Raw genomic sequence first — 144,179 nt, forward strand, 5'->3', positions numbered from 1 at the left:
GACACCAAATAAGTCACAACACGAGAACTTGCCAGACATTAAAGGAGTCATACAATAAATTACTCAACCGCCAACCCTCTCCTATCCCGTCTCCTCTAGATTACCTAAAAACATAGGCGTTGTATAAAAAAATTAGCATAACAGAAAAGAGTAGCTACTAATACTATAACGGAACTGTAAATTTTTTTTTTTTTTACATACTTAACCCCTTCTGGACATGCGTTGTACTAGCATTGTTACAGCCTATGTTTTTAGGTAATCTAGAAGGGACAGGGGATAGGAGTGGGTTGGTGGTTGAGTAATTTATTGTATGTGCTCTAATGTCTAGCAAGCTCTCTTGTGACTTATTTGGACCACAGTAACATTTTTTTCTTTGTTATTAGGAGAAAATAGTAAAGATGAGTTTTTTTTTCTTGTTATAGTATAAGGCTGTGTTCACACTATCGTTGGTGACCATCAGCAGTGTCTGTAGCTATCGTTTACTACAAGATTTCAGCAACGGACAATAACTGAACTGTCACAAATCCATTAAAATTTCCATCTATTTCGATGGGAATTTAACTTGTGTCCATTTACACCCAATCTGTCAGAAGTAGTTTTTTTTTTCTTTTTTCCTCTGAGCCAACCTCTGAGCCATTGAGCTAACCTCTAATCTACTGAGCCAAACTCTGAGCTATCCTCTGAGCCAAACTTTGAGCTATCCTCCGAGCCACTGAGCTATCCTCCGAGCCAACCTCTTAGCCTCTGAGCCACTAAGCTAACCTATGAGCCTCTGAGCCAACCTCTGATCCACTGAGCCAACTTCTGAGTCACTGAGCTCAGAAGATGAAGGAGGAGAAGAGAAAAGGAGGGAGGAAAAGCAGATAAGATGAGGGGAGGAGAGAAGAAGAGAAGGAAAAGCGAAGAAGAGAAGAATAGATGGAGAATTTCTTTTATATCTCCCCTGCCTTTACTAAACAGAAAACCGCAGCAAATCTGCAATAAAATAAGCAGCTTTTCTGCAACGTGTGACCTCAGCTTAAAGCTGCAGTGGCAGCTTTACGCTGTCGTGTCTCTGTGTACACAGGCCTCTAGCTCAATCCGTTGTCGACAAGAAAATGTGCCCAGCTGCATCTTAAACCTCGTCACTCTCCAATAGTCCATGGCCCCTCCCCCAGCAAACCCCACCCAGTTGTCTAATGTCTGTTGTAAACCAGGGACGCGAGGTGTTTGGAGTAAGAGCTAGGAGTGGCTTTAAAGGGGATGTCCAGACAAAAATTAGCAACCATTTAAAATTTAAATAAGCCGGGGCAGTGAAAAAAAATTCACACTCCCCTGTCCCGGTATCCTCTCCTCTCCTCTCACGTCTGCACAGTAGGTGCGTGTCACACCAGCAATGCCACGTCTGCACAGTAGGTACGTGTCACCAGCAATGCCATGTCTGCACAGTAGGTACGTGTCACCAGCAATGCCACGTCTGCACAGTAGGTACGTGTCACACCAGCACTGCCACGTCTGCTCAGGATGTAGACCCTCAGGTTTGTATCTTTCTCTGAAATGTATTGTTCCTTATTCGATTTAGTCTTATGTACCTTAGGAATGTTGTATTTACATTGATGGTCAGTTCGCTCAGTGAGCCGAATTACAGTTTAGTTTTGGTATTCGTTCTTCTCTTTTATTCCCATATTATTTTCTGTATTGTTTTGTGGTTTTACCTGTATTTGCTTGACGCTCCTCTGATGTGTCCTCTGTGTATGTTATTGGATCGACCCACTCGGGTTAATAAATATAGCAAATTTATAAAGCTCGGTTTATATTACCCTATGAATTCATCTTTTGATCGTCCGCCTCAGACAGTAGGGGGGTTGGGGTGCTAGCGGTAACATTACAATAAATACAATGCAGTAATATTTTGTGCAGTAATACTCACAGGAGACGTCTTCCCACATTTCCTGTTTCTTCCCTTTTGACCGCCATGACCACTTCTTCCAGCTGTGACTTGTCTCTGTAAAGTTTGCAACACAGACATCTCTGAATCCTCACTTCTCCACGCACCCAACCCCTATAGATATATACAGTGTTGGCCAAAAGTATATGCTTCCTCACAATTATGCTTCTCAAGTCCTCAGACAGTTCTTTGGTCTTCTTTCTTTTCTTCATGCTCAATGTGGTTCACACAAGGACACAGGACAGAGGTTGAGTCAACTTTAATCCATTTCAACTGGCTGCAAGTGTGATTTAGTTATTGCCACCACCTGTTAGGTGCCTCAGGTAAGTATCAGGTGCTGTTAATTACACAAATTAGAGAAGCATTACATGATTTTTCAAACAGTGCCAATACTTTTATCCACCCCCTTTTTTATGTTTGGTGTGGAATTATATCCAATTTGGCTTTTTGACAATTCTTTTTGTGGTTTTCCATTGAAAACAAATGAAATGAAGATAATAATACCAAAGAATTTGTGCTTGCAATCATTTTCTGGAAGAACATGAGTATTATCTGACAGAACTGCAGGGGTATCCCACAGCGGCCCCTGCAGCCTATATTATGCCCCACATTGGCACAATAGTATGTGGAGCATAATAGAGGTTACAGGGGCCACAGTGGACCCTTCAAGTTCTATTATACCGCACAGTTGCACACCCATGAACTATTATTATACTCAGGAGTCTTTTCAGACCCCCGAGTATAATAATCGGAGCCCCAGGGGAGGCGAGGGAACATAATAAACACTGTTACTCCCCTCTCCGGTATCTGATATTACTACTAGCACAGGCTTTGGGCCTATATGGTAATATCCCAGACCACGTGACGTCTGACACATTACCGTATAGGCATGAAGCCTCCTAGGAGTAACATTAGATCCTGGAGAGGTAAGTAACATTGTTTATTATGTTCCCTCACCTCCCTCTGGGACTCCAATTATTATACTCAGGGGTCTGAAAAGACGCCCGAGTATAATAATAGCAGTAGTGGCATCTGGGCCTGGACCTATTCACTACCACCCTTCATGGTAGTGAGCAGGTCCAGGGAGGTTGGAAAATAGGCCGCTATAGGCTGGGGATACTCCAGCAGGTACTGGCCTATTATAAAAAAAAAAAAAAGTATTTTACTTATCGACCTCGCCGCTGCTCCCGCCTCCTCTTCACCCAGCAGTAAGACGTCTGCGTCTCAGGTCTGCGCCATCACGCCACCTGCCCTGAGACACAGAGGTCTAAACCAGCGCAAGAGAGCGGCTGCTCGCGTTGTTTTAAGAGCAGCAGCTCTCCTGTTTTAGTTTAGGCAAAAAAAAAGTTTTAAAAAATCGCAATGGCTGCCGCCCCATCCATATCACTGCCTGAGGCTATCGCCTCACCTCATTAGACAGATATGAGCGTCACGGCAACCACTGACTCCACCCTTATAGACCTGAGCACTGCAGACCCAATATAGACATGGGCGCCCCCTTTCCTTATATTTCACTGTTCTATATGTATTGCCAGTTATAGGATTTACATCTGACCAATTGGTGCCAGTCACTGTCTGACACCCTGTGCCACTCAGCTGCCGTTAGACTCCATGTACACTTCAGTCAGAAGAGCAGATCTGGAGGTGACTGTAGCACTGGCTGAGGGTGCAGGTACCTGCAGGAGAAGGGCAGATCTGGAGGTGACTGTAGCACTAGCTGAGGGTGCAGATACCTGCAGGAGGGCAGATCTGGAGGTGACTGTAGCACTAGCTGAGGGTGCAGATACCTGCAGGAGAAGGGCAGATCTGGAGGTGACTGTAGCACTAGCTGAGGGTGCAGATACCTGCAGGAGAAGGGCAGATCTGGAGGTGACTAGCACTATCTGAGGGTGAAGGTACCTGCAGGAGAAGGGCAGATCTGGAGGTGACTGTAGCACTAGCTGAGGGTGCAGATACCTGCAGGAGAAGGGCAGATCTGGAGGTGACTAGCACTATCTGAGAGTGAAGGTACCTGCAGGAGAAGGGCAGATCTGGAGGTGACTGTAGCACTGGCTGAGGGTGCAGGTACCTGCAGGAGAAGGGCAGATCTGGAGGTGACTGTAGCACTAGCTGAGGGTGCAGATACCTGCAGGAGAAGGGCAGATCTGGAGGTGACTAGCACTATCTGAGGGTGAAGGTACCTGCAGGAGAAGGGCAGATCTGGAGGTGACTGTAGCACTGGCTGAGGGTGCAGGTACCTGCAGGAGAAGGGCAGATCTGGAGGTGACTGTAGCACTGGCTGAGGGTGCAGGTACCTGCAGGAGAAGGGCAGATCTGGAGGTGACTAGCACTAGCTGAGGGTGCAGATACCTGCAGGAGAAGGGCAGATCTGGAGGTGACTGTAGCACTAGCTGAGGGTGCAGGTACCTGCAGGAGAAGGGCAGATCTGGAGGTGACTGTAGCACTAGCTGAGGGTGCAGATACCTGCAGGAGAAGGGCAGATCTGGAGATGACTGTAGCACTAGCTGAGGGTGCAGGTACCTGCAGGAGAAGGGCAGATCTGGAGGTGACTGTAGCACTAGCTGAGGGTGCAGATACCTGCAGGAGAAGGGCAGATCTGGAGGTGACTAGCACTATCTGAGGGTGAAGGTACCTGCAGGAGAAGGGCAGATCTGGAGGTGACTGTAGCACTAGCTGAGGGTGCAGATACCTGCAGGAGAAGGGCAGATCTGGAGGTGACTGTAGCACTAGCTGAGGGTGCAGGTACCTGCAGGAGAAGGGCAGATCTGGAAGTGACTAGCACTAGCTGAGGGTGAAGGTACCTGCAGGAGAAGGGCAGATCAGGAGGTGACTGTAGCACTAGCTGAGGGTGCAGATACCTGCAGGAGAAGGGCAGATCTGGAGGTGACTGTAGCACTAGCTGAGGGTGCAGGTACCTGCAGGAGAAGGGCAGATCTGGATGTGACTGTAGCACTAGCTGAGGGTGCAGGTACCTTCTGGAGAGGGGCAGGGCTCTCTGTGGCGGGGCCATTGATATGATCACCAGCTATGGGGAGGGGGGTGTCCTGTCCTTGTGCAAGGTGTCACTTTTTGGCCGCTGCTCCTCCTCTTCCTCCAGATGTTTCACATCGATTTTGGACACATTCTGGGGAAATTCAAGAGCAAGTTTGGCATCAGACGGGAACAAACCCCCTTCATCCTGACTTCGGATTTCCTGCATGTGATACAGCATGGGAGGGCCCACGATGAATCCAAGTTTAGTAGGTGAGTCTGGTGTCTGGTGCGACTCTAGGGTGGTGATATGTCCCCGCACCATCTCTGTGTCTCACCTGCAGGTTTGAGTGCTTGCGTGACCACATGTATAGTGTGCTGAGGACGTACGGGACAACACTCCTCAATGTGGTCAGCCTGATGGAAGAGGCCGCATCGCCTGACCCCCAACTCCGCTCTGTGCACTCAGTACATGAAGGTATGCCTGCCGAAAGGAGGGCTGACACGGCTTGTAGGGCCAGGGAGAGGCATGGTCAGAAGTAATCCGGGGTCATACACAGATAAGCCCACACAATACCATACGCCAGAGGATTAGATACGCACGTCTGCACACAATACCACACGCCTTAGGATTGGATACTCGCCAATGCACACAGTTACACACGCTGCAGGATTAGATATGTGCATCTACACACGGTTTTACATGCCAGAGGATAAGATACGTGCGTCTGCACACCGTTCCACACGCCAGAGGATTAGATATGCGCAGCTGAACAAAGTACCACATCTCTCCACCACACTACACCCCAGATTCCCCCCACATTACACCCCAGATCCCCACACACACCATACCTCCCAACTTTTGAACACACTCCTCGCTTCGCCGCTGCCCGCCTCTCTCCCTGACACAGGCGGCTGAAGCTGCTCGCGTGCTCGCTTCGCCTCTCTCTCGCTGACACATGCGGCTGAAGCGAGGGGCTGACCTGTGTCAGCTCCTCGCTTCGCCGCTGCCGCCGGCTCCTGGCTTGTAGACGCGATGTACAAGCCAGGAGCCGGCGGCAGCGGCGAAGCGAGGAGCTGACACAGGTCAGCCCCTCGCTTCAGCCGCATGTGTCAGCGAGAGAGAGACGCAGCGGCGAAGCGAGCAGCTTCAGCCGCATGTGTCAGGGAGAGAGGCGGGAAGCGGCGAAGCGAGGAGCTGACCTGTGTCAGCTCCTTCCTTCAGCTGCATGTGTCAGCGAGAGAGGCGGGCAGAGAGCGGCGAGGGAGCGGAGGAGAAGGTAAGTTTAATGTGGAGGTGGAACGTGAATCTGGGGGCAGATGAAGGAGAGGACGGCATGACACTGGGGGCAGAGATGGAGAGGACATGAATCTGGGGGCAGAGATGGAGGGACATGAATCTGGGGGCAGAGATGTGGGGACATGAATCTGGGGGCAGAGATGGGGGACATGAATCTGGGGGCAGAGATGGGGGACATGAATCTGGGGCAGAGATGGAGAGGACATGAATCTGGGGCAGAGATGGAGAGGACATGAATCTGGGGGCAGAGATGGAGGGACATGAATCTGGGGGCAGAGATGTGGGGACATGAATCTGGGGGCAGAGATGGGGGACATGAATCTGGGGCAGAGATGGAGAGGACATGAATCTGGGGGCAGAGATGGAGGGACATGAATCTGGGGGCAGAGATGTGGGGACATGAATCTGAGGGCAGAGATGGGGGACATGAATCTGGGGGCAGAGATGGAGAGGACATGAATCTGGGGGCAGAGATGGAGGGACATGAATCTGGGGGAAAAGATGGAGGGACATGAATCTGGGGGCAGACATGGAGGGACATGAATCTGAGGGCAGAGATGTGGGACATGAATCTGGGGGCAGAGATGTGGGGACATGAATCTGGGGGCAGAGATGGAGAGGATATGAATCTGGGGGAAGAGATGGGGGACATGAATCTGGGGGCAGAGATGGAGGGACATGAATCTGAGGGCAGAGATGTGGGACATGAATCTGGGGGCAGAGATGTGGGCACATGAATCTGGGGGCAGAGATGGAGAGGACATGAATCTGGGGGCAGAGATGGAGGGACATGAATCTGGGGGCAGAGATGGAAGGGGGACATGAAACTGGGGGCAGATGAAGGGTGTATCTGAAACTGGGGGATAGAGGGGGGACATATAATTTACGGGTGACTGTAGGAGGATTATACTGTGTGCGGGCACATGAAAAATTAACGAGTGGGCGGAGTCAACACAAAAGTGGGCGGGGCTAAATTTGCCACGGCACACAGTTTGTCCCTCTTTCGGTTCTTCAAAAGTTGGGAGGTATGCTTATGTTTGAGAGTGCTGTGAATGCCGAGAAAATGAACTATAGTATGCAAACTAGAGCACAGGGGGCATCCCTCCAGGTTCCTGAGCACCGATCTAGCCAATGAAACCACACTCTTGTTAATGTTTGTGTCATACTCGTGAAAGGGCGGAGAGGGGAGGCCGGGGTCATGCGTGGAGGGAGAGGGGAGTCCCGTGTCGCGGCAGCCGCGGGGCAATGCTGGGGTTGCACTGCAGGTGTGTCGCGCACAAGGAGAAGGGGGCCGCGGACGAAGTCGTGAGTATTGCTAGTAGTTTATACTTCTCCCTTCAGCAGCAAAAAGTCAGATTTCCCAAAATGAGTGGCCTGAGGCGAAGGGCGCACGTTGTTGGACAGCAGAATTTTTGATTGATTGCAGAAACGCAGCAGAAATACAACACTGTATTTACAGTACCATCAGTGAATGAGAATTTGTGTAATGTCATCCACACAATGCATAAAAATGGTTTTGTTGCTTTTGCTCCCCTATACTTATATGGGGTTGGATAATGAAAAAGGCAGCAGAAAAAGAAAATTTGCTGAATCTTCTTTCCGTTTTGAAATTTGACCACATCTCCCAGTTCTCTTTCGGAGTCATGTGACCACTGGAACCAATTAGCAAGTAGCCTGTGATGTCACTACTGATGACATCACTGGTCCTCTTCCTGAGATTTGCTGTGGCCACTGATTAGCCTCAATGATCACATGACCAAGTGGAACTACAGAAGAGACCTGGGAGAATCCACCAGAGCAGAAGAACAGGGAGGCACGGGAGGACACCGGAGCATCGGGGGACAGGTTTTTTGTTTTGTTTTTTCCCCAGTGCCCCCTAGTTTATTTAAAAGTTAAAACGGTTGTTCTTTTTCGCCTGGACAACCCGTTTAGTCCGGGTTCACACAGGGTATTTCAGACTGAAATTTGACACAGGAATCCGCCTCAGATTCTGGACCAAAAACAGGTAGCCGCAGATGGACACTTATGCAGTGCATTGGCATCCAGTCGCGGCACTCCGCTCTGGATTAGGCGCAGTCAGCTTTGCCCTGGGCCCGAGGCCTAGAAGTTTGAAGCCGGCGCCGGAAGAAGACGCATGAAGAGGGCGTGCCTGTAGAAGGTGGAGGCGGCGCTGGAGATTTCTCTCGCAGCATTGGGGACTCCCCCAGTGCTGCGAGAGAACTGATTTGCATACTGACAAAAACCAGGATTTCTACCGAACGGCGGCACGGAGAAGACATCTAAAGGTAGGAGAAGAATAGCCTTTCTTAAGGCTATTCTTACGTGTTAGACACAAAAAGATTGAGTTTTAATGATAGGATCCATCAAACTTTTGCTTTATACAAAGGGATTATAAAGTTTTAAACATTTGTTTTCACAGAATAGGCGACAAGTGTCAACTATCATGTGACTGTCAGGTGAATGAGCGCCATACTATGTCTCTCTTTGGCCATCTCATAGGGATAAATGGAGCAGCAACATGCATTTGCTACTTACGATTTGGGGCCCTATTACTCAGACCCCATAAATACTTATCACTAGAGATGAGCGAACAGTGAAATATTTGAGATTTGATATTTGTTTCGAGTAGAGCCTCAATATTCGACTACTCGATCGACTATCGAATCTCATTATAGTCTATGGGAAAAAATGCTAGTTTCAGGGGAAACCACTGTTCGACTAAAGGAGAGTCCCCAAGTCTACGAATAGCAGGAGGAGAGTGTTCAGAAGGAACGCTGTGCAGTTAAAGCACGCAGACCCCATTATAGTCTATGGGGTCCGTGCGCTTTAACTGCACAGTGCTTGCAGTTGCACTGATAAAAAGTCAGCTCCCTTGTAACATCAAGCTGCCAGCTCTCCCAACTAGCAAGGATGACCCTGCGGCAAATCAACGCTGGTTCTGCAGCAGGCTCGTCCTTGCTAGTCAGGAGAGCTGGCAGCTTGCTGTTACGAGGGAGCTTACGTTGATTGGCCAGTGTACAGCATTCAGCCAATCAATGCTGGTTCTGCCGGAGGCTCGTCTGTGAGGAGGTGGAGTCTAAAATCGGACCACAATGGAGACTGCTGTGGTCCGATCTTAGACTCTGTCTCCTCACAGACGAGCCTCCGGCAGAACCAGCATTGATTGGCTGAATGCTGTACACTGTATAGCATTCGGCCAATCAACGCTGGTTCTGAATCAAATATTTACTGCGAATAGCTAGTAGTATTCGATCGAGTACGAATATTTCGAATACCGTAGTATTCGATCGAATACCTACTCGATCATCTCTACTTATCACCCTTTCCATGGACAAGTTTTTTCTAACCCTTTAAATGCCTAAACAATGGAATAATGAATAGAAGGCTGCACAATTAAGTGATTTTCCAAGCAATTCAAACTAAAAAAAAAAAAATCTGTATTTTTATTTCTTTACAAATTTAAAGATACAATGGCAAAACAAAGAAGAAAAGAAAGATTTTTTTAATATATAATTTATATTGTTTCCATCTTCAAATCAACACAGCAATTAATACTAAGCACTGGCACGGAGGCGGCTAGGGCCTCGCTTACTTCTGAGTGATCTAGGTGTTTGGTTTTTTAACGCTTTATATAAGAGGGGAAAATACTGACAGTCATCTACCATAAATAAATTTCTGGAGAAATTCATGTAGGAGGAGCTGAGGACTCTTGATCTGAGCAGGACTGTTCTCAGAGACCATTGTCCCTTCTTTTCAACAACGCGACACATGCGGAGATGGAACAGGGCATGGAATGCTGAATTCTTAAGGCTTGCGGACAGCTCAGTGCCTCCCCCTTCAGGACAAATAGGATGGAACAGTGATCGCCAACCTTAAATTAATTCTCAGCAGGTCGCCGCCTCAATGTGTACTGAATCTTTCGTTAAAATGAAAATACAAAACCTACTCAATCTAGATAGAGTCCCTGACTTTAAAGCCTTAATACAGGAGAAACGAAAAGAAACACAGACATATATTCTTGATTTTTTTTTTTCAGTAGCATCACACGCAGGTTCAGGAACATCATCAGTGCTGATATCCATAATATATGGCCATCTTGTCCCGAGAACCTGCACGCTCTATTCAGAAGCTTTGTGTACATAGCAAGTGGTCGTTTTATTTCGCTATATTTTATTATGCTATACTTACTCACTTTAACATTTCATTGCTTTAGTTTTCTACATCTATTTATTCAGACCTTCCCTCCATATACAATAGGATAAACCGAATGGATCATTCATGGAAATACCTGATTTAAAGGGACCGCCGGCTCCGCACAATAACTAACGTAAACTCTATTACGATACAGATCGGCTCATCCTGAAGAACAGAAAGCACAATTTTAAGGGTGCAAGTTATTTTCTGGGGAGGGAGTTTATCTAAAGTTATGGATGTGGCCATGTGCTGCAAATTAAAAAACAAACCCTGGTCTTCATTTCATGGAAAAGAAACGTACAATGGAGAGAGGTTTGTAGCCATCGGTGACCAGGGTTTCTTTATCAGACCCATTCACTCCAGTCTCATGAATCTGATCTACAGTATTAAACAATGTCGCGCTCTACGGCCACAGGTATACATTCCTTCCTAGATTAGATTTAGGGGTCGCGATGGACGTTCCCGTAACGACCTCATAGAAATGGTTTTATAGACAGGATTCTTATCATGGTTTATTATGTTGGAAAATATTTCTGGGTTTTCTCTTTTTCTATAGTAAACAATTTCTATTTAAGGTTTTCATTAAAGTGAGGGAAAGACGGGGAAGGAAGTTAAAATAAAAAGAAGGGAGGAGGAATCAGGAGGACAGAACGTCTTATCTGGTGTCTTGTTTTGTAGTAGCATAGTAAAAAGACCAAGGTGGTTAGCATAATATCTCCAATGTCACTGCCGGTGGGAACCCACCATGTCACTCGGCTCTAACTTAGAAGCTGTCGGATCTCCTTGTGCATGTGACACAGGAAATCTACATAAGAGGCTCCGCCATTTAGGTTCTTGTCTTCTACCAGCAGGTGTTTGAAAAACATCTCAAGCTTGTCATCTTGCTTGACGATCAGCAGCTACAAGAAAGGGGGGAGAAAACAGAGGTTAGTAAAGTTACCCTAAGGGTAAGTTCACACTGGGTTTTTTGGTCTGTAACCTGAGGCAGAGGCATACAGTGCATCGGCATCCGGTCACGCACTCCGCTCCGGATTAGGCCCAATGAATGGGCCTAGTCGGGAGGGAGTGTCTTCAGGTGACGTCTGGCCGCGGCATCCACCTGAAGAATGAGCTTGTCGCTTCTTTTTTTCAAGGGAGCTGGAACAAACTGCTCCGGATTAGGCCTAATGAAAGGACCTAGTCGGGAGTGTCTTCAGGCATGAGCATGTCCATTCTTTTTTCCTTGACCTGGAACAAACGGCTCCCAGAAAAAGAGCTATCTGGTGCTTTTCCCAGTAAGAATGAAACTATCTTAACAACAGTTATGCTTGTGATGAGTCTTGGATTTTAATCAGTGCAAATAAACACTAAGTTTTAAGGAGCTATTGGAGTGGAGCTGGATTTTTCCTTGTTGCATCTTGTGAATACGTCCCAGGCCGATGGGCATGATTTCCGAGCATCCTCCATCCTAAGGATTTATTTTCACACCATCATTCTGGATGTCGCAAATAGAAGGTCAAGTAAGTGGGCTGTGATCCCTTTACCTAACCCGTTGCTGTATTTTGAATCAGTGGGAATCACCTACCAAAAGAGGGGAAGGAGTTCCCCTGAGAAATTCCAGGGGAGGAGGTACGTCTAAGAATCTCTCGGCAAAACCGAAGAGGAAAGAGAATCAGGCAGTTGTGGCTGGCTGGAGATTTGTCCCAGCAGGTCAGAATCGCCAAGTGGAGAGGATGAGAGAGAAACTGAAAGGGTTGGCCAAGAAGGTTGAGCTCATCGTGCCCAAGACCCACATGTCGAGACGAAGAGCGCAAGGAGAGTACTTCCAAAGGTGGGACACATCAGACCTCAAGATTTTGGCCTCTAGGAGGAGAATCAGAGAGAGCTCGAGACAAGACCTTTTCTCATTGATGAGCCAGACGAACTGGCGAGGAAGGACCAAGTTGATCCAAAAGCTGGTCAGATTGTTTAATCTGGAGGGGCTTCACCAGGAGGTCATCCAAGTAAGGAATACGGCAACACCTCTGGAGCAGAGGATGGCCATGACAGACGCCATCACCTAGGTAAATACCCAGAGGGCAGAGGCTAGCCCGAAGGGGAAAGGGACAACTGGAAAGGTCGAGGGTCCACCACAAAACGAAGAAAATGTTGAAGGCACAGTGCGATGATGTAGATGGACCAATTATTTGCCCATCTCCAAGGATACTACCACAGACTGCAGACACAGACTAACCTGCTGAGCCACTTCAGGTCCATGATGGGACGAAGGGGGTAGTCTTTTTTGGGTATGTAGGACAATTAGGAGTAGTAGGAGATTGGAGACAACCTGGATTGGCAAAGAGACTCCGGCAAAAGTTGGAGTAGCTGGATGACACCACCTCTCCGGCCCAGGACCCAGACAACCCGCCTCCTGAGAGGCCCAGAGTGGGAGAAAACCTTCATGCCAAGGAGGTCTAGAAGAGGAAGGACAGAATGACTTGGTGCAGGACCGCCAGGGAGGTCTGGACTTGAAGGAAGGCTTCTTGGAACAGGAGAATGGCTGGCGCTTAGGATGCCTCTGGGGCAGGAATGACCTATTCCCCTCTGTGGCCTCAGGGATAAGCTTCTCAAAGCCTATAACAAAAATTTGGCACTGTTCAACCTGGAAAGGTTCCAAAAACAAATTCAAACTGTATGGCAAATAGCCACTGTGTTAGCGGCTGCCTTAGCAGATCTGGAGGCATTGCCAGGTACGTGGAAGCATTCAGGAATTCAGAGATGAGCAGCTGGTTGTCCTGGAGGGAAGCTGCATCAGGGTGGTTTGACCAAAGCTGTTTAGCACAGGAAATGCAGGCCTTGCTAACCCAAGATGCAGTGAAGTAAGGCCGCAGGGAGAAGCCAGCTACTACACTGACGAGGGAAGATACCTTCTTGCAGCAATTTGATAGCCAGCATTTAGGACAATGCAATACATCAGTTCTGCATTGCAAACAACAACAGAAGCAGTCCGTTCTCAGTCCGAGAGATCACTGAAGAAGGTGTAGTCCACTGAAGGCAGAATAGAAGTGTTGGAGAGCCTAGCCATCACGGGATCCACCGCAGGGGGCTCTAAATGATAGGAAGAGATACATGGGGCAGCTAGCTGACAATATCTCAGGATAGGCTGGCTAGCGCTCACTAGATACTGATATATAAAAGTACAATGCAGTAAATGATTGTGCCACTGGAGCAACTTGCTTCCTTTACCTTGAATGTTCCTCATTGCCAGCCAGGGGGAGCTAGAGACAGGTCACAGAATAACCTGGCAGAACTGCCCCAGAGATTACCTTCCACTTGGAGGTACACAGGTCAGGGGTGGGAAGGGACGTCCAGCTTCCAGTAGAAGACATAGGATGGTCCAGGGAGAAGCCACTGTGTCTTCAAGATGCATTCACACACACTCAACAGAGGAAGGAAATGTCCACTTGAAAGGATGGTTTCGGGTCCTCAGAGATCTGTAGGGTATTTCTACCGCATGGATGAGTTTCCGCATAGCAGCAGATATAGAAGAGTCTAGCTGATGCTCCAGGTCAGAGTCAGAGTGGTCCCCTAGAGAAGCAGACCGGGCAGGGGGAAGCAGAAATCCGCCTGTTCGAGTGGAGCTGTGAGTTGAGGCCTTATCTGGGTGTGCCCAGAGGAAGGGATGGAGGACCATGAAATGTAGGAAGACTTCCTTGTCCTCTTGCGGGGATGGCTCCTGTAACAGGAACTGTTATGGCACCCAGAAGGTGTCCTAGAGGCCACCGACTGAGCGGCGATTTGGGAAGGCAGCCGTTCGAAGGTCTCCACTACCGACTGGTTAAGTCTGTAAGTTAGCAATGGGTAAGGGAAACCTTCCCAGACCGGGGAAGGTGGAACCGGAGAAGAGCCAGGAGACTCCTGGGCTGGCTAAGAACCACTGTAGAGTGAGCAGACAGGCTGAGGCTGACCGCATGGTAACATCCTCTAACAGCGGGTGCATGCATAAAATGTGGCAACACCGAAGGGGGCCGAGGGGCAGCATGTCACTTCACAGGAGGGCATAGCAGGGAGGGCTCAAGGAATAAAAAGAAAAGGTAGCCTACCAGACCACAGAAGGAAGACCGGTCTCCAACTGCTGCAGACAGGCTGCACAGAGAGGAATCCCAGGAGAAGCGCATCCAGCAGAAGAGAAGAGTAGTCCAGCAGAAGGAACACCAGTAGCAGGAAGTGAACGAGAAAACTGTTCCTGAAGAGAAGGCCGTCCCTCTGGGATTCCCGTGCTGAAACAACTAGATGGGACAGCCCCCTGGCCAATGGGAGGGCTAGGAGGGGCCAGAAAGACCAAGGGAGCCTGGGGAAGGGGCAGGCCTAGTTGAGGCTTAGACGCCGGCGAAGCCCAGCAATGCCCAATAACCACCATAAGAGGAGGGAGCAGGCATACTCGCCTATGTTCTAAAACTTCTCATCCTTACCCCAGGCGCTGTAGGATTACCCCCTCGCACATGGTAGTGGGGTCACTGAAATATCTGGCTGCCGATGCAGCAAGCAGTGAGTGGGGACTTAGTGACCGGCGAGGTGCTCTATTACAGAGCGCTTACACCCGCAGGGGGTGCGACTAGTGTGACATACACGATGAAGACCCCCTAGTAGACAGGGCCGACAGCTTTTATTATCCTAGTGTCCGCCTCCTAGTGGCCGGGTCTATACCCAAGGTGCTGTGTCCCCCAGTGAAATATCCGAGATATTAAAAATTCATCTTGCAAAAACACAAGCCCTAAGAATAAGTTAATAAAAAAGAAACACACTGGTCCTTTAAGGCCCAAAATAGAGCAGTACTTAGAGGACCTGTCAGCTATCCGGACCTTATTCTAGCAATATTCTTCATAACTATATTATCATTCTTTATAAACCAGTTGTGAAACATCTTATAACAATGTATCGTCTGTTCCTGTGTTACTTAGGAATACATTTACAGCTGGGTGATAACACTTATTGATGTCTTCCTGTAAGGTCTCACACCAATCGATGACTACAGTATCAGACTGTCTAGGGACACCCCATTGCCAAGATAAACGGCAACACACAATTATCAATTTATTCATTAATTCATTGTTCTATCATGGGGAAATAACGTCTCACATCAGGAGAGGTGACAAGTAAAACTAAAGCACCATTTCCTTACCTTCATGTATCGCGGTCTCTGTGCTCTGAACATGGTGATAATGGCATGCATTTTACTTGAGACAGGGTTATCCAGAACGGGTAAAGAGCTCTAAAGACAGAATAATCACATTTATTACACACCAGATACACAAAATGACATCAAACTATGACGTTAACAAAACAACATGAAAGTTATTTTCCGTTTGAAATTACTTGACTGTCCATTAGACTGGGGAAGCACAGACAATTTTGCCCTCATGACATTGTGTCTATGGCAATGGTGATACAAAAAAACTAAAGAAAGGGGGGAAGAAGGTACATGCCATTATGAGAAGGGAGGTTTGGCGGGCAATGCTGCTACCAGAAATGACGTGCTGCAGCATATGGAACTTCAACTTAAATATCTTGTGCTGCCCTGTAGCATTTATTTAGTAATACTCCAAGAAGTGTCTGTCTGCAGCTCCCCATGACATATGTATATGTATTATATATAATGGATCTTCTTCAGCTTACCATGTTGCAGTCTATCTGGCTAAAGGAAGAAACGCCAAAAAGGTTCTGGAGAAGGGCCTGCTGTACGTTTGCACCAACCCAGATAAATAAATTCAAGCCATTCTCAAGCAAATAAATGTCGCCCTTGGAGAGTCGTTCTTCTGAGGTTCGAATAGCCACGGGCAGAGAATCGCTGGCAGGATCGACTTTGGACTGCAAGAAGAAAACATCCACACAAAGACATCAGATTCACTTTCCCAAGGGTTAAGGCTTGATTCTTACAGGGTGAAGACACTTCAAGGAAATTCAGCAGCAGGTTTTTTTGGGATTGGTTTGTGACAGCATACATGCTGGAAATGCAGCGCTAGGAAGGTTTAAAGTAGCTAGAAAAACGATATGAGCAAGGTGAAAACCCGAAGGGGACAGTACTTTTTGCTATGAGTTTTTTTTGCATGTGGATGAAATTTGGTGAAATCTCATCATTTTATTCTGGTACTGTTAGGGTTGAGCGATCGGGATCAGATCTTGATCGGCAATCGAATAAATTTCACGATCGTGTTCCGATCCTGCCTAAAAAAGAATCAGGAACGGAATTCCGATCCCTCAACCCTAGTTACCTGCACAGAACCGCTGCCTCTCCTCGGAGCTCCATGCAGTTGTTCTCTGTCCTCTCTCATTGACACGCCGGCAGAGCGCCCCCACCTCCCTAGGGTAGTGCTACTGATGCTGGGAGTAGGCGGGGCTTGTTGTGACTTAGGAGAGTGTGGGTGGGTAAGGGCAGGGAGACGTGAGTGATTCACTAGGAAGGCGGGGGCACGTACGGTGCTCTGCCTGCGTCAGAATGAGAGAGGGAAGAAACGAACATAGAACAACAGGGAAGTGGCGTACACACCGGGAGGGGAGGTGGCAGTGGTTCTGTGCAGGTAAGCAGACACCTAGGGGACTAAGTAGCCAGTGGATTTTTTTTAATCACTACACAGCGTGGAGTCCAAAAATTGAAGCCTTCAATTTTTGGACTCCACGCTGTGTAGTGAATAGGATAGTTTTTAAAATCCAATTTTCGATCATTAAAAAATCCCATTGACTTGCATTAGGATCGGAATTGGGATCAGATGGAAAATGATCAGAAATCGGATTTTAAAAACGATCTCGAAATCTCAAGATCGGCTCAACCCTAGGCAGTGTACATTGTAGCTGGTTTGTTTTTGAGTCCCCTTTTACTCTTCAAAGCAGCAAAACCGTAGTGAGGATAAGTGTGAGGTGACAGTCAATGAAGTGGCACGCCCGACATCTTCTCCTTTCAAACTCCTCCTCACTGGGTCTCCGCTTTCAGGTTTCCGTCTTCTGCCCGAGAAACTGGACAGGAGACGGAATCCGGCAATCACTTTTCAAACCTATTCATTTGAATGGGTTTGCAAAGTGTCGCCCGTGAGCGTCTTCTGTCTCTCTGCGGCAAAACAGGTTTTTTTTAACCGGACACAAAGTTGGAGATGCAGGAGTTTGTGTCCGGTTAAAAATAAAAGTTTCACTGCCGAGACCAGAAGACGCTCACGGGAGGACAATGACTGCCGGGTTTCCGTCTCCAGATGACGCAAACCCACAAAGCAGAGACTGGGCGCAGATGTGACCCCACCCTAAACCGTTAGGGACAAGGCCTCAGTGATCAGTGCCCTAAAATGCTCTTTTCCACAAGTGCTTTACAACAACAGGCTATGTTTCAGGAGATGGACCATAAGTTTGCAGATTCATTAAATCATACCAAAGTCAATTTTTAGCAAAGAAATCAATCAGATGGGTTAAATGGTAAGAATCAGCACAATGCCTCTTTCACATGGTCAGTATTTGGCTTCAGTATTTGTAAATCATAGCAAAGTATGAAACCCATAGTGATAAACTACAATGGAAAAAATTTGCACCTCTTCCATGTTCTGGAACAACTTTGAGTTTTGAGATACAAACACTGGTGAAAAATAATGACCAAATACTGACCGTGTGAAAGCACGCCTGCTCCACGGTGGTAGGGTACATCTGCACAAGGCCAATCGTTAAGGGGGTAAAGCATGAGCGGCCATCACAGCTAGAACATTGGACTCCACATGAAAAGAACTTACAAAAGGCAAAAGTCTTGGGTAGAAAAAGACATTGGTATCTGAAACATCCATGGAAGAAATAAGCTGCCGGATATAAGCCCGGTCATCAATGGTCACCTCCGGACCAGGCTGCAGCACATCGCTCTTCAGTATACAGTTCAGGTATACAGGAAGGAGCTTCATGCATTCTGGGAGGATCAGCTAGAACAAAAGAAAACATTTTTGAGTGTCATTTCCATAGACTGTAAAAAGTGAGGAACAATGAAAAAAAAAAATAAAGTAAGCCTTTTGCCTTTTTAAGAAGCTGGTTACCTGTCCGGCAGACGAAGGACTAGCACAATTCTTGCGATAACAGGCCAGGATCTGTGCACATTGACTGATCAGGGTATCTCGGACAGACTTTGTTGGGTTACTTAGAACTCCCCTGAAAGCTGTGAAAATACAGAGATAGATGTATGGTAGTACAAGGATGTGTATGGAGGAGTCTGGGAAAAACCACTGCCTGCTAAAGAAGGGGCTCGTGCCCAATAGTTTCTGAAGATCTATGGTAGGAGTCAGCAATTAGATTAAGAATATCTGAATGACTCACACTGCCAGTGGTTAAAGGACATGTCACTAACTTTACACTATATTATCAGGACACTTTGGTACGTCAAGAACCGAACCACAATTCAGTAGCGTGTAAAAAGGGGAGTGCCCTAAAATAATTGTTCATTAATGGAAGCAAAACATTCAATTAACCGTGATTTTGATCATAAACAAATAGTCCTAATGTATGGGTATGTTTATTTCAGTTTCCTGACTCTAAGTTCACATGTGAACATGAGATTTTGTCCTTCGGGTACACCTGGGGAACCAAAAAACAGAACCAAATCTGCTTAAAGGGATCCTATCATTAAAATCACATCAAATCACTCAATCACGCATAGGAATAGCCTTAAGAAAGGCTATTCTTTTCCTACCTTTAGAGGTCTTCTCCACACCGGCGTTCCATAGAAATCCCGTTTTCTTCAGTATGCAAATGAGTTCTCTCACATAACAGGGGGCGGGCCCCAATACTGTGAGAGAAATCTTCAGCGCTGCCTCCATCTTCTTCATGAATGCCCTCTCTGCGCGCCTTCTTCTAGAGCTGGGTTCAAACTTCTACACATGCGTAGTTGGCTCTGCTGTTGGGCCTCGGGCAGAGCAGACTGCGCATGCCCGTCTGGTGTAAGCGGCCATTTTCTTGTGGCTGCTTACACAGTAAGCTGGGGTAAGCGGCCACAAAAAAATGGCCGCGTACATGTGCAGTCGGCTCTGTCAGAGTCCCAATGGCAGAGCCAACTGCGCATGCATAGAAGTTTGAACCCAGCTCTGCAAGAAGATGTGCAGAGAGACCGTTCCTGAAGAAGATGGAGGCATCGCTGTAGAGCTCTCTTGCAGCATTGGGGATGCCCCCAGTGCTGTTTGAGCACTGGGGCCCACCCCCAGTGCTGTTTGAGCGCTGGGGCCCGCCCCCAGTGCTGCGAGAGAACTCATTTGCATACAGACGAAAACCGAGATTTCTACCGAACGGCGTCGCGGAGAAGACATCTAAAGATAGAAGAATAGCCTCTCTATGTGTTAGTCAGAAAAAAAATGGTATCCAATGGTATCCTTCTGTACTACATTACCATAAATGCATGTGCCAAAACAAGTCTCAAAAATGAATAATGTGACAATAAGTTGTAATATTAGCTTATGTTACAGACTGCGAATGTAGTAAGAGACTTACCAAACTTGGCAAAGTAGTTGATAAGCGAGTCCGTCTCGCAGTTTCGATATAAATCTGCCAACTGTGTGCAGCAATTCAAAGCCATGTTGTGTATACGAAGTCTACGCTGCCCTCCACAACTGGTGTACAGTATAGCACACTAAAAGCAACAAAACCAAGAGAATGTTACATGCCCAACGTTTTGTAAGCCGAGGAAGAGAATATAATTAAACCGTAATAATCTTTGAAGGGGACCAGACAGATTGTCTTTAGCAAATACTTGTACTCACCATGAAAAACTAATTTTGGAGAATGTTTTCTTATAACTATGTTGTAGATGGGGGTTGGCAACCTTCAGCACTCCAGATGTTGTAAAACTACAACTCCCAGCATGCATACCTGCTCTGCTGTTCTTGGAACACCCAAGGAAGGGAATGGAGCATGTTGGGAGTTGTAGTTTCACAGCATCTTGAGATCTGAAGGTTGCAGGCCCCTGTTGTAGATCATAGGATAACCCACGTGCCCATATCTTACCTGAAGGAGTGCACCGATATCTTCATTCAGTTTATCATCATGCTTGAACTCGACAGTTACGGTTTTATCACAATCCAGCCCTGCCAGTTCAACATCTGTGGTGTTGCTCATGTAAAATGCCCCAAAGAAGTCAGTCGCCCGGATGCCTGGAACAGAAGTGGTGTGATAATTTAGCGTATGTATATATGCCCCTCAAAGGGTCTGCCTGGTTGGGAAAGCCCACGGATATCCACGGAAACTAGAATTCTTAATTTCCGTTGTGTGGGCGCTACACAGATTACTAACATTTATTGCCCGGCTTACAGTAGTAGGGCGCACTAATCCGCTTGCACAATAAAATAGCCGGCCAAAGAAAACATTTCCTTTAAAGGGATCCTATCATTAAAACTCAATTTTTTGTCCCTAACACGTAGGAATAGCATTAAGAAAGGCTATTCTTCTCCCACCTTTAGATGTCTTCTCTGCACCGTCGTTCGGTAGAAATCCCGGTTTTCGTTGGTATGCAAATGAGTTTTCTCGCAGAACTGGGGGCGGTCCCAATGTTGCAAGACAACTCTCCAGCGCCGCCTCTATCTTCTTCAGGAACGTCCTCTTCATGTGTCTTTTCCGGCGCAGGCTTCAAGCTTCTAGGCCTCGGGCAAAGTCGACTGCGCATGCCCATAGGCCACAGGAAAATGGCCGCTTACACAGTATTGTAAGTGATAATTTTCTTGTGACCTGTGGGCATGTGCAGTCGGATGCCCAAGGCCTTGTAGTTTGAAGCCACCGCCGGAAGAAGACGCGAAGCGAGCCCGTTCCTGAAGAAGATGGAGGCGGTGTTGGAGAGTTCTCTCCTAGCATTGGGGACGCCCCCAGTGCTGTTTGAGCACTGGGGCCCACCCCCAGTACTGCGAGAGAACTCATTTGCATACCGACGAAAACCGGGATTTCTACGGAACGGCAGCGCGGAGCAGACATCTAAAGGTAGGAGAAGAATAGCCTTTCTTAAGTCTATTCCTACATGTTAGAGACAAAAAAATTTAGTTTTATTGATAGGATCCCTTTAAGCAACATCCTTACATACTCACCCGTGCTAGTTCGGACTCGCATAACTGCATCAAAACCAATATCTTTCTGGACATCTCTGCGCAGATCATTCACAAACCTCTCCCTATCAGTTTCCATCTATTATAGGAAAAAAAAAAAAAAAAGACATTGCATTTTGCCCAATTGTTTCGCAACACAAGTACATACTTAAAGGGGTCATACGGTTTCTAAAATTGAAGGCCTACCCTCCGGGGGTCCGAAGATACTTACATACTAAGAGCCGCTCTGCTCACTCGCCATACAAATTGTAGCGGCGAGTGTCAGGACTGCAGCGTTGCAGTACCAGTTTGTACGGCGAGTATGTAAACAATACCGCGAACAGCGCAGTCTCAGTATCGGTGACCTGCGTGGGAGCCGGGTGTCTGACTCCTGCAGATCTAATATTGATGACCTGTGCTAAAGATAGGCCATCAATTTTAGAAACTGCATAACCCTTTTAAAGGGATCCTATCATTAAAACACAATTTTTTCTGCCTACCACGTAGGAAAAGCCTTAAGAAAGCCTATTCGTTTCCTACCTTTAGATGTCTTCTCCGCGCCGCCATTCGGTATAAATCTTGGTTTTTGTCAGTATGCAAATGAGTTCTATTGCAGCACTGGGGGCGTCCCCAATGCTGCGAGAGAACTCTCCAGCGCCACCTCCATCTTCAGGATCGTCCTCTTCACATCTTCTTCCGGCACAGGCGGTCAAACTTGTAGGCCTCGGGCAGAACCGACTGCGCATACCCACGTCCACAAGAAAAATGGCACTTACATAGTAAGTAAGCGGCCATTTTCTAGTGGTCTGTGGGCATGTGCAGTCGGGCTTTGCCCTAAGGCTGAGGCCTAGAAGTTTGAAACTAGCTCTGTTAGAAGACGCAGAGAGGCCGTTCCAGTAGAAGATGGCGGCATCGCTGGAGATTTCCCTCGCAGCATTGGGCACGCCCCCAGTGCTGCGAGAGAACTCATTTGCATACCAACGAAAACCGGGATTTCTAGCAAACAGCGGAGTGGAGAAGACATCTAAAGGTAAGAGAAGAATAGCCTTTCTTAAGGCTATTCCTACGTGGTAGGCAGAAAAAAAATTGTGTTTTAATGATAGAATCCCTTTAAGTAATAGGAACATCCACACAGTACACCAAGGATGGAAGAGATGTGTATGAACTTGCATTTCATAGAAAAAGCTTACCTGAAAGAAAGTGTACTTGTAAACGGAGCCCCCAGTCTGGTAGGGAACCACACCAAGTGTGGCGACATCAATATACTGGTTTGGAAAGAGGAAAAGGTCCACACAGCAGCCCTGCGCTACACAGTCCTTGGCCAGGTTATTATAGAACGTTGTCTGAGGTTGGAATAGGGTCTGCGTGAGTAAAAACAAGTAATGAGACAGACTTATTCATTTCTGAATCTCCCCACTTAATTCATACGTCTATAAAAGAGCTAATGTATTAAAAGCAGATTAACGACTATTAACTTGTTCACTTTCTGTTCAAAGGGTTAATAATAATAATAATACTAAAACACTTTCAATTTTTTTTTTCATTTTGGATGCAACGGTTGGAAGAGACCATTACACGGCTTGACGGGTTATTCCATCCTTAAAGGGGTTGTCACAAGGATCCTATCTATAATGCTTGTAAATGTGAATGTAAGACTTTTCCTAAATACACTGCTTCAGCAAAACTGCTTTGTTTGGCCACTATCTCACTTTATTCATTTTTTTGTGGCCACAGCCCTGACCTGAGTCAAGTGATGTGTCTGCCTGCTCTCAGGGGGGAGGGAGGAGGGGCTAAGTACACGGGAGCGAGCCTGGAGGGAAGTTTACCCTTTGGGGGACAGGTGAAGCCAGCAACATCGCTATGTGCCTGCCCTGCATGAAGACAGCAGCGGCAGAAGCGATGCTGCTATTCCGGGGAGGGGGGGGGGGGCGGGGACGGAGGAGCGGAATAACAGCATCGCTTCTGCCGCTGCTGTCTTCATGCAGGGCAGGCACATAGCGATGTTGCTGGCTTCACCTGTGCCGGTATCTAACTCCCCGGCATCCGCTGTAATAGGCGGATGCTGGGGACTGTTAGACGCCGGCACAGGCACATCGCTATGCTTCTGCCCTGCATGAAGCCAGCAGCGGCAGAAGCGATGCTGTTATTCCGCTCCTCCGTCCCCGCCCCCCCCCCCCCCCTCCCCGGAATAGCAGCATCGCTTCTGCCGCTGCTGTCTTCATGCAGGGCAGGCACATAGCGATGTTGCTGGCTTCACCTGTGCCGGTATCTAACTCCCCGGCATCCGCTGTAATAGGCGGATGCTGGGGACTGTTAGACGCCGGCACAGGCACATCGCTATGCTTCTGCCCTGCATGAAGCCAGCAGCGGCAGAAGCGATGCTGTTCCGCTCCGGGGTCACATATGCAAAGCCAAGTGGCAAGATGCCGCCGGCCCTGCGTGCAAGCTCATACACCAGTCTAGCCTTCACAATGCTAATACAGACCCGCAGGGTGTCGGGTCTGTATTCGCATTGTGAAGGGTAGACTGGTGTATGAGCGCACACGCAGGGCCGGCGGCATCTCGCCGCTTGGCTTTGCATATGTGACCTCGCCCACCAATGACGAGACAAAGCCGGAAGACAGAAGATTTTAGAGGAACGAAGACGGGTAAGTATGCGACGTGGGAATACCCCTTTAAACCTGGACCATAAGAAAACCCAGTATTAGTCTCATCTATTGATGGTTGGCAAGGATTTCGGTATACATTAGGCAGCGTTAAGTACAGATTTTATAGACACCTTTTCTTTGTCTGTATTGAGAAGCTTTTTATCATCTCTGTTCTTCATCTTCCCTGGGGCTTCAGCAATAGGAAGAGTTGTGTGAAACACAAAAAGCTTTCCTGCACATTCTGCTGCCTGAAAAAAAATAAAAAATAAAAAAAAATACAAGAATGTCAGCTGATCTGTAAGACATGATGACAGCTTCACAGAATAGCTTGAGTTTACAAGTTGCTTACCTTCAGGGCTTCCAAACCAGCCTGAATAACAGGCGCAAAGACAGTCTCGGTTTCTCTTGTGTCTGCAAACAGCTCTGGAATCTGGTCTAGCAAACTGTAAGACAAAGGGGAGGAGCATTTACTGGCTGTTACTTTTGCTAGAAGCACTTGCGAGGGTTCTCCAGCTCTACGTAAGTGATGGCCTATCCTCAATATCAAATTAATGGGGTCCAATTCTCAGGAATCCCATCGATGAGCAGAGCAACACAGTCGCATTCAAGGTAACAGGATTAAGCTGCAGTACCAGCCTCTACCACAAATACATGTGAGCTGCTGTGCCTAGGAAAATAAAATGAAGCAGGCACAGCGCTCTTTATTCAGATGGGGGCATATCCAGGTGCAACAGAACAATGGGATTTTTTTGTACCGACCATAAAATCCTTCTCTCTTTGTATTCACAGGGGAACACAGAACCATGGGTAAAGACCTGGCCACTACAAGGCTGACACTAGGAGAATGAAAAGCTGTCGGCTCCGCCTCTGGGCTATACCATCTCAGATAGTGTGCTAAGCCAAAATGTACCGCAGCAGTAAGAGAGAGACCCAAAAAACAGGAACCAACAATCACCAACAAGTCCTGTACCTGAAAAGAACCAAAACACCTCGGACCGAAACAACAATATACAGGTAGTCCTCGGGTTACGAGTAGAGATGAACTAAAAAGTAAAGCTCCCTCGTAACAGAACGCTGCCAGCACTCCCGACTAGCAAAGGACAAGCCTGCGGCAAAACAACGCTGGTTCTGCAGCAGGCTCGTCCTTGCTAGTTAGGAGAGCTGACAGCTTGCTGTAAACGAGGGAGCTGACTTTTTCTCATAGGAATGAATTGACCAGCGTTGTTTGGCCAGTGTACAGCATTCGGCCAATCAACGCTGATTCTGCTGGAGGCTCGACTGTGAGGAGGCGGAGTCTAAGATCAGACCACAATGGAGACTGCTGTGGTCCGATCTTAGATTCCACCTCCTGGCCAGCGTTGATTGGCCGAATGCTGTACACTGGCCAAACAACGCTGGCCAATGCATTCCTAAGAGAAAAGGTAAGCTCCAACATAAACGCAAGCTGCCAGCTCTCCTTGTACAGTACGTGATTTAGTGTGCAGCGGCTCGGAACCGAGGAAGACTGTACTTTACTGTATATGGTACAGTCTTCCTCGGTTCCGAGCTGCTGCACACTATATCACGTTGATTCGTTCCTACGCGGCATCTTATGTATGTTTCCGACTTATGTCGAAATTTGGTTTACGACGCCATGTAAGAACGGATCAACATCATAAGTCGAGGACTACCTGTAATAATGGTGGGATCTGTATCCCCTAGTGAATACAACGAGAGAAGGATTTTATGGAGAGTACTAAAAAAAAAAATCCCATTTTCTCACTGATTTCACTGGGGGACACAGATAATTCAACTTAGCTGGCCTTCTGTGAACTGTTCGTTACTCTCACACCAGCAGACTTAGGCCTTCCACGTGTGGTGGTAGATCTTGGCCAACTCGGGTTTCCAGGCCTTGAGCATGGTCTGGATAACGGGCTGCGAAAACACACAACAGCTTAGAACTTCGGCTTCAACAGTCAAACGCAGCTGATAGAAGGTGGGGTGGAACAGGAGACAGGAGGTCAACCTGCAGAGGAAGAGGCCAAGGAGTGTCTACCAACAGGAACAAGAGATCCATGTTACCAGGGCCGGCGGGGCCAATCTGGAGCCACCAAGATGGTGGGATCCCCTCAGTCTTAAGCTACTTGAGAACCCGAAGAAGGAGAGGGTGGAAATTCAACCAGGGAATCACAAGAGTGTCGGCTGCGATGGCTTGAGTGTCCAGGGACCTGGCCACATACAGGGAAATCTAGTGGTTCAGGCGGGAAGCGAAGAGGTTGACGTCGGGCATGCCCCACCGGGAGCACAGCAGAAGGAAATTTCCGGATGAAGAGGCCACTCGCCTGGGTTGAGCTTTTATCAGCTTAGGTAGTCTGCCATCCAACTGTCCACACCCAGGATGTGGACCGCTGAAAGAGTTGGAACGTGACACTCCGCCCACATGAGAGAGAGGGAGGCTTCCTGAAGAGAGGAAGGCCACTAGTTCCCCCTGATGGTTCAAGTAGGAGACTGTGGTAGAATTGTCGGTCTGGATGTCCTTGGAGAAGAGAAGTCCAATGAGACAGGGCTAGGAAGATGGCCATCAGGTCCAGCAGATTGATCTGGAGGGAGGACTCCACTCTGGACCACAGGCCCTCAATGGTTAAAGCACCGCAAAGAGGCAGGAGAATCAGTCGGTCAAGGCTGGACAGAGATCTGTCTCAGAGCGCTAGAATTGTCAGGTGTAGAGGACGCGAGTGAAACTGGACAAAGGGGATGGCCTCGAAGGTCAAGACCGTTGTGTCCAGGACCCACATGCAGATCCAAAGAAACCAAGGAGAGGTCCTTCAAAGGCTTGACTACGGAAAAAGAATCTTGCTCTGTTGTGTGTTGAGGATCATGCTAGGAATTCCATGCACTGAAGGCACGAGACAGTCCTGGAGGGAGCTTAGACCAAGAGTTCGTCCAAGTATAGAATCACAGCAAAACAGAAAGACCCGAGTCAGGTCGAGTCTTCCTCCTACAGATACTAGGTTTATACTGGCTTGGCATACTGTGAGAGGGTATAGCCCAGAGGTGGAGCCAACAGCTTTTCAATCTCCTAGTGCCAGTCTCCTATTGGCCGGGTCTATACCCATGGTGCTGTGTCCCCCAGTGAAATAAGCAAGAAAAGGTGTTACATGTAGATTTTGATAAATATTCACATACAATTTAAGTTAAAAACTGTGAAATTTGAAAAAAATCACAGAAAATGCAAATCTGCAGCAAATTTGCCATGTGTGAATTCAACTTTATTATGGCATGCCATTTAATACACTTAATACCCCAAACACCCCACGGCAATAACTGGTGATTACCTGGTAATGACCGTCCTTGATTCATTCACATTTACAAGAAATCCATCCAGCAGGGGGACAAACATATCAGCCACGTCAGATACCACCATCATCTGCGGCTGTGCCAGGGAGCTTTTCACATTATAGAAGTGAAGAACTTTGTTGTAGGTCACAAACCCAACCCGTATCACTGATTCTTCCATGTTACCTTCCCTAGAAAGGAGAGAGGACCGAATTTATTACTGGGTCACGGCTTATTAGGCGGGTGAGCACCTACTAATTTGCTCATACGAACCTGGGCAAATAGTCAATGAGCTGCTTCAGTTCCTCGCAGATCAGTGAAACCAACCCACTCTTCACCGCATTGTATGAAACGTCAATCATGAAGATAAATGACGGGGGGTTGGGGAATTTATTGTTCTGCTCGCACAAACAAAAACAAAACGTATATAATAGGAAAATATGTAATTTCAGAATGAAAAAAATAAATTTAAAGGGCTCGTTCACACGGGCAGAGAGGGGGCAGATTTTGGCGCGGAATCCACATCATAATCCACCCCCTCACAATGGTGGTCTATGGAGACCGCTAGTGTTCTTTTTTCCGCTAGCGAAAAAAAGAAGTGAGCTGCCCTTTCTTCAGGCAGATTCCGCGTCTGAACCAGCCGCGGCGTCCGCCTCGCGGCAGCACCCTCCGGACCAGGCCCATATATTTGGGCCTAATCCGGAGTGGAAAGCCACAACGCGGCTGCCGCGACGGAATATTCACATGCGGATTTGCGTGAACTAACCCTAACATGCATTGCAACTTACAGTCACAGTTAGCTTAGATAAGGATAAAGAGCTAGGAAGCGATGAGACTAAGGTCCATGCATATATAGTTTAAGTCAAGAAAATATGATTCCAATGACAACCGAACCACAAGACAACTGTGTTTGTTGGGATTCCCATGGTTTGAACCCTTTGTGATTAGAAGCATGGGGTTCCCATGTCCCCTGTTGAATTGAGTGTCCATTGTGTATGCATACTCCTCCATTCAATTTCCATGGAACGGACCAAGACAACCATGCACAACGTTCAGCTAACTCGGTCAGTTCCATGGGCTGTTAACAGACTCACACCTTACATGTGCAACAACCTCTGCGATGAAATGTGGAGCCCCCAATATGATGACAAACATCTTGTGAATAGGTGATAAACTGTGATTACGTGACAATGTCTTTACTTCATAGTCACTGGAAAAGATGTGTAGTTGACCTAAAATCTGTGTAAATGGCCCTTGGTCTCATTGCTCCCCAACAATTCATCAATTAAAGGGATTCTACAATTAAAATAAAAAATTTTCTCGTTGACACATTTGAATAGCCTTAAGAAAGGCTACTCCTCTCCTACCTTTAGATGTCTTCTCCACGCCGCTGTTTGGTATAAATCCCAGTTTTCTCTTGCAGCACTGGGGGTGGGCCCCAGCGCTCAAACAGCACTGGGGGCGTCTCCAATGCTGCGAGAGAACTCTCCAGTACCGCCTCCATCTTCTTCAGGAACGGCCTCTTAATGCGTCTTCTTCCAGTCCAGGCTGTCCAACTTCTAGGCTTTGGGCCTAGGGCAGAGTTGACTGCGCATGCCCACAGGCCACAAGAAAATAGCCTCTTACTTACTGTGTAAGCGGCCATTTTTCTTGTGGCTGGGGGCATGCGCAGTCGGCTCTGCTCTAGGCCTAGAAAAGTTTGACCGCCCGCGCCGGAAGAAGACGCATGAAGAAGCCGTTCCTGAAGAAGATGGAGGTGGCACTGGAGAGTTCTCTCGCAGCATTGGGGATGCCCCAGTGTTGCGAGACAACTCATTTGCATACCGACCAGGTTTTATACTGAATGGCGGCACAGAGAAGACATCTAAAGGTAGGAGAAGAATAGCCTTTCTTAAGGCTATTCCGATGTGTGAACGGAAAAAAATTCAATTTTAATGGTAGAACCCCTTTAACTGCAGAATATTTAATGGAACAAGTAGAAATTAAAATATCAATGCTGAACTAAAGGATCCTCTTAGGCACAGAGTTTATGGACTTACCTTGCAGTAGTCAACCGTTGCTGTGAATTCATAGGATCCCATTGAGAGTTCCGGTCTGTCGTAACAATCTACCCTCTTTCCTGTGTGATCCAAGTGCTGAAAGTAGTGGGGTGGCACTGTAAAATAGGGTAAAGGGTTAAGAATAAAAACAAAGATCCAGACCCGAATCTCAAATAATAAATATCAAAGTAATTACACGTAGCTCGGCAGTCACTAACACAAACCTATAAGTTACGAGAGATGTTGATTTATTTCATATTCCTGACGGTTCTAGTCATGCAGCATAGCTAGAAAGATCTGCCATTGAGAAGTCTGGGGAATCTGGGTGACTAACCAGTAGGTGTAAGTAACTCACCTTCAGTGACACAGCTGCAATAGCAACACTGGAATCTTCTTCCACCTTCAATGAACTGCATATAAGGGCACATATAGGCTTTACATCTGTTGCATCGAATGGGCCCAGCCTCACCATGATCAACCAAACAAGGAGGAGCCTGTGGGGTGAGGGAAAATATAAAAAGACAGAAATAATTTATAAAAAACAAAAAAAACTTTGCAAGTCTTCAGTAGGTGATACCTTTTTTAATGGCTAACTCATAATGATGACAGAATATGATGTTTCGAAGCTTCCTCTGAGCTTCTTCTTCAGATATAACTTAAAAACACTCTGTAGAGGCTGCATATTTATGTACAACAGGACACATAGGGATAGGATTACAGGAGGGAGGGGGGAAGAGGCTTATTACTATATACTTATAACAACAAACAATCAATTGCCAGATCCCTGGTTCTTATCTTAATGGCTGTCTTAATGATTTGTATAAAAAGACATAAACCCAAGTGAGATGTTCATCCCATTGTCCAATGTCTGGAATAGGGTTATGGCCTTGTACTCATAAATCAGTCGCTGTTTCCTTGATTTAAAGTTCCCTTTTAAGATCAAGATTTTCATGTCATTGATGATGTTGTGATCTTCCTGGCAGAAGTGTTTTGGCACGGGAAGATCAGTTCTCTGTTGTTTGATTGTATGGCGATGTGAATTAATTCTCATTCTGAGTTTCTGTCCGGTCTCTCCAACATACAGATTTTCAGTGGAACATTTGGTGCAAATGATCAAATACACTACATTAGGTGTGTTACAGGTGAACGTACCTGGGATTTTATATTCCCTGTTAGAGTTTGGTATCTCTATCCTGTCAGTGGTCAGTATGTGCGGGCAGGTCTTGCACCTCTTCTGTCCACATGGGAATGTTCCTTTGTTATTTGGAGGTGACAGTGAGCTGCTAATAATCATATTCCTGAGGTTTGGTGGTTGTCTGTAGCACAGGAGAGGGGGGTCATAAAATATGGATTTTAGACGGTTGACCCCCCTCTCCTGTGCTACAGACAACGTATTTTTCGGACTATAAGACGCACTGGACTATAAGACGCAGGTTTTAGAGGAGGAAAATAGGGAAAAAAAATTTTGAAGCAAAAACTGGTAAAATATTTAATATATGGGAGTTGTAGTTTTGCAACAGCTGCAAGGCCACATTGACAGGTGACCCTGCAGCTGTACGGGGATGCATAGAGTGTTTTTTTTTGCGGGTCCAGAAGTACTTTTTAGTTATACCATTTTGGGGAATATCTATTGCTTAGATCACCTTTTATTGAAAAAAAAACCCGGTGGTTTATTATATATGATTTTCTACTTTTATATATATATTCTAGGGACAGGAGGTGATTTATAACTTTTATTTATTTTATATTTTTAAAGCTTTTTTTTTTTTTTTTTTTAAACTATTTTATCCCCCCCCCCCCCCCCGGGGCTTGAACCTGCGGTCACTTGATTGCAAGTCCCATAGACGGCAATACAACTGTATTGCCGTCTATGGGACATTCTGTGTATTAGTATTACGGCTGGTCATAGACCCAGCCGCAATACTAATATATAGCAGTGACAGGCCTGGGAGCCTCATTAGGCTCCCGGCTGTCACCCGAACAGGTCGGCTCCTGCGATACCGCCGCGCAGGAGCCGGCCTGCAACTTTACAGGTACGGGGCCGGTGGGGACCGGCCCCGGGGGAGAAGAGGCCGCCGATACTGACCCGGCATCCGCTGTACTAGAGAGGCGGATGCCGGGGAGGGATAGACGCCGGGGCCTGAGACATCGCTGCCCTGCCCTGCATGAAGCCAGCGGTGGGGGGACGGAGGAGCTGCTGCTGGCTTCATGCAGGGCAGAGGAGCGCAGCGATGTCGCAGGCCCCGGCACCTGTAATGGCGTCTATCACTTGCCGGCTTCCGCCTCTCTATTACAGCGGATGCCAGGCGCCACATTCGGCCTATAAGACGCACCCTTCTTTTCCCCCCAAATTTGGGGGGAAAAAAGTGCGTCTTATAGTCCGAAAAATACGGTATATAGTAATAAGCCTCTTCCCCCCTCCCTCCTGTAATCCTATCCCTATGTGTCCTGTTGTACATAAATATGCAGCCTCTACAGAGTGTTTTTAAGTTATATCTGAAGAAGAAGCTCAGAGGAAGCTTCGAAACGTCATATTCTGTCATCATTATGAGTTAGCCATTAAAAAAGGTATCACCTACTGAAGACTTGCAAAGTTTTTTTTGTTTTTTATATTTTATAACCACTGGCTAACACGGTACCAAAACAAACATTTTCCTTTTAGAAATAATTTAGAAAGTTAAAAATCTGTGATCGTTACTAAACATAAATATATGTTTATACATATCCCTGGATCAACATCCTATCCCAAAAATATATCCCAATTGCCCATGGCCCCGACAGCTTAAGGAGCCCTCTGGCTTCAGCACGTCATCCCCATTAGCTAAGCCAGGCATTGAACAATGGACCGGACTGTCAGATTGACAATCAGAACGGACGAATTTCTGATGGATCTGTGTCAGAGGGATACCCAGCACAGATGTGAACGTAGCCCAAGCTAATTGATTGGGATCGAGACGAAGTCCTACTATTACCATGCAAAATTCTGTGGCCTTAGTCTAAAATAAAGTACATTCTTACTTCATCGGATGGTAAGGTTGCCAGGGGTTTAATAACAGCAGCAAGTGGAACCTGGGACTGCTTGGCCATATCTGAAGTAGCCGGAAAATTGTACGAAGAACATCTTATATATCGTGGACTTGCATTGCCTACATTGTGAAAAGAGAAGGGCAGTGTATACAATTTGGTTTTTCAGTGGATGTTTAAAAAAAAAAAAAAAAAAAAATACGCGGCAAGCACACGGATCTCATTATAGTCTATGGGGTTTGTGTGCTTGCAATTGTATTCCATCCAGCGAGTCCCCATGTGGACTCTCCCGGGACGGAATACAAAAGCAAATGTGAACCAAAAGCAACTCAGTCAAACCAACCTTATTCATTAGCATTAGTGCAGGAGTTACAAAGCGACATGGCAGTCTTTGGTCACGTGACAGGTAGGGGTTAATGGAATGGACAACTAAATTACTAGCAAGGTGTACCTTGATCTTTGACCAAGAAGTTGGTAGTAACTAGCGGTGGAACTTGTCCCCTCAGGCCAGTGATAAAAGGCTCCGAACTCCTATTTGCTCTGTCATCTTCTATTACCTGGATCTAGACAGGGACAAAGCAGATCAAGAAATGACTGACTGTATAAGAGAAGGCGTGACGTGAGGTATAATACAGACATACATGAAGTGTTCTTACTATGCGACATACACTGGTGACGCTAAAGAGATCTCAACTACATGCACATATGTATGAATATAAAGGGGGAGAATAAAACACTTTTCATAATGAGAAGGTGTAGAACAAGGAAACCTCTGCTAACCTACCATAGTGGCTGGAATACCCACAGGCCCCGTATCACCATTTATGTTTTATTTCATTTCATTAAATTTACATAGAATAAAAGTGTAAAAGCATTTCACGTGACCACATTTCACATCGCTATTCCGCCAAACAACTCATGTGAAGTAATGGCAATATGACAGCAAAACACAGCAAAGGAAATTCAATATGTCCAATACTGCAGCAGTGTCAGGATACCCCAATACACACTACTGGATTGTCTGGTCCTACTAAAAGCAGCAGGTTCAGCCAACATTACTGAACCTGCTGATGTTGTAGTGCTGCCTTAAAGGGATCCTATCATTAAAATGCAATTTTGTGTGACTAACACGTAGGAATACCCTTAAGAAAGGCTATTCTTCTCCTACCTTTAGAAGTCTTCTCCGGACTGCCATTCAGTCGAAATCCCGGTTTTCGTCTGTATGCAAATGAGTTCTCTCGCAGCACTGGGGGCATCCCCAATTCTGCAAGAGAAATCTCCAGTGCCACCTCTATCTTCTTCTGGAACGGCCTCTTCACGACTGCGCATTCCCGCCTTTTGTAAGATGACGCGTGAAGAGAAGATGATGAAGGCGGCGCTGAAGAGTTCTCTCGCATCATTGCGGATGCCCCCAGTGCTGTTTGAGCACTGAGGACCGCCCCCAGTGCTGCGAGAGAACTCAGTTGCATACCGAAGAAAACCGAGATTTCTACCAAACGGCGGCGCGGAGAAGACATCTAAAGGTAGAAGAATAGCCTTTCTTAAGGCTATTCCTACGTGTTAGTCACAAAAAATTGCATTTTAATTATAGGAACCAATTTAAAGGGTTACCTGTTTAAAAAAAAAAGAAATTGTAAGAGTTCCTATAGGTAGAAGTATTTTGCCCATCGGAGTCTATTTCGAAATTTGGTTCTGAAATCTGCTTTGTCCCCATCACAAGACTGGAACTCAGCAGGATCCTCTGCGACGTCCCGTTTACTGATTATAGTCAGGGCTCGTTCACATCTGCGCCCAGTCTCCATTCTCTGCACAAAACAGAGGCAGGAGACGGAAACCTGCAGGACTCTTTCATACCCATTCATTTGAATGAGTTTGAAAGCTGTCCGACCGTGAGTGGCGGTGAGCGTTTTATGCTCTCCGCCGCAAAACAGTTTTTTTTAAACCAGATACAGAGTCGGACATGCAGTACTCTGTGTCCAATTTAAAAAAAACGGTTTCGCGGCGGAGAGCATAAAACGCTCACCGCCGCTCACAGCCGGACCCGGTCTGACAGGTTTCTGTCTTCTGCAGGCAGAAGACGGAAACCACAGAACAGAGATCAAACGCTAGTGTGAACCCAGCGTCATCTGAAAACTCTGTGGCCATAGACATCCTGCTATGATGCAGGGGATAACTACCTGAGGGAGCACGGTTAGAAGACGACTAACTGGAAGCACAGAATTGTTGCACAGGTTTTGTGGCCATGACCCCTCAGGCCCTCATCCAAGCCAATTGGCATATGAGACATTGCTCTGTCACAGGAGGCGATGCCTTGTTTCTGTCACATGACAAAGGGACAAAGCTGAACGGGGAGCCAGAATATAAAGCACGCTACCTCCTATGAACAGATCTCTGACATACCCACAGCCTTTTTGGGGGACTGCACAATCTCATCTAGAAAAAAAAGAACCTCTTGTTCTTGAGATCAGGGGTTTTACCTGCCTCCAGCCTTTCCAATTTTATGTCCTTGCGTTTATGAAGTAAAGCCAACAATGAACCGGCTGTTTATTAAGGTCTGTATTTAACATACAGTATATACTCGAGTATAAGCCGACCCGAATATAAGCTGAGACCCCTGGGAAAAGTTATTGACTCGAGTATAAACCTGGGCGGGAATCCACCATTGCAGATAAAAAGTCTGGTCGTGTGCATTACATCTTAGTAACGCCATATGCCTCATAGTAATAGCAGTTAACCCCATCATGTCACTCACATTAACCCCGTGTGCCTCACATAAGAGTTACTGATATGTGGGACATATGGAGGTAGTAATTAGGTATCTTCATAATTAAGGACCTTTATTAGTACCCTCATGTGTCTCACATATTTGTAACCCTTATATGGGGCACACAGGGGTTAATATGAGGGACATGATGCTATTAATGTGAGGCACATGGAGTTACTGAAACTAAATTAATAACCCCAAATGCCTGACATTACGTGGGATAGTAACCCCAGCAGGTACCTGTGTGCTACTTTCTCTTTACTGTAGCTTCCTCTCCTCCATACGACATCTTCTATAAGACACAATGAATCCTGCACATAATGGCCACTGACTTATCTGCAAATGTTACATTGTAGTGGCTACAGGACCTTTGATGACATCACAGTCACGTGACCTACATGACAAGCCAATCACAGTCCAGTAGCACTAAAGGACCTCCCCCTTCGTTTAATTTATGCAACTCACTGCAAGTCTCTGTGCTCCGTGGACACTGACTCGAGTATAAGCCAAGGGGGGCTTTTTCAGCATAAAAACTTTGCAAAAAGGTCGGTTTATACTCGAGTATATACGGTAGGTAAGAAAGTAGTAAAAAACTAGAATGATTTTCACCTATAGTGATATTATTAAATCATCAGATATAACAAAATGTACAAGCACAACAGCAGGCCACCCTTTACAATACCACGATGACAGTACGCTTCTTAGCTCTACGTCTATTTAAGACCAACCTATAAATTATCCATTTCAGCGCTGTGACTATACCAATAGTCTCAAGAGACCAAGGGAACTGAGCTCAGGTATCACTGATAAGGAGAACAAACAGGCTTCTTGCTTTTGCCCTGGGTAACTAGGTCAACAATGTAATATGGCAGCAGTGTCTTTGGAAACCAAAGGAAGTAGGTTACCACCAGAAGTGTGCGGCAGCAGCGGCCCACATCCCTCTCCAAGGGTTCATGTGAATTTAGTCGGAATAGAATTCATTATTAAAAATGTACAGCACGCTTTAATATCCTTCCAACACATCCAAAGTCAAACAGAATTACAAACCGCAGGCAGGCCTGTCTCCCCATTAAAATAGACGTCGGAACAGTTCCACATAGTCGTCTCCACAATAGACCTTCTGGCTGATTATATCGCTGTCTCATCATTAATAACCAGAATATAGAGCCAGTCACATAACTGTGTTTATAGTATCGAGGAATAAAAAAAATTAAAACCTCACTTTAATATCCTCCTTTAGTGATCCCATATTGTCAGACAAAGGATTTCTCAATCACTGGGGCAAGGGGAGAGGAGGGGGTGTTATAACCTGATTTTTAGTGCATTTTGCACAATCACAGCAAAGGCCAATATGTATGCTAGGAGAGAATAGGAATACTCTGCCCATCTGTAAGGCAACTGAATGCAGGAGCCTTCCCTAATATTCTGCCTGCCAGTGGAGACCACTGATTCTATTACAGAGAACTAAATGATCCTGAAGTCTTCCTTCTTTCTTCTTCTGTTTCTTAGCTGCTACGGACTCCTAGTATATCTTCTCAGCTTATGTGCGTCTACTTCTGTAATATATTACTGTATTCTCCTGTATCTGTATTACTATGCTGCTGTAACATACTGAAATTTCCCCACTGTGGGACTATTAAAAGGATTATCTATTATAGGATTCAAAAATAAATAAATAAAAATGGGTTGATCATTGCCCATGCTTCCAAACTTTGCACCACAGAGGTCTAAAGTGAAATCTCACAAACTGCCTGTCTATAGAGTAACACATGTATTAGCATCAACCCCATCCACTTTGCTGCTACTGGGCATCACAAGTCATTTGTTGGCATGTCTTCAATGCTAAACAATCATATTGTCTTGGCTACTTCTGACAGCTGTCAATGGTATAAAATACCAAAAGTAGTATCATCTACCTTACCAATTCCTTGTTGCTCCGTGCAGACACTTCCATGATAACCCCAACTTCAATGACTGTCTCGCCAAAACATCTGACAGCGGCAGCCACTGACTGGTTAAAGGGGTGATCATAGTGGCGGCTGCAGCGGTTACAAGTCCACGTCATTGTTAGAATCTGATACACCAGCAGAGGATCAAGGAAACCAACTTTGTTCTTTTACTGGCCACATATTAAAGGGATCCTATCATTAAAACTCATTTTTATCTGCCTAACACATAGGAATAGTCTTAATGGGATCCCATCATTTAAACACATTTTTTTCTGGTTGACACATAGGAATATCCTTAAGAAAGGCTATTCTTCTCCTACCTTTATACATCTTCCCGCGCCGCCGTTCGGTAGAAATCCGGGTTTTCTTCAGTATACAAATGAGTTCTCTTGCAGTACTGGGGCGGTCTCAAGTGCTCAAACAGCAGTGGGGGCGTGCCCAATGCTGCGAGAGAACTCTCCAGTGCCGCCTCCATCTTCTTCAGGAACGGGTCTTGTATCTCCTTCCGGCAGTGGCTTCAAACTTCTAGACCTCGGGCAAAGCCGACTGCGCATGCCTGCCGGCCACAAGAAAATGGCCGCTTACACAGTATTGTAAGCGGCCATTTTCTTGTGGCCGGCGGGCATGTGCAGTTGGCTGCCTGAGACCTAGAAGTTTGAAGCCACCACCGGAAGAAGACCCGTTCCTGAAGAAGATGGAGGCGGCGCTGGAGAGTTCTCTCGCAGTATTGGGGACGCCTCCTGTGCTGCGAGAGAACCCATTGGCATACCTACGAAAACCGGATTATATACCGAATGGCGGCGCGGAGAAGACATCTGAAGGTAGGAAAAGAATAGCCATTCTTAAGGCTATTCAAACGTGGTAGGCAGAAAAATAATGAGTTTTAATGACAGGATCCCTTTAATAGATCTGCGAGATGTAACTACTGTATGAGGACCAGGGGAACATTGACATGTTGGCGACAGGCGATTATGTATTCGAGTCAATGAATCTCCGGTATCTTTCTTTGGATGTACCAAGGGAAATCATATTCCTATTAGACCCTGCTGCTACAGTTGCCACACAGAAAACAAAAGGGTGCCGGCAGAGTTCATACCGTCTCAAGGAAGATGACGTATAAATACGCTATTGATGCATGTTGTACATACAAAGGGGTTAGTAGTAATGGCAGGAGTCATGCGTTAGTGAGGCGAGTGGCATGCACAAGGTGTAGCGAGCCAAGTCACGACCACACAAAAACAAGGGAATGAAGCACACTGGTCACTTACTGGACTGGGGATTGCATCTGGGTCTATCCTGTGCCTTGTTTTCTGCTGAGGTGGCAGCTCATTAAGTTGCTTTATTGTTTAATAGATGAGAGTAAGCGATGCCACAAAATAGCAAAGAGAAAGAGAATTAAAGGATAACGAAACAAAACATCAGAAAAAAAGGGGGGGATGGGAAACATTGTTAGGTTCGCCCACCCTCTACCTATCCAAGGAGGTAGACGGCAGAAGCATTTCATGCGATTAATCGTCTCGGAAAGGGACATTAATTGACTTAGTCAATAACGTTTAATAAAACCCATAGGAAGAGAGACAAGCACACGCTGAAACATTGCCGAGTATCCAGACAAAGGACAAAAAACAGCAGCTTTGGAGCCTTAGGCAGGGTAATACCTAGATCTGTGTGAACAGAGTCGTGTTACCCACATACTGTGAAAAATTACACAGAAATATTTTTTTGGACTCAGTTCAACAGAATACGTAGAGTCACTGCAAGGAGAATCCATGGGTAGTATTGCCACAGCAAAGTAATGCTGAATTTCCATCTTGCCAGTAAATGAAGGTCTGAGATTATCTTAAATGAATAATTATCCATTTCATTTGTTTCTTCAGGACTAGGGACTCTCCATGACTTAGGTAATATGCTGAATGGTGTAACTCAGAGACTCAATGATTAGCAAAGAGTCCCAGGGTCAAATTGGATGAAATAAAACATTTACAAGGAGCCTGTATGTTCTTCCTGGCACTCTGTCACTACATAATATGCACAGTCCAGTAATATTAATGTGACCGCCGCCTTTGACGTCAACGTTAAATAACCAATCGCAGAAGGCACGTGTCATCAGTCATCTGGGTGCACTCATCATTGTGGAAGGCACGATGGAACAACACAAGTATGCATCTATCCTTGCAGACCATGTTCGCCCCTACATACAAATAGTTTTTCCTCAGGATGATGGCATCTACCAGCAGGACAATGTGACGTGTCATAAAGCTCGCTGTGTACATGCGCGGTTCAAGGAGCACTAGGGTGAGATTATCGTACTCCCTGGCTAGCAAATTCCCCCAACTTGAACCCAATCAAGAATCTGTGGGACCACCTTGATCGGGTTGTTCGTGCCATGGATGCTCAACCGCGTAACCTAGTGCAGCTGGACACGGCACTGGAGTCGGCAACCAGTGATCATTATCACAACCTCCCCTCTCTTCCTGCACGTCTCGCAGCGGTCCGCTCTGCCAAAGGGGGTTATTCTGGATTTTGACAGATGGTCACATTAATGTGAATGGACTGTGTATATGCCACAAGTGTCAGATGCAGCTATGTGTAAAGGCCCCTCATCAAGTCAGAGAATAAATGGAGACGTGGCTGCACATGTACACAGCCGCTGCGCCACTTGCAGAATTCCACAGAAGTAAATGGAGAGTCATACACATACGTGGCCATCTCTCCATTTATTCTATGCCTGGGATGTGGTAACTAGTGGCTGCCTCGCAACGCAGGTAAGGAAACCACAGTTCTCCAAATAGCTGCAAATCCCAAAGTTTTGTCTCTCATGTATCAGACATCAAAGGCATATTATGTCCTATGAAAAGGAAATTCTACAGGGAAAATGGGGGGTATTAAAAAAAGAAAATCAAGATTAAAAAAAACATTTGAACAGCACAATATGGGTTAATATGTATGTCTGTAAAACAAATCCACTTACTGGGCTGGGGATAGAGTCTGGATCCAATCTCTTTTGTGCCGGAGGAGGAGGGGCCGGGGGGCCATGTTGACCGGGCTGGCTACTATAATTGGGCGCACGAGGATAGGTTGCTGGAAATCCAGGTTGTGGACCCCTAACTGGCCCGAAGGCACCTAAAAGTCAACAGAGGAGAATTTTTTTCAAAACGTATTAAAAACACAGAATGAAGGTAATAGGTCATTATCAACACACAATGGCTACCATGCAGGCAAAACCTATAAGACAATTGCACAACTGCGGTTTTTTTCACTATTCTATGTCACGCTGAATTTTTTGCAGTTCTTCGAAAAAAAATAAAAAAAACACGAAAAATGGTTGCGGGACGGGAAAAGGTTAAATGCCTTAAGTGTACGGCAAAAACATGGGGTCAACCTAGTCTACTACGTGGATAGAGCGATTTTAAAAGCTATAGGTTGTCCTGGACTACAAATATGAACTAGTTTTATTTCTTGAGAAACAGGCCTGTCTGGTCTATAAGGCAAAGCAAGTGAGATACGGATCATCATCTTTGCTGACTTAAAGAGGACCTTTCATCAGATTGGGCACATGCAGTTCTATATACTGCTGGAAAGCTGACAGTGCGCTGAATTCAGCACACTATCGGCTTTCCCGATTTGTGCCCAGTGTAAAGCGCTATCGGTCCCGGGACCGTAGCGCTTTAGTGTCAGAAGGGCGTTTCTGACACTTAGCCAGGGACGCCCTTCTGCCCAGCAGCGCCTATCACGCTGTACAGTGTGAGCGGGGAGGAACGCCCCCTCCCTCTCCTGATAATACTCGTCTATGGACGAGCTGTGTGAGCAGAGGGAGGGGGCGTTCCTCCCCGCTCCACAGTACAGTGCTATAGGCGCTGCTGGGCAGAAGGGCGTCCCTGGCTAACTGTCAAAAACGCCCTTCTGACACTAAAGCGCTATGGTACCGGGACCGATAGTGCTTTACACCGGGCACAGACCGGGAAAGCCGAAAGTGCGCTGAATTCAGCGCACTGTCAACTTTTCAGCAGTATATAAAACTGCATGTGCCCGATCTGATGAAAGGTCCTCTTTAAGGAAAAAAAAAAAGGGCAAATTCAGATCCAAATCACAAAGTTCTATGAGGTCATACTACACATATTTGCCATCATTTTACACAGAGAAAATCTGTAGTAAAAACAAGGAGGCATAAAGAGAAACATTCCCAAAGGGAAGGACTTGTGATTTTCAGCTGTGAGGCTCCATTTACACGGGGCACCATGGTATGGAGTACTTTGGTCCCGATTTTGACGCAGGAAGCCGTGTCAGAATAGGACCAAAATGCGCCTGCCGCAACTGTCGCGACTTTCCGCTCAGGAGTAGGCCCAAATGAATGGGCTTAGTCCGGAGGGTGCTGCCGCGAGGTGGACGCCGGGGCTGAATCAGCAGCAGAATCCGCCCGAAGAAAGGGCAGCTCACTTCTTTTTTCCGCTAGTGGGAACATACCGCTCGCGGAAAAAAGGACGCTAGCGGTCTACATAGACCTCTACTGTGAGGCAGCGGATTTTGAGGAGGATTCAGGGCCAGAATAAACCTCCTCTTGCCCCGTGTGAATGAGCCCTAAGTGATGGGATCTGCAGTAACTTCTATGTTATTGGAAAGGTTCCTGTTCAGCAACAGAAATATTCACTTTTTGCAACACGCTCACCATTCTGCTGTGGAAATCCTCCCTGTCCAGGTGGTGGCACTGAAGGTGGGGGTCCTAGAGGTCCTGGCATCATACCAGGAACAGCTGGCTGGGCTTGAGTTGGTGATAAATTGTTTGGTGGAGGTAAAGGTGGTCCAGATGGTGGCTGCCCTGGCATCCCTGGACCTTGCAATGAAGTAGGTGGGGGACCTCCGGCTATAGGTGGGGGATAGTGAGAGGTCGGGGCAGCTGGTTGTGAAGGAAAACCTTGTGCAGGAGGAAGGCGTTGTGGAGCAGGGGGTCCAGTAAATTGCTGGGTTGGAGGTGACTGGACTTGCGATAAACTAGTAGGAGGCATTCCTTGGGACAAATTCATAGCAGCTGGACCTTGGTTACTGGAATATGGGTTGTAAGCGCCTGACCCCGAGGCAGGAAAACTTGTAGAGGACGGTGGAAGGGATGTACCTACGGCGAGATAAAACATTACTGGGTGAGAAAATTTACTGCCACAAATACTTAATAAATTATAATCATTCTAGAGATTCTTACCAAAACTAGTTGACGTTGGTGGAGGAGCAGATGTAGAAACTGCACCGAGATGCATACCCATCATTTGGTTAGTTAACTGCTGTGTACTAGTTGAAGATGGAGGGTACGGCTGATAATTAGTTGCTTGTGGAAGATTTCCTGTTTGTACATAGGATTGAGACATGGGTGGTCTAAAGGAAAACATAAAAAAAAAAAAATTCTTTAAAAAATATGAGAATTGGAAAATCTCTTATTTAAATGCATCCGGGCATCAGCTGAGGTCACCAGGCGACGTCTGACTGTCATATGTCATAGACAGATCTTTATTTGTCAAGAGAATAGGAAATGCTAAATTCTGAAAAATAAATACAATGAATAACTATGTGTTCCCAATGTTCTGCATGTATCTGTATCAGGAAGAGAGTCCATGACATACACAGATCAGCACCACGAGCAGCACCTGGGATGACTCAGGCTGGTCTTACACGACCGTATTGGTTTTACGGTCCGCAAGTTGCTGATTAGCAATACAGACATCGCAGACGTCCGTGTCCTTCCGCACCTGCCCATAGAGTTCTATGGGCGAGTCCGTGCAGTGCCGTGAATTCACGGCCTTTGCAGACCCGTGGTATTCAGTTCGGACCTCGGTCACGTCACACCGAGGTATAAAATATCCAGTGGTGTAAGAGGCCGCACTGAATATAATGTGTCCGCAAATGAAAACCTGCAATTGTGGACTTAAATTACAGTCGTGTAAGACCAACGTCAGGGTGTGTTCGCCCCCATATCTGGAGCAGATTCTTCTCGGAATTCGCCTCCCATTGTTTTCCATGGGAGGAAAAAAGAAGCGTCCTGCTTGATCTTGCCGTGGGTCCGCGACCGATTCGCCCGTGGCTTCAGACACCCTCCTGACTAGGCCTAATCAGGAGTGGGATGCCACGACAGAATGTTGATGCAATGAATCAACATCCCGCCACGGCTAGACCACGGTGAAAAATGAGAGAATTTCTCTTCGTTTTCTGCCATGTGAACATTCCCTAACCCGTCAAAGCAATTACTTTGATGCCAAACAGAGGAGCCATTGCTGTCTATAGATACATTGTTGTGACCTCTTTTGTTGCTATTACTGAACAAAAGCAACTCATGCCTTTTGTTTTACGTGGAGTGGTTCCTGCTCATGCTTGAGGTCAAATGCAAGGCCCTGATACAGTTATTGGTTGATTTCAAGCTCGTTCACACGGGGCAAGAGGGGGCGGATTCTGACACTGAATCCACCCCCTCACAATAGAGATCAATGTAGACCGCTAGCTTCCTTTTTTTCGTGAGTGGTATGTTCCAGCTCACGGAAAAAAGAAACGAGCTGTCCTTTCTTCGGTCAGCCCTGGCGTCCGCCTCGTGACAGCACTCTCCGGACTAGGCCCATTCATTTCAGCGTACCCTGGAGGGGGAAGCTGCAACAGTAGCGGAAAGCGCATTTTGGTCCTATTCTAATGCGGCTTCCCGCATCAGAATCAGGACCAAAATACGCGGTCCTGTGCCTCGTGTGAATGAGGCCTTCCACTGCTATGAACAGCAATTCTTCCTCAGCGTAATACACAGTGATAACATACCTCTGCATCTGATTGCTTAATGACGCTGGTCCGTTCTGCACATCACCCTGGCCACCATATTGGTTGTACTGTACTGGCTCAGAAGGCAGAGACATCCCTGCTGCAGTTGGGGCACCTGATGTCGGCGGAGACCTCACGGGACCTGAATAGGGAAAAAAAATAAACAGGCATCCAGTGTAAGATACAATCACACGAAGCAACAGACTTAATAACATCTCCCTCTGGAGCTCAACCATTAACTCTAAGTCAACTACATTATACAATGAAACAGCCGGCATCAACTATTTACAAGAATAAGAAAATTATCGACGTAACTTTAACCTAAAACCATTACATATCACAGTAACTGAGATACAGGGAAATTCGGTGCAGATTGATTCTTAACAGAGGAAATTTACCTATATAGTGAGAGGTTAGAGGAGAGGAAGTGCCAGAGGTGAAAGTATCAGGAGACCCTTTCTGAGGGAATCCCAAACTAGAAGAGAAACCTGAAAACATAAGGAGGAATACAGATGAACAAAGAAATAAAGACTACAAAATATATGGACAACAAATAGCTACGTACTGTACATTAGGCATACATACAAGAAGATACGAGAGTCTAAGTGTATAACCAATAGTCTTAGCTGTGGTTATATTAATACTATACACTAGAGATGAGCGAGTAGTATTCGATCGGATACCTCCCCTGCATAGTTATTGGTGTAATCGGTCGAATACCACAAAGTAAAAATTTGATGCCCCTCCCACCTTCCTTAGCGCTTTTTTACACCAATAACTATGTAGGGGAGGTATTCAATCGAATACTACTCGCTTATTGCTACACACGTTATCAGGGCTGAGGAGTTGGGGCATCAAAGATATTGGCTTTAAAATAAAACAATTATAGCACATAGTATATAGTATTAATATAGTAGAATCGATTGAGTAGGTGCAAAGCTTGTTGTATAATTATATGTAAAGCAATTTAGCAAAGATTCAAAAGTATGATCATAATTAGATGTTATGTTTCATCAATGTAAGGTCCATATTTCTAGCTAGTCATTTGTGAAGGAGTCAGTATATGGAAAACAGAGAAAGTGGAGCCAAAGTCAAAAGTATACAAGAAAAAAAACAAAACAAAACGCTATTATCTGTGTATAAGCCCAAGATCCAGACAAAGCTATCACATTATAAACAAAAACACAGGGAAGCAATCCAGATTAAAGTGAAAAAATTGTGCACTTTATTCCACTGTTTGGCATTCGGATTGGTGAACAGAGTACACAATTTTTTACACTTTAAACTGGAGTGCTGTTCTGTTATATATATATATATATATATATATATATATATATATATATATATATGTGTTAAATGTATTGTTGTTGCAGATTTTGCTGCAGTTTTTTGAGCCAAAGTAGTGGATTGAGAAGTATAAATGCAAACTCCGCTCTAGGCTTTGGCTAAAAATAAATAAATAAATAAAAATGCAGCAAAAGCTGCAAAAAAAAAAAAAAAAAAATCCACCAGACATGCAGGACTTTGTGTCCGGTTAAAAAAAAAAAAAAACGGTTTTGCCGTGGACAGGCACAAAACACTCACTCACTCAAGTGAATGGGTTTGAAAACTGACTGCCGGGTTTCCGTCCCCTCTCCAGTTTCTCGGGGCAGAAGACGGAAACCCAGCAAGATTGCCTAAAGCGGACACAGGCGCAGGTGTGAACCCATCCTTAGGTATTTAACTATAAGTCAACCTTACTAGGAATAAAACCAACAAGCCTTCTAAAATATAGACATACATTAAAGACATAATAATAATTAAGGTCCATAGATTTCTTGCCACAAATTAGAAATGAGCCACTTCTGCTTTCGGCAACAAACGTTCAGAACCAAAGTAGATTGAACACACAACCACGTGTACCCGATCCTCACTTAACTGCTAAAAATTCTTGCCAAAAAAGTAAAAGAATAGCTTTTCTAATCACCAATACCTTGTGTTGGGACATGCTGTGGGTAACCTTGCACAGGTCCATTATATCCAGGATACTGAGGGCCCCCTGGCATTGGTTGCCCGCTGTAGCCTGGCTGTTGGTACCCAGGGGGCAGGGGCTGCATGTAAGGTGTAGCTAAATGAGGCTGCTGGTTTACGTTCATCTTGTGTACATCCCCAGACTGGTCCTCTCTGCGGAGACAAAAGGAGAGAATGCCTTTAAGTGACCTATAGTACATTCACATTTTTCTGACAATAGCTACCCGATTCTTATTGGAAGTGGTCACCAGGCCTCTGGCCAACAACTGACAGCACCCACCCATCAGGGACTTGTCTCTTTGGCTTAATGAGGGGTTCTGAGCAAGGGAACCCACTATTTGAAGTCCATATGCTTAAACAAGGCAAATGGATAAGAAATTTATTCCAGGAGCTTTATAAAGAATTATTATTTTCTGCTCATCCGTGTCCTACACAAGGCAATTGCTTTAAAATGAACCAATGTTTACTATAGCAGCTAAAAGCAGAAGCCATTACTATATGACAGCCCCTTCCAACACAACTGTGGTAGACAATGAAGCTGTGGTCTCTATGTAGAGCAGTGTGTTCCTGGTATGAGAAGATAATAAGTCATTCAGAGCTCCTCTGCCTTATCTCTATACAGTATTGTTCAGGGCAACCATTCCAAGACGTAACACTTAGATATCAAATATATAGTCAGACATGGCCTTCACAGCCAGACCAGATTTGTGTATGAGGGTCTCCTAAGTTTCCACTGTGGGTAGATTTAGGTTGAAAGAGCATGTTATCGATTGATTTGCCCTCAGCAGCGCTCTTTAATTTTCCAAATTTTATCCTTTGTTTTGGTTTATACTGGTATACTAGGCGCCCTCACTGAGCCTTTGTTATTGCCTATGGGCGCCGGGTCCACTTTCTCTTCCTGTTGCTATAGCCTTAGGCCCAGGTCACATCAGCGTTCAGGGAGTCCCATAAGCTATAATGGGGTCCGTGTGGTTTCCACACATAATATGCGGAGAGAAAAATGCTGCTTGCAGAACTTTTCTCTCCGCAAGTTCTGTTCGGAAACCGAGTGGACCCCATTATAGTCTACGGGGTCGGCGGGATTCCTATGGTATCCCCAAGCTGACTCCCAGAAAGCAGATGTGAACCGGGCCTTAGGCTAAGGCCCCACGGGCCGGAACCACCATGCTAAAGCGCTACGGGAAGAACCGCGGCGTGAATGCATGGCGGTTCTTCCCACAGCGCTTTCAACAGAAAGTTCACTGAGTTTTCCTCCGCGGACTTTCTGCTACCATTATATCTATGGGAAAGCCGCTGGCGTTTCCGTAGATATAATTGACATGCTGTGATTTTGAAAAAGTGGGCCTGGGATTCGCATGAATCCCATCACTTTGCAAGTACGGTAAAATGCAGTGATTTTTACCACGGCGTTTCCGCTGCGGCCAAATTGCGGCTTTTCCGGCCTGCGGGGCCCTGGCCTTAAACTGGAAAACCCAGAAAATCTTGTTTTTTAAATAGTTACAAATGTATCCAGTCTAGTCAATAGGGATATAATGTGATCATTACTAATATGAACATTCCCATTCACTGATAACAAGCAATAGAGAGCGGAACACATACTGCACTAAATGGCGGTATCATCACACGGTTACACAGAATATTACGGGCTGTGTGTCAGTGGGGCTGATATTGGGAGACATCACCCCATTGTCCTGTTCTCAGTCACTTCCTAATTAATACTACTTAGGCAGGGACTGATTAGGTTTGGGTGGTTACCTAGTAACCAGCAGCATTGCCTGTACTTGGGCACTGTGCCCTAGTGGGGGGTATTACAGGCCACACTGGTCAGGTCAGTCACCGGCGCCGGGGTAGGAGATATTGTCTGCAATCCCTCTCTATGGTAAGGCCGGGGCTCCCTGCTATCACATCGGCTCCTCTCTATGGTAGCAGGGAGTCCGTCAGTACACAGGTGAGCAGTCCCACCTGTCACTAGGCCCGTAAAGTGCCGGCCTCCGGACTGCAGCACTGACAGGCTCCCTCCACTGACACAACACGCGATGCTGCCGGCCTTGAGGACCCCCGGGCCTGTCAAGGGCCCCGACCTCAATTTTGTAAACCCCCAGAACCTATGCGAAGCGCTCACCTCCTCTCGTTCCGGCTCCTGCACTCACTTCCCGTCTGTTTCCAGAAAGCGTCGTCTCCAGTTCCTTCCGGAAATGAGGTAAAGCTCGGGCTTCTCAGGCTCTGCCACGTCCACACTCCGCCCAGACCGGGAGAGCAGTGCACCGCGCAGAAACAAACCTTGGTCACGGGGCATCCGGCGCGCCTGCGCAAATACTTGCTCCGCCATCTTTAATACTGGCAATGTCAGTATAGTCATGTAAAATGTGGTCTTTGAGCGAGGGTCGGGTTCACACTATGCATCAACTTCAAGTGTCCTGAAAGGGACACATGAAAAAGTAAAAAAAAAAAAGTGAAAAAAAAATAATAAAGTGTATGAAAAAAATTAATAAAAGTTATAAAACCCTAAAAATCTTTTTTTTTCTATAGAAAGTGAATTAAATTAATAAAAACAATGCATATTTGGTATTGCCACGTCCGTAACAACCTGTACAATAAAACTGAAATAATATTTAAAGTACACGGTGAACGTTAGAAAAAAAAATGCTGAAAGTAGTGATTTTTCGCCATCTCACCTTAAAAAATATGCTACAAAAATAATCAAAAACTCATACGTACTCCACAACAGTACCAATAAAAAGTACAGGTTGTCCCACAAAAAATAAGCCCTCAACCAACACCGTCAACCGAAAAATAAAAATGTTACGCCTCTCAGAAGATGGCGATTCGAAAATCACTGATTTATGTCCCCAAATGTGTTTTTGTTCTGTAGAATTAGTATCGCATAAAAAAATGATATAAATGAGGTATCGCCATAATCGTACCGACCCGTAGAGTAAAGGTCACATGTTACTTATACTGTACGCTAGAACAAGTGGGAGGAAAAAACACAGATAACTGCGCTCTCCTTAAGGATCTTCGATACACAATGCAGTAAACCAAACCGAACCTCCAATATGAGCTAGAAAAAACAGACCGCTCCCAAGTTCCTGGGATGAGTTGTAGGATATAGCAACACAATGGTTAGGTGAGGGTCGCAATCACTCTGGCTACCCGACTGGAGTCGTTATTGGAACTGGTACGTATACACTGATGACAGTGAGCAAGAAGTCTGGTGGCGCACACCTCAAGGAACAAACTTGGACATGGAACAGGAAGAAGCTTTATTCAATGTGATAACGCGTTTCGGGGTTTCGCGTGACAGTGCAGCTGATACCAAAAGGAAGCGCACACGGCCATATACTGTACACTGCATTGCGGAAAAATTCAAAAGGTAAAACGCAGTGCCAGAATTGATTTATTTTTTTTTAATCCAGCAAAAAAAGCGTTAATAAAATGTATTCCATAAGTTGTAGGTACCCAAAAATGGTGTCATTGCAAAATGCATCTCATCCCGCATACAACAAGCCTTATATGGCCACGTCACCAGAATAATAATAATAGCTTGTACAATAATATAGCTTGTACAATGTGAAGACAAAACTCCCAAAAATCGCCAAATCATTAGAACACAACTGGCTGCGGCAGGAAGGGAATGTATAAGCTGTGCGAGCGTATATCAGAGGACACCCCATATTTACAGATTATAAGGGAAATAAACTAAAAGTGACCCCAGAGTGACCCTCCCCAATCATACAGCTATTGGGGATACCCTATGTATCCCGCTCAGCTTTGTATTCGCTTTTCACTATCCGCTGTGCAATCCCGGTTGGGATACTAATGCTCATTTACACCCCCTGATAAATTCTGTGAGGGGTATAGTTTCCAAAATGCTGTCACTTTTTGTGGGTTTCCATTGTTTTGGTAGTCCAGAGGCTTTGCAAATGAGACCTGAAAACTATTCCAGCAAATTCTGCTTTTCAAATGCTAAGAGTCACTCCTTCCCTTCCATGCACTGCCGTGTGCCCAAAAATCAGTTTACACCCACATGTGGGGTATTTCTGTGCCAATGTCCCCTGCAGTGAAGAGATGAAGAGATCCGTGTAAGGCACTGAGAAGGGAGGGGGAAGGGGGATGTGAAATGCAAGATGGAGAGAGAGAGAGAGAGTGTGTGTGTGTGTCTGTCTGTCTGTGTGTGTGTCTGTCTGTTTGTGTTTGTCATTATACTGGGGGCAGAGATTCAGGGGGGACATGAAACTGGGGGCAGATGAAAGGGGACATGAAATGGAGCAGATGAAGGGGGCAATTAAACTGCGGACAACTGGAAGGAAGTATTAAACTGTGGGAGTAGCTGGAGGGGGACCTATCTGTCTCTAGTTGCCCCCCGTTTAATGTCCCACTTCATCTGCCATTTATTTATTGCCCTCTCCAACTACCTCCATTGCTAATGTCCCCATCCAGCTGCTCCAGTTTCATGTTTAAACTGAGGCACCAGGAGAGGGACTTAATATTGTGGGGAAGTTGGAAGTGAACATTAGAATATGGGGGCATATAATTTATGAGTGACTGTAGGAGGATTATACTGTGTCGGGGGACATGAAAAATTAATAAGAATGGGCGGAGTCAACATAAAAGTGGGCGGAGCTAAATTTGCCATAGGACGTCTGTGTCTCAGCATCGGATGTGTGATGCTATGACGCCATTGCACCTTCCTGCGCCAAGAAGCAGACGCCAATCTAATTAATGGTAAAGTATATATTATAGGGTTTTCCGGCAAAAAAAGTTTTTTGTTTTCTTTTTAAAAAAATTTCTGATTGTGCTACTAATGGGTTAATAAATGCACCCATATACCTTTTAGCTTGTTTGGAGTGATTTCTGGGGGCTGCTGGTATCTCTGCTTTTGTTTACATGCTCAGCCTGCTATTTAACTTCCTCACTAACCCTCTCACCTTACTCCCTCCTCCTTCCTTTCTCTCCCGTACACCCACTCCCTGTCTCTCTAGATATCCTGCCCGTCCCTACCTACACAGCCCAACCCCCGACCGATATTATATACTTACCCCTCCACGCTTCTTTTCGTGAGATGGCCCCTCCTCCTCTACTGCTCCTGTACTCCTTCTCTGCAGCGATGAGCCACCACTACTGCGCAAGTGTGTAAGCGCAGTAGAGGTGAATTAACAGCGGCGGCGCGCACAGTGGAGAAGAGTATACACTGCACAGACAGCATCAGTACAGGAAGAGCAGCCATCTCATCGGATGAAGCCTGGATGGTAAGTATAATGGATGGAGGGGGAAGGGAGATAGTAGTGACGATCCGCTTCCAGAAATGGGGAAACGGATCGTCACCAGATAATCAGAAAATGTCTCTGGGGTGGTGACAGGACTGCCCCAGGGATATGGGTAACTATTCATTTTTGATAATTGATGTTATTCAGAAAGTAGAAGGTTGTTTAGGGTGTGGGGATTTCAAGTTCTCACAGACAACCCTTTCAATGGTGGCCCTTGGGTGGGCCCACAGAAGCAGTGCGCTTGGGTAAGCATACCGCCTAACTTTCAAAGGAACAAAATGGGGGGTGCACTATGTGTGCCACAGCAGATTTAGCTCCACCCACTTCTACATTGACTCCACCCATTCTCATCCATGTTTCCCTGTGCCCCCACACAGTATAATGCTCCTAAAGTCACCCTAACATTATATGTCCCACATTATAATGTTCCCTTCCAATTGTCCCTCAGTATTAAGTCCCAATCCTTGTGGCCCACTTTAAACTGGCGTAAACTAGAGGGGGACATTAAACTGGGGCAGCTGGAGGGAGAAATTAAACAGTGGGGGTAGTTGGAGGGGAACATTAAACTGGGAGCAACTAGACATGTCCCCCTCCAGCTACCCCCACAGTTTAATGTCCTCCAGTTTCCCCCAGTTTAATGTCACACTCCATCTGTCCCCCAGTTTAATGTCCACTCCTCGATCAGTCCCCAATTTAATGTCCCTCCTTTATCTAACACCAATTTAATGTCCCCTTCATCTGCCCCAGTTTAATATCCCCCCTACATCTACCACCAGTTTAATGTCCCCCTTTATCTGCCCCAGTTTAATTTTGCCCTTTATCTTTTTTATAATTGCCACTGTACTATGATGGCTTATGTTTGCATTCCTTAAACTAAAACTCAAAACTGCCTGATAGTGAACCCTAAAACCCCAAAGTTTAATAGAAAAAGCTAGAACGGAAATAATGCCCAAATATATATTGCCAATAAGGCTTTTAGAGAGGAGTGCAGGATAAACCACAGGAGCTATTTAAATGTTCCGACTGGGGCTCCACCATAGTTCTCCTCCATCACCTGCATTTCATTATGGGGGTAGGTCTCCTCATCAGTTATTTGCCATTAATTTGATCAATTCGCCAATTCAAAAAAAATCATGATTCTGATTTTCACCAGAATTATGAAATCAGTGTTAACGTTGGCCCAGAGTCTGACACCTTACATGTTTACTCCTCCAGCCACAAGCTATGGTCAACAGTTTCTTTTCTTTAGTCAATAGTTGGGTGTTCGTTCACATCTGCGTTCGGTATTCCATTCGGGGAGTCCACATGAGGACCCCTCCCCCGAACGGAATACCGAATGCAACTGCAAGCACTGTGCAGTAAAAGCACACGGATCCCCATAGACTATAATGGGGTCTGTGTGCTTGCCACACGCTGCCCGCACGAATCATGCGGACAGGAAAGTAGATTGCAAACTACTTTCCTGTCTGCATGATCCCTGTGGACATCTGGCGGTAAGCACACGGACCCCATTATAGTCTTTGGGTCCATGTGCTTTCACTGGCACACCGCTTGTAGTTGCGTTCAGTATTCCGTTCAGGGGGGTCTTCATGTGGACTCCTCCGGACAGAATACCAGGGCAGATGTGAACGAGGTCTGAGGTCACGGACGTTACATAAAATATATATAATGACTTCTCCCGCTACTAGCTCACTCAACTTTTATTTTAAATATTTAAGTCAAAACATGAAAATCCTAATTTGAGATTCACCGTTAAAAATGAAAATAAATAAATAGAATTTATTATTAGACAAAAATTGCCCAGCTCTTTGGAGGGGGGTGGGGGTTTACTTCATACAGTTATATCTCAGGATTGGGATATTTATATGCAGTTGCATCTGCTCCCAATGCCAACTGTGTTTTCAACTGAATTTATCTTTGGAAATAATACAGCTACATCTGCAACCATAGTGTCTCATGAAAGATGAGAAGCACTTGTCTACTTTTTTTTAATGCCCCAGATATAACCGTTTGAAGTGATCCTCCCCCACACACTTATTTTTACTGAATCACACATACAAGCCCATACACTGTACACAGCGAGAATCAGGGTGCAGCTCTCAATAGAGAGGCAAGGGAAAGAATAAAGACATGCAGGATTTCACAGAAAGGAGTCAAAATGTGTTACAAAAGTTGCCTTTTTTGAAAGAGGACCTTTCATGTCCACATGAGAGTGTGGTTTTATATACCACTGGAAATCTGCTTTCCCGGGACGTGCCCTGGGGGGTGGAAATATTAGTGCAGTTAGTTTCAGCACTGACATCTCCCCACTGTCTAAAGGTGTTCCTCATAGCTCAGAGTCATCTGACAGTACAAAGCTATGAGAACAGTCAGGAAGGGGGGACGTTTCTTACAGCCCCACGATGACGCTGAGCTATGAGAATCGCCCTTCTGACAGTGGGAAGATATCTCAGCCACTGTGGGCAAATAGCAGGAATTCACCGCACTGTTGGCTTTCTAGCGGTATATTAAACCATGACACTGGGTACACACCAGCGTTCGGCAGTCCGTTCTCAGGTTTCCGTCTTCTGCATGCAGAAGATGGAAACCTGTCATGCCAAGTCCGGCCGTGAGCACCGGTGAGCGTTTTATGCTTTCCGTGGCAAAACCGTTTTTTTAAAACCAGACACAGAGTACTGCATGTCCGACTCTGTGTCCGTTTAAAAAAAAAAACGTTTTGCCACGGAGAGCATAAAACGCTCACCGGCACTTACGGCCGTACACCTTTCAAACCCATTCAAGTCCTGCAGCTTTCCGTCTCCTGCTCTATTTTGTGCAGGAAACGGAAACCTGCAAATCGGACTCCCGGGCACAGATGTGAACGAGCCCTTACTTTTATTTTTCTGTTCACAGAGCTGTATGAGAGATTATTTTGTGCAAGACAAGTTGTACTTTGTAATGGTAGCTTTTAATCTTATCTTATCTTCTGTGAGATAAGACAACATAAGATAAGATATTAGTAAGAAGATACTATATTAAACTGCTCTTGCAGCACCTTATTTTAGGTTCTGATAAAGTCAGGTCTGTTATCTCTCTATGTAAACACTCAGCTAACTGTCAGTGGATTGTGTACATGCATTTGCATATTATCTGATCTGCTCCAGTGCTGACACACTGGATGGGAAAACACCTTTAATCCAAATTGTCAGTTTGCCACTCTTAAACATGCCGGGAAAAAGAAAATCTAATTTGTTGCAAAATTCTAAAACTATAAGCTATGAAGAAAACCAGAAGTCAACAGAGTTCTCCTCAAGCGGAGCTGAGGGGGATCATCGACGCCAACAACAGGCTCATTATATGGTATCCCAGTGAGTTGCTGAGATGCCAGAACAATCACGGGCACAGCACAAGGAGTGAGTTCAGTGGCAGGCCAGCTTGACAGCTGCTGAAACACCGGAGCAGGCGGATCATCGATGCCAACAAAACTCTCATTATATGGTGTCCCAGCGAGCTGCTGAGATGCTAGAAGAATCATGGGCACAGCGCGAGGAATCAGTTCAGCAGCAGGCCAGCTTGAAAGCTACTGAAACGCTGGAGCAGGCAGATCATCAATGCTAACAACACACTCATTATATGGCGTCCCAGCAAGCTGCTGAGATGCAGGAACAATCACAGGCACGGCGTGAGGAACAAAGTTAGCAGCAGGACAGCTTAAGAAATGCTGCATTCCTAAAAAAGAGCTATTGGTAACCCTGTGTATCTGGGATTCATTTCTTACATCATGCTAGATCTAGAATGGTGCTGTCTTTTATTTTAACATGTATATACTGCCACTGAAGGCACCAGGCTTCATATGTTAATGTTGTCGAGATCTGATAAGTGACTGCTTGAACCCCCACTGATCTGTTCTGAACATGATCACTGCCACCCCATTCATTCTCTATGGGAGATAGCTGAGAGCAGTACTTTGTTATTCCCGGCAGTCCATTAGAAAGTAATAGAGCGGCTGAACAGACAGAACCAACCACCTGTTCATACGAGGGTGCAAGGGACCCCCATTCTCATGACTGGAGGAAATCCCAGTATTGCTATGTCTATTCAATCCTATCTTCATCCCCTTAGCAGTGTGGAGAATTGTGAGACACAGGACCCCTTGAGTGATGAGTGGTCAGTGGGGTCCCAGTAGGGGAACGCACATTTAACACCTCTGCTGTAAATAGGTTGTACATGTTATTTGCCTTTAAAGTGAATCAGAAAGGTCATCTAGCTACATGTTCTAAGGGCAGCCTATGGTGTAAGAGTAGACATTCTGTATGCAGGGACATCTGTCAGTCACTTAGTGTGGGAAGTAATACTTCTATGTGACGCCTTAAAGCCATGGCCATACATTATTCATCCTCTGTTAAAGTGTGTGACATAGTGATGACATGGCAGGGAGTGCGGGAGTGCTGCTATGATTGACAGATGACAACCATCATTAGTGGCTAAGAACACTGATATAATTCTTTGTAAACCATAGATTGTGGCTATATGGGATCCAGGCCCTGGTACAAAAGAAGTGATGCCACATAATTTCTGATTCCCCCTGAAAGTGCCAGGAAAGTAATATATCCAGAATCATGGCATTGAAATGACTGTACAGTATATTCAAAGACCCACCGGTGATGGACTGTGCTAAACAGGGTAATAATTCATCAGTATATGCTGTATGGAGGATGCCATACACCGTTTGTGCTTCTGTCTTTATCGCTTGTCGTAGAAGTGCTGCCAATATGTGTTGTAGTAGATAGGCGTACTGAAATAGTCCTATACACTGACAGCACACTTCTGCATGCTTCACATTATTGCTCATTGCTCCGATTAGTTAGATGATGTGCACTTTCCACTGTGACTTATTAGGCTACATTCACACGAGCAAGTTTTACATGCGTGAATCAAACATTGACAAAGAGTAGAATGAGCTCACTGCTACCAAAAACAGCACATATCTGTCGAAGTGCCAAGACGTTAGTCAGCGCCAAATCAGTGCCAAGATGTTAGTCAGTGCCAAATCAGTACCAAGATGTTAGCAGTAAATGCCTGAAGTTGTATAAATTGTGGAACCGGTTCATCAGACTGGTTTTCCCAGCACATATAACAGACGCTCATTCATATCAAGTTTGAGGAATTTGGAGGTGACGTCTACACCAAAGATTCTTTTCTATGTTTCTAAAATCATTCCTGAACATCTTTGGAGTGTGTACCTTTGTTATGTAGGAATGTACTTGGACTGCAACAATGTTTAACTAGGTGTTATATCACATCCACATGAATGCCACGAACCAAGATTTTCCTGCAGAATATTACCTAGGCCCCTGATGGTGAACTTATGGCTTGTATGGCAGAGGTGGCACTCAGAGTCCTCTCTGTAGGCACCCATCTGTGGAACAGATCATACTGTGTGGTGGACACTTTGCAGCAGATTGTACTGTGTGGGGCCCACTGTAGAGCATATTGAACTGTGTGGGGCCCACTGTGGAGCAAATTGTACTGTGTGAGGGCCGCTGTGCAGCATATTGTACTGTGTTGGGCCCACTGTGGAGCAAATTGTACTGTGTCGAGGCCACTTTGCAGCAGATTGTACTGTGTGGCGCTCACTGTGGAGCAAATTGTACTGTGTCGAGGCCACTTTGCAGCAGATTGTACTGTGGGGCTGACTGTGGAGCAAATTGTACAGTGTATGAGCCACTGTGGAGCAGATTGTACTGTGTAGGGGTCCTTCACTATTTTTATCACACAGTATTTGTTTTATAGCAGGCAAGTAATATTGTTACAGACCGCCTGTAATTGTATACAATCGTTTATCCGCACAGTATTAAGGTTTAATTGCCAAGCTGGCACTTTGCAATAAATTAGTGCGCTTCAGGTTGCAGTTTGGGCACTCGGACTCTAGACCTAGACCTTCAAAGAAGTCAATCCAGTACCTCGCTTCACACTGATGAGCGGCAATAACCTCAAGAACAGCTCAGTCTGCAGGTAGGCCTCTTTTCTTTTTGAAAGATATGTTCTGGTTTGTCTTTAATTCCAGTCAATATCACTAGTTTTTTTTTAGAAATCGGGCATTGACCTATAATGAGCTTCCTTCCAAAAGGTGATGCTAGAGCAAGCTTTTCTTTCCATCAAGAAGAACTTATTTGCATATTCCTTTTCTAGGGCATTACACTGACTCCACTCACACTCACTTGCCTTCTTCCATAGTTGATCCTGATGCCATCGCTTCCCTAGGTAAGGGTCACATAGACATTCCCAAATTGGTATAAAAATTGGTATATTTCTCATACATGGAAATATAAAAGAGTTACAGGTGTCAGGAATTTTTTTTTTCAAAGATTTGGATTTTTTTAAAGGATTAAAACGTAAAAAACCAATTATATAAATTTATTATCCCTGGAATTGATTATACAGCCTGACCGCGGTTGGGAGGAAGGATCTCCGATAGCTCCTTCTCACACTTGGGGTGAAGCAGTCGGTCACTGACAGTACTGTCACGGTCTCATACATGGGATGGGAGTTGTTCTCCAGCATGGAGCTCACCATGGACAGTATCCTTCTGTTACCCACCACCTGTACTGGGCCCATTGTATAGTAGCTGGTGCTACTATACAATGCAGAGGATTAACAACCATCAAGGCCATAGTGACCAATCCACTGTGAGTAGAGTTGAATGATCGGGATCGGGAAAGATTAGATCTTGATCGGCGATCGAGCAAATTTCACGATCGGGATCGGCTGGAAAATGATCGAAAATCAGATTTTAAAAACGATCCTGAAATCTCAAGATCGGCTCAACCCCAACTGAGAGTATATCTCATGTGTACCTAGTCTACATCACAAGGCACTTGTTATATACGTATTTTAACCCCCCCAAAAAATGAATGTGGAAACTGTTAAAATTATTTTGCAATTTTTGAAAGTCAATTGCTATAAAGTCAGACATGCATACTGAATGAACTCTTCCTTTTTTTCTCTGCAAATAGCAGTACTCCCAGTAGTAGTATTCCAGCAATGTGAACAGGTGGGTGCGGAAAGGCTCAGGATGCATTATTACTAAAAGGCACTTTACAAAGAGACATCTAAAATTAGACTGGATAAAGGTTTGTGTGACAACGCTCCATGGATTGGTAGGAGGGATCTGCTTTCAGAGAAGGGGTAAAACGGGAGGGAGGGAAAGAAGATTGACATGACATGTGCTGGGGACGCCACTGGCTTCATCCCAAAAGTATCACTGACTCATGGTAACAAGTGGAGAAGGTCCCAGAAGAGTTGAGCGCGGCCAGGATCTCCACTCCTGCTGTTTGCTTGCCTACTTTTGATACAAGGGAAAGGAGCTGTGATGGAGATCAGATATTTTAGATCTGCAGAATAGAACAAAGAAGAATGGGAGGCGAAGACCATATCCTGATCACCCTATCTGGAGAGGGTCCCTGGGGCTTTAGACTGCACGGGGGAGCTGAGAAGAGCTTACCTCTCCTTGTGTCAAAGGTATGCACTCATCGTGAGGCCTAACACCACAAGGCCAAGTGGTTGCACCGACACAAACCTCATCAAGTTACCATCACATATATAAAGAAGCTTTGCAGCGGTTTACACCATAGTAATGATTATTAATATTATTGAGGATTGCTACATCGTGCACATCTGCTCTATTGCACAGTTCTACAGAACATGCATGCTCCATTCATACAGGATAAAGGCTGTATTGTAGTGTATATCTCATATTATGATCACTATTTACACTGTCGCTGCAGCTCTTGTCTATGCACCATGTGCAGGGAAGCTAGTTTTTGCTTACTTAGCTACGGGCGCTTTTAATAGCCCCTCAATTCTGCCAAGAGGAGGCATAATACTGGCACCTTCTGGTAGACTGACATAAAGCTACACTAATCTTAAATAAATGACTTGCTTTTTTTTATATCATAATTTTTATTGTTTATTTTTCATAAAAAAGTTAAAAAAAAATAGCCGGATGTAGAATGCAAGTATTTACATAATAGCGAGATTGATACACAGTAATATAGTGTTATAGTAACACCTCTATGACAAAGTAATATCAAGCTGATATTATTCCAACAATCCGAACCCAATTGTGTTACTTTGCATTGTTCAGACAAGGATACAGTTGCGAATCAAGTGTTTCTTGTTGCCCTTTGTTAGAGGGATTGTAAAAACTAAAACTTGTTCTAAAGGCATCTAAACATGACGTATAAGCCAGTCAATCAGGTTGGAAAATTTTGCCCATGATCATCTGAAATTTCTGAATACGACTGATCCTTTGCCACTTTGCTCAAGGTTACCCCAGTTAGTCAGTGTAGTCTGGCATGTTGCTGGAGGGATCATTCATATACCGATGATTGATCGGCTGTAATGTCACTTTATTTTGGATGTCATTTGCAAATAATCTCAGATGCAATGGCAGATGCAGGGAACTGTGTAGTCCTATCACCGAGTATATCCAGGGCTTATGTTTGAGGATGTTCATGCTGCAGAGACTTGATCCAGGTATATAGAATTAGTGTAAATTTCATTTGCTACCATTTCTGCCTCAAATCTAGCTTCTATGCATTTACACAGTGTTTAGCGTTTTTCCGCGCTGCATTCTTTATGGGCTGACATTGCTACAGTCAGATGTTAGATAAAAGTTTGTAGTAAAATATGACCATAGTGGTTTCAATTGGCAAGGCACTCAAGGCATTTTGGCTGGGGTCTCAGCCTCGGGGTACATACTGAAGGTGCTGAAGTTGCATGCGAACAAACCCCACCTACATAGGGCCACCATTGATCAAACAGTTATACTATATAATCATGCAGTCAATGGCGGACACTTGTGCATTGTGTTTCGGCTGAATGCGGCTGCTGCACTGTGAGTACGTGTCCTTATAATTACTACTTTGTATGATGTTTAAAAAGGCAGAAAAAATAATAGAATGAACCCGTAATGAGGCTTTTTAGCCAACGTATACACAAATATGTTCATAGACAGGTATTGTCACATGGACAATATATATTTCATTAATGAGCCCAGGCAGGACCAGTTCTGAGTTTTGCCCCGGGCTCATGGCCTCCCACACGGGCCTATGATAATACAAGGTCATGTGTAAAGAGCCATAAGAAAATAATGGGCCACTGACAAAGCACACGGTCTTATGCATGGGGGCTTACTTGTATATCATGGTTGTCAATCGTTATTTAGGCCATGTACTAACAAGGTAGTTTGTAGGAGCTGAATGTGGCAATGAAGTTGGTTACGGATATGCAGGCCACTAAAATCAGCACATGAAAGATCAGATGATGGTCTCTGTACGGTTTGAATGAGTTTTAAGCCATCCCATATGTCAAAGTGTTCAACCTGCAGTGTTTGCCTAAATTGCTATGTAAGCCATCTTACATCTAAGCGGAGATCTATTACTGCTTAGATCAGTATGACATGGCAGTAATACAGTTGCATTTTACAGCTGCTTATGGCCACCGAGATCTCTCAAAGGTCCCTATGGTGATGTCAGTTTCATCCAGTTCAACTGTGGGAGCTCAGGGTATTCCAGCCATATTACAGAGCTTACAATGCACCCGAATTATGCAAGTGTTAGGCTAAGGCCCCACGTGGCATCCTGTTGCATAAAAGCGCTGTGTGAAAAGCCGCAACTGCAATGCATCGTGGTTGTTAGCGCTGGCGTTTCCAGAAATATCATTGACATGTTGCGATTTTCCAAGACCATTGTGTGTCTGCACCGTGTATTTTCCTGCAAAGTCGGCATAGGATTCACTAGAATCCCATCCACTTTGCTATTTACTCCATATGAGGACATGGGATGAAGAAGACCTGCCAGGTGTTTGTTCCATCCTAAACTGACCCCAACATGTGCAACTTCAAGTTATGACTTTTCTTAAAGTGTCCCTTACTAACTTTTCTATTGCTGAAAAAGTCACGTTATAACTTACCTGGGCATAAACACTGCAGAAAAAAAACAACGGCATTTTACATTCCCTGCAAAGTGGATAGGATTCTATAGAATCCCATCTACACATTGCAGGAAAATACATGCTGCCATCATGGTTTTGGAAATCGTAGCATGTTAATTATACCTATGGAAACGCCGGCGGTTACGCTATAGGTATAATGGAAGCAGAAAGTCTGGAGAGGAAACTTCGGTGAAAAGCCCTGTAGGAAAAAAAACACAAAATGTTGCTGCTGCGTTTTTTTTCACAGTGGTTGTGCCATTAAAGAAGACTTATCCCTATCTACAGGACCGGGGATAAGAGTGCGATCACTGGGAGCCTGACCGCCAAGTCTCTCAGCAATAAGGGGAACGATAGACCAAAAGCCTCTCTAAAGCCTTCTTGTTAAAGGAGCGCCAATGCACTTGCACGACCTGCGCTCCATTCGCTACTCATTGTGGGGCTGCAGACGCAGATCGAGATTACAATCTCAGCATAGCTATAGCAGTAAATAAAGCACTGTTCACACAAAGACACTGAAACTCACAAGGAGGCTTTACAGGACTTTCTGTCCCCCGTTCTCCTGATCACTAAAATAAATGGTGTCCTGTGAATAGGGAATAAGTACGCTTAATTGTACAACCACTTTAAGGGTAAGTTCAGACAGAGATTTTTGGCCCGGAACCTGAGGCGAAGGCCGCCTCAGGTTCCAGACCAAAAGCCAGGTAGCCGCAACTGAAAGCTGGTGCCCCGCACCAGCATCCAGCCGCGCACTCCGCTCCCGATTAGGCCCAATGAATGGGTCTAGTCCAGAGGAGGGGGTGTCTTCTGGCCGAATCGCGAGGTGAAATGGCCTGAAGAATGAGCATCGCTCCCGGAAAAAAGACCTGAGCTGTCTTATTGGTCAGAGTTTTGAGGCGGATAGGGCCTCAAAATCCTGACCAAAAAACTCTGTGTGAACTTACCCTAAGGGTAAGTTCACACGTAGTTTTTTGGATCGGAATCTGAGGCGGCCTCTGCCTTAGGTTCCAATCCAAAAGCCGGGTGGCCTGCACTGCCCCGGCATCCAGCCGCACACTCTGTTCCGGATAAGACCTAGTCCGGAGGAGGGTTTGTCTTCAGGCAGAATCGTGAGTCCACTCGGCCTGAAGAATGAGCATCTCGCTTCTTTTTTCTGGGAGCCGGAAGAAACGGCTCCTGGAAAAAGCTCCTGAGCGGCTCCCATTGATTCCAATGGGAGCCGTCTTTTTGGTCAGGGTTTTGAGGCCCCTAGCCAAAAAAAACTACGTGTGAACTTACCCTAAGGGTAAGAAGACAACAAAAACAGAAGAAAAGGCATTGAGAAATGTTTTTTTCCAATGACTTCATTGATTTTTGTTGTCTTCTAGGATCAGATATTACGCTGCAGCAGTTTAACCAATTATAGAAGTTTGGGTTAACCCTGTGAGTTCTGTATGTGTGAAAACTAAGCTGGGTGAACAATGATATTAGGCTTTATATAGACATTGCACACTGACAGCAGAGGTAGCAGGAACATAACCAGTTTTCTTGGAGGATTTGTGATTCAGATTCTATCACATGAGGATGCCTGTCTTATCATGGCCATATCTTTACATCAATGGCCCATTTACGTGACTACACATACATCAAAACGTAACAGTCCATGGCAGGTCTGCTCGGACAGCTGCAGTATGTTCATGGCTAAGGCAGAATGTCAAGTGACCTTCAGTCAACCACAATGTGACTTGCTGAAGGTGCATTTGACGTGTACTTGACACCACGTTGTGTGCACAGTATTTCAGCTTTCTGTCATCAGCTGATAAACCCCATCACTAGACAATGAGAATAAAAGATAGAAGTGCGGGCTAATATTACTACATAAGGCACTTATTATCCACCAATGGGAGAGAAAACACGTAACTGGAATGTGAAGTCTACCTGAATTTAAAGGTAAGTCCACCACCTCCAAAACTGATTCTAATACACTTATATGCTGTTGTGAAAACGATCAAAAATAGGATAATTCATCATCAAAAAATAGCCATGTGATTTGTCACATTGTAATCAACGTGTTCGAAAAACCGCTTTGAAAAGGACCTTACAAAAATGGCCATTTTTGACGTATATATGAATGAGGTCTAAAAGTTCTTCTTGGCAGCAGCATTGCACTGTGGCACAAAATATGGTGTTCACTATGTGGCCCATACAACAGCATAAAAGTGTCTCAGAGGCTATTTTGATGGCAGTAGACCCGCTTTAACATCATAATATCATGAATAGTGTAAAAACCTCCCAGTAATGGTCAGTGATTGAATATTGACAATTTGGCATAGAAAAACCATACCTATAGCAAGCACAAGTCTTTTTGGCATACAGTTGGCCAATAGTTATATGTTTTTATGGAAGTATAAGGCAGATACAGGTAATTCCAAGAATGTAAATGTAGAAAGTGAAGAGGTAGCAATGACAAGCACATCTTGGTTTTTGAACTGGCCCAAATGTTAACCCTTAAAATGCTATTTTTTCTCCCTAACACGTAGGAATAGCCTTAAGAAAGGCTATTCTTCTCCTACCTTTAGATGTCTTCTCAGCGTCGCTGTTCGGTAGAAATCCCGTTTTTCTTCAGTATGCAAATGAGTTCTCTCGCAGCACTGGAGGCAGTCTCCAGCGCTCAAACAGCACTGGGGGTGTCCCCAATGCTGCAAGAGAATTCTCCAGGGTTCAAATTTCTACACATGCATAGTTAGCTCTGCTATCGGGCCACAGGCAGTGCCGACTGCACATGCCCGCAGCCATTTTTTTTGACCACTTATGCTCTGTACTCCATTGAACTACAGGAATGTACTGCACATGTGCAGTACGCTCACATAAACGGCCACAAAAAAATAGCCGCGGGCATGTGCATTCGGCTGTGATCTGTGGGGTCCTGGCTGTCAGATCCCTAACAGATCTCATATTGATGGCCTATCCATGTCCAACAACACAGGATAAAGCCCCAATCAGTGCTCCACACATGTTAAGGTCCCCATCAGACATTGTCCCCCACACAGTGGTCACTGCTGCGCTTCCCTGTCCTTTCTCTGTTCCCAGAACATTGCTGTGATGTGTCATTTGTGCCCAGAACAGGAAGGAGCAGATGGCGTTGGGGACCACAGTTGTGAGCAATGATCTTTCTGATACTCACTTCCTGGCAGCTTGTAGGCCATAGAACATGCGGTCTACAAGTTGGAAAATGGCAGGGTATTCTATTACTTCCTTCTCTACCAGAGTCAGGACCGGGTCGGAGCACGTCTACTCTCCATTTCTGCAACCTGGTAGATTTTTAACAACCAGGTCAACACAACAGGGAGAACTGGCTGCATCCCACACATGGTCAGTCACATGGATATGTATTTGTATACCAAATCCAAAGTAGTTCAAAAAGCGAATCTGTAAAAAAGAACATAGAAAACAATAGTATACTATAAATAATCCATCCTGGTCCAGTGTTGCCTCCTCTCATGGAGCAAACTATCCAATTACATCTTATCATTAGAGTTCAATGTCAAATGCAAAATATTGACAGATGTCGTTTAACTTAAAAAATATTGATTTAAGGTTAAGGCTGAGCGTGAGAGACTGGAGCGCAATATCACTCATGCAGCAAGCTCCACTTGCAAAACCTGTTTGCAGGGTATCTCCTGAGTCAATATAAAAGGGGTTGTTTGTAATGATCTAGAAGTCTGTGATGAAACAATCCCTTTAACTAATACATTTACAAGGGTGGCTTCTTTCAACACATTGTCAGCTCCTGTGACAGTACCAAAGCATTTTCCACCCTCTTTGCCAACGGCTGTTTCCATGATCTGTTTATGCATCTATTTGTAGTAACATTATATCGCAGTGGCAGACAGACGCAATATTAGTTATGGCAAAGACGACTTAGATTGATGACATTGTGACAAAATTACTTGTGTAAGGTATTAGGTCTGTTAGATCTATTGTCAGGTCCAGATGAAGGTTGGCAAAGGGCTCTGGGCAAAAAAATCTGGGGATGCTATGGGCCACACCTTGGCTTTTATTTGTGATTCCTGGGCAGCTGACCTGCTTTTTAACCTTTCCATGTTGATGTATGTACAGTCTATATATAAAATACTAGTAGAAGGACCCGGCTTTCCACAGGTATATTTCAATTTTGGTTTGTGTAGTGGCCCCATAAGAACTAGCACTGGTCTATTTTGTATTGTCATTTGTGTGTAGTTTAAATATGTTTCAATTTATAAGAATGCTGGCATCCAGTATGGTAGTCCAGTATAGGTACAGTCTATTTATGGCTGTGTTGTTATGGAAACCTGGTAAATGAAATGTGAAGTTATACTGACTGATACACATCACACGACTGAATATTTAAGAACCTGCAAACTGCTATTGACTAATACAGGTCATAAATAGCTTGGTTGCTTTGGAATCATGGTGTAAAGCTGTGTGTATGTCAAGACTGAAAAACCTGCGAGTTTTCATTGGTCCATAAGTGTCATGTAATCATGTGTATCTCAGTTTGGATATCAGTGAAAAACCTGTGATTAGTTGTTGTGGAAACCTGGAGTAAACGTGTGTGTAACAGTGTCATCCACAGCGCCCTGCACCTTCAAAGCTGACCTATAGCAATGAAGAAAAATGGCTGGGTTGTTTTGCAAAGCTGAGTAAAACTGTGTGTGTGCGACCTTATGTTACAGTGCCATCCACAACGCCCTGCGCCCTTAAAGCTGACCTACAGCAATGAATACAAATGGCTGGGTTGTTTTGAGAACCTGGAGTAAAGCTGTGTGCATGTGAAGACTAAGCACCTGCGAACTTCTATGTGACTGTATGTATATCAGTTGGGAATACTGTATCTCAGGAATGGTACGTCCTAGAGAACTGAGACCTGGTCTAAAACCTTCCCGGACATCTGATGTACCTGTGTGCCAAATTTGGTGAAGATCAGTCCTGTTGTTTGGTCATGCATAAAGAACAGACAGACAGAAACCCACTTACAGGAAAAAAAAAATATTTGACTTCACTAAACAGAATGGGGGGGGGGGGTGGCATTTATTGAGACTGTAGTCCTGTATGCCATCAGGTGACTTAATCAGGTGACTGAATTATTGATGCAAGGTTGTTTGTACCATAAAGGTGATCTTATTTTCCATCTCGAGCTTCCAAAATTCATAACTTTTTATTTCTTGTTCACATAGAGGGCTTATTCTTTACACAACGAGTTGTACTTTCAGATGATTCCATTTTGGGGCACATAAAATGCTTTGATTAGCTTTGAATAATAGCTGATTGTTGATGGATCTGTATGAGGGCTCTTTTTTATGGGGCAAGTTGTATTTTATTATTGGCACCAATTTTTGGGCAATATAACTTTTTGATCACTTTTATTGCTATTTTTGGGAGAGGCAAAGTGACTACAGATGAGCGAGTTATATTCGATCGAGTAGGTATTCGATCGAATACTACGGTATTCAAAATATTCCTACTCAATCGAATACTACTAGCTATTCGCAGTAAATGTTTGATTCAGAGCCAGCGTTGATTGGCCAAATGCTATACAGTGTATAGCATTCGGCAAATCAACGCTGGTTCTGCAGCAGGCTTGTCCTTGCTAGTCGGGAGAGATGGCAACTTGCTGTTACGAGGGAGCTGACTTTTTCTCATAGGAATGAACTGACCAGCGTTGATTGGCCAGTGTACAGCATTTGGCCAATCAACACTGGTTCTGCCGGAGGCTCGTCTGTGAGGAGGCGGAGTCAAAAATCAGACCACAGCAGTTTCCATTGTGGTCCGATCTTAGACTCCGCCTCCTCACAGACGAGCCTCCGGCAGAACCAGCATTGATTGGCTGAATGCTGTACACTGGCCAATCAACGCTGGTCAATTCATTCCTATGAGAAAAAGTCAGCTCCCTCATAACAGCAAGCTGCCAGCTCTCCCAACTAGCAAAGACGAGCCTGCGGCAAATCAACACTGGTTCTGCAGCAGGCTCATCCTTGCTAGTCGGGAGAGCTGGCAGCTTGCGGTTACGAGGGAGTTTACTTTTTATCAGCGCAACTGCAAGCGCTGTGCAGTTAAAGCGCATGGACCTCATGTAATGGGGTCCGTGCGCTTTAACTGCACAGCGCTCCTCCTAAACACTCTCCTCCTGCTATTCATGGACTTGGTGACTCTCCTTTAGTCGAATAGTGGTTTCCCCTGAAACAAGCATTTTTTCCCATAGACTATAATGGGATTCAATATTCGATCGAGTAGTCGAATATTGAGGCTCTACTCGAAACAAATATCGAATCTCAAATATTTCACTGTTCGCTCATCTCTAGAAGTGACCAAAGCACATTAATTTGCACATTGCAGTAAATATATTTTTACGGGATAAATAACACAATTTTTGAATAGTGCTTCCTTACAAAGTATAATGCTCCCTTAGTGCGTCTTCATACTGTACAATGCCATCTTCATGCCTCCCACAGTGTAATACTTCCTAGTACTTCCTCATAATATACAATGCCCTCTTAGTGTCTCTGCAGTGTTATGCCCTCTTAGGGCGGGTTCACATCAGCGCCCAATCTCCGCTTTGTGGGTTTCCGTCTTCTGCCGACAGGGGTAAAGTATACGCTCCACTCATTCTGAACGTAAAAGTCGTTCAGACTGAGCGCGTAAAAACCAGCTCCCATTGACTTGAATGGGTGCCGGCATACAAGCGTTCCCAATTGAAATCAATGGGAGGCTTTTTTCCCTATTGCTTTCAATGTGATGTGCTCGTATGCCGGCACCCTTTCAAGTCAATGGGAGCTGGTTTTTACGTGCTCATTCTGAACGACTTTTACATTCAGAATGAGCGGAGCGTAAACTCCGTGTGAAGGCTCCCTTATAGTTGTATCTAATTTAAGTATATGATATAGCAATGTAGCACGCTTAACCGATGCTATCAAGAATATAAGCTGTAGGGAGGGTGTAGGGGGCCATGGTCAAAGTTTGCACCAGGGCCCACAAGACTTAGTTATGCCACTGCTATATTACATTTTTTGTTTGTGTAGTGGCTCCATAAGAATTGTCCAATTTTGCACTGGTGTATTTTGTATGTTGTTTGTGTGTGTGTCCATAAGCGTCATTTGATCATGTGTATCTCATTTTGGATATCAGTAAAAAAAACTGTGATCAGTTGTTATGGATACCTGGAGTAAAGCTGTGTGTATGTGACCTTATGTAACAGTGTCATCCACAGTGCCCTGCTTCTTTAAAGCTGACATACAGCAGTGAAGAAAAATGGCTGGGTTGCTATGGAAACCTGGAGTAAAACTCTAATGTGTGATACTCTGTGCAGAGCAGTCTATCTAATCCTCCATCGTATGGTACTGTGTGCTGAGGCACATATCTAATCCTCTGGCGTGTGGAACTGTGTGCAGATGCGAGTATCTAATCCTCTGCCAAGTAGTACTGTGTGTAAATGCACATATCTAATCCTCTGGCGTGTGGAACTGTCTGAAGACATACGTATCTAATCCTCCGGCGTGTGGTACTGTGTGAAGATACGCATATATAATCCTCCGGTTTGTGGTACTGTGTGCAGAGGCACGTATCTAATCCTCCCCCGTGTGGTATTGTATGCAGTGGCATGTATCTAATCCTCCGGTGTGTGGTATTGTCATGACCTGTATACTTGTATATATTTGGGTGTGTTTCTGTTGGGGATTTGATCCGGTCTTGTGTGGTCTTCTGGTGGTTTCCTTGCCTTGGAGCCATCTGTTTGTACATAGCGTTCTGGCCTTCATTAAATACTTGAGGTTCTTGGGATTGAACCTCAGGTGTTCATCATTACCATCTCCCTTTCGGAAGAGTCTGGAGCCTATATAAGGAAGAGGGCTGGCTCCATTAGCTGACAGTTTTCGTGGTTACCACCTAGAATATGTTGCTCAGGGAGGAGTGTTGTTTTGGTAGTATTTCAACTGACTAGGAAGTGGTGTGAGTGTTGCCTTGTGTGTGAGTCCGGTTTGTCCCTCCACACTTTTACTCTACCCTGTCCTTCAGCTCTGTTTGCCTGGCACTATTTTGTTATTTGTGAGGTTTGGGTTCCAGTTTGTTTTGCCCCAGTCCTGTGTTAACCCTTTCCTCACCCTTCCACTATCCCTCTCCTCATTCTCTTGTTGCTTATTGTGTTGTGCTGTGTGTCTGTTGCCCAGCACATCCCATCCAGTTTGTTTTGTCTGCAGCTGCACCTTGGTTTCTGTAGGGGTGACCACCTTAGTATCCCCAGTCCCTAACTCTCTTGTAGCTCTCACCCTATCTGTTAGCTAGGACATCGTGTTAGAGAGCCAGGAGTTGTCGGGGCTAAGGCTAGCTTGGGAACAGCTGACCAACATCCGCAGGCAGGGCCTAGCTAGCCGCTGTAGTGTCAGGGAAAGTCTCATTCTCCTACTCCCTTAGTGGTGCAGTCTGCAGTCCAGATTCTGGGTCTGGGCATAGACACGAACGTGACAGGTATTGTGTGAAGACGCACGTATCTAATCCTTCCCCGTGTACTGTGTGAAGACGCAAGTATCTAATCTTTGTTGGTGTGGTACTGTGTGCAGATGCACATATCTAATCCTCTGGCGTGTAGTACTGTGTGCTGAGATGCGTATGTAATTCTCTGGCGTGTGGTATTGTGTGCAGAGGCATGTATCTAATCCTGCCCCGTGTGGTACAGTGTGCAGACGCAGGTATGTAATCCTCACCTATGTGGTATTGTGTGCAGTGGAGCGTATCTAATCCTCCGGCCTGTGGTATTGTGTGGAGAGGTGCATATCTAATCCTCTGGCTTGTGGTACTGTGTGCAGATGCACGTATCTAATCCTCCCCATGTGGTATTGTGTGCAGTGGCGTGTATCTAATCCTCTGGTGTGTGGTATTTTGTGCAGTGGCGTGTATCTAATCCTCTGGTGTGTGGTATTGTGTGAAGACGCATGTATCCAATCCCCCGGCGTGTGGTAATGTGTGCAGACACGCGTATCTAATCCTCTGGCATGTGGAAATGTGTGGAAATGTGTGCAGATGCGCATATCTAATCCTACAGGATGTGGTACTGTGTGCAGATGTGCGTATCTAATCCTCTAGTGTGTGGAACTGTGTGCAGATGCGCATACCCAATCCTCTGGCGTGTGGTACTTTGTGCAGATGTGCTTATCTAATCCTCCCCGTGTGGTACTGTGTGTAGACGTGTGTATCTAATCTTCTGGTGATGGTACTATGTGAAGACTTGTATCTAATCCTCACCTGTGTGGTATTGTGTGAATAGGTGCGTATCTAATCCTCCCCCGTGTGCTACTTTGTGCAGACACGTATCTAATCCATCAGCGTGTGGAACTGTATGCAGATGCGCATGTCTAATCCTCGGTTGTGTGGTACTGTGTGCAGACGCACGTATCTAATCCTCCCCTGTGTGGTATTGTGTGAAGAGGCGTGTATCTAATTCTACGGCGTATGGAACTGTGTGTAGATGCGCGTATCTAATCCTACAGCATGTGGTACTGTGTGCAGACGCTTATATCTAATTCTCTGGCGTGTAGAACTGTGTGCAGAAGCGTGTATCTAATCCTCTAGTGTGTGGTACTGTGTGCAGATGCACGTATCTAATCCTCCCCCGTGTGGTACTGTGTTCTGAGACACGTATCTAATTCTCTGGCGTGTGGTACTGTGTGCAGAGGCATGTATCAAATCCTCCAAAGTGTGGTACTGTGTGCAGACGTGCATATCTAATCCTTCCTGTGTGGTATTGTTTGCTGAGATCTAATCCTAAGGCATGTGGAACGGTGGGTAGACGCGCATATCTAATCCTACGGCATGTGGTACTGAGTGCAGATGGGTGTATCTAATCCTATGGCATATACAACTGTGTGCAGATGCGCGTATCTAATCCTACGGCATGTGGCACGGTTTGCAGACGTGCATATCTAATCCTCTGGTGTGTGGAACTGTGTGCAGATGCACGTATCAAATCCTTCAGTGTGTGGAACTGTGTGCAGAAGCATGTATTTAATTCTCTGGTGTGTGTGACTGTGTGCAGACGCACGTATCTAATCCTCTGGCGTGTGATACTGTGTGCTGATCTGTGTATCTAAACCTCTGATGCGTGTATCTCAGTTTGGATATCAGTGTTGTATTGTGCATGTGGAGTGACCGTGTGTATTGCAGTTGGAATAAGAGTGAAAGACTTGCAGGTTTGTATTGGCTAAGGGGGGGGGGGGCATTGTGTTGGGAATGCTGTATCTCAGCAACGGTACATCAGAGCAAGTTGGAGTCTCATCTTAAACCTTCCCGGATACCTGAAGTATGTCTGTACCATATTTGGTGAAGATCGGTCCAATTGTTTGGTCGCACATAGAGAACAGATAGACAGACAGACAGACAGACAGACAGATAGACAAGAATTTTTTTTATAATATAGAGAGATATATATTCTCTTTTTCTCCAATTTTTCCACTAATACAGCTGAGTCAGCGGCACTTAGTGAATTTCATATGGATTTTGTTTTACATATTCACCTATAGATGGCAGCAGTGTGTATGCTATGACCTATGACTAAATAATCTTCCAAGGAACCTAATACCTACTAGTAAGCTATGTAAACAAATAGGGAGATTATATATAAAAAGTATGAATAATTTCAGATTATTTCTTTAAAAAATATTTACAATGTAACCAGTTTAGTCACTACTGTTCCATGTAAGAAATGAAAGAATGGTCCATCATAGTAGGCTTCTCTCTGTGTATAGTAGTAGTGCATCATGATTCAATAATGTCACCACTTCTACATGAATCGTAGTCAAAATATGCCCCCCCCCCCCCCAACCCTGAACTATATGCAAAGACAGCTGGACTATAATCCTTTACGGCAGTTGAGTTCCCCGTCACTAAAGGTCCTGTCCTCTAAACTTGACGGTCTGTCATGTAATTTAGTCTGATCCCAGAATCTTCCTAAAATCTCTTATCAGGAATGTTCAGACAGCTGAAGAGTTGGCCTTTTATTTTTAGTCTGAACTGAGCTCATAGAATGAGTTCTCTTCCATGTCCTATACATAGCTAGGCAGAACACAGAACAGAAAAGTATATGACAGGAATCAACTGTGCCCTCAGCTGGCAGTGTCTGCTTTCAACTCAGAAAAGATATTTCTGTGTATTTTGGGTTACGGTCTTAAAAACACAGCAAATGCTCTAGTACAAAAGATCCCACAAGTCCGAATCGCCCAATGCTCTGCTCACAATGGTATTTGTCTCTATGCTATTCTGTTTTATCATTTTTACAGAACAATGGAGAGGTTTTTCCATTTTTTCCCTAGTGCAGCTTTATATCAGTTAAAGTCATTATTTTATTGGGTTTTTATTGCTTTTGTCAGTGGTCATCAGGGCTGGATTATAATATGACATTTATGGGTGGCGTCCAGACCCCCCAAGTCTCTCACCAACTTTAACCAAGATATGCCACATCGTAGTGGCCTGTGGGGGGCAGTAGAATTTTACATGTACCTGTAAATACAGTACATGCACAAGGAGACTTCCTATAAGCAAGGGAAATTTTTAGTCTTTGTACCATATGAAATGTAAAGATTGAGAGTCCTCAGTAGTTGATACCTTTTTTAATGGCTAATAGAGATGAGCGAGTAGTATTCGATCGAGTAGGTATTCAATCGAATACTACGGTATTCGAAATACTCGTACTCGATCGAGTACCATTCGCTATTCGAATGGAAAAATTCGATGCAGAACCAGCGTTGATTGGCCGAATGCTAAACAGTCGGCCAATCAACGCTGGTTCTTCTCCTACCTTTAGAGGTCTTCTCCGCGCAGTGTCCCCGCGGCGTCTTCCGGCATCGGGCCTGGGCAGAGCTGACTGCGCATGCCCGCACTACAAGAAAATGGCCGCTTTGACTGTAAGATTTCTCGGAGAATCCAGCCCGACCCTCACTCGTGGACTTGGTAAGTTCAATTTGATCGAATGTTGCCTACCCCTGAAACGAGCACTTTTTCCCCCATAGACTATAATAGGGTTCGATATTCGATTCGAGTAGTCGAATATTGAGGGGCTACTCGAAACGAATATCGAATATCGAATATCGAGTATTTAACTACTCGCTCATCTCTATAAATGTGCTTGCCTTCAGATATTGTGTTATACCAGCCTGATGAAGGGACCTTATAGCAGTCCTGAAAGCTTGCAATCTGTCATCATTTTTTGTTAGCCAATAAAAAAGGTATCAACTACCGAGGACTCTCAATCTTTACATTTTATAAGCAAGAGGACAGCATCATAGTGTGGGTGGTGTGTGTCTGCGCCAGGCATGGCGAGAAAGCCAGATGCTTTAAGTTAAGTCTTCCTGCTCCCCATGGCCATTTTAAATAAAATTGGATACTGCCACACTCACCTGAACCCTGGGTGTGGCAGTACCTCCGGTGCATGTTTTATGCATTGCATGCACAATGTATAAACTAACATGACTGAGATTGAGAATGTCAATTCCTGATAATAGGCCCATTGCAATGGCCCTGAAAACTTGAGCTAGGGGGAAGGCACCCTTTTCATATAGCCCCGGTCGCCTCATGATTCGGCCTGAAGACACTCCCACCTCCAGACTAGGCCCAATCATTGGGCCGGAGTGTGCGGCTGGATGCTGCTGCAGTGCACCGGCTTTCAGTTGCGGCTACCCAGTTACCAGCTTTTGGACCGGAACGCCGCCTCAGGTTCTGGTTCAAAAAACCTGGTGTGAACTTACCCTAATGGTTAGGTAATCCTCAGGCTAGAATATCCCTTTAAAGTTTCAGGGAATGGACCACAGATAAAAATATACTCTGGAAACAGTATGTAGAGAGACAACATACATTTAAATACGTTCAACCCCCATCACTTCCACTCTGACACCCCATTGGTGATGGATTGAGTGCCAGCTGCCAAGACGTCATAGCCTATTTAGAGTGAACCAGGACTGACCTATAGAATGTGGCGGACAAGTAAGGATATTCTACTTGGAATTAGATCTTGGAATACATCATAGTCTGACCTAACACAACACCATTATATATAGCCGTGTGGTGCTATTTACAGCTGAAACAGCTCAAAAATGAAGGCAAAAATGAAACTGCATAAGTGCATTGGAAAGAAAAAAAACTATATTGACAATATTCTGCTTGTGTGACCCAGATTTTTAATGTGCTTAATGTGTTAGACGTCTTTATTAATATGTATACTTATTACTTTTATATATTAGCACCACCTTTGAATTTGTTTATTTGACCTAAATACCCTATAATTGCATACAGTATAGACTAGGTAATGGCATATTGATGAAAACTGTCTAACACTAAGGCCCCATGTAGCGTACCGAATTTGCCGAAAAGGCAAATTGGACATAATTTCACACAAAACCCTCAAAATTATTGGCACCTTTTCAAAATTGTGGGTAAATAACTTTGTTTCAAGCAAGTGATGTTCGTACAAACTCACCTGTGGCAAGTAACAGGTGTGGGCAATATAAAAATCATGAAAACCAGATGAAAAGGAGAGAAGGTAACTCGGTTTTTGTATTGTGTCTGTGAGGGCCACACTAAGCAAGGAGAACATAAAGAGAAGAGAACTGTCTGAGGATTTGAGAACCAAAATTGTGTAAAATATCAACAATATCAAGGTTAGAAGTCCATCCCCAGAGATCTTGATGCTCCTTTGTTCATGGTGCGCAACATAATCATGAAGCTTACAACCCATTACACTGTAGCTAATCTAGCTGTATGTGGAGAAAGAGAACAATTGTTGAAAGGTTGCCACGCAGGATAGTTTGTATGGTGGTTAAGCAGCCCCAATTGATATCCAAAGAAATTCAAGCTGTCCTGCAGGCTCAGGGTGCAACAGTATCAGCGCAAACTGCCGATATTATGGCAAGAGACCCAGGAGGACATGAGTGAGCCAAAATCCTTGTGGTCTATAAAGAGAAGAACACAGTAGTGTTGAGCGAGTAGTATTTGATCGAATACCTCGCCAGCATAGGAATGCGTGTAATCGGCCGAACACCAAGGGGTTAAACACTTCGAATATTCGATGAGTTTAACCCCTTGGTGTTGGGCCGATTACACGCATTTTTATGCCGGCGAGGTATTCGATCGAATACTACTCGCTCAACACTAGAACACAGTGCTAACAGTAAAATATGGTGGAGGTTCAAAGATGTTTTGGGACTGGGTGCCTTGACAGTGCAAGGCATCATGAAATCTGGAGACTACCAAAGATTTTGGGTCGCAATATAGGTTAGGTTCGTGTCCTAGGTCATGGGTCTTCCAACAGGACAATGACTTCAAACATACTTCAAAAAGCACCCAGAAATGGATGGAAACAAAACTCCGGAAGGTTCTGAAGTGGTCAGTAATGAGTCCGGATCCAAATCCCATTGATCACCTGTGGAGAGATCTTAAAATTGCTGATGGGAGAAGAGAAGGCGCCCTACAAATATGAAAGACCTAGAACAGTTTACAAAAGAAGAATAGTCCAAAAGTCCAGTTGAGAGGTGTAAGAAGCTTGTTGGTTAAAGGAAGCAATTGATTTAAGTTATTTTTACCAAATATTAAGTTGAGGGTGCCGGTAATTATGTCCAGTCGAGGTTTTTAGTTTTGCATAAAGTTATATAAGTTTTGGATTTTCTTTCTCTTTCTTTTTGTGTGTTGTTCCAATACGCACAAACGTGTAATTTCAATAATTTTCAAGGAGAAAAACTTCATTTCGTAGAAAAAATTTCAGAAGTGCCAACACTTACGGCCATGGCTATATAAAGCTAAAAACTGCAATTTAGAAGCAGAATGTAACCCTACTGTACTCCGCTCTGCTACCTACCTAGCACATTGCCTAAAGAACATGTGCACAAGTTAATCTCCACCATACATACATAGAATTCCACAATGAAAGAAAAAAAACAGCCAGAGATTTATAAGCCACGTACTGGCTTAATACAATTCCTTGGGTGTTAAGTTTAGGGTAAAGTGTTAATTCTACGACAACATGAGAAATTCCACACATTACATGAGCCGTTATGGTCGGTAATATAAGTAGGTAATACAAAGCATAGTCTGCACTTGTGCTGGTTAAGCCTTTCATAGCCCAAATTCTGTAAATTCTCAAAATTCAAAAATTCTACCATGATTGTGGCCATCCTAAAGAGGACTTTTCGCCATATACACCAACTCTAACTCTTAACATCCTTTAGCAGGTACTTCTCCACTAATTCCAGTGCAATTGGGATGATTTCTCCAACCACCAAAATTCCTAAGCAATTGGCGCTGTAATTTGCTAATTAGGATCTGTACTGTCAAATGGGTGGTCCTGGACTGGAGCAGGCAGACAGTAGGAAGCCTAATTTGCATACTGTGTGCTGAAACTAATTGTTCTGATTGCTTGGTAACGGAAGGGGACAGTGCGAAGATTCCAACTGTGACACCTATTGAAAGATGGAAAGAGCTGGAATTGGTGGGGGTGGGAAAAGTCAAAGTGGGGTCTTCTACTGGTGCAAGCTCATGCTGTCACACCCATTTTTTCCTGACTTTTTGGAGCTCACTATCTTCCTTTTGATTTTAGGAAAATAGGGAAGCACTACCTTCTATATTTATGCTTACATTGCTGCATTTTTAGAGAGAGGGGCCATGTTGGGGGAACCATAGCAATGTTTTCAACTGCCTGAATGGTGCGTGTTTCTCTGTTTGCTTTTTTACTGAAAATATAGATTGACTAGCTTTTACCCGCGACTTCGTCTGCGGTGAGTTGAGTATTGGGCGGACACAGACGTGTGAAACTGTAAAAGTGCTTTAAAAAGTTTGGTGGGCTAGCAAATGTGATTTGATGTGTTATATTGTGTATGTTGTGATACAGACAATGTGATGTGTTATACAGCCTGTGTACAGGAGTATATATGTATCAGGTACTGTATATAGCAGTGATAGGAGATACATGTAATATATAGTATATACAGTCTGTGTACAGGAGTATATATGTATCAGGCACTGTATATAGCAGTGATAGGAGATACATGTAATATATAGTATATACAGTCTGTGTACAGGAGTATATATGTATCAGGTACTGTATATAGCAGTGATAGGAGATACATGTAATATATAGTATATACAGTCTGTGTACAGGAGTATATATGTATCAGGTACTGTATATAGCAGTGATAGGAGATACATGTAATATATAGTATATACAGCCTGTGTACAGGAGTATATATGTATCAGGTACTGTATATAGCAGTGATAGGAGATACATGTAATATATAGTATATACAGCCTGTGTACAGGAGTATATATGTATCAGGTACTGTATATAGCAGTGATAGGAGATACATGTAATATATAGTATATACAGTCTGTGTACAGGAGTATATATGTATCAGGCACTGTATATAGCAGTGATAGGTAATACATGTAATATATAGTATATACAGCCTGTGTACAGGAGTATATATATCAGGCACTGTATATAGCAGTGATAGGAGAGACATGTAATTATATAGTATATACAGTCTGTGTACAGGGGTATATATGTATCAGGTACTGTATATAGCAGTGATAGGAGATACATGTAATTATATAGTATATACAGCCTGTGTACAGGAGTATATATGTATCAGGTACTGTATATAGCAGTGATAGGAGATACATGTAATTACAATGTGATGTGTTGTATTGTGTATGTATAGTGCAAAGCTATATGTAAATGTGAGTGAGTAGAGTGAGGGCTACTCCTGAGGTGACAGTAAGGAGTGTGCAGGCAGGTTGAGGCAGGAAATGCCAGGCAGTGTGTGTGAGTCTATAGCTGGGGCTAGGAGTCCTGCTTTTGTGAGTCTCCTGCTAGGAAGCCATGTTGTTTAGTGGCACCAAAAGTAGCCTGCGACTCAATCCTGAGGAAAAACTATGTTTGTGGAAAATTGCACGCAAATCCGTCCAGGCGTTTTAGCGTGATTGAGGAACAAACATCCAAGCTCACAAACATCCAAACACACAAACTTTCACATTTATAATATTAGTAGGATTAAGCTAATTAGATTTTATTACTATCAATGTATTTTCATCCAAATTTGTCTCTTACAGGTACGTAAGCGCAGCAAGGCATGTCGTGGTGGGCTGCGAGAGAATGACGAACTGATTGGAATCAATGGGAAGTCATGTGTTGGATTATCACATGCAGAAGCAATGCAGATGATAGACTCCTCAGGAGGCAGTCTCCACATTCGTGTCAAAAGGTAAATAGCTCACAATACATACACACACACACACACACACACACACATATATATATATATATATATATATATATATATATATATATATATATATATATACAGTCCTATGAAAAAGTTTGGGCACCCCTATTAATCTTAATCATTTTTTGTTCTAAATATTTTGGTGTTTGCAACAGCCATTTCAGTTTGATATATCTAATAACTGATGGACACAGTAATATTTCAGGATTGAAATGAGGTTTATTGTACTAACAGAAAATGTGCAATATGCATTAAACCAAAATTTGACCGGTGCAAAAGTATGGGCACCCTTATCATTTTATTGATTTGAATTCCCCTAACTACTTTTTACTGACTTACTGAAGCACAAAATTGGTTTTGTAACCTCAGTGAGCTTTGAACTTCATAGCCAGATGTATCCAATCATAAGAAAAGGTATTTAAGGTGGCCAATTGCAAGTTGATCTCCTATTTGAATCTCCTCTGAAGAGTGGCATCATGGGCTACTCAAAACAATTCTCAAATGATCTGAAAACAAAGATTGTTCAACATAGTTGTTCAGGGGAAGGATACAAAAAGTTGTCTCAGAGATTTAACCTGTCAGTTTCCACTGTGAGGAACATAGTAAAGAAATGGAAGACCACAGGGACAGTTCTTGTTAAGCCCAGAAGTGGCAGGCCAAGAAAAATATCAGAAAGGCAGAGAAGAAGAATGGTGAATCCAAGGACAATCCACAGACCACCTCCAAAGAGCTGCAGCATCATCTTGCTGCAGATGGTGTCACTGTGCATCGGTCAACTACACAGCGCACTTTGCACAAATAGAAGCTGTATGGGAGAGTGATGAGAAAGAAGCCGTTTCTGCACGTACGCCACAAATAGAGTTGCCTGAGGTATGAAAAAGCACATTTGGACAAGGCAGCTTCATTTTGGAAACAAAAATTGAGTTGTTTGGTTATAAAAAAAGGCGTTATGCATGGCGTCCAAAAAGAAACAGCATTCCAAGAAAAACACATGCTACCCACTGTAAAATTTGGTGGAGGTTCCATCATGCTTTGGGGCTGTGTGGCCAATGCCGGCATCGGGAATCTTGTTAAAGTTGAGAGTCGCATGGATTCCACTCAGTATCAGCAGATTCTTGAGAATAATGTTCAAGAATCAGTGACGAAGTTGAAGTTACGCCGGGGATGGATATTTCAGCAAGACAATGATCCAAAACACCGCTCCAAATCCTCAGGCATTCATGCAGAGGAACAATTACAATGTTCTGGAATGGCCATCCCAGTCCCCAGACCTGAATATCATTGAACATCTGTGGGATGATTTGAAGCGGGCTGTCCATGCTCGGCGACCATCTAACTTAACTGAACTTGAATTGTTTGTCCAAAATACCTTTATCCAGGATCCAGGAACTGATTAAAAGCTACAGGAAGCGACTAGAGGCTGTTATCTTTGCAAAAGGAGGATGTACTAAATATTAATGTCACTTTTCTGTTGAGGTGCCCATACTTTTGCACCGGTCAAATTTTGGTTTAATGCATATTGCGCATTTTCTGTTAGTACAATAAACCTCATTTCAATCCTGAAATATTACTGTGTCCATCAGTTATTAGATATATCAAACTGAAATGGCTGTTATAAACACCAAAATATTTAAAACTAAAAATGATTAAGATTAATAGGGGTGCCCAAAATTTTTCATAGGACTGTATTTATATGCCATGTAATTTGGAGCACTCAAAAAGGAGTGTGAAAACTGTGAACGCAGTTCCTGAATCATTTGGAAGAAGACCTGGATGAACTTGTGGACTCAACCCAAACATGTAGAATTAGGATTGAGCCGATCTTGAGATTTCAGGAGCATTTTTAAAATCCATTTTTCGATCATTTTCCAGCTGATCCCGATCGCAATCGTGAAATTTGCTCGATTGCCAATTAGAATCCGACCTTTCCCAATCCCGATCACTCAACCCTAGTTACTTTATGTTTATTGAGTAGGGTTGAGCCGATCTTGTGATTTCAGGATTGTTTTTAAAATCCGATTTTTGATCACTTTCCAGCCGATCATGATTGGGAAATTTGCTCGATCGCCGATCGGGATCTGATCTTTCCCCATCCCGATCGCTCAACTTCCTATGTTGAATCAAAAAATGGAAAATGCTTACTTGTGTATTCGACCCTTTCTCCTGTAAACTCAACTTTCTCCTGCAACAACTAAAGAGGACTCGTCACCACTCCTGACATGTCTGTTTTGGTAAATACTTCTCCAATGTTCCCCAGCTTTTCTTAGGCTGGCCATACGCCACATCTCCACAACTATTTCCTCCTAATTCAAATTCATGGTCATACACCACATGTCCTGCTGCTCTCTTCCCCGTTCCCACTATTAACATTCACACCTGGCTAGGACAAGGGAGTAAGACGCTGCCAAACAACTTGACCCATCACTTATCACTATAAGAGCAAAAGGATATGTGAAATCCAAAATGCCCAACTCTTCTCTCATCCCATTAGAGAAGTCTCCATCCACATTAGTGAGCTGACCGGACCATCTAAAAATCGTCGGGTTCAGTCAGCCTATGCCTAATGTGCATGGCCAGCTTTAGATCCCTATGTTGTTCTGCTTCTCTGTTACCTCCTCTGGAAATGTATGATTAAATTGACAACTGGGTGTTACCATCCTCCTTGCACGGTGGCACTGTAATCGGTGCTAAAAATGTAGACTGTATATGGATATCCCCTGTTCAAGGAATAATAAAGGAATGGTGCAACTAAAGGGGCATTCACATGGAGTAACGCGGTGCTGATTCTGGCAAGATAACTCGCGTAAGAATCAGCGCTGCAAAACGGAATCCCATTGAGTTCAATGGGTTCCGTTTAACGCACGTAACACATTGAAATCAATAGGAGGCTTTTTAACCCATTGATTTCAATGTGTTACGTGCGTTAAACGGAACCCATTGAAGTCAATGGGATTCTGTTTTGCAGCGCTGATTCTTACGCGAGTTATTGTGCCAGAATCAGTGCCGTGTTACTGTTACGTGTGAATGCCTAAGAGTTCCCAAAAAAAAAAAGAGGGAATAGAAGTTCATGTTGTAAACATTATGGTCAGGATACTGTTTTGGGATATAGACCGCTACCCTTCTTTGCCTGGTCACTAAACATATTGCACATACATATCTATTGTATACATGAGATAAACTAACGACTGTGGAATTGACTTGTTATAAAGCAATTTGTACAGTCCTACAAATTGGTAAATGGCAGAAATCTGACCCGTGAAAGGATCTTTTCTGTAACATACAGCTGCTTAGAGAACAGGCAGGAGACATAATAGTTTATTATAGCAGCAAAGTCAACAGCTTTACATGTCTGAAAATAGCAGTCCCCTCACCCACCTTACTTAATCTCAGCATGAAGGACTCTCTGTCCACCTGTTGGGGTGAAATAGCATCACCCCAGCAGTGAACTATTGATTTCACATGGCATTAGCTGCTTCTCTTGACAGCTCACATGGACGTTGCTTGTTGGCCGAATGGTAATGTCTTTTTAACAGCTGACTGGGACCAGCGCTTTACCACTGGCAACTGATAGCTAATAGGAAACATCTCTGCTGGGGTCCACAGGCGGGAATTTAGGTTATCCTAATAATTCTCCTGGCATAGTGTCCAGCTATAGACTGATGTAAGATGATGTATGTATACTGCATAAATGTTAAAGGGCTTTTCCTGGATCAGGATACTGATGGCCTATCAATGGGCTAGACCAGTGATGGCAAACTTTTTAGAGACAGAGTGCCCAAACTGCAACCCAAAACCCACTAATTTATCACAAAGTGCCAAAACAGCAATTTAACCTTAATAATGTGCGGATCCACAATTGCACACAATTACAGACCTGCAAAATATGGTCATACGATTGGGACTTTGTAGAGCTTTCTGCTCCACTGTGACCCCCACACAGTACAATCTGCTCCACAGTGGCCCCCACACAGTCCAATCTGCTCCACAGTGATCCCCACACAGTACAATCTGCTCCACAGTGGTCCCCACACAGTACAATCTGCTCCACAGTGGCCCCCACACAGTCCAATCTGCTTCACAGTGATCCCCACACAGTACAATCTGCTCCACAGTGGTCCCCACACAGTACCATTTTCTCCACGGTGGCCCCCACACAATATAATCTGTTCCACGGATGGGTGCCAAATGAGAGAGGGCTCTGAGTGCCATCTCTGGCACCCGTGCCATAGGTTCGCCATCACGGGACTAGACCATCATTATCAATATCAGATCGGTGGGGTCTGCCCTTAGTACCCCTGATTATTAGTCCTTTTCAATGCTTATCTCAGTCTGCCTAAGGGTTCGTTCACAAGGAGTAAAGTGCCACTGATTCTGGCACGATAACTCGCGTAAGAATCAGCGCTGAAAAAAGACTCCCATTGACTTCAATTAGTTCGTTTTATGCGCAGAATACATTGTAATCAATGGGAGTCTTTTTTTCCGCGCTGATTCTTACGCGAGTTATCGTGCCAGAATTAGCGCCACTTTACTCCATGTGAACAGACCCTAACAGCCCCTCCATCTACTTGGTAGCAGCAGTGAATGCAATCAGGTGTAAGGGACAGAGATTAGGTATAGACACCGCAGCAGCTTCAAACAGGGTGTTGAGATACAGGCCACAATGGATCTGACAGGTCATCAATATCCCGATGCCAAAAAATAACAAAAAAACACCCATAAATTATTTATTAGCAACACACTACTGGACAATAGGGAGAACATGTGCTTGCTCCAAGTGCTTTGGTGTCACGACTTGTATTGCCACTTAGTAAACAGGGCAAGGGAACAACGAGTAAACATGAGGCCCTATAGTAAAACTTACAATAGGACCCTACTTTACCATGACCACTTTCATTACCAAGTTGTGCGAGGGTCACACGAACATTTGGGTGAATCCGTCTAAGATTCCTCTTAAAACGGTGGAGAGAAAAGTCCTGCAAGCAGCATTTCAGTATAAAATTGTTGGAAACCAGGCGGAAATCTGTAAGACTCCATTATAGTCTATGGGGTCTGCAGAATGGAAATTGAGCACTAGTATGAACCTAGCCTTTGCCTAGACTGATTATTTTGAGCTACCCTATGTACATGGATAATGCACACTGTTATGTCACAGTACTGGAATATTACACAATGTGATGTCACAGTAGAGGTATAATGCATGTAGTAATGTCACAGTAGTGTGATGATGCATGTAGTGATATCACAATAGTGGGATAATGCACAATGTGATGTCACAGTAGAGGTATAATGTATGTAGTGATGTCACAGTAGTGTGGTAATTCATGTAGTGATGTCACAGTAGAAGTATAATTCATGTAGTGATGTCACAGTAGAAGTATAATGCATGTAGTGATGTCACAGTAGTGTGGTAATTCATGTAGTGATGTCACAGTAGAAGTATAATGCATGTAGTGATGTCACAGTAGTGTGGTAATTCATGTAGTGATGTCACAGTAGAAGTATAATGCATGTAGTGATGTCACAGTAGTGGGATAATGCAGTTATTTTACATAATATGTATATTCTGCACAGTGATGTCACAGTGTAAGGATAATGGATACAGACATGTCACAATATAGGGAGGCAGACTCTGATATCACAATACAGTGATATACTCAGTGACATTACAGTACACAAATTATACATTGTGATGTTACAGTATAATGAGAATACACACCATGATATCATAGCATAGGGATTACACACACAAAAGAGATGTATGATTTGTCATATGTGCATAGCAAAAATGATGTTACATGCAGGGCATATACTGTCTGAGTCCAGAGGTAATGCAAAAACATATGCTGCACTGAGATGGAATGATGCACACAGCAGGTTACCTAACCATGGGGCTCCATAGTTAAATTTAGGATGAGGACATATTCAATTTTCCACTTGCTATTCCAATAAAAAATTTTAAAAAAGAAAAACACCAAATTGATCAGGGCATGTCAGTAATCAAATAATGTATGACCTTTAGCATTTTGTACTTGGTGACAGGTCCTCTTTAAAGGGAGTCTATCATTAGAATCCCATATTTTGCTACTAACACATAGGAATAGGCAGAAAGGCTATTCTTTTCCTATCTTTAGATGTCTTCTCCGCGCCGCCATTCGGTACATATCCCGGTTTTCGTCAGTATGCAAATGAATTTTCTCACAGCACTGGGGGCGGGCCCCAGGGCTCAAATAGCAATGGGGGTGTCCCGCTATTTCTACGTGTTAGTCAGAAAAAATACCATTTTAATGATAGGATCCCTTTAAAATTGGTTCTATTTAATATATTTATTTTCATCTTGTTTACAAAATATTATCGTAAGTATTTTAGAGCTTACGCTACCATATGCCCTAGATATGATGCCCAGCAGATGGTGATGTTCCTCCAGTAGTAAGAAAAAATAGCATTGTAACATGTAAGCACCCCTTATAGCCATTACATGAGGTCACTACAATGCAAGCGTGAAGTCAAATGTATTTTTAACCTACAGAGTTGCCTGTCTGTAAAAGAAAATGACACATGAAAATGTTCCCATTCTTAAGTGCCCGGTGACTAAGTAAAGGAGCTGGCTGGTGAACACAACAGTAAAAACTAGAAATGACACCATGCAGATAGTTGTATGTGTTAATATGATGGGTATCTGTCTATCTTTATGATCCAGGTACAGTATATTATATGGTATATCAATATATAAAATACAAAAAATTCTTACAAGAGTCACCATATTCTGACACTCGTAACTTTTGATATTCCCATGTACACAGGGCCGATTTTAGATAAACTGTGACCCTGGGCAAAATTAAAAACGGGGTCCCAAATGCATTCCAGCACTTCTTGTGGCAATAATGCTTCCTTTCTACCCCCAAAACAGTAATAACAACCCCCTTTTTAAAATGCACAATTCCAATGACTACCTTTGTATCGTCTAATAGAATTTTGCACCCACTCATCAGTTATAGCTCCCTCATAAATAATAGTCTCTGATCATAAATAGTGCCTTATATCAGTAATAGGCTTAAAGGGATCCCATCATTGGATACTCTTTTTTTCTGACTAACACATAGGAATAGCCTTAAGAAAGGCTATTCTTCTCCTACTTTTACATGTCTTCTCCGCGCCACCATTTGGAAGAAATACAGGTTTTCTTCTGTATGCAAATGAGTTCTCTTGCAGCACTGGGGCGTCCCTAATGCTGCGAGAGAAATCTCCAGCGATGCCTCTATCTTCTTCTGGAACACCCTCCCCGCGATGTCTTCTTACGTCCTGGGTTTCAATCTTCTAGGCATGCGCAGTTGGCTCTGCCATCAAGTCTCGGGCAGAGCCGACTGCGCATGCCAATGGACGCTTACACAGTAAGCTCTGTACGCGGCCATTTTCTTGTTGCCGTTAGCATGCCCTGTCGGCTCTGCCTGAGGCCTGATGGCAGAGCCGACTACGCATGTCTAGAAGATTGAAACTCAGGATGGAAGAAGACACAGGGAGAGGGCGTTCCAGAAGAAGATACAGGCGGCGCTGGAGCAGTCACCCCTTAAAAGTAATAGTGTTCCCTTATAGTTCTCCCTTATTAATAAATGCCCTCTTATAAATAATAGTTACTCTTATAAATTATAGTCCCCATTATCACTAATAGCCCTCTTATAAATAATAGTTAGCCCTTATAAAGCTTTTAGCCCACTTAACAATTATACCCTCTTATAAATAGTTCCCTTCTTATAAATAATAGCTCCCAAATTGCTGCACTATATACTATTAGTTTCTGCCTTTTTATAGGCCTCTTATAAATAGTTCTATAAGGAGGAACTTATATATATATATATATATGTATATATATATATATATATATAGGTGGTAATATTTATGAAGGGAGGAGATATTATATGTAGTGTCCACACACAATATAATATGCTCTCCAGCAGCCTCACACCATATAATATGCCCCACGCAGTATAAAAGGCTCCTCACAGTGCCCCCAGTATAATGCTTCACATTGGCCTCACACAGTATAATATGCTCCACACAGTGTCCCCAGATAGTATAATATGTTCCTCAGAACTCACCCCACTACAATATAATGATCGACAGTGGCCCCCACACAGTATAATATGCTCCCCATAGTGCCCCTCATATAATACTCCCCAGTGTTCCCACACAAAATAATATATCTTCCAGCATCCCCACATAGTATAATAGGCTCCCCACAATGCTCTCCCAGTATAATACTCCACAGTGGCCTTACACAATATAATATGATCTCCAGAAGTTCTCTTCAGACCCCAGAGTATAATAATTGGAGGCAGGGAAGATGATTAAAGTAACAGGTATACTCACCTTGACTCACCTCTCCTTGGCATCCTCGTCTCACTCCACTGTCTTCGCCAGCATCTTCTCTATGTCACACGCTGAGGCCTGTGATTGGTGCCTCAGTAGTCATGGGTGGCACCCTGACAATGTACTGTGACATCCAGAATGCTTGATGTCAGCTACAGGGCACAAATGACTGGAAGATGATGCTGAATCGCTGGATGCCCAGTAGAGGTGAGTATAAATGCTTTTTATTATTATAGACCTCCCCTGGGTAGGTGCCTATTGGAAAGGGGCCCAGAAACACATGACACCCGGCCCCTTTCCATTAGCAGTGTGGCCGATGTGTCCCATGATTTGAGTCAACAGGCTCCGGATCCTGTGGGGGCCTCTTTGGTGACATGGGGTTGGATCAGTTCCTTAGTCTGTGTCACCCCTAACGCCAATCCTATATGTATGGAGCAATGTTATGAAGGGCGCACCTACTGGCATAAACTGAGGAGCAACATTTGTTTTTAATCGACCACTACCTGTTAGATTATTTCAATAGTCAGCAACAGATATTTTACTTACTGATCACCACTGCTGACCAGTCAGGCCTCCTCTTCTTCCTCTTGAGGGCGCTGCAGCATTTTCCAGCATCCACGCCATGGAGACAGAAACAGAGGTCACAAAGTACAGGTGCAGGGAGCTATGAGTAAAACATCGACCCCTATCTGTTGGAATAATCCAATAGGTAGTGGCCAAACTTGTGTGGCACCAGAAGGCATAAGTTAAAACAACAAATAATTATATTCACCTCTCCTGGGCATCCAATGCTCCCAGGGGTCCTCTTCAGGCCTCTTCCGTGCCTGACGTCACATGTCTCAGTGTTCACATGGGGCACGTCAATGTCATGACGCTTTGACTTAGAGTCATTAAGTTGGCACACCCCATGTGACATCTTTTAACTTGAGCTGCGTCATGTCAGCCAGAGGCTCAAAGAATCCTGAGCAGGATACCTAGGGACTACAGGACACCCAAAAGAAAAGGGCAGTATTATGTGTGGGGGTCCTAAAAGGGGACAATATACTGTGTACGAGCAAGTAAAGGGAGGGGCAGTATACTGTGTGGGGTCAGTAAAGGGTGCCATATACTGTAGAGGGTCTGTAAAGACGAAAATACACTGTGGGAGCCAGTTATGGGGGTATTTATATTGTGTGTGGTCCAAATAAGGGAATTTTTGGACTGTAAATGAGGAATGTAGCCTACAATTTTAACTGGAGAGGTTGGTAACTTTGAGAGGCGAGGGGGTGCCTTTCTATAGTCCACCTCAAGCAGCACGAGTGCACCCAGATGGCTGATGACACGTGCCTTCTGCGATTGGTTATTTAACGTTGACGTCAAAAGTAGGCGGTGGTCACATTAATATGACTGGACTGTGTATATCAATATTAATATATTACAGTCTATTGTAAAATCCCTTCACTTGACCTCTCAGTGCCTCTGGCAGTGAGTGTGTAATAGAAATACATTAATGACAGTCCTGGAAGCACTCGCCATCATTGCTATAGATTGCTGCCCCCGGATCATGATTCGTTGCGGCAGCGATATTAAGCAATATGGCCTAACCCTTTCTGATATCCCCATAATAACACAGATGATGAGGATGCAGGGACACAATCCTAACAATTTAATTCATACATTTCATAATTCATACATAAAGCTTTAATAAAATCTGGAATATTTAGTGACATGTCAGGAGGAATCTTTATGATGTCATCTCACGGATGGGATCGGTAGAAATGTTGACTAATCCAGAATATCACGCCAATGACAGTGGCTGAATATTATAGCCAGAATTGTTAACAATAGATTTGGATGATCTTAACTGTTTGTTGTGTGACAGCCACTCAGAACAGAGACCGACACTTTTCCAACAGTTATAGGTCATCCCCATTAGTACAGACTCTTGGCCATATCTGCTTCCCTGGGGATGAAAAGTGCACAGCTAGGATCGTGTGTGCCGCTTGTCTTCTGGAGCTAGTTCATACCACTAGTACTGAAGCAATCTCCTCTTCTGTGCACTCCTCCCAACTAAGAGCTGACTGGATGTAATGTGATTCTGATTTTCTTCCCATACAGGACAGGAGCCGGTGCTCAGACAACTCGATCCCAGAGAGTGTTTCCTTCACCTAGCAGCCCAAACTCTGTTAGAAGTCCAGACCCCCCCAGCTGTTGGACTGCATCACCCTCCATCTCTAAAACATCTGGTCAACCTCGACTGCTGCACCTAGAGAGCATTACCTCTCCTCCAGACAGTGAGGCATACTACGCTGAAACTGATAGCGACGCTGACGTCCAAGCATCTCCTGGACATCTCCAGAACGCCCAACAACATCTTAACCAGCAGCAGGCAGCCCCGGAGAAACATCGCAGAGCACGTAAGAAGAGTCCAAGATCTCCACCTGGGAGTAGTGGCAAGACCGAAAACGAGCAACAATCCCTATCTGAGATGAGTGGTTATGAGAGTGGTCCTGGTGGTGTTGCAGAAGGTGTCTTACAGTCAACAAGTGGAGTGGCCAAAAGAGAAATAGTATACCAGCCTGATGGCAGCAGAGCTGAAACCCCCTTCTCAGATGTGGAAGGCTTCCTGCCAGCCAAGGAGCCAGAGCAGATATCTAATATCACTTCAGCCTCACCTGAATCTATGCTCCTGCCCCATGCCACAAAAAGCATCCGAGCCGAGAGACATCTTATCCCAATGATCGGACCTGTAGCACACCCTGTAGATGAAGATCTGACCACAACCTACTCAGATAAAGCCAAAGAAGCAAGTAAGTACTAATTCAGATCTGTCTCTACTTCTACGCTGTGACTACTAACTAGAAGGGCATTGAGGTGGTGTCTAATGTACTAAACTGCAAATGCAAAGCCCAGTATACGGGTTTATATCCTGTCCGATGGTAATATGACATGATCTCGCTCTTGTGGGTTCTCTATTTTTATTGGTAAGACCGTATTAGATTTCAGCAATGGTCTAAACATAAGTCGGATAATCCCTTCGGCAATCTAATATTGCTGTAAGTATTTCATACTTTCTTGAGCGCCGCTACTGGAACAAAACTTGTGAAACACGCCTTTAATTATGAGATCGTCCCCCATCGGATTATACTTAGGGTCCTTATTAGCCCTCCTGTCAGGGTAACGTATTGGACTAGCTAACAGAATAGGTCTAAGTAGTCGGTAGATGATCTCATGTAATGTTGCTCTGAAGATACTTGTAGATGTTTTGACTGTTTCCATCACTTGCTTATTATATGTTTATGCAACATTTCTAAATTTGTAGTTTTTGAGGTTGTCTCATCTTTGGCTAGCAACTAGTATTCATAGTGAATTTCCCAGGTTGGACTTTTTATATCAAACTAGGCTTGGAAGACCTAAAGCCAGAATACTATGGTGTTGGTGGGATTGTATTGAGTTTGCCTTGTGTAAAGCGCCATATTGTGAGGATCTGTACAGTGGTGCCCATAGCAATCCATAGGCCAATACCGCACCTCTTTGTTCCTCTTGCTTTGCTCCTCTGCATGACGTATTTCCGGGGGTGCCTACAGCTCCGTAATAGGGTGTTGTACCAATTCTTATCCTGCAGGATGTCTTAACTGTATTGCTTTAGACTCCTTCAGTGGTGTTCACCATTCACTCTGCAAGATAGCACTTGAATTCCGGATAGATAGGAAGCAGTATTTTTAGTTCGCCTGTCCTCCTTCATTGGTATCCACTTATAGCTGACACTTTGTGTCTGTCATCATTATTAACCCCTTCCCACCACGGGCATTTTTCAATTTTCATTTTCCATTTTTGACTTCCCCCTCTTCCAAAGCCCATAACTTTTTTTTATTTTTCCACTCTCAGAGCCATATGAGATCTTAATATTCTTCATGATAGTACTATTAATTACTTTTACTATTACTATTAATTACTCTGTACAATGTACTGGGAAGCTGGAAAAAAAATTCAGAATGGGGTAGTTTTGAAGAAAAAGTGCATTTGTGTGATTTTCCTACGGGCTTTGTTTTTACGGCATTCACTGTGCAGCCAATATGACCTGTCACCTGTATTCTATGTTTTGGTACGATTCCAGGGATACCCAATTTATATGGTTTTATTTACATTTTAACTCCTTAACAAAAATCCCAAACTGTGCCAAAAATTTTTTTTTCTAAAAGTCGCTATCTTCTGACACCCGTAACTTTTTTATACTTCTATCTACGGGAATGCATAGGGCATCTTATTTTGTGGGTGTATTTTTCAGTTATACCATTTTGGGGACTGTCTATTGCTTTGATCAGTTTTGGTTTCAAATTATATCATAGGAAAAATGGGAAAAAATATTTTTATAGATTTTTATACCGGGAGTTTTCGGACACAGGGATAACTAATATGTAGGCGTTTCACAGTGTTTAAGTAGTTTTATATGTGTTCTAGGGAAAAGGGGGTGATTTGAATGTTTACTACTTTTTATTTTTTATATATATAATATATATATATATATATATATATATTTTTTTTTTTTTTTTTTTTTTTGTTTTTGTTTTGCATTTATTAAACCTCCTAGGGGTCTTGAACCCCAGGGGATCTGATCACTAATGCAATGCATTACAATGGTAATGCATTGCAAAAAAACATCATTTCTATTGCAGGCTACATAGAGTAGCCTGTAATAGAAAGTATAGCGTGATGGGCCGGAACCTTCATAAGGCTCCTGACTGTCATAGAAACGGGACGCAGGCCCTGGAGCTTGCTGGGAAAATGGCTCATGGACCCCATTATAGTCTATGGGGTCCGTATGCTTTCACTGGCACACCGCTTGCAGTTGCGTTCGGTATTCCGTTCTCGGGGGTCCTCATGCGGACTCCCCTGGACGGAATACCAATGCAGATATGAACGAGGCCTAACAGATGTAGTGATTGTCAATATGACTGAAGACTGTTAATGCAGTGCACCGTTCAATGTCAGCACGCTGGATGCGCTTAAACCCTTGGTGTTCGGCCGCTTACACGGATACCTATGGCGGGGAGGTATACTACTCGCTCATCTCTACTAGCCATACTAGGCCTATATAATACACCTTATCCAGACTGAATACAGGCTTTCCTTACCAATGCTCTGGCAAACAAAATTATTTAATAAAATATCCCAAATAACCCCCTAAATGATATAATAGTAGAAAGATAAATGAAATGACAATAGTGCCGTTGCTAGGACTATATGCAGAGTCTGGTCCTGAACAGGATCTTCATCCTATACCACTTCATGTTCCCAGTCTTCAGTCGTGAAGGCAAATAATAAATACAGTATGTATAGATAAATCTTTGTGCCTAAAAGCGTCTTCTGCATTCCATTCCTTGAGGTTCCCAAATGCCGGAAGAGGTAAATACCTCAGAAACAGATTATAGAAACAGACATGGCTCCTCGGCTATTTTCGGCATGGTACATTCCTTATCATCAGTCCGATTTATAAAAATAGTATAATTTATTAATCCAATGTGTGTCTTAGTGACGATATAGCAAAATTTACTATTTACACAGGCACGACTGGATAATGGACATGACGTATCATAGATAGGGTTGAGCCAATCTTGAGATTTCAGGATCATTTTTAACATACGATTTTCGATCACTTTCTAGCCGATCGAGATTGTGAAATTTGCTCGATCGCTGATCGGGATCCGATCTTTCCCGATCCCAATCGCTCAACCCTAGTTACTTTATGTTTATGGAGTGGGGTTGAGCCGATCTTGAGATTTCAGGATCGTTTTTAACATCCGATTTCCAATCATTTTCCAGCCGATCACGATCGCAATCGTAAAATTTGCTCGATCACTGATCAGGATCCAATCTTTCCCGAACCCAATGTAAGTTTCTTTGGGTACCTGTTAATTTTCAGAGCTAATTTTTCAGCTTATGTCACTAAATAGACATTGCCTACTTTTCAGATGGGAATCCACATGACTAATGATACTGATATCTAGAGATGAGCGAGTAGTATTCGATCGAGTAGGTATTCGATCGAGTACCATTTGCTATTTGAATGGAAAAATTAGATGCAGAACCAGCGTTGATTGGCTGAATGCTATACAGTCGGCCAATCAACGCTGGTTCTTCTCCTACCTTTAGAAGTCCTCTCCACACTGCGTCCCCGTGGCGTCTTCCGGCTCTGAATTCACTCTGCCAGGCATCGGGCCTGGGCAGAGTCGACTGCGCATGCCCGCGCTACAAGAAAATGGCCGCTTTGACTGTAAGCGCCCATTTTCTTGTAGTGCGGACATGCGCAGTCGGCTCTGCCCAGGCCCGATGCCTGGCAGAATGAATTAAGAGTCGGAAGATGCCACGGGGACGCTACACGGAGAAGACTTCTTGGAGAATCCAGCCTGACCCTCACTCGTGGACTTGGTAAGTTCAATTTGATCGAATGTTGCCTACCCCTGAAACGAGCATTTTTCCCCCATAGAATATAATAGGATTCGATATTCGATTCGAGTAGTCGAATATTGAGGGGCTACTCGAAACGAATATCGAGTATTTAACTACTCGCTCATCTCTACTGATATCATATTTCTAATTAAAGGTAATAATAATATAGGGCTGTTACCATAAAAACCAAATGTTAAAGGGGTTTCTTGCTTAAAAATATTGACCTATCCTAAAGATAGGTTATCATGGTCAGATTAGTAGGGTTCCTATGCCCAACACCTTTATTGATCATCTGTTCTCAGGTGTCGATACACAAAGAACAGAGAAGAAAGAAGACTGCTCCGTTCTCTGTGTAGTGGCCAAACCAGGTTACTGCAGGTCAGTCCTCATGCAGTTAAGCTGCAGTAACTTGGTTTGGCCACTGCACAAAGAACAGAACTATCTGCTTCTTGCCCTATTCTCTGTGTACCATCTGTGGAGAACACATGATCAAAGGCAGTATCAGGTGTCTTAGGATAGGACATTAATATTTTTAGCATGGAATACCCCTCTAACTGAGCAACCAGGTCACGCTAATGGTAGTCTTTTTTTTTTCTATTACTTTATTTTCATTATTTTTCAAAAATAAGCAAAGCATATTAAAATCCATGACTCAAAGATAACTGTATTTACCCTAACACACCCTAAGAGGGAGAAAAAACTAACATAAAATTATTCCAGGCACAAGAAGCCGCATCAGAATCCGGACCAAAATGTACCTGCCGAGGCTAGCAACGACTGTCGTGGCTTCCGCTCCAGATTAGGCCCAAATGAATGGGCCTAGTCCGGAGGGATTGTCTTGACACGGTTTCCACCGCAGCATCCGTGTCAAGATAGGGCAGGTCGCTTCTTTTTCCACTTGTGGAAAAAGGAAATGACCGGCTCCCTTTGAATTCAATGGGTGGCAGTTTTTTGACCCGGATTTTGACATGGAATATGTGTCAAAATCCTGACCAAAAAACTATGTGTGAACTATTTGTATCTATGATAGATAACAAGTGTCTACAGAGTTGTGCGAAAAGGGACATAACCATAAATATGAAACAAGATTACCCTATGAATAGTGTTGAGCGATTCGGATTGGAAAAGATTGGACTCTGATCGGCGATTGAATAAATTTCATGATCGAGATCGCAATTCCGATCCCGATCTTTTCCAGTGGGATCAAGGTCGGAGGTTATCTCAAGATCGGCTCAACCGTAAAAGTGACTTTTCCCATAGAGAAGCATTGACTAGGGTTGAGCGATAAGGATCGGAAAAGATCGGATTCCGATCGGCGATAGAGCAAATTTCATGATCGGGATCGGCTGGAAAATGATCGAAAATCAGATTTTAAAAACGATCCTGAAATCTCAAGATCGGCTCAACCCTACCTATGAATATTTATATTGGATCTGTATAGTAACTGTTATGTCAGTCCAGGTAGCTGCAACGGGGCTAAGGGATAGCAGTAGGGAATCTCGCCCTGCACTACTCCCACTAGCTATCCCGGTCCCTGCCTCACGGGTGTAGGTCGGCTGTACTCAGGCTAAGCCTGACCCCGACAGCTCCTCTCTCACTGATTCCGTAGGCCTAGAGGGAAGTGGGAGAAGGAATGCCCTATAAGACCTCTAGGGACTGGAGACTAAAGGGGGTCACCCCTAACGAACAAGTGAAGCTGCTACTGACAGGGACTGACAAGGGTGTGCGCTGACTAACAACACAAGCAGCACACAGGAAAAATGTGGGAAAGGATTCCCCCAAACCAATATGGGAAGGAACCATACACTAGGAAACAAACACAGGGAAACTGAGTAGAAATCAAAGGATAAGGCAATTCACTCACACAGTCAATTATACACAGAGGGAGGATTGGTGAACACAGAAGGGAAAACACACAAACCAACTTGTTCACCCAAACCTCCCAAAAATCAACCACGGAACTTCCTCTATCCCAGAACACCACCTACTCCTCCTGCTAAGGCCTAGCTCTGTAAAAGCGACACTCAGCACAGAACCATGGGAGGCATGGGTTTAAATACAGAGTAGAGACCACTCCTCCCAGGTGCAAATGGGAGGACAGACTAATCAACCAGGAGATAAAGCTGCCTACCAGCAGTGCGCGCATGCAAGTCAGAAGGTGTGCACCAATACCCACGACAGGACAACCCCGCAGCGCCAGGATGCCACCCCAGACACTGCGCAGCCAAAAACTCCCCAGGTAAGAAAAATAGAAATTAAAGAACCTAAATACTCCTAACAGTAACAGGGTTGATGACAAAAGGTTTGATTTCTGCTAAGCTCTAGTAACATGTACAAAATCCCCAAACCCTCAGAGACCTGACAGTCAATGAGATCTATTAGGATACATTAGAGTCTATTACACAACAGACCCATCATATCCATCATGGCTCCCTTATAATGAAACCCATGACAGCAGTGATTATAAATAAACTCCCATAGACATCATAAAATATGCAGTAAACAGCTCCGGACATGTTTTAGTATGATCTGTACGAATATATTTCACAATCTTTAGGTTGACTGCCAAATAGGTAATCATATCAAATGCTATATTTAGGAAAGCTTTTTTTTATGATCAATTTTCAATGTTGCCGCTGTATTAATTACCTAATCCATAAAATCTCGATATTCAATGCCAAAAACAGGATTTGGATACATTAGATCATCCTCAAGGAAGCTCAGATGGATGTGGTGGAGAGGGAGGGAAAGTTACCCAAGGTTAAATTATGGAGGTGATGTGGCTGAAACGTGTTCTTTAAATTTATATAAAGTTGTTGCGCCGACCAGAAAGAATTGTAACGACCCAACTAGGGTTGAGCCGATCTTGAGATTTCAAGATTGATTTTAAAATCTGATTTCCGATCATTTTCCAGCCGATCCCGAACGTGAAATTTGCTCGATCGCCGATCGGAATCCCTTTTCCCTTTTCCAATCCCGATCCTCAACCCTAGTCAATGCTTCTCTATGGGAAAAGTCACTTTTAGGGTTGAGCCGATCTTGAGATAACCTCCGATTTTGATCCTGCTGGAAATGATAGGGACGGAATTCCGATCGCGATCGTGAAATTTACTCGATCGCCGATCGGAATCCGATCTTTTCCGATCCCGATCGCTCAACCCTAGATCCAACCCCATCTATTTTAAATTGCATCATTCTACATATGCAGAATATCATCAATAAAGTCAAAGAATTCCTGTACACGGTGCAACTCAGCAGATGCACCAATTGCCAGGACGCACCTGTATTATACCATCCAAAGCAATGGCACAGTACATCTGCACTGGACTACAAAAGCACAGGTGTGTCCTGGATATTATGAGCACTCTAATATGAGTTATCCATCCATAATAAATTGTCCCTAGTGGCAAATAGTTGGCTCCAAAGTTTGACATTAGTTGTCCATTGTTGGGTCAACGCTTGGAAACACTGGACTGAGCACTGGTGGACCTGTCTGATCTTGACCGGGATATTCCCATTATCAGACTATGTGCATCTTCAGGGACTAGGCAATGTGTTCATTAAAACTGCAAAAAGAATGTCCTATTGGTATATGCCAAATCAATAGGCATTATGCAATATGCTTATCAATAGCATCGTAGATCAGGCTATTCCAGACATGATTCGTGCGGAAAAGCACACGGACCCCATTATAGTCTATGGGGTCCGTGTGTTTTTACAGTACAGCGCTTGCAATCACGTTTGTATTTCATTCGGGGGATCTCCATGTGGACTCTCCCCGGATGGAATACAAAAGCAGATGTGAACAAGTGATAAAGGTGAGTTCACATATGTCTGGTCATCAAGTACAGTTTCACAGGATTAAAAACTAGTGGCTGCAGTGTTTCTAGGCCGGGGCCCACGTTGCGAAAAGGCCTTAATCGATGGGATTCTGTCTAATTCCATCCACACATTGCAGAAAAGAATCTGCAGTAGAAAAGTTGCGATTTCAAAAAAAGCATGTGTTTTTTGGCAAATCACAGAACGTGAATAATACATATACAGAACGCTGGCATTTTTAGTATAGGTATAATAGAAGCAGAAAGTCCGCAGAAGAGATATGTGTGGACTTTATGTGAAAAATGATGTGTGAAAAAATGCAATGCATTTCTGCCTAAGTGGGTTTTTTTTTGCAACAATTCACTACGTGGGTCTTTAGCCTTGTCTGGCTTGTTAACAGCTAATGAATGTTCTTTGGACCTTAGTCTCACACCTTTCACGTATGTATGGCGTCTTCACCTTTCATGGACACCATAGAATGTGGGGTCGTGGATGCGATATGTGAATGAGACCTTAGTTATGTCTGGCTCAAGCAAAAAACAAGTGATCGGACACAACTGATCGGCACCTCCACTGTATTACATGATAACATTTTTGACCATTACTTTTTAAATTCCTAGTAAAAGTTGCTTATTAGCATTGAGCCGATCTTGAGATTTCAGGATCGATTTTAAAATCCAATTTCCGATAATTTTCCAGCCGATCCCGATCATGAAATTTGCTCGATCACCGATCAGGGTCCGGTCTTTTCTGATCCGATTGCTTCACCCCTATTGATGATATATACATGAGTAGGGTTGAGCTGATCTTGAGATAACCTCTGACCTCGATCCCGCCGGAAAAGATCGAGATCAGAATTTACTCGATCGCTGATCGGAATCCGATCTTTCCCGATCGCTCAACCCTATTGCTTATACTATATATTTTGTACAGATGACTGTTATACTGTGTGATTTCGTCTTCACTTATGCATATTATTTGGCATCTAATCCATAGCATATGTATAGGAGTATTAAATAACCCAGCTGTTTAATGCAGATCTCAAATGCTCTTAGTTGTTAATGACTTTATAATGACTGAGTGTAGGGTCCGGCTACCAATCTAGTTATGTTTCCCCATCATGGTTCATCCTATCCTATTTATCCTACTCTTTCCCCAATTTGCCCACATGTATGCATGCTATTTTCTCACCAGCAAGTAAGGGAAGACTCGTGCATGAGATCAGTTCCTAGAAAAGCCTTCTCAGCTGCTGTCAGCTGTCTGATATTCCAGGCTTTGGTGAAGCAATGGCTCCGTGTCTAAACGCAACCGGGTCATTGCTGTTGTACACCACGGCTTAAAGTGTTTCCCCAACTATCAAACAACTTTATTGTTTTTGTCAGCATTTGTGCAAGTAATACGTTTTATAGTATACTTTAGTAATGGATTTTGGCTATTTTCTGCTGAAATCCACTTTTTTCCCCTTGTTATTGGCAACAGAAATGCTCATTAGCTCTGAGAATGAGAAGTATGGCAGTAAGGGGGCATTCACACGATGTAACGCGGTGTTGATTCTGACACGTAAACTCGTTTCAGAATCATCGCTGCAAAACAGAATCCCATTGACTTCAATGGGTTCCTTTTAGCGCGTGTAACACATTGAAGTCAATGGAATTCTGTTTTGCAGCGCTGATTCTGACACGAGATTACGTGTCAGAATCAACGCCGCATTACATTGTGTGAATGCCCCCTAATACAAGGCGCTAAGGAAGAGGAGGGCACTTCAAAAACTTATATCTCAGACATTATAAAACATAGAACTGTGATTCTTGTGTCATATGAAAGATGAGATACTCATGTTTTATGACACCACAATAGCAGCTTTGCCTTGGATTGGCTTATTTGGTAGGATTGGCATATTTATAGGCAGCTGTTTTTCATCTATCCTATTATCTCATCTTGAGAAATTTTTGGAAATAATAAAGCTAAAACGGTGATCATTATGTCATATGAAAGATGAGTCTCCTCTTTTTATATGACGCCATTTCTATGTTGTATAATGCCTGAGATATAAGCATTTGAAGTGACCCTCTCCTCCAGCCTCTGCTTCTGTGTATTAGGCTAATGCCCCATGGGACGAGAACAACCACGGCGGGAACGCATCACGGTTCTTCCCACAGCACTTTGAACAGAAAATTCATGGAGTTTTCCTCCACAGACTTTATTACCATTATATCTACGGGGAAGCCACCAGCATTTCCGTAGATATAATTGACATGCAAAACCGCACCGGTTTTGGAAATCACAGCGTCTCTGCGCAGCAGTTTTTACCGCAAAGTGGGCATGGGATTCGCACAAATCCCATCCACTTTGCAAGTACTGTAAAACACTGTAAATTTTCACGTGGTGTTTCCGACGCAGGCAAATCGTTGTGTTTCCGACCCGCGGGCCTCAGCCTTACACACATGTTCTCCTGTACTCAGAGGATTTTTGCTGCTAATAACAAGGGAAGGAATACAGAGGGAACAGAAAGTGGCATTTTGGAAATCGCAGCATTTCAATTATACCTACGGAAATGTTGATGGTTTCCCTATTGGTATAATTGAAGCAGAAAGAGTCTTCCTCTGCAGACTTACTGTGAATAGCGTTGTGGGATAAACCACATTGCGTTTCCACCATTGTTTTTCCTGCAGAGCTTTATTTCTGTGGCCCACTACGTGTGGCCTTAGCCTTAGGTATGTGTGCAAAAATATTCCAATTTAAAAATGCTTTAAGAAATGAGTGATAAAGGGGTTATACAATTTCTAAAATGGATTGTCTACCCTTAGTATAGTCAATAAATATAAGATCAGTGAAGGACCAACACACGTTCCCCCACAAGTCATGTTGGTCAAGTCTGCGTTGGTATTCCGTCTGGGGGAGTCGAGCTGCAAAACAGAACCCCATTGACTTCAATGGGTTCCGTTTAGCGCGCGTAACACATTGAAATCAATGGGGGGGCTTTTTAACCCATTGATTTCAATGTGTTACGCGCGCTAAACCTTACACACTGCTCCCCATGGATCACCTCCTACCTTACAGATGGCTCCCCATGGATCACCTCCTATCTTACACACTGATCCCCATGGTTCCCTCTTTCACTCAGCCTGCTCCCCATGGTGGTGTGGGGAATTGGTCTTCATAAAGACCCTGTGACAGACTAAATACCGGACCCAATGTACAGTCAATACAAATCTTACATCACTATAACATTCTGTAACTGATATAAGCAGCTAACTTGTATGAGAACAGGAGAAGATCCAGGGTAAACATTCCATCCTTGCATTCTTCCCCTCTTTGGTGCAATGATTAGACTAGGCATTGGTTATTATGGAAGGTTTTCAGCCCTGACATCAATGCTGTTGTTTAATACATGATCATTGAAGTATTAATAACTGTCTGGCAACACAATATGAGAGTTATGAAGAGACAGCTGAAAGATTATGGGCTTCACAATAATACAGCTAGATCCAGTCATGGGCAAGAACTTTCATACCTTTATACATGCAAACCAACCTCACCTCTTATACATCTGCGGTGATGCAGACACAGGGTTACTGCCAACATTTTAGTAGCCAGCTAAATAACTCCAGGAGGCATTTAAGGGACAGTTCAATCATAACACCTAAGACCCTAATACTTCATGAAACATAAGTCAACAGAATCTTCACTTTCCTAAGGCTTTGTTTGGTAAGTATGCATTTGCATTTCCATTGTTCTTATGTATATACATTTTTATATATAGGAAGGATGTATCTGAACTGGAGCTAGTGCAGAGGAGGGCAACTAAAGTAATGACCTTTCACGACCTTCAACAAGTCCAGATCGTTACATCAATTAATAGGTACCGCTCAACTCATTTATAGCACACAGTTGGGGCTAGAGCTAATTTCACTCTAGCACCAACTGTACTGGAATCAGTGGAGCGGCGCTTAGTAACAAATGCTAAGAACTTCAATTGGTGGAGGTGGTGAAAGTTCCTCATTAAGGAGATGGGTGGATTGGAGCATCAAGACAGATGTCTAAGATGGCTTAGGGGCAACATATTCCGGCTGGTGACATTTTTCAATTTTAATTTTTGACTCCCCACCCTCCAAACCCCACAGAACCATATGAGGGATTAATGTTTAAAGGACAAATTGTTCTTTCCAGTTATTACTCTGTTCAATGTACTGGGGAAGCTGGAAAATAATTTTTAGAATTGGGTGGAAGTGGAGAAAACGTGCATTTGTGTGACTTTCTTACAAGCTTTATTTTTTATGGCATGTGCAGCCAATATGAAATTTCACCTGTATTCTAAGTTTCTGTACTATTCCAAAATGTATATAGTTTTATTTATGTTTTAACCCTTTACCAAAGATCTTAAAGTTTGCAAAAAAAGGCACCCTATTCATATGGACATCTTTTTTGTGGGGCCAGGTGTATTTTTAGTTATAGCATTTTGGGAAACGTCTTTTGTTTTGATCACTTTTTGTTAAAATTTTTATCAGAGATGAAACAGCAAAATATCGGCACGTCTATTACAGGCATCACAGAGCAACCTGCAATAGAAGCTAATGCTAGACAAGCTCGGGAGCCTTCAATAGGCTCCCTTCTGTCATGGTAGCAGGATGCAGGCCCTAGAGCTCAGTCCAAGTGCTGGCAATCCCCAGCAAAATGGCGCTGTTGGCAAAATAGTGCCTCGGTCAACTTCGACCAAGATGCCAGGAGCCTTAATGCCTGCGATCAGTGCGAGCGCTGATCGTGGGTATTAGCACTGGGTCTCTGCTATATATTTAAACACCTGACATCCACCAGACTATTGTGATGTTGGGAAGGGATTAATTATAATGTACATGCATGTACTGCATGTCTTTCTTGAAAGTAAGAATATCATAGGTTATGGGAGCTAGACCTTTTTTGGGATAAGATGTTGATTCAGGGACTTAGTCCAGTTGTTTTTATTAGATTTTGGGAAGTAATGGAGCAATTGGCACCAGATTTTTTTTTTTTTTTTGCCTTCCTCTGGATCAACTTAGAAGGTTTATAGGTTAAACCTTCATCCAATCATATCTATCATGTTACTATCATTACAGCCCTTTCACTTTGCCATATGTACTATTAGACTATATAACCATCACAGAGGGGGTAATGGAGAGTCACTCAGCCACATCTGTATAGCTGGCCAAGGTTTCGCTGACAAAATCAGGGGGTATAAGGGGCAGGTTATGTGAGCTCAGCTTTGCAAGATACATTTTCAAAATGGTTGTCTCTGATCTAAACTAATGATAACTATTAGTGTTGAGCGAGTAGTATTCGATCGAATACCTCGCCGGCATAGGAATGCGTGTAAGCGGCCGAATACCAAGAGGTTAAACACATAATAGATTCAAAGCATTTAACTCCTTGGTGTTCGGCCGATTACACGCATTCCTATGCCAGCGAGATATTCGATCGAATACTACTCACTCAACACTAATAACCATGACAAAAATTGGCAGATTTTTGAAGTTGAACTAATGAAAAGTGAGAATTTTTTTGATACCTATTAAGAATTGTAAAATGAGTCAGATATGTTAAACATGGAGCTGCTGTCAGATATTCAGTAGTAAGCATATATATTTGGCTCTGATTCACATTTAACCTTTTCTGCTTTAAACTGGGTGTCTCTGGAATTCTGGATATCGGAGCAGTCACCTCTGGGTCACAAAGATAAATTTGTGTGTCATCAGTGTAACGGTAATACTGAGAGTGGGGAAACTCTGAGGTCAAAGGTATAGCTGAAGAAGAGTGAGGGTCCCAAGATAGAGCCTAGAGCGACACCAACAAAGAGAGGGCAAGATGAAGAGATTGTATGTAAGTGGGAGACAATAAATGTCTGTTTGGGGAGGTTTGAGAAGATCCAGGAGAGGATCAAGTCTGTGATAAAAGGATATCAGTTACATGTGTCTCCATTGTCCATCTTCCAATTACTTCAGTTACAAGTTACCTTGTAGGACAAGTTGATTATATGCCTTGTTTTGATAGCAATGCATTGTATCTGCAATGCTATTGATGTGTCTAAAAATCAGGTATGTAGCATCCTTCAGTCCGCCATTGTCATCAGTACATATGTTATTGAAACATTGGAGCGACAAATGATTGTGTCCCTGCTAGGGTTGAGCAATCAGGATTGGGAAAGATCGGATCCTGACTGGCGATCGAGCAAATTTCACGACCAGGATTGGCTGGAAAATGATCGAAAATCAGATTTTAAAAATAGAGATGAGCGAACACTAAAGTGTCCGAGGTTCGAAATCCGATTCGAACAGCCGCACACTGTTCGACTGTTCGAACGGATTTCGAACCCCATTATAGTCTATGGGGGGAAATGCTCGTTTCAGGGGTAGGCAACATTCGATAAAATCATACTTACCAAGTCCAACGAGTGACGGTCGGGCTGGATTCTGCTTGAAGTCTTCTCCCGGCGCAGGGTCCCTGCGTCCTCTTCCGGGTGGAATTCACTCTGCCTAGGCATCCGGCCTAGGCAGAGGCGACTGCGCATGCGGCTCTGCCCAGGCCCGACGCCTGAGCAGAGACGACTGCGCATGCGCGGGCATGCCCGCGCATGCGCAGTCGGCTCTGCCTAGGCCGGTTGCCTAGGCAGAGTGAATTTCACCCGGAAGAAGACGCCGGGACACAGCGTGGAGAAGACTTCGGAAAGGTAAGAGAAGAACCAGCGTTGATTGGCAGAATGTATAGCATTCTGCCAATCAACGCTGGTTCTGCATCCAACATTAAACTTCGAACAGCTAGTAGTGTTCGATCGAGTACGAGTATCTCGAATACCGTAGTATTCAATCGAACACCTACTCGATCGAACACTACTCGCTCATCTCTATTTAAAAACGATCCTGAAATTTCAAGATCGGCTCAACCCTACTCCATAAATATAAAGTAACTAGGGTTGACTGATCGGGATCGGGATAGATCAGATCCTGATTGGCAATCGAGCAAATTTCACGATCGGGATCGACTGGAAAATGATCGAAAATCGGATTGTAAAAACGATCCTGAAATCTCAAGATTGTCTCAACCCTAGTCCCTACCCTTCATCCATGACCGAAGGGTTTACCATAAGTCTCTTCTAATTTTACATGTAGTCAGTATGACAAGTACTTGCCACATATGGTCACTGAGGCCGATGGAATGTGGGAACAGGTGATTTTGCTGCACATACGGCAGTTTCTTCAAGTCCTCAGAATTAACACCATGATCCAAGCAATAATATTCTTATCTCCGGGAGGAGAAGAATATGTGGCAAAATAATTATTTTGCAACCTGATATCCATAAACCACTTAAAGCTTTATGACAGAAAATTCAGAGTCATCTGTTTGATATTCTATGTATGGTTGTCTACTGTAAGCGGCCAAACACCAATGGGTTAAGTGGAGTGAATATTTGATGTGCGTAACCCCTTGGTGTTCAGCCGCTTACACACATTCCTATGGGAACAAGGTATTCGATCGAATACTATTCGCTCATCTCTAGATCTTCAGGGAATGTTCTCCTGCTTCAAGACTAGTAAAACGAGCCAGAACTAACTGTATATTTCCAGTCACTGACGGTTAGAGGAAATCTTAAAAACGGTGAGATGTCACTGATTCTTTCTAGGACTCAAAATTTTATATGAACTTATCTACATACAAAGTATATGGCGGTTGGTGGAGCAGTGGAGAACGCTCCTGTTCTTATGGTCGATGGGGGCCCCAATGGTTAGACCACCACCAAGCAGCAAGTTATCATGTGGATAAGGGGGTAACTTATTGTGGCCGGCCAACCCACCTTGATGCTGCCATGTCTTAGGGGTTGATGTTGAGTTGTCCATGAATCAGGATTGATCCAATTTTCTTCCCCTAGTACTAAATATAATATTTGTAAATGAGACATAAAACTAGCTCGATGCACCTTTTTGCACCAGAGATGGAAGACATTGTGCCAATGTGCGCCATGCTTAGTGTTTCATCGTAACCACAATAGAAAATATGGACCAATATGTTAACACAAGTTTTCAGACTCCGAATTATATTAACATTTACTCAGAGTCTTCTTTCTCTCGTGTTCATAGATCAGTTCAGCTATATTCACAAGACAGTAAATATTGCCATTTTTTTTTTGTTTGCAATAAAATTCATTATGTGAATGGCGATCATCCACAAATGTGAAATTTTCCCTCATTCCCTCCTTCATTTGAAAATAACCATAAAAATACATTTTTCACATCCGCATTGCACGACATTTGTATGACTGTAGCCTTCAGAATTCACAGTGATAGTATCTACAAGGTGGCGCAGGGGGTTAATGATACTACCCCTCTTTGTGTAGGGTGTCTTAGTGGTTAATACGGTTTTATTCCTTTACCAGCCTTTGCCCGTCACTTCGTCTGCGTGTTGTTGGCGTTGATGATCCGCCTATATTCAGCAAATTGCTGCCGTCGATGGTTTGCCTGCTTTGGCATTTCGGCAGCTCTAAAGCTGTCCTGCTGCTGAACTTGTTCCTCACTCCGTGACTGTGATTGTTCCAACATCTAAGCAGCTCGCTGGGATGCCAGCGTTTTGTTGGCGTTGATAATCCGCCTGCTCTGGCGTTTTGGCAGCTAAACTCGTTCCTTGTGCAGTGCCTATGATAGTTCCAGCATCTCATCTCAGCCCAATGGGACTATATACATCTATACATCTTTCACTTCCTGAACTGTACTGATCATAGCGAGGATATAGAGATAACTATAATTATATTGTGAAGAAGTATGGGACAAGCTCTGCTGGGCCACCCTTGAATTTTGGTCACAGATACACGTCTACTCAACTCTGCCAAGGGTAGCTCTCCCACGTTGTTATCGGTCTTAGATGCATCTCCTGTAATTTGCAGACTATAGTGAATTACATTTACCTATGTATAATATGGCATAAATTTTATTTAAGTTTCAATGTGACTATGCCCTTCGAATGGCAGCTCTTCTTGACACGTTTGAGTAAGCCAAGAGGGATATTGATTTTTCTATTGGGATCTTTATGGATAAGACAGGTATTTTAAGTGCATTGACCTCATGTTTCCAGACTGATATATGTATCGTTGTTTCACGCTCCATGTAAAGAGGAAGGGAGGGGGGCGGTATGAAAAAAAAACGTGGCTGGCTGAAAATATTTCTTTCTTACTCGACCACAAGCAAAGAGGGACATAGCTGAAGTGACAGGTGACAATGTCCATAGCCTTGTCCAGTGATAAGCCGGGGCATATAAAAATAGACTCTATGATCTCATCAGCCTCTGAGAGCCAGTGAATCCAGAAGCTATGCCAGGGGAGACAAAAGTGGGGACTTAAAAAGGCTTGTAGAAAGGGCAGCAGGGAGCGGGAGAGATTTTCCTACTTTGGTTTGGCTCCAGCTTGAAGTACATTTGTCCCTTGTCGTCTCTATATGGAACATTGTGACTCCAATGGTGTCTGTGTCATGCCTGATTCACCGGTATCTTCCTACCACAGCACAGATAATCTCTATGCAGGTAATTCATATCCCTTAGTACCTGATATACATTATTTTATTTACGTATTACATTGTCTACGGGGAACATTATTGGGTTTGATATCACGTGTAACAAGTGATTTGGCACGACCTGTTCTATGTACCGTGTTTGTCAGTGTTAAGTGATCGGCTTGACAATTTGAAGAGCTTTGTAGGACAAGTGAATGTAAAGTGGACGGAACTGCTTCGTTCATATTATCACCTCTTGGGATACTTTCTGGGGGTCAGTGAATGTAAACCTTTGTTACCAGGCTGCACATTTTTGGGGATTTTTTTTCTATGGAGGTTTATACAGTGCAAAGTTTTTCTTACTATTTTTGTTACATTTTGATTAAAATTAAAATGAATTCTATTTTCTCGCTACTAAAACTGTTCAGTTACAGTTTCTTTTACATATTATCGTTGGTCTCGATTTTAATCCTTAAATCTGGATGTTAATATTATCAAAAGTGGGCATTTTTGAAATAATTAAAATTTTAGAATTTGAGATTTTTTTTTTTTAGTTCATTTCTTATTCTTATTCCTATTCCATTGAATGTCTTTTATTTTTAAGTTTTTTCAATGCTCATAAGAATTCAGAATTAAGAATTTTTTTTCATGCAGTAGAAGTACAAATGTGTAACAAAATTACCGTAAAATATTCTAAGTCGCGGATGTGAATATCATTTCACAGTGGCAAGTTCACTTTAATCAGCTTGTACGTTAAGGATGATGTGCGGAGTCCCAGTTGACCAGTTTCATATGTCAAAAATGATTATTGCGTTGCTCATCGTTATATGATATAAATACTTCATACCGTTCCTCCTTTAGTAGTGTCAAGTATTGGCAGATATAGAAGGACACTGGATTAGCAGGGAAAGTAGAGCTTGTAAAACAAAGAACGCTGAGCCATACATTGACCAAATCTGCAACTTTATTATCGTATTCTAGGTATTAAAGTCTCATAAATCCTAATTTTATTTGGAAAAAAACATTGAGTTTTATTTGCATTTTTCTCTGTTAAAGATGTATGTAACCTATAGGTGTTTCATTTCTTTTTTTCCTATTGCAGAACTCAATCGCAGCGAGAGCGTGCAGGAGAAAAACGTCAAGGAGGCTAGAACCAAATGTAGAACAATTGCATCATTGCTGACGGATGCTCCAAATCCTCATTCGAAGGGTGTTCTTATGTTTAAGAAGAGACGACAGAGAGCCAAGAAGTATACGCTCGTGAGTTACGGAAGTGTAGACGAAGATCGATACATCGAAGACGAGGACGGCGTCCTTCCTACAAGTGAATCAGAGTTTGATGAAGAGGGATTTTCGGATGCCCGTAGCCTAACCAATAATTCAGACTGGGACAGCACCTATATGGATATTGAAAAGCCCAAAATGGAACATGAGACACAGGAAGAGAAAGGTCTGAGTGAGGCATCTGGAAAGGGAGCTGCATTGTTTGAATTGCAAAGGCAAAAATCTGAACAGGTGGTCGATGGTTCTCCGTCACAAAATCCACAAGAGCATCATAAAACTCCGGTTGCTCCTCCTCGGAAATCAGTTGCAAATGGAAATATTGTTCACACAGTAAATTATGATAGAAGCCAAGAGGCACGGAGCTCAGAGAATACTAAGGTGACCAGCACACAGATATCACTAACTCCTACTTATTCCCAAGATCCTGGTTCTGGAAATGTCCTCAACAGGTCAGCAAGACCATTCACTCCGGGTCAGGTTGGACAGAGGACAATGGCTTCATCAGTTGTTTTCAAGCCTTCCCCACCAAAAAAAATTGAAAGTTTTCCTGTGCAAAATGTAGCTCCATCTCCATTCACCCCATTTATAGCTGATACACTTGCTAGTCCACAAAAAGCCCCTATAAGTTCTGTTGCATCCCTTTATATCCCAGCACCAGGGAGGGCAGTGTCAACACCAGCAACCCAATACCATGAGAATCAAAAAGAGAACATCGCTCCAACAACACCACGGACTACTACAGCTTCCATATATCTTTCATCTCCTTCTCGTCCATCAGGACCTCATACTGTTACCTCTCAGCCACACGTAGTGGAGTCTACTCCAGTCACTCCATCATCTTCTACAGTGTCACAGTTTATTAGCCCAGCTTCCATTACTCCTTCATTTAGATCTCCAGGTAGCCAAGTGAGTCAGTCACCAGAGTCTGTAAATACAAGAGAACAGAAGATTTCTGTACCTATAGGTCGCACTGGTATCTTAAATGAAGCACGAAAGAGAGGCAGCAAGAAACAGATGTTTGCTAAAAAAGAGGAGAAGAAGTGTATGCCAAACCCAGAACTTTTGTCCATGGTGAAGAATATAGATGAGAAACCCAAACATGAGCCACATGCAGCAGGTTTTGAATCTGGCCCAGAAGAAGATTTCCTCAGCTTAGGAGCAGAAGCCTGTAACTTTATGCAATCTTCAGGAAGAAAATTTAAAGTTCCTCCTCCTGTGGCACCAAAACCCAGTTTTAAAGCAACATCCGAACAACTCGTAAATGGGAGCCAAGATCTGCCTCAGTTGAAGGGTAAAGGAGCTGAACTGTTTGCAAAACGACAGAGTCGTATGGATAAATTTGTAGTTGACTCAGAGCGCAGAGCTAGCTCCAGGCCTAACTCAAGGCCGAGAACACCATCGCCCACACCATCTCTTCCCTCATCCTGGAAATATTCACCTAATATCCGGGCACCTCCTCCAATAGGATATAATCCATTGGTGTCTCCATTCTGTCCGTTAGCTGCATCGAAATCTCAAGGAGGCAGAGCAGAGAGCAAAGTTAAAAAAGGGGGCGCTAGTAAGCCAAGAATGCAAGCCATAGATTTTATGCGCCACCAACCTTATCAGCTAAATTCAGCCATGTTCTGTTTTGGGGATTCAAATACCCCGGATATTCAAAAGCCAAACATTCAAAGCACTCAAGCAAGACAAGTTCCGGTGAAAACCGCTAGAGCTCACGAGATTAAGCGTTTTTCAACTCCTACTCCAATGTCTTCTTCAGTCAACATGACACCTACCGTGTTAACTCCTAGATCTGCAACAACACTTGCCGAACCAGTCTGGAGAACCGATGCATCTTGCCAGCCTATGCCAACCAATGTTTCCGGGCCCTCGCCTTTTTACGCTTCTGTCCGAGAAGCTCCACAGATGAGCCGAGAATCTTCAGTCCTTAGTCCTACTAACTCATTCGCCTCCCCTAGATCATCGATATCTAGAATTCAGGTGCCGAAGCCAAGATTTTCTGCATCAAAAACAGGAATGCAGGCTAATGTATGGAGACCAGCCAAAGTCCACTTCTGATCTTGGAGATATAGTTACAGTGTTATCCACCAGCTAGTGAAATTGCTCTTGTGATTACTGTTGGCTTAGCCATTTACTAATTTGTGTGTATAACAACCATCATCCTTACATTTTCCCCGGACTATTATTGACTTAAGAAAAAACTAAGCAATATGAACTTTACAGAAAAGTGTAATATGCCTCATGTTGGATTAAGAAAAGACAGCTGAAGAAGAGATATTCAGAGAAGGCTACAGATGATGGAACAAATAAAACTGAGAAACATATAAGGCAAAAGGTTAGAAAAATACAGAATGTAATAGGAATGTAATATGGGCATCTCTATAAGGAGCAGGCAAACAAAGACGGACATTGTACCAGTAATGGTAAAAGTAGAAGATAGGGCAGGTAAATGACCGAAGAGTCCTTGGATGTGGGATCTGTTTTATATTGTGCCACCATCATACTTGAGGTCATAGTTTATCCGTATAGAGCCTACTATCTCCTTAGCTACATAAATTGGATACATGTAGTCTCTCCTATTCACTATTGGAAATCTAGGGTGATCGATGTACAGATAATAAACTGAACTAGATGATATTTAGCCATGTGGCCATGTGTATGTAGATTGGGTGTTTGCTTCTTGTTAACCACCATTATGAATAAGAACTGCATGTTGGTTTTTCCCATAGTGTGTGCATGCCTATAGCACCACAATGTGGTGCAACTTTGTGTACAAAAAGTGACTTTTTATTCCCCAAAATTTGTTGTTAGGATTACCTTTAGTATTGACGTAGATTTATTAGATTTCCCATTGTTGCCATAGATCTTCTAGTTATGCTGATTTTTGTAACATATTATTTATTTGAAGTGCTATACATAGAATACGTACAATAAATTCACAGTCGACATTTTGATGCCAGATCTTTATTTTCGCAACTGTTTAGTACAGTGAAATTCCGTATTGACCTCAATGATCTGGAGCATAAACAGGTATCTGGAATATGGGTTCCCATGTCCTGATTGAATTTATGTATAATTTCCTTATTATTTAGAGCCTGTTGGACATCAACAGTTCCAGCGACACGTAACCTCATAGAAGTGATAGACAATTACAAAAATATACATGCATTCCCATTTTACTTTCAGAAAGAATCTCCTCGAATGTATCTAGTGTCTGTAGATTGTTTTCTTCACATTCTGTAATGGGATTAAGGGAGCATCTGGGTGTAACTTGAGGGTGAGTAGGGGGTACATCTGCACCCTGGCCCTATATAAGCAGACCAGTACTATAAATGATACATTATCGTTGGGGGGCCCAGTACATATTTTGCATTTGGGCCCATGTTACATTTCTGGGAAGTATCCAGACTCTACCACCTTATACAAGCGTTTCAATGGGCATCTTAGTATATCAAGATTATATCTAACCATGCTCAGAAGACAAAACTAATAAGCAAAAGTTCTGTGCCTGATCCAATGAGTGCCTCCATAAACATGTCTCATTTGATGGTTACATAAGGCACTATTTACACTAGTGTCATTGCTTCCATTTATAATGGAATCATGATAGCTATGATGTATCTTAGATTCCCGCACATCCCATTGAAGTGATTGTTGTCTGTCAAGGTTCACTTGGGATTTTGGTATTGGGCAGTGATAAAGCTATAGACTACTCTAAAAAAATGGACATGCTGATGGAGTACATAAGTGAGAACTGAACCCAAGTATGGCATATTGTATAGTAGCTAACTTTTCTTAGCTCATCTACTTTTTCACTATGAATGTATCCAAAGTAGCTTAGAAATAGCAAAAATTTGCTTTGCTTTCTATATTGATGCATGTTGCCAAAAGCATCTTTTTTTTGGGCTACCAAGCTCCCATAATATGCATTTTTGCATTCAACTTGCTTCTAAATTCTTAACATCTAAAAGTGAATCAATATAATGCAGCTACTTATTGGTGCCATTTTAATGCATGGTCCTTACCATTCATTACTAAGACTCTGCTTAATGTTTTATTAGTTTTATATGCTAACCAACTACAAGCTTGTACAAAATCCTAGTAAGTACTTACAGTGTACCCTTTATATGCACGGTTTATAGCTGGGCCTTTCTTTACCTACATTAAAGGTTCCCATACCATGGATAAGATAGAATGGCTTGTTCGAGCCCCTGGTATCCAGCATCTGGGGTATATACCCTGCCAGCCCCAACTCCCTGTTACACCACTGCATATAAAGATATAGAAAGGATATAGCTCTCAATAAGGATTGCAATAGTACCATATTAACCAAGAAGTAAAAGGTCTAGCAAAAACACTGATACACGTACAAAAGACCCGAAGGAAGAACAACATAAACAGGATCACATGAGTTCATAGTTGGTGAAAGGTAAAAGGTCTAGCAAAAACACTGCTATGTGTGCAAAAGACCTGAAGGAAAAACAGCATAAACAGGACCACATGAGTTCATAGGTGGTCAAAGGTCTATCAAAAACACTGCTATGCGCACACAAAAGACCCGAGGGAAGAAGAGCATAAATAAGACCACATGAGTTTATAGGTGGTGAATCTATGTTGGTTTAAATTTATACATAAGCTACAGCTCTGTTAAAGGGTTAACCCATAAATGAAAAAAATTACTGATCACAGTGAAATACGATACAGGAGCGTTCACTGTGCCGTCGGCTGTCTGTTCCGTTTGGGATTTTTAACGTTAATAACGGATCTGCTGTTAACATGCTAGCAATAGACAATACTAAAGGCAGTGTGAACACCCCCTAAGTAGGTTATAAATAATGCAAAATAGTACTTAAGCTGCTTCCTTGCTTTGATGACGAAACTGACACCAAAACAGAAGATGATAAAATGATGAATTTTATGCTTAGTGTTATAACTGAGATGTTACTAATCATGTTTGTTTGGCTTGTTGTGTTGTATTTATGTGGACATTGGACGTTATATATATTTATAATAATGGTCATACATGGGAACCTACTGTTTTAATGAGTAACGTAGGATTCGGGTATCAGCATCCATCTCCAATAAACCCTGGAAATTCACAGTAATTCTACTGAATAGGATTTTCAATAGACGACTTAATAAATCAATCAGAAGGACCAAGAACTGGGACCATCACTGAGGTTGGAAAAGAAAGGGTACTTTAATGGAAAGATGACTGAGCGTGCATGGTCAACTCTTCTCTGAGTCTACAAGGGCATGTTCACACAGAGCAGATTTGATTACTAAAAATCAGTTCCAAACATCTGACTGACTTTGCTACCGCAGCATGTGCAGACAATGGGGGAAGTTTAAGAAATTTCTGAAACAAATCTGCCAAATGTGTATATAGCCTGGGAATCTGATCAGCATGAGTAATATCAATGACAACCCCCCCCCCCCGCCCCTCCCCCCAAAAAATTGGCTAATAAGTATAACTGGTGGTATGACATAAAACAGCCATTTTAGACACTTCATGGAATGCATAGGCTGTAAGACAAAGTACACAAGGATGGTTTGCTTGTAAAAGGTTAATGATTCAGTTTATGAGAAAAATGTAAGGATGACCATCAGGGGTCTGTTCCGTCTGCGATTCGTTGGCCTGACCAGATAGGTGGAAGCCATCTCTAGACCTCTGATGGGACAGATCTTTCTATAGAATTTATTTACAAAACATGGAAACATTGTGTTCAACAATTAGACATTGTCCAGCTGCTTGCTGATATTACTATGTACTTGTGTATGATCAGCTTAAAGGGGACCTGTCCCATTGAAAATGTTGCCCATTTATTGGCTGTTCTAGAGCAGTGGGAGCTGAGAAGATTGATATATAGTTCATTTATGTATTATTCTTTGCTCATTCTAGATATTTGGTGTCCCGCAGGTGATCCTACTCGGTAACTGAGTTATCTCTGTATGCAGAGTCATGTACAGGCTATCAATCAGGACCACCCGCTGGATCCCAAAATCCAGAATAAAAAAAAGGATGTGAAGGGATAAAATACTATGTATATATGTCTGCTCAGCCCTTCCTGCTCCAATAAATGTAGCTAGTGGTTTCAACAGCAGGTTCAACATTACAAGTAGGGTTGAGCGATTGGGATCAGGAAAGATCGGATCCCAATTGGTGATCGAGCAAATTTCACGATCGGGATCGGCTGGAAAATGATCGAAAATCAGATGTTAAAAACGATCCTGAAATCTCAAGATTGGCTCAAACCTATTCATGTATATATCATTAATAGGCTTGAGTGATCAGGAGGATCGGGAAAGATCGGATCCCGATCGGTGATCGAGCAAATTTCACGATCGCGATCGGCTGTAAAATGATCGAAAATCGGATTTTAAAAACGATCCTGAAATCTCAAGATACGCTCAACCCTAATTACAAGTATTAAATTTAGCGAATTACTAGGGGGATCAAGACCTTCTGAAAATAGTTCCCAGAGTCAACTCCCATATCGGGCATCGTGATACTGGATTAAGTGAGAACCTCCACAAGAATGTAAAGGAAATTCTGAGATTATAGTGGGGGGTCCTGATACTGCACCTGCATTTATAGCCCAGTGCACCTTTCTTTGTGAAGAGAGACTGTTATGGTTTAGTTTGGACATAAGTGATGCAAAAAGAACCTGTTTTGCAGAGGGAAGGAGCCGTTTCTTTCCTGCTTTGCTCCATGGTTGGATGTGTATTATCTGCTTCAACTTGGTCTGCTCTTTCTTCCTAATACTACACAGACCTGGGAAGAACATGGAAATACCTGAACCACAAGATTATTCAGCTCCTAAAAACCAGGAACCATAGAAGGATTCAATACAAAATGGCACCATCTCGCTGAACCTTGGCTACCATATATGCATCACATAGACAGCCCACCGATTTCAGCGCTGTATTTTCCCAGTGGTTCAGGAATATTGAACATTTGCTGCCAAATACTCCCACAGATTGTAGCTGGTCACTGGGGTTTCAGGAGTAAAACACCTTATGATTAGCTTTTTGTCAGGGGACCCTTCTAACAAAAATGGATTGTTCAAAGTGGTGGCCCCCTTAACCTATTGTGGTAGATCGCTACATGCTGTCAAGCTGTGCTAAAGATTTGTTGTTCAATAAACTTTCTTTTCAAAAGAAAAAAAGAATTGTTGTCTGATTATATTCCATATATAAATGAAAGGAATTTTTTTCATACAGTAAGACCAGTGTCTAGTCTCACCCACTTCTACTTTGACCTCATTACCATCAATGTTTCATCATGCCTCCACCCAGTATAGTGACCCTACAGTGGCCATGATATGATTTGCCCCAACACTATGATGTACCCCTCCATTTGCCTTCACAGTTTTTAATGTCCCCGTCCAGTTGCCCAAACAGTATGAAGTCCCTCTCATGGTGACCCACAGTATATACAGTCCTGTCCTAGTGCCCACAGTGGATTAATGAATTAAAAAAAAACAGAAACAGGGGCCAAATGGTGAGGCAGACAGCGGATGGCTCCCTTCTTCACCATTGCATTCAATTCACCACTGCATCCTCCAGGGACATACCTTGAAATCCAGGACTGTCCCGCTGAATCTGAGACAGTTCGGAGGTATGAGCATAAATAAGGTAACAGATGACTTAATTTCGTGAGAAGGTGTCTGGTGATAAAGGACTGCCTGTTGAGCCCTAGTTAACTTTAACTACCCTTCCTTCAATTGTTGCTAGTGAAAAACTGACTAGAACTGGAACCAACTCACCAGCTAAAATTTGATGTCTTCTAGCAACCACTTAAAGGGATTCTACCATTAAAAACCTTTTTTTCTCGTTGACATGAAGGAATTGCCTTAAAGGCTATTCTTCTCCTACCTTTAGATGTCTTCTCCGCCCCACTGTTCGGTTAAAATCCTGTTTTTTGCCGGTATGCAAAGGAGTTCTCTCGCAGCACTGGGGGCGGGCCCCAGTGCTCAAACAGCACTGGGGGTGTCTCCAAAGCTGAGAGAGAACTCTCCAGTGCCGCCTGCATCTTCTTCAGGAACGGGGTCTTCAAACTTCTAGGCCTCGGTCCTAGGGTAAAGCAGATTACACAGTATTGTAGGTGGCCATTTTCTTGTGGCCAGCAGGCATGCGCAGTCGGCTGCTCGAGGTCTAGAAGTTTGAAGCCACCGCCGGAAGAAGACGCGAAGAGAGCCCTTTCCTGAAGATGATGGAGGTGGTGCTGGAGAGTTCTCTTGCAGCGCTGGGGATGCCCCCAGTACTGTTTGAGAAAATATCAGAATATAATGTAGGTGTCAGTTTATTAAGACAACTATTTCATGTGCGGCAGTCTTAATCCATTCCTCTACTGGTGTTAGATGCACCAGAATTATTAGGGTAAGTTCACACTGAGATTTTTGGTCAGGATTTTGAGGCTGTATCCGCCTCAAAATCCTGACCAAAAAGACGGCTCCCATTGAAATCAATGAAAGCCGGTCAGTTCTTTTTTCCCGGGAGCCGTTTGTTCCAGCTCCCGGAAAAAAAGAAGCGAGATGTTCATTCTTCAGGCCGTTTCGCCTCGTGATTCGGCCTGAAGACACTCCCTCCTCTGGACCAGGCCCATTCATTGGGCCTAATCCGGAGCGGAGTGTGCAACTGGATGCCGGTGCAATGCACTGGCTTTCAGTCGCGGCTACCTGGTTTTTGGTCCAGAACCTGAGGCGGCCTATGCCTCAGGTTCTGGATTAAAAAAACCCGTATGAACTTACCCTAAAGAAGCTCTGGCCCTTTAATAATATTGGTGTATCTTGGTATGTTCCATGCACCAGAATTGACATCTATGCCAGCCAGGAACTGAAACGAAAGTGAAATGAAACAAATTCAAAAACTGCTTTGAAAACGATATCAAAATGGCTTTTTGTTTATAGGTAAAAATGTATTGCCTGGCCGATCGCTATAAAAAAAAATTGTACACAAGTTACATGTTTTTCTTATTTTTTTGCATGCTACATAGTCACAAATTTTTGACTATTTTAGTTGCGAGTGGCGTAGTTGCACTGGCCTTACTACTTTTCCAGCAGTGAAGGGGCCAGAGATACAGCATGGACTTGGTAGAACCAACACATATTTATTATCATTTATGCCATAAAATTATTGTAAACAATTTTAGGATCTACGGCAGCACTGGGGTTGCTGTAGACTTGAATCTAAGCACAAGGGCGGCGGGTGTAAATGCGTAATTCTTGATGAGGTGCATCAAGAATAAAGAGCACCCTCTGCTGACAAAGGAGACCTTATGACTGGTGTAAATTACCCCCCAATGTGAGTTTTTTCACCGTATAAATTTGTTTTCCATTTGTCTTGCGCTTTGTAGAATTAAGCATTATAAATATGTCTGACAGTGGCGTAACTACTAGGGTAGCTGCTGCTACAAGGCCCCAGACATTAGGGGGCCCGGCAGGCCCCTGATGTTTTTTTTTATTAGGCTGTTAATAGGTTAATAGGCCGTTCACCTTGGGCCCAGCCATGCCTAGTTACGCCATTGACGTCTGTTATTGCAGTATGGTCCCTTTACAGTTAAGCCACGGTCACATGGGACACAGTATGGCGAATTATGGTCTCGATTCTGACGCGGGAAGCTGCATCAGAATAGGGCCAAAATGCGCCTGCCACGACTGTCGCGGCTTCTCACAGTTGCGGCTTCTAGCTCCAGAGTAGCCGGAGCCAAATGAATGGGCCTAGTCCGGATGGGTGCTGCCGCGAGGCGGACGCCAGGGCTGAATCAGCCACGGAATTCGCCTGAAAAAAAGGGCAGCTCGCTTTTTTCTCCGTGAGCGGGAACGTGCCACTCACGGAAAAAAGTAACCTAGCGGTCTACATAGACCTCTATTATGAGGGGACGGATTATGACATGGATTCAACACCAAAATCCACCCCCCTCTTGCCCTGTGTAAATGAGCTCTTAGTAGGCCTCAATGCACTACCAGATACAAGTCATGGAACGGTGTGGCACTGAAAGAAAGTAGACACGTTTCTTATCCTGGACAACCCCATTAAATTTGCGTTTATACGCTATAAATGATCCATCTCTTAATCATTCTGTAAACTTGGAGCCAAGTACCTAAAAATATCTTCCCCCTCCTTCAGCCATTTCTAAATGTTTATTTTTACAAACTGTTGACAGGACTGACACAATATACTAAGACGAGACACTTATTATAGTAGATTCTTAAACGTCTTCTAGTCTTTCTACAGTAATTTGTGTTAAGATGGAATTTGAGAGACATTTATAGGGCTGGGAAACCCTTCTAAATGTACCGACAAACCGGGGTACATACAAAAAAGTCCAAAATGTCCTGTAATGCTGAAGCATTAAAGGGATTCTATCATGAGAATCCCGTCTTTAACTAAGTACACGTCAGAATAGGTAAGAATTCTCTTACCTTTCTTTCAGGGATCCACGCCGCCGGTCCTGAGAATTTTCTTCTTTCTTCCATATGTAAATGATCTTTCAGACAGGAAAGTTGGCGTCCTCTGTGCTGTCCGAAAACTCTCTGTCTTCTTCTCCGGACCACCTCTTTGCCGGGTCATCGGCCGCATCTTCAGCCAAAAGCGCTGACTACACATCTCCATCGGCCATTTTCCTGTGGCCGAACAGGCACTTGTGTAAGAGGCCACAGGAAAATGGCTGAGGGACATGTCGGCACTTTTGGACGAAGATGTGACAGATGACCCGGCAAGTGGTGGTCCGAAAAGAAAACAGATGCATTTACATATGGAAAAAAAGAAGAAATTTCATAACATATATTCAGATGACCGAGGTGCAAAATGGCCGTTAAAATTGTCCATTTTTCACGGTTGTCTTGCACCCAAGAGGCAGAGATTTTCACAGATCCACCCAGACATCAGTGTATGAGGGACCCATGAAAAAGGGTATGATCTATATTTTTACAGTCTGTCATAGGGGCAACACGGTGGCTCAGTAGTTAGCACTGCAGCCTTGCAGCACCGGAGTCCTGGGTTGGAATCCTGCCAAAGACAACATCTGCAGGGAGTTTGTATGTTCTTCCTGTGTTTGCGTGGATTTCCTCCCATTCTACAAAGACACACTGATAGGAAAAAATGTACATTGTGCACCCTATATGGGGCTCACAATCTACATTAAAAGAAAAAGAAATGGTCGTGTAAATAGCCCCCATTAACTGATAATGAGTTCAATGCTACCATGTATCATCTATTAAAAAAGTGAACATCACACGGCCATTAATCACTGTAGTGTGAACGTAGCCTGAATCTCCAGGATCCCATGTGGGTTTATTCCTTTTGCTCTCCGTGTTTTGCTGCATAAGTTCAATAGTTTAAAGGATTTGTCCAGTTTCAGCAGATAAATGTTATTGTTTGTATCATAAAAAGATACTTTATGTATCAATTCCTTGAGCCGTGCACCTGTATGTTAGTCACATGACCATGAACCGTACTATTACAACTTATAAGTATACCAACATAATCTACATTTTACACAACAGCAACCCCGCATTATTTAGAACTCTGATCACTGGCATTATTTCTTTCGGTGCCCCCTAATCCCCTTTAAGTGCCCCCCAGTGATGACTCTCAACCTCTAGTGCCTTTATACTTCATGGGTGGCTTCCACGCTGTGAAATCGCATATGATGTGCACATACTATTATAGCCAGGAGCCTTATCAATGCTTCCAGACCTGCCAAATAACTAATGAGGTTTGCCTGTGCGGGGCTAATTACAACTAAAACATTTTTTTTAAAGGGATTTTACCATTAAATACTTTTTTTTGTTGTTGTTGACACGTTAGAATAGCCTTAAGAAAGACTGTCCTTCTTCTACCTTTAGAAGTCTTCTCCGCGCCACCGTTCAGTTAAAATTCCGTTTTCTGTCAGTATGCAAATGAGTTCTCTCACAGCACTGGGGGCAGGCCCCAGCACGCAAACAGCACTGGGGGCGTCCCCAATGCTGCAGGAGAACTCTCCAGCGCCGCCTCCATCTTCTTCTGGAACGTCGTCTTCATACGTCTTCTTCCGGTGCAGGAGGTGAAACTTGTAGGCCATTTTTCTTGTGGCCGCGGGCATTCGCAGTCGGCTCTGCTCGAGGCCCAAGCCTACAAGTTTGATCACCTGCGCCAGAAGAAGACACATGAAGATGACGTTCCAGAAGAAGATGGAGGCGGTGCTGGAGAGTTCTCTGGCAGCATTGGGGACGCCCCCAGTGTTGTTTGAGCGCTGGGGACCGCCCCAGTGTTGTGAGAGAACTCATTCGCATACCGACGGAAAACGGAATTTTAACATCTAAAGGTAGGAGAAGGCTATTCAGATGTGTCAATGACAAAAAAAAAAAAAAAAAAAAGTTTTTAATGGAAGAATCCTTTAATGTTTGAAAAGCTAAAAATTCAAAGCTACCCCCCTTTCCTTTCATCTCAAATAAAACTAAGTAAACTAATGAGGCATCCCTGCATTCCAAAATTCTGAACTATAAAAATAGAAAAATATTTAGCTCATATGGCGAACATCATAGCGGTAAAACACTAGTCAAAAGAGCCAAACTGACGTTTTTTGCCATTTCACCTCCCAAATAAAATTAAATAAAAAGTGATCAGACATGTTACATATTAGGATATGACAACTAAGGCCTGGTTCACATCTGCATTGGTATTCCGTCCGGGGAGTCCACATGGGAACCCCCCCCCCCCCCCAAATAGAATACCAAACGCAATTGCAAGTGCTGTGCAGTAAAATCACACAGATCCCCATAGACTATAATGGAGTCCGTGTGCTTGCCGCCAGATCTCCACAGGGATCATGTGGACAGGAAAGTAGTTCACAATCTCCGCATGGTTCATGTGGGCAGAACGCGGCAAGCACATGGACCCCATTATTGTCTATGGGGTCCGTACACTTTCACTACACAGCGCTTGCATGGGTTTGAAAACTGACTGACGGTTTCCGTCCCCTTTCCAGTTTCTTGGGGCAGAAGACGGAAACCCAGCTGGATTGCTTAAACCGTGCACGGGCGCAGGTGTGAGCCCGCCCTAAGACGGGACACTTTCTGTTGGACATGATCATTCTCCTATCAAGTTCTGAACCCGAGTCTCTAAACAATCCTGTAAGAATGAGCCTGAATTTTAGCTGCAAGGTTATCAGAATGAATTCAGGGTGAGCTGGCTGAGATTTCTCTACATCCCTTAGCAAATGAGTGTCCTTTGACAACCAGAATAGACCTTCAGTTCAGGAAAGGTCTTGAGAGAAACAATATCTTCTCTAGCTTCTTGATCTGACCTGCTATCATATTTCTGTGCAGTCCATTCATTTAGGTCACATGTTTCTCATTCCAAAGTGATGGCTCATCTTTTCTGGGACAAGAGGGCATTTCCACTCTTGCTGCCCCATATTGTGTGTCCTGAAAATAGCAAGAATTTCTTGGTCTTGGTAAAGTTGGACAGATCACCTTGGACCTAATTGTATCTTGTATGAATCCTTCAGGTTTCATTATAATATAGTATAAAATGATAGTGTAATGTAAACTCTTTAGAGGTTCTTTGGGGGGGCTCTTGTGTACTCAAGGTTATTGAATTCTCCATTTACCAAGAAGATGACTATGCCCCTGTGGTCAGTTGGGTTGAGGTTGCAGGTTGGTTGAATTTCGACTGGGATTTGTTGTAGGGTGGACCTTGAGTGGTGGTAGGTTGAGAGGGTCCAGGGTTTCAGTGATTGAGAAATGTCAGTGTAAGTTGTCTGATAAAAGTGAGAGCCCAAAAAATTGAAAGCCATTTGGAGAGGTAGTGGTTAAAAAAGATTGAATATTGAATCTTTTCATGGTGTTAGACTGATTTCCTATTTGGAAGGTGGATTTCGCCTTTTAAAATTTCAACCTTCTTGTCTCTCGGGTCCCTCTTGGTCGGGTTTTCTTTTGATTGAGATTTAGCTCCCTTTGTGATTATTGTTGAACTGGTCATTGATGGTAGTATAATGGTGGGCTGTGGAGATGCTGCTCGAAGTTGACATTGAATTTGATGGAAGTGGGGTAGTGACGGTTGAGGACCAAGCATGGGGCGATCCCTTGGAGGTGATGGGGGGGGATCATCATAAGTGGAGAGTTGGCAAATTTCCAGATTGTCCATGGTGGTGGTAGTGAATAGAGGGTTGGTACTGTGTGTGGATATAAATCGAGATGATGGGCATCCATTTCTGTTGCCTTAAACATATTGTTATCTGACCAACTGGTAACGGTTGGTATTTATGCATAGGACTGAGCAGGTTTGATTCTAGTCTCAGAGGTGTTTCTGTATTGGAGTGACCCTATGGGAGGGTTGGCTGGTAGTGGTCGGAACTCAGAACAGAAATGGTTAAGAGACATAATAAGCACATACATTTTTTGCCTTCTCATTGGAGGTTATTCCAACTTCTTATGAGAGAGCTTCCACATATCCATTGGATCCTGTAAACTGGATCCATCATTAGGAGTAACTATAGTGTGACGAGATAATTTAGCAACTGCCATATCCACTTTTGGCCATGGACCCAATGTATTGTATTGATCCTTTGATAAGATCTTAAATCTCACAGAGAGCACAAACAGGGCCGCCATCAGGAATTTTGGGGCCCCATACAGCCTAAGTGTCTGGGCCCCCCCCCCCCCGGCTGCCGCCATTTTAAAACTACTTTATTTTGCGACATACCAATTCTGTATTACATTTCCCTTTATTTAGCAGCATTATAAGGCTTAATCAGATTCTATTTGCAGGTAAAATGGACTACGTGTGACAGCGCCTAGAGAGCCAACACCATTTATAAGAGCCCTCCTAATAAATCCTCAGGGCTTATTCACATTGCGTTTTTGGCCTCCCTTGCTGGGATACATTGGTAACCAGTCAGAATCAGCTGTCAACTTATCCCTGCACGAAGAACTGGCCATTAAAAAAAAAGGGGGGCCTGCAGTTCTCCGTGCAGGGATAAGTGGGGAGCGGATTGTGACTGGTTACCAACGTATCCCGGCAAGGGAGGCAAAAAACGCAATGTGAACACTCCTTTAAAGTGAAAGTCCCACCCCCAAACAGGCTGCTATGCTGATAGCATAGCCGCCTACATCATTATTAATACAAAGCACACATACCTTTGGAGGTCTTGTGTGCTTTGTAGTTCTCCAGCTAAAAACTTATATATTATATATTATTGCCCCAGTTCCCTCTCCGCAGTGCCGCACACCCGATGCCCCAACAATCCCCCTTCCCCCCCCCATCCACCTTCTAACATCTTTCCACTGCCCCCTGTACCCATACCTCCCAACTTTTGAAGAACCAAAAGAGGGACAAAATGTGCGGCGCGCTTTGCGCGCCGCGGCAAATTTAGCCCCACCCACCGTTATGTTGACTCCACCCATTCTCATTAATTTTTCATGTGCCCGCACACAGTATGATCCTCCTACAGTCACCCGTACATTATATGTCCCCCCTCTATCTCTCCCCCAGCTTCATATACACCCTTCATCTGCACCCAGTTTCATGTCTCCCACCCAGTCTCTGCCCCCAGATTCATGTCCGCCCATCCATTTCTGCCCCAGTTTCATGTTCCCCCCCCTCCATCTCTGCCCCCAGTTTCATGTCCTCCCATCTCTACCCCAAGATTCATGCCCTCCATCTCTGCCCCCATATTCATGTCCCCTCCATCTCTGTCCCCATATTCATGTCCCCTCCATCTCTGCCCCCATATTCATGTCCCCTCCATCTCTGCCCCCATATTCATGTCCCTCCAGCTCTGCCCCCATTGTCATGCCATCCTCTCCATCTCTGCCCACATATTCATGTCCCCTCCATCTCTGCCCCATATTCATGTCCCTCCATCTCTGCCCCCATTGTCATGCCATCCTCTCCATCTCTGCCCACATATTCATGTCCCCTCCATCTCTGCCCACATATTCATGTCCCCTCCATCTCTGCCCCATATTCATGTCCCCTCCATCTCTGCCCCCATATTCATGTCCTCTCCATCTCTGCCCCCAGTGTCATGCCGTCCTCTCTCTGCCCCCAGTTTCACGTTCCACATTACACTGACTGACTTACCTTCTCCTTCGTTCCCTCGCAGCTCTCTGCGCGCCTCTCTCTCACACTGGCGCACAGTTATAGATGCGATGTGACGTCATCACATCGCGTCTACAAGCCAGTAGCGGAGGCGGCGAAGCGAGGAGCTGACACAGGTCAGCTCCTCGCTTCAGCCGCATATGTGACAGCGAGAGAGGCGCACAGCGGCGAAGCAAGGAGCTGACCTGTGTCAGCTCCTCGCTTCGCCGCCGGCTACTGGCTTGTAGACGCGATGGCTGAAGCGAGGAGCTGACACAGGTCAGCTCCTCGCTTCGCCGCTGCCGCCGGCTACTGGCTTTTAGACGCGATGTGATCACATCGCGTCTACAAGCCAGTAGCAGCGGCGGCGGCCAAGCGAGGAGCTGACATGTCAGCTCCTCGCTTCAGCTGCATATGTGTCAGGGAGAGAGGCGCGCAGCCCTATCGGCGGCCCTGAGCACAAAGGTTTTCTCTGAATGTTTCCACTCAGCCATCATTGCTTTATGAAGCATAATATCCACTTAGGTCTAGGCCCCCCAAACTCTGGAGCTTCCTTGGGATGAATATCATGGTCACCTGAAATCTTTTCAATAGGACAGAAAGCTTTCCCTAGATCCTTATCTGAATCTTTGGAAGAATCGGTTTGCAAATTAGACTAAAATCTAGACTCATCCAACAACACTAGCAATCTAGACAGTTCAGAATGGAGAGTTAAGAGAAGGAATCAGAGTCCTGAAGGTATCCTTTCAACCAAATTACCACGTCTCCGATAGTTGGCTCTTCAGAGGGACAGGGTCAGCACTGATGGTAAGTATTAAATTCGGAACCATCAGGAAGAGGAATTTCACAGACTTTACAGGAGACATGTTAGCATTTGAAAGAGTATTTCCTTATAAAGGATTTGCCATTACCAGGAGCCAAAGACAACATCTATTTAATATATTTAATTTAGACAAATTGATTTAGGGAGAGATCAGAGTGTGGCAGTCTAGAACAGATTCTGCCTATGTAAATGCAGACAAATTCTAGAAATTGGACACTTTTTTCCACTTTAGTTTGCTACAGTGTGCCCTGGTTCCTTTCTGTACTCTGTGGATGTAAAAATTCCAATTCCAATGATACACTCATGACACTGCCAGTAACAATAAGAATGTAGTTGGAAACAGCAACACTACTTTTGGTATTAGCAGTGGCTGCAATAGCCACAGGATTGTTGCAATGAAACTGTGACTCTGAAAACTTCCCTGCCCTAAGACACAACACTTAGGTTGCCAAGAGATATATTTGTTCTAGTCTTCCTGCTTTGACGAGTTGGAAGTGTCTGAGAACAGTGTTTTGTTTTATGTGGAGGGGGCAGAGGTGGAAGTGGAAGACATGTCCGTTAATGGCGGTGGTAGTAGTTGCAGGGATGGGGTACATTTAGTCTTGCTGGTAGAGGCACTTGAAGTAAATCTAGAGGTGGGAATTATGAGGAGGTGCAAGAATCCCATGGCCATGATGATGCCTGCATTTGATGCCATGTACTCATCCTTGTTGGAGAATACCTAGTCGCTATTGTTTCTCTAGCAAAGATGTCCTTTCCTCATATTGCCATGTGTCGGAGGATGTTGCCTGCTCCTTGGACATGTCACTGTGGGGAAAGGTGCATGCCATTGTTAACGCATGGACAGCACTAGACCACTTTTTGCCATCAACTTCACCAGGGCATGGTGTAGCTTCTACTTCCCCTCCGTTTCATGGGTGTAAGGTAATGTCAGGTGGTAGTCGCATTTGGGTGCAATGTTATAGGAGGGTCTTGAAAGGACTGTATACAAAACGGTCAATAAGTCTTATTAAGGGAATCTCCACAAGGGGCTGAAACACTACAGATTTCCATAGGGTATCTGCTAGAATTCCACAACGCCCCTAATTGTGCAAATTTGTCACAGATTTCACCTTCTGTATTGCATGGAAATGAATCTGCGACCAAGGCTCCAAACCTCTCTCACAAACAGAGCATCATTCACATTTATATTCACTTCTTTTTAAACAGTTTGTTCCCCAGTTTGTTGGCATATATATATTTCAGAAAGATGGGGGTGCAAATGCTGGGACCCCCTACAATCTCCAGAACAGGGGCCAAGAGCTGTTTCTTGCCAATATCTAACAGTCCCATAGACTTGAATGGGGCCCAATAGACATGCAAGTCCTGTGGATAGAGAAAAGGTTATATAGTGGCACAACCACATAAAGTGACATCTGCTTGTTATGTACTTTGTGCGCTTTCCTGCATTACCTATAGTGCAGTTCTCGATTCTGAAGGATATTAGTCCTCAGTTGTAATATTACAATATAACCACAAGGTGACACTAGAAATCAGATATTAGGCCTCTCACTTCTGCTCTCATGTTCATCTTTCTTAGACATTGGAACAAGGGAGAAGGAAAATATTCTCTAGTATAATCTTTCTGCTTTTTCCTGTGTAGCGATGGGCAAACCTTGCGAGATTCACGAATATTTGTAAAATCTGCCTGCAAGTTTCGGATTTCTGGAAGTGCTATTATACTCTGGTTTACTGGAGTCTGGTCTTCAGTTTGCAGGGCAATATCTACATAAAGCTTGCATGTTCTCCTTATACAATAAACATATTTGCAGAGTAATTGTTTTACAATAGAATTTACCCTAATGTGAATAGTAACAAAGTAACAATCTCTGCTACTCATTAAGGAGCATTGTTATTAATCTGAACAAAATATTTTAAAGGGGCTCTATCATCGAAATTATGTCGTATGAGCCCCACATATGCCTGAATAGACTATTCAGGAACCACTGATGGTATTTTAAAAGCCCCCCCCCCACTTTAAACTAATCAAATCATACTTACCAGTGCACGATCGCCGGTTTGTGCACTGGTGGACGTCATCTTCGGTCCCGCCTTCCTCTGGTGTCTTCTTCCAGCGATGTCCTCCTGGGCTCTTCCTTCCAGGCCTTAATCTTCTTTTCTTTCGGCGGGTTGTGTTTAAATCCCGCGCGTGCGCAGTAGTGTCGTAGTATGCGCTCAGTATGCTCAGTTCCCCTTAGAACTACGTCAGCGTACTGCGCATGCTCAGAACGGTCGCGAACTTCCATTGACAAAAATGGCTCCGGAGCGTGCGCAGTAGCGCTCCAGAGGGCCGAAGGCCCGGTGCTTTCTAGTACTGATAAAGGTGCAGGGCAGGCACCAACACCATGCAGAACCGATCCGCCTTCTACAGTTCCTACACACTGAACCATTTCCCACCCCAATATCCCAATTTGCAGGTGGCATAATGGTGTAGCCACTATATGGTTGTGTCTCACCTTTGCGCAGGACACCGTCTCCATCTCACCAGTCTCAGTATTTCAGGGCAGCAGGTACTTGGTCTCTAATGACACAGGCCGATCACAACATGGCAGAACTGGACATAACCTATAGCAATCCTCTTTCCTGGGTACTAACAGTGTGTCCTGGTACTCAGTTATCCCCAGACTTACATGACAACAGGACATCACTAGTACCCAGAGACAAAAACAACCTAAACTAAACAGACTTGGGAAACAGCCCTTGGACCAAACACAGCGTCTTTAAGAAAAAAAAACAGTACACATGAATCATGAAAAAACAGTACACATGAATCAGGAGCTAGACTGGAAGCTTACTGAGGAACACACCCAGCACTATAACAGCACATAGCAGTCCAGGAGTTCTTAAAGGGGTTGTTTGGGCAAATTAATTATTTTTAAAATAGGCCAGCGTAGGTGAAAAAAAAATAAACAAAATCATACTCGCCTATCCCCAGGGCTCCAGTGTCCTCCCAGCGCAGTCCAGCCCTCCTTCTCCGGCATCTCCTCAAACTGAAACTGCTTGCCAGCTGTGACATCCTGGATTCCATTGATTGGCCTCATCGATCACGTGACCATGGAGGCCAGACAGTGGCCTCAGGAAGAGACCCCTGGACGTAACAGTCACTTGTGGCGGGGACTTCCCAGGAGGACCAGAACGCGGTGGGAGGCATCGGAGCACCAGAGAAAGGGCAGGATTAATCCTTCAGTTCATAATGGTCTCTCTTTGTGACCAGTAACAGTAGTCAGACAAGGGATGCCCCTAGTCTCCATAGTCTCAGGCCATACTAGTTATACCCACCACCTCCAGTACTAGCAGTTTCACAGACTTGGGTGTAGTTTAGGATTATCCTATATACTGTAGGTATCCCACGTTCATATTGTTACTATTCCCTGCCCAGTGATCTCCCGTGCCCAGACGATCCGGACAGGAAGACAGGCAAGTATGATGGGGTGGGCTGAGTTAGTTGGGAAGGGCTAGTAGTGGGCAGGCTAGTTAGGGAAACAGGGACAGACCAGGAGCATCCATTGATACAGTAGATTACTGTGGTAGTCAGTGGTGGAACTACCACCATAGCAGCAATAATGACAAAAACCCCAGAAAACCCAGAGTATAATAATAGTTTGCGGATGGGGAACTCCATAAATTTCGGGTTCTACCAAACTTGAAATTTTTGTAATATTTCCATGAGGACCGTAGGGAAACTGGGACATTATATTGTATGGAGGACACTATGGGACATTGTACAGGGTGAATGGGCCACTAAGGAACATTATACCTTGTGAAGAATATTCTAAACCATTACACGGTTCACCCCAGAAAAAGTAAAATGTAGCTGAAATTTTAAAATGACATGTTTTGTGGATTTTCCATTTTTTCCTGTAACATAGCAAGGTCAGACAACAAAATAAATCTCAATATGTGTCACAGGTATCTGCAGTTTTTATTTTACAGTTTTATGTCTAAGCATTTCTTAAGGGGGTTTTCTGGGCAAAAAAAAAAAACTTTTCATAGGTTGTACTATTAATAGATTAATAAGTGCAACCAAATTCCTTTAGCAGTGTTTTGAGCGATTTATGTTTTTTACTGGAAGCTCCTGCCATCTTCTGCATTGGTTTACATGTGTAGCTTCATGTTCGGTTTTCCTACAACTACCATGATGCATTGCGCTTCACTCACAGCTGACTCACGCTACCTCCCCCTCCGTCTGTCCCTGTTTTCCTAGCTAGCCTGCCCACTACAACAACTAACTCAGCCCACCCCCAACCCCATCATACTTACCTGTCTTACTGTCTGGATCTTCTGGGCATGGAGGAACACTTCCTTCTTGGGGTCCAGTTCCTCCTCTTCTTGACATTTGCCAGCACCTGCGCAATAGAGCCAGAGTGTCGCCATGCGCTGTAGCACCATCTTATAAACCCAGGGAAATTTCTTTAGACATGCCATAATTGACAGTATTTATACACAGTCCAGTCACATTAATGTGATCATCTGTCAAAATCCAGAATAACCACCTTTGGCAGAGCAGACCGATGCGAGACGTGCAGGCAGAGAGGGGATGTTGTGGTGATGGTCACTGGGATGTTGAGCCATGCCGACTCCAGTGCCGTGTCCAGCTGCGCTAGGTTATGCGATTAAGAATCCATGGTGCAAAAAGCCCGATCGAGATGGTCCCACAGATTCTCGATTGGGTTCAAGTCCAGGAAATTTGCTGACAAAGGAAGTACGGTAAACTCATCCTGGTGCTCCTCGAACCGCGCATGTACACTGCAATCTTTATGACACGTCGCATTGTCCTGCCGGTAGATGCCATCATCCTGAGGAAAAACAATTCACATGTAGGAGTGAACATGGTCCGCAAGGATAGATGCATACTTGTGTTGTCCATCGTGCCTTCCACAATGATGAGTGCACCCAGATGGCTGATGACACACATCCATGCAACAGACATCATTGACCAAGGCCTGAATGGTGGAGCACAGAACTGATTCAACTTTATCTGCATCCTAAGGACTGAGAGTTGAAATTGAGTTCTGCTGCCTGGTATTGTGGCACTGCATTCAAAATGCTGGACTGCCCCACTTAGATCGGGGTCAGCTGAGGGGGCTCCCACCGTCACAGGCCCTGGTAGTAGTGGCGGTACTGCCTACAACACCTGCTCCTCCTGTTATACTAGTAACTAGAGATGAGCGAACACTAAAATGTTCAAGGTTCGAAATTCGATTCGAACAGCCGCTCACTGTTCGAGTGTTCGAACGGGTTTCGAACCCCATTATAGTTTATGGGGAACATATACTCATTAAGGGGGAAACCCAAATTCGTGTCTGGAGGGTCACCAAGTCCACTATGACACCCCAGGAAATGATACCAATACCCTGGAATGACACTGGGACAGCAGGGGAAGCATGTCTGGGGGCATAAAAGTCACTTTATTTCATAATGTGAATGGAATGGAGACTGGTGTGGAGCGATCTTAGACTCTGCCTCCTCCAGCAGAGCCATGCAGAATGCAGAGACTTGGTGTAGTTGAGCAGAACTGGCTCAGCACTGCTAAGTCTCTGCATTCCCATAGGAATGCATAGGCCAGCCTTCGGCCAATCAGCGCTGGCTCTGCCGGAGGAGGCGGAGTCTAAGGTCGGACCTGAATGGAGACTGGTGTGGAGCGATCTTAGACTCCGCCTCCTCCAGCAGAGCCAGCGCTGATTGGTCGAATTCCGTACTCTGGCCAATCAGCGCTGGCCAATGCATTCCTATGGGGAAAAGTTTAAGTCACAAAAATCACAATTACACACCCGATAGAGCCCCAAAAAGTTATTTTTAATAACATTCCTACCTAAATAAAGGTTATCCCTAACTATCCCTGCCTGTACAGCTATCCCTGTCTCTTAGTCACAAAGTTCACATTCTCATATGACCCGGATTTGAAATCCACTATTCATCTAAAATGGAGGTCACCTGATTTCGGCAGCCAATGACTTTTTCCGATTTTTTTCGATGCCTCCGGTGTCGTAGTTCCTGTCCCACCTCCCCTGCGCTGTTATTGGTGCAAAAAAAGCGCCAGGGAAGGTGGGAGGGGAATCAAATTTTTTTGGAGTTTGCCACGTGATGTTCGATTCGAATACATCGAACAGCCTGATATCCGATCGAACATGTGTTCGATAGAACACTGTTCGCTCATCTCTACTAGTAACCCTACATATCTTATCTCTACATCTTTATCTTTAACAGTAGACAAAAAGGAATAATAATTTTATTGCATTTACTGAGCACTAATACAATAAATTATCCTTCATATTAATAAATGACTCTACTAGAGTTGACTCCATGGGACTGAAAGCTTCTCGGGCTACAAGAGATGTACAAAATGATAGTTCCAGCTATTTATTCCATTGGCGTTATGTGATATGCGTGGAATATTTTGGCTTGCTTCCCAAAGATACCATACACATTAAAACTCATCTGCGTTGGCATTGGAAATATTGCCAATTGAGAACGTCAGTGATAGGAAACCAAACTTACAAGGATCTTCTTTCAGCAGAGAGTCTCAAGCTTCAGCTTCTAAAGTCAATGGGGGTTATTTATCAATTGTGCAAAATTTTTTTCGCTTGCTCTTTATTCGTCTTGCCAATTCTTGCACCTAATTTATTAAAATTCTGTTACAAATCTTAAACAAAATTCACCTTATTTGAATTGTGATTTCAATGCCGTCTGACATGATGCTCTTTTTCATGCTGACCATGCCCGGGGGCATTTGCACCTATTTTGTGCCATTTTAAAATGGGTGCAAATTGTAATTACACCGCAGATAGATGGAAGCTTGTTTTTTTTGTAGGTTGAGTTATATGTGCCAGTAAGAAAGTCGCTCAAATGCTGTGTTACCCTAATTGATACCCACCACTATATATATATATATTCAGACTTTTGTTTTGGCTAAGATCATGTGGTTGTGAGAGTTCTCTTATTTTGTATGGTCACAGTCTTAGAGGCAGAGACATTTGGGTTCCTTTTTACATGATCATATAAATATACATAGCGTGTAATGAATCTGCTAGGTAATACTAAGTCAACGTAGAGCGTGTTTGTATAGCTGGAGACAAATCCAAGGTCAAATGAAGGAGAAGGAAACCGGTTCATTAAAGGCAACTGAGTAAACAGATGACACTAACATGGCTTTGATGTCCACTTTCAGTTCTAGATCAATAAAAGGGGTTTCCAACTAAACACATTTATTCCCTAGTCACAGTTTAGAGGATACATGTATGATCACTGTGGGGACCTCAGTGATCTTCAGAACAGTTGGGCCACAAAAGAATAAGTAGAGGCTGCCAAAGCTTGCTCACTTAGAAGCACTTGGCAATTCCGCATTCTCCAGATCGCTGGTGTCTGAAGATTATATAGAATAATAGTTATTGTTTGCATATTGCAGTAATTTAGCACCTTTATATATTAGGACACTCTCTGCTCTGAATCTAATGTTTTCTTCATTTTCCAGAATTTTACATGACATTCAGCATGATCATTGACAGCCTGGTTCTTCTCAATCTTCCCAGCTTGCTAACTAACTAGCCGGGTTGTCAGCAATCAGAACTGACTATCACTATAAAAATCATGAAGACAAGGAGAAAAATTAGATTTACAATAAAGAATATCCAACATACAATGGAGTACCCGGCAGCAAGAAAAGTAGACGCAGACTAAGAATCCAGCTAAGATTCTTGGCCCAGTCTAGAAGGAGAGTTTTGTTGGAGTTGTACAGTTTCTGGGTTCCGGGTTTGGTTTGCCCCTGTCCTGTGATACCTTTCCTCTCCTCAATCCCTGTTGTGTGTTAGTGGTTGTGCTGCACCTGTTCTCCAGCATGTCCCATCCTAGTTAGTACTGTTTGCAGCTGCACTTATCCTTTCGCTAGTGGTGACCGCCTCTAGTTTCCCAGTCCCTAGCCTCTTTCAGCTCTCACCCTACCTGTTTGTTAGGTCTTTGTGTTTAGAGAGCCAGTAACTGTCAGGGCTGAGCTTAGCTCGGGAACAGCTGACCAACACCTTCAGGCAGGGCCTAGTCAGCCTTCGTAGCACTAGGGACAGTCTACCTACACAGTTTCCCTAGTAGTGCTAGCACCATTCAGTACCACGGTTGTCAGGCATTGACACAACTGTGACAGTGGCAAAGCAGGGAATGGACAGTGTAAAGAGGAGGTAATCATTGTACATTAAAGGGGCTCTATATGGGGGGCAACACGGTGGCTCAGTGGTTAGCACTGCAGCCTTGCAGCACTGGAGTCCTGGGTTCGATATCCCACAAGGAACAACATCTGCAAGGAGTTTGTATGTTCTCCCCGTGCTTGTGTGGATTCCCTCCCATTCTACAAAGACATACATATAGGAAAAAATGTACATTGTGATCCCTATATGGGGCTACAATCTACATTTAAAAAAAAAAAAGGGGCTCTATCAGCAAAATTATGCTGTATGAGCCCCACATATGCGCATATTAAAAAGGCTATTCAGGCACCGCTAATATTATTTTAACACCCCCCCCCCCCCCGCTGGGCGGTGATGCACGGTCCGACGTCATCTTTTGTCACGCCTTCCTCTTCAAGTATTCAAGTAGCCCTTTCCTCAGTTACACATGTAATTAAGAAATGTCATTTACCAGGAACAGTGGAGGTCAAGATAAGTTCTGGAAGACCAAGAAAAATTTCAGAGACAGCTGATTGTAGGATTGCCAGAGTGGCAAATCAGAACCCCCACTTGACTGCAAAAGACCTTCAGGAAGATTTAGCAGACTCTGGAATTGTGGTACATTGTTCTACTGTTCAGAGACACCTGCACAAATATGGCCTTCATAGAATAGTCATCAGAAAAAAACTTCTCCTGCGTCATCACCAGGGGCGTAACTACCGTAGTAGCAGCAGTAGCAGCTGCCACAGGGCCCGGGCCATTAGGGGGCCCGGTGACAGCCGCTACCGCTGCGTTTTTTTGTTTTTTTTTAAATAGTCCGTTACGGGCCCCATTCACTTGCCGATCCTGGCTGGGCCGGGATCGGCAAGTGACACCGCGGGCCCCACAAACACTATCATTATACTCGGGGGTCTTTGCAGACCCCCGAGTATAATGATCAGCGGACCGGGAGACGTAAGGAACATAACAAACAGTATTACTTACCTCTCCACGATCCTGCCTCCGGCCTCCCTCATTCGTGTCAGACGTCTCTGACGTCACATGACCCGGGTCTGCTTCCTGGGTCATGTGACGTCCGACGTCATTAATGCAGGACAAGAGCGGCAGCCAGCAGCCGACAGCCTAGGAGCCAGGCACAGGTAAGCAACTGTTTTTAAATGTTTTTATTCCCCCGGGTCTCCAATTATTATACTCTGGGGTCTGAAAAGACCCCAGAGTATAATAATTGTTTATGGATGTCCACAGAGGGACATAATACTGTGTGCAGGGGTCACTATTGGGGATAATACTGTGTGCAGGGGCCACTATTGAGGATAATACTGTGTGCAGGGGCCACTATTGAGGATAATACTGTGTGCAGGGGCCACTATTTGGGTTAATACTGTGTGCAGGAGCCACTATTGGGGTTAATACTGTGTGCAGGGGCCACTATTGGGGTTAATTCTGTGTGCAGGGGCCACTATTGGGGTTAATACTGTGTGCAGGGGACACTATTGGGGTTAATACTGTGTGCAGGGGACACTATTGGGGTTAATACTGTGTGCAGGGGACACTATTGGGGTTAATACTGTGTGCAGGGGACACTATTTGGGTTAATACTGTGTGCAGGGGACACTATTGGGGTTAATACTGTGTGCAGGGGACACTATTGGGGTTAATACTGTGTGCAGAGGACACTATTGGGGTTAATACTGTGTGCAGGGGACACTAATGGACATAATACTGTGTGCAGGGCTTACTAAGGGACATAATAGAGTTCTGAGGAGGGGGGTCGGTTGAGGTCTTCGGCGTCGGTTTGGGGGGGGGGGCCCATGTCAAAAGTTCGCCACAGGGCCCCGCCATTCCTAGTTACGCCACTGGTCATCACCATAAAATTCAGCTTCAGATGATTGCAAAAGAACATCTGAACAAGCCTGGGGCATTTTGGAAACAAGTCCTGTGGACCGATGAGGTTAAAATAGAACTCTATGGCCACAATGATCAAAGGTATGTTTGGAGAGAAAAGGACATAGAATTTCAGGAACAAAAACATCTCCCCATCCATTAATCATGGGGTGGTTCAATCATGCTTTGGGTTGTGTTGCAGCCAATGGCACTGGGAACATTTCATGGGTAGAGGGAAGAATGGATTTATTGAAATTTCAGCAAGTTCTTAAAGCAAGCATAACCCCATCTGTAAAAAAGCTGAAATTGAAAAGAAAGAAGAAAAGATGGACAAAGATGGCTTCTACAAATGTATAATCATCTTAAACATACAGTCCTATGAAAAAGTTTGGGCACCCCTATTAATCTTAATCATTTTTTGGTTCTAAATATTTTGGTGTTTGCAGCAGCCATTTCAGTTTGATATATCTAATAACTGATGGACAACAGTAATAGTTCAGGATTGAAATGAGGTTTATTGTACTAACAGAAAATGTGCAATATGCATTAAACCAAAATTTGACCTGTGCAAAAGTATGGGCACCTCAACAGAAAAGTGACATTAATATTTAGTAGATCCTCCTTTTGCAAAGATAACAGCCTCTAGTCACTTCCTGTAGCTTTTAATCAGTTCCTGGATCCTGGATGAAGGTATTTTGGACCATTCCTCTTTACAAAACAATTCAAGTTCAGTTAAGTTTGATGGTCCAAAGAGCTGCAGCATCATCTTGCTGCAGATGGTGTCACTGTGCATCGGTCAACAATACAGCGCACTTTGTACAAGGAGAAGCTGTATGGGAGAGTCATGAGAAAGAAGCCGTTTCTGCAAGCACGCCACAAACAGAGTCGCCTGAGGTATGCAAAAGCACATTTGGACAAGCCAGCTTCATTTTGGAAGAAGATCCTGTGACTGATGAAACAAAGATTGAGTTGTTTGGTCATACAAAAAGGCGTTATGCATGGTGTCCAAAAAAACAGCATTCCAAAAAAAACACTTGATACCCACTGTAAAATTTGGTGGAGGTTCCATCATGCTTTGGGGCTGTGTGGCCAATGCCGGCATCGGGAATCTTGTTAAAGTTGAGGGTCACATGGATCCCACTCAGTATCAGCATATTCTTGAGAATAATGTTCAAGAATCAGTGACGAAGTTGAAGTTACACCGGGGATGGATATTTCAGCAAGACAATGATCCAAAACACCGCTCCAAATCGACTCAGGCATTCATGCAGAGGAACAATTACAATGTTCTGGAATGGCCATCCCAGTCCCCAGACCTGAATATCATTGAACATCTGTGGGGTGATGTGAAGCGGGCTGTCCATGCTCGGCGACCATCAAACTTAACTGAACTTGAATTGTTTTGTAAAGAGGAATGGTCCAAAATACCTTCATCCAGGATCCAGGAACTGATTAAAAGCTACAGGAAGCAACTAGAGGCTGTTATCTTTGCAAAAGGAGGATCTACTAAATATTAATGTCACTTTTCTGTTGAGGTGCCCATATTTTTGCACAGGTCAAATTTTGGTTTAATGCATATTGCACATTTTCTGTTAGTACAATAAACCTCATTTCAATCCTGAAATATTACTGTGTCCATCAGTTATTAGATATATCAAACTGAAATGGCTGTTGCAAACACCAAAATATTTAGAACTAAAAATGATTAAGATTAATAGGGGTGCCCAAACTTTTTCATAGGACTGTATGTCAAAATCCACCATAGACTGCTTAAAAAGGTGCAAGCTGAAGGTTTTACAGTGGTCCTCACAGTCCCCTGATCTGAGCATCATTGAAAATCGGTGGCTAGACTTCAAAAAGCAGCGCATGTAAGACAACCCAGGAATCTGACAGAACTGGAAGACTTTTCCAAGGAAGAATGGATGAAAATCCCTCAAATAAGAATTGAAAGACTTTTGACTGGCTACAAAAATAATTTATAAGTTGTGATACTTGCCAAATGGGGCGCTACTAGGTACAAACCATGCAGGGTGTCCAAACTTTTGAATCGGGCCATTTTCATTTTTTGTTATTTTGAAAATGTAAAATCTGGAAAAAAAAATTATTTTTTTCCAAAAAATACATTGGGAATGTGTCATCTTTAATTGTATGCCTTTTGAAGATCATTGTATCTTTAACTTGCTTAGCTGTTCACAATAATATCATTTTGACCAGGGGTGTCCAAACTTTTGCATGTCAGTGTAAGTGATAACAATGCCAGTTATGCTCATGGCCATAAAACTGAACTTTACCTGCAGCACTCAGCTTTCCTTATGGTTCTCATACATCCGAGACTTAGTGATCTGAATAGTAGAACAATTTGACAATCCCCAGTGGATGAGAGGAACTGAATGCCGGAGATTGTGGGAGATGGTGATGATCCAGCAATGGATTGGATGACAGATGTATGACAAACAAGAAGGCAGTGGAGGAAATGACAGTGGACAGAAAATATGCAAAACTGAACTATCCCTGTCTGAATATAACCCAGAAAACGACCAGAACAACCAACCAGAACACACAGAAAAACCAGTAGATGTGAACACGTTCTCTCTGTGGAACTACAGATCTCAGAATTATCATTAGACAACAAGAACAATATCACAATTAGAGATGAGCGAGTAGTATTCGATCGAGTAGGTATTCGATCGAATACTACAGTATTCGAAATACTCGTACTCGATCGAGTACCACTCGCTATTCGAATGGAAAAGTTCGATGCAGAACCAGCATTGATTGGCCGAATGCTATACAGTTGGCCAATCAACGCTGGTTCTTCTCCTACCTTTAGAAGTCTTCTCCGTGCAGCTTCCCCGCGGCGTCTTCCGGCTCTGAATTCACTCTATCAGGCATGGGCCTGGGCAGAGCCGACTGCGCATGCCCACTTGTAGTGCGGACATGCGTAGTCGGCTCTGCCTAGGCCCGATGCCTAGCAGAGTGAATGCAGAGAAGACGCCGTGGGGACGCTGCACAGAGAAGACTTCTCGGAGGATCCAGCCCGACCCTCACTCGTGGACTTGGTAAGTGTAATATGATCGAACGTTGTCTACCCCTGAAACGAGCATTTTTCCCCCACAGACTATAATAGGGTTCGATATTCGATTCGAGTAGTCGAATATTGAGAGCAGGGCCGCCGATAGGCCAGTACTACTGCTACTGGCGTCAGGGGCCCGGCCAAATTTTAAAATGGGGGGGGGGGGGGCCGGGCCCCCTGGCGCCGGCAGCAGTCATTGTATGTCCTGTTTCAACTCAGATCTGCGTCCAGAGGACGCAGATCTGAGTTGAGCACATACGCGGCTGAAGCGAGGAGCTGACACAGGTCAGCTCCTCGCTTCGCCGCTGCCGCCTCTCTTGGTGACACATATGCGGATGAGCCGGAACCCGGCTCAGCCGCATATGTGTCAGCTAGAGAGGCGGCAGCAGCGAAGCGAGGAGCTGACACAGGTCAGCTCCTCGCTTCAGCCGCATATGTGTCAGCGAGAGAGACACCCAGCGGCGAAGCGTGGAGCTGACCTGTGTCAGCTCCTTCCTTCAGCCGCATGTGTCAGCGAGAGAGACGCGCAGAGAGCGGCGAGGGAGCGGAGGAGAAGGTAAGTTTAATGTGGAGGTGGAACGTGAATCTGGGGGCAGATGAAAGAGAGGACGGCATGACACTGTGGGGACATGAATCTAGGGGCAGATGAAGGAGGGGACGGCATGACACTGTGGGGACATGAATCTGGGGGCAGAGATGGAGAGGACATGAATCTGGGGGCAGAGATGGGGGGACATGAATCTGGGGGCAGAGATGGGGGGACATGAATCTGGGGGCAGAGATGGGGGGACAGGAATCTGGGGGCAGAGATGGGGGGACATGAATCTGGGGGCAGAGATGGGGGGACATGAATCTGGGGGCAGAGATGGGGGGACATGAATCTGGGGGCAGAGATGGGGGGACATGAATCTGGGGGCAGAGATGGGGGGACATGAATCTGGGGGCAGAGATGGGGGACATGAATCTGGAGGCAGAGATGGAGGGACATGAATCTGGGGGCAGAGATGGAGGGACATGAATCTAGGGGCAGAGATGGAAGGGGGACATGAAACTGGGGGCAGATGAAGGGTGTATATGAAACTGGGGGAGAGATAGAGGGGGACATATAATTTACGGGTGACTGTAGGAGGATTATACTGTGTGCGGGCACATGAAAAATTAACGAGTGGGCGGAGTCAACACAAAAGTGGGCGGGGCTAAATTTGCCGCGGCGCGCAGAGCGCACCGCACATTTTGTCCCTCTTTTAGTTCTTCAAAAGTTGGGAGGTATGGAGATGGGGGGACATGAATCTGGGGGCAGAGATGTGGGGACATGAATCTGGGGGCAGAAATGGAGGGGACATGAATCTGGGGGAAGAGATGGAGGGGACATGAATCTGGGGGCAGATCAAGGGTGTATATAAAGCTGGGGGAGAGACGGAGGGGGGACATATAATTTACAGGTGACTGTAGGAGGATTATACAGTGTGCAGGCAAATGGAAAATTAATGAGTGGGCGGAGTCAACATAACAGTGGGTGGGGCTAAATTTCCCGCGGCGCACAAAGCAAAAATGGCGGGGGAGGGGGGGAGCCCAGACACTTAGGCTGTATGGGGCCCCAAAATTCCTGATGGCGGCCCTGATTGAGAGGCTACTCGAAACTAATATCGAATCTCCAACATTTTACTGTTCGCTCATCTCTAATCATAATGTATAATCTGGAAGGTAATCCACATGGAAAAACAAAGTAAATCTTCTTTAAATTCTATAATTTGACATATGAAAACATAATAAAAACATCTGGCTCTTAGAAGGTCTTAATAGCAGGTAACTACAAGCTCAGATGAAGGACATTACACACAAGGTTCCACCATTATGGATTCAACAAAAAAAATAAATTGGAAAAGTCACTTGAGAAAAATGTTATTCACCCCAAGATTCAATATCTTATAGAACCACCTTTAGCAGCAATACTTTGAAGTCCAGTTTTCTATACGACTAGGGTTGAGCAATTGGAAAAGATTGGATCCCGATCGGCGATCAAGTAAATTTTACGATCGGGTTCCAATCCTGCCTAAAAAAGATTGGGAACGGAATTCTGATACTGATCACTTAACTTGACTGCACAGAACCACTGCCACTCTCGGAGCTCCAGGCCCTTGTTCTCAGTCCTCTCCTCTTTCATTCACACGCCTGCAGAGCGCTGTGCGCGCCCCCTGGCTTAGGAGAGTCTGGGCGGCTACAGGGAGGGGAGATGGGTCTCCCCGCTCTGTACCCGCCCACATGGTCAGCTCAATGGCTCCAAGGTGCCCATGTCTTTTGGCTGCAAAACAAGTCAAAATAATCACCCCTCCACCACAGTGATAGTGCTTTACAGTTAGTATGAGGTTTTTGTGGCTACATTTCTACACTTTTGTCTTTCCAAAAGATATCGTTCCACGAGTTTTTTGTTTCTTGAGAAGCAACTTTGCAAACTTAATCTGTGCTCCTATGGTTTTTTTTGTTTTTATTTTGCAAGGAAGAGGATTTATACCTAAGCCATACTTCAATCTTTTTTTTCTCATACAGTCATGAATTTGAACATTAAATGCTGAGAGTCTTATAACGATGGACTTCAAACTATTTGGAAATGGCTTTATAATGTTTCCCAGGAATAGGCAGCAGCAATTGCTTCCATAAGATTATTGCAGATGTTGGTCCTTTTTGGCATTATGTTAACACACACCTGAATATTCCAGACCAGCAAACTGCCATAACTTCTGCTTTTACAGAGGTGGTCACACTTGCTGGTTATCAATTAATCATGGACATTTGACAAGCAAAAACAGGCACACATACATTGTAATATGTTTTTTGTTTTTTTTTTTATGTGGATGTACTTGGTTTCCCAAGACTGTAAGGCAGTTTCAAAATTATTAACTCTATCTTAATCAATCCAGACCCAGGTGCAAAGTAGTGCCTAGCAACATCCACAAAAAGTGGTAACTGGAAATCATGATGCAATGGAATTTCTTCAAATGATCATCAAATATGGATGCAACTCTTGAAACTTTAGTAACGTCGATGTAACGTTGCTAGTTATCAGATCTGGAGTCCAAATGGTGAGGCAAATGGTACAGTACTTAAATAGTAATAAATGCAGGATAAGTACCTCAGAAGAAGAAGAAACCATGGTCCGACGTTTGCAGAGATTGGTAAACAGGAGTAGTAGATCAGCCGTAGTCAGACGTTTGCAAAGTTTGGTTCACAGAAGTAGTAGATTAGCTGTAGTCAGACGATGCAGGAATTGGTACACAGGAGGAGCAGATCAGCCGTAGTCAGACATTTGCAAAGTTTGGTTCACAGAAGTAGTAGATTAGCTGTAGTCAGACGATGCAGGAATTGGTACACAGGAGGAGCAGATCAGCCGTAGTCAGACATTTGCAAAGTTTGGTTCACAGAAGTAGTAGATTAGCTGTAGTCAGACGATGCAGGAATTGGTACACAGGAGGAGCAGATCAGCCGTAGTCAGACATTTGCAAAGTTTGGTTCACAGAAGTAGTAGATTAGCTGTAGTCAGACGATGCAGGAATTGGTACACAGGAGGAGCAGATCAGCCGTAGTCAGACATTTGCAAAGTTCGGTATGCAGGAGTGGTAGATTAGCCGTAGTCAGATGTTTGCAAAGTTCAGTACACAGGAGGAGCAGATCAGCCATAGTCAGACGTTTGCAAAGTTCGGCACACAGAAGCAGCAAAGTAGTGGTGAGGTTCAGGGCAACAAGGAGCAGACAGCCAGAATAATCAGGCACAGGATGGAGTAAGCTGTGAGTTTATATACGACGGGCTAAACTGTGGTTGGCCACAGAACAGGTGATCTCCATAAACCAATTACTCCAATAGAAGGGACCAGACCAGGCAAGGCACAGAACAACCAGGATTCTAAATATTATAATGGTCAAGGCTGCAGCACATAGCCAGGAAGTCATGGGTTCAAGACCCAGTGAATTCAGTTTGTGACAATTGAGCATGAGACATTAATGCACCAAATAAACATAGTTGGAAAACAAAAAGAAGTCAAAGTCTGGCCATACAGTTTAGATAGCTGTCAACCAGAGGGCTAGGCTGCCAGACTTCCCCATATTTGTGCACACTCAGCTTATCTTACAGGGGTTGTCCAGGATATAAAGTATTTTGGCAAGAAAGATGGAGAAGGTGTAAAAAAAAACAAAAAACAACATACTCACCTGCCCCTGGTGCTCTGGTGTCTTCCACTGCTGTTCTGCTGCTCCTGGGGTCTTGTTCTGGCAGAAGTTCTCGCCTTGTATCTTTGGTGGCTGAAGGAAGGGACATGGGATATCATAGGTGATGTTTGTGAGTGAAGTCCCGATTCTTTTCCTTATGTCCTTGATTGGCCTCAGCGGTCCCATAAGGTGAGGCCCTCCTTTGGAGGGAGCACTTGGATGCCACTGGACCACACCATAGTGGTAGACAGAGGAGCACTGGGAACAGGTGAGTGTTTTGTTCACTTTCCCTGGTCTCCTTGCCAAAAACTGTATACATTGGACAACCCCTTTAATGTGCCTGTTTTCCAGAAAGAAGACACAGCACCCAATAGAAAGACAAAAAAGGGGGGACACCGAGCCGTTGCTCGTGTAGTAAATCAGGATGAGAGTGATATATTATAGACAGACAATTGTCTGCTCTCCTGACGCGGTTGTGAGAGCGTCACTACAACCCAAAGCACAATCAATATCTGATCCTGGGAAGGTAAACCAGATGGAGGGCAACAGCTGATGGATGCCAAAGGGACGTATCATGTAGAAGGACCAACCGACCAGATAGGTCAAGGACAGCGCTCACCCAATAATTAGGAACCTTCTTTGAACAACACTCAAAGGGAATGGCACAACTAGTTTCAAACAATCCCACGCCAGTACATTTGCACTTGATAAAGGACCTATGGGTCTGAAACGGGTTGTGCCATTCCCTTTGAGTCTTGTTCAATAAAGAGGGTTCCTAATTATTGGGGAGCGCTGTCCTTGACCTATCCAGTTGGTTGGTCCTTCTCCTGTTGCTACAGCACCCAATAGGTATATTCATTTGCAGTACTTTAGGCCATTGCCTATATTTTGGCTCCAATTCAACTGGAACTTGATGTTCTTTGACCTGTTGTTCCCTTCCTGATTTATTCGGTGCCTGTAGAATGGCGCTGTATCATCTGAAATGTTGCATTATTTTATGGCGGCTAATAACGTAAAGCACTACAAATAATATGCAGATAAACCCATTGTGTGCTGTCTATGTTCTTGTCTCCTCAGACAGAGGGATCTAGAAGGCTTCAGAAGAAGAAGTGCTGTTGTCCATAATGTGAATTACTGGTATTATTCTATCCACTATGCCTTGCCACCATATACATCTTCAGTGCATATTTACTTATCTTATTAACCAGAATGAGATATTAAATGCTGATTTACGTCACAGTATAAAGTGAGATTTAATGGGCTCCAGGACTGCTGAGAGCCACCTTTTTTCCTTTCCTCTTCTGTGCTCCTGCCATCTGAGATCCCCCTTACTCCTTTTACTATTAATAAACTCCAGGATGCCACTGCAAGCAACATCCAAGAGTCAAATATACTGCACTTTGCATCAGCACTTTGTGCTGTGCAGACACCTCAGTACACACGTCCTTCTTACCGCTCCTGCTCTCCCATAGAGAACCCCGAGAAACCTAGCGAAAGATCTAACAAGAGAAGGACATTCACATTACGTCAGCTATACAAGAAGGAGACGACTACATCGATCTTTCAGGTTCTACTCTAAGGTATGGATTATTATGGCGGGTTTGATGATGTCAGCTGTGAAGGCGGAGGAAAGAAATTCTGTAAACTAATAGAACTTGTAATATAATTTCGCTACAATGTAACCTTCTATAGAAATAATATTTTGTATTTATAAGTCCTGAAATGTTTGTCCTGAAATTGAAGCTGTCTGCAAGGGAATCCTGCTGAGGCAGCAGGGCTAACCTCCCGAGAATGAGATGAATATAGACTGTGGCCAAATGCTCCTTGGGTAACGTAAGAACCCTTCACAGATTTTTACTAGGCTGGCTCCCGGCTCTGTACCTTAGACCTTTTAGTGTCCTGTTGAAATTTACTTCTTGTACCTTCAATGTTGATGCCAACAATGTCTGCAATGCAAGAACTTTTCAGTTGGGTCCTGACTTGTCTAGGAAATATACTGATACTTTGTTAATTCTCCATTTTTATCAGTTTTTAAAGAGAAAATAAAATAATCTATCATTGGACTCATT

At 44.1% G+C, this 144,179-nt stretch overlaps 3 protein-coding genes across 6 annotated transcripts in view; 2 read left to right on the top strand and 1 right to left on the bottom strand.

The window, feature by feature from the left end:
- Positions 1 to 9,618: 9,618 nt before the first annotated feature.
- SEC24C (SEC24 homolog C, COPII component) lies at positions 9,619 to 48,208 on the bottom strand. 4 transcript variants are annotated; one of them, XM_075257832.1, is made up of 25 exons: positions 48,079 to 48,208; positions 45,919 to 46,109; positions 44,345 to 44,434; positions 43,947 to 44,088; positions 42,358 to 42,527; positions 41,830 to 42,273; positions 40,135 to 40,286; positions 38,432 to 38,500; positions 32,902 to 33,013; positions 32,445 to 32,572; positions 29,782 to 29,920; positions 29,427 to 29,542; positions 27,661 to 27,785; positions 27,387 to 27,578; positions 24,422 to 24,515; positions 24,204 to 24,320; positions 22,615 to 22,785; positions 21,428 to 21,524; positions 20,361 to 20,506; positions 19,848 to 19,986; positions 18,407 to 18,525; positions 18,116 to 18,295; positions 16,026 to 16,217; positions 15,532 to 15,621; positions 9,619 to 11,290 (listed from the first exon to the last, which is right to left on the bottom strand). In XM_075257832.1, exons 2-25 carry the CDS (start codon positions 46,079 to 46,081, stop codon positions 11,150 to 11,152), a joined length of 3,528 nt encoding a protein of 1,175 aa, XP_075113933.1. In that variant the 5' UTR covers positions 46,082 to 46,109; positions 48,079 to 48,208; the 3' UTR covers positions 9,619 to 11,149. The 4 variants fall into 4 exon arrangements, with proteins under 4 accessions (XP_075113933.1, XP_075113934.1, XP_075113932.1 ...); XM_075257833.1 differs by lacking the exon at positions 38,432 to 38,500; XM_075257831.1 differs by lacking the exon at positions 44,345 to 44,434 and having other exon boundaries at positions 48,079 to 48,205.
- A 10,270-nt stretch (positions 48,209 to 58,478) lies between these two features.
- SYNPO2L (synaptopodin 2 like) lies at positions 58,479 to 115,042 on the top strand. Its single transcript, XM_075257836.1, has 4 exons — positions 58,479 to 58,723; positions 78,293 to 78,444; positions 88,927 to 89,618; positions 107,686 to 115,042. The coding sequence occupies exons 1-4, from the start codon at positions 58,619 to 58,621 to the stop codon at positions 109,926 to 109,928; spliced, it is 3,192 nt and encodes a 1,063-aa protein (XP_075113937.1). The 5' UTR covers positions 58,479 to 58,618; the 3' UTR covers positions 109,929 to 115,042.
- Positions 115,043 to 143,499: 28,457 nt separating this feature from the next.
- MYOZ1 (myozenin 1) overlaps positions 143,500 to 144,179 on the top strand; it is a 29,548-nt gene continuing 28,868 nt past the window's right edge. Inside the window, exon 1 of the mRNA XM_075257849.1 lies at positions 143,500 to 143,690. The gene's annotated coding sequence lies outside the window, so the exon portion shown is untranslated. The remainder of the gene's footprint in view (positions 143,691 to 144,179) is intronic.

This window comes from Leptodactylus fuscus, chromosome 10 (genome assembly GCF_031893055.1).
Source record: "Leptodactylus fuscus isolate aLepFus1 chromosome 10, aLepFus1.hap2, whole genome shotgun sequence".
NCBI lineage: Eukaryota > Metazoa > Chordata > Amphibia > Anura > Leptodactylidae > Leptodactylus > Leptodactylus fuscus.

What these genes read in the sequence shown, in the direction of transcription:
- SEC24C (XM_075257832.1), bottom strand. Translation starts at nt 46,081, where the DNA reads ATGAACGTAAACCAGCAGCCTCATTTAGCTACACCTTACATGCAGCCC. An exon ending in CAACCTTACCATCCGATGAA is followed by an intron (nt 29,921 to 32,444) that starts GTAAGAATGTAC and finishes CTCACCCCACAG; the next exon opens with GCTCCTCCTTGTTTGGTTGA. An exon ending in TCAATACAGACAAAGAAAAG is followed by an intron (nt 22,786 to 24,203) that starts GTGTCTATAAAA and finishes TTACTCACGCAG; the next exon opens with ACCCTATTCCAACCTCAGAC.
- SYNPO2L (XM_075257836.1), top strand. Translation starts at nt 58,619, where the DNA reads ATGGGAGGCGAAGACCATATCCTGATCACCCTATCTGGAGAGGGTCCC. An exon ending in TACCTCTCCTTGTGTCAAAG is followed by an intron (nt 58,724 to 78,292) that starts GTATGCACTCAT and finishes TGTCTCTTACAG; the next exon opens with GTACGTAAGCGCAGCAAGGC. An exon ending in AGATAAAGCCAAAGAAGCAA is followed by an intron (nt 89,619 to 107,685) that starts GTAAGTACTAAT and finishes TTCCTATTGCAG; the next exon opens with AACTCAATCGCAGCGAGAGC.